Source organism: Lytechinus variegatus, chromosome 2 (genome assembly GCF_018143015.1).
Source record: "Lytechinus variegatus isolate NC3 chromosome 2, Lvar_3.0, whole genome shotgun sequence".
Classification (NCBI taxonomy): domain Eukaryota; kingdom Metazoa; phylum Echinodermata; class Echinoidea; order Temnopleuroida; family Toxopneustidae; genus Lytechinus; species Lytechinus variegatus.
This window is the reverse complement of record NC_054741.1, coordinates 8,318,734-8,438,267: the sequence shown is the minus strand read 5'-3', so window position 1 is coordinate 8,438,267 and position 119,534 is coordinate 8,318,734. Positions and strand designations below refer to the sequence as shown.

At 35.7% G+C, this 119,534-nt stretch overlaps 6 protein-coding genes and 1 long non-coding RNA gene across 7 annotated transcripts in view; 2 read left to right on the top strand and 5 right to left on the bottom strand.

Annotated features, from left to right (window-relative positions):
* Window positions 1-11,394: 11,394 nt before the first annotated feature.
* On the bottom strand, window positions 11,395-27,787 carry LOC121407225. The gene is made up of 7 exons (XM_041598192.1): window positions 27,520-27,787; window positions 18,609-18,980; window positions 17,625-17,699; window positions 16,154-16,501; window positions 15,403-15,498; window positions 12,429-14,734; window positions 11,395-11,722 (listed from the first exon to the last, which is right to left on the bottom strand). Exons 1-7 carry the CDS (start codon window positions 27,587-27,589, stop codon window positions 11,462-11,464), a joined length of 3,528 nt encoding a protein of 1,175 aa, XP_041454126.1. The 5' UTR covers window positions 27,590-27,787; the 3' UTR covers window positions 11,395-11,461.
* A 4,509-nt stretch (window positions 27,788-32,296) lies between these two features.
* On the bottom strand, window positions 32,297-43,114 carry LOC121407224. Its single transcript, XM_041598191.1, has 6 exons — window positions 43,028-43,114; window positions 40,767-40,979; window positions 39,996-40,157; window positions 38,983-39,181; window positions 37,098-37,293; window positions 32,297-36,362 (listed from the first exon to the last, which is right to left on the bottom strand). The coding sequence occupies exons 2-6, from the start codon at window positions 40,971-40,973 to the stop codon at window positions 36,167-36,169; spliced, it is 960 nt and encodes a 319-aa protein (XP_041454125.1). The 5' UTR covers window positions 40,974-40,979; window positions 43,028-43,114; the 3' UTR covers window positions 32,297-36,166.
* Window positions 43,115-49,906: 6,792 nt separating this feature from the next.
* Window positions 49,907-69,395, bottom strand: LOC121409433 (scavenger receptor cysteine-rich domain superfamily protein-like). The gene is made up of 11 exons (XM_041601367.1): window positions 69,213-69,395; window positions 68,651-68,819; window positions 67,253-67,419; window positions 57,709-57,877; window positions 56,011-56,177; window positions 55,489-55,672; window positions 54,618-54,781; window positions 52,948-53,122; window positions 51,713-51,846; window positions 50,838-51,018; window positions 49,907-50,208 (listed from the first exon to the last, which is right to left on the bottom strand). Exons 1-11 carry the CDS (start codon window positions 69,393-69,395, stop codon window positions 49,907-49,909), a joined length of 1,995 nt encoding a protein of 664 aa, XP_041457301.1.
* Window positions 69,396-70,885: 1,490 nt separating this feature from the next.
* LOC121409380 lies at window positions 70,886-73,322 on the bottom strand. The gene is made up of 3 exons (XR_005969142.1): window positions 73,170-73,322; window positions 72,085-72,254; window positions 70,886-71,023 (listed from the first exon to the last, which is right to left on the bottom strand). It is a non-coding gene; the product is annotated as an uncharacterized LOC121409380 (long non-coding RNA).
* Window positions 73,323-80,697: 7,375 nt separating this feature from the next.
* Window positions 80,698-89,736, bottom strand: LOC121409429 (scavenger receptor cysteine-rich domain superfamily protein-like). Its single transcript, XM_041601364.1, has 5 exons — window positions 89,727-89,736; window positions 82,603-82,775; window positions 81,952-82,108; window positions 81,055-81,221; window positions 80,698-80,712 (listed from the first exon to the last, which is right to left on the bottom strand). Exons 1-5 carry the CDS (start codon window positions 89,734-89,736, stop codon window positions 80,698-80,700), a joined length of 522 nt encoding a protein of 173 aa, XP_041457298.1.
* Window positions 89,737-90,435: 699 nt separating this feature from the next.
* LOC121409379 (egg peptide speract receptor-like) lies at window positions 90,436-101,458 on the top strand. The gene is made up of 10 exons (XM_041601314.1): window positions 90,436-90,714; window positions 94,292-94,464; window positions 95,402-95,555; window positions 96,085-96,263; window positions 96,580-96,733; window positions 97,319-97,500; window positions 98,413-98,602; window positions 99,140-99,270; window positions 100,330-100,510; window positions 101,291-101,458. The coding sequence occupies exons 1-10, from the start codon at window positions 90,600-90,602 to the stop codon at window positions 101,416-101,418; spliced, it is 1,587 nt and encodes a 528-aa protein (XP_041457248.1). The 5' UTR covers window positions 90,436-90,599; the 3' UTR covers window positions 101,419-101,458.
* Window positions 101,459-111,673: 10,215 nt separating this feature from the next.
* LOC121407223 (blastula protease 10-like) overlaps window positions 111,674-119,534 on the top strand; it is a 15,397-nt gene continuing 7,536 nt past the window's right edge. Inside the window, exons 1-4 of the mRNA XM_041598190.1 lie at window positions 111,674-112,043; window positions 114,699-114,912; window positions 115,920-116,131; window positions 116,916-117,119. Of these exons, the coding sequence (XP_041454124.1) occupies window positions 111,915-112,043; window positions 114,699-114,912; window positions 115,920-116,131; window positions 116,916-117,119 (759 nt within the window). The 5' untranslated portion in view covers window positions 111,674-111,914. The remainder of the gene's footprint in view (window positions 112,044-114,698; window positions 114,913-115,919; window positions 116,132-116,915; window positions 117,120-119,534) is intronic.

The window sequence follows — 119,534 nt, the reverse complement described above, 5'->3', positions numbered from 1 at the left end:
TTTTTTCCAAAACCGTGTACAAAAACGTAAAATTACCATAGGATTGTGATTTTTTGCATGGTCAGCCCCCCCCCCCCTCCCCCCTTTGAAAACTGTTCCGCGGCCCCTGTGGTAATGGAATTTCTAGCAAACTTATCCAACTTCACAGAACAAAATCATGGGGTGATTCCTATATAATTCACACGTTGTGAACAAGGATTTGAATGTTGAGGACTGTTAACGTTCGGGCCTTATAAACCAGGGGTTCCTTTCCCCTTAATGGAAGATACAAAAACAAGAAAATGTTGACCATTTTGGACGAGGGGGCGAACAGGGGGGGGGGGCTTTCATAAAAGGGCTTGTCGGACGTTTTATCCGACAAGTCCCATTGTATTCTTAGCCAATCAAAATCAAGGAAAGTTGATGTTGATGAAACACTCCCGGATCATCATGATCTTATGATGTAAATAACCTTCAAATAGGCCTACATTCTGAGATATCTGTAAGAATAATGCAAAAGAGCTAATCTAGTCCCTATATCACACTCCGTTTGAAGTGATGCTAAGGACCAATCCCTTTGGAGTAAACTGTACAGTACCCATTTAGAGTGCATTATGACTCCTTTTGGAGTAACCTGCAAGAAGAGGCACACGTAGTTCCAATAGGAGTCATAATTGGGGCCCTGGGAACGATTTTTTTTTACTGGGGGTGCTGATGTAAATTTGAAAAGTAAAAAAAAAAAAAACAGGGGACGGGGTTACTACAAAATGAAGGTCATTTTGGTCACATTTGTCACTCTTCCCATATTCCAGAATACATGGGTGCTGCCTATGGAAAATAGTACATGCAGCACCCCCAAATAATTTTTTGTTGAGGGGATGCTTTAGCACCCCCGCTTCCTAGGGCCATGGTCATAATGCACTCTAAAAGGACGTACAGTTCACTCCAGAGGGATTGGTCCCTAATTTCACTCCAAGAGGCTTTTGGTAAGGAACTAGATTAGCTCTTTTTCATTAAAAGGTAAAATAGAATAGATTTTGATTTCATTAATAATGTAGAGAAATCAATTTTTTGAGAGAGCAAAAGAACAATTTTTGTTATAATCATTTTGTTATGATCATTGCGATATGAATGTATCTACTTGTGAATTATGTTATCATTCAAGTGGGTCTCTCTTACAAGACTAAACAAGACTGCTCAGAGTGTTGCATTATGGGTAATAAACCTGACCAGATAGCTGGGGACGTGATGCGGGTTGTTGGCTCTTATGTTCTTATGCCCTTTAAATCAGATTTCGACGAGTCAAAAATCGACAGGGCCTACACATGATATATCAAGTCTCCCAGATAATTGTTTCTATCGAGAACCAACTTTTTGACAAATCTTTGTCTTGCACGAGTTTAAACGTGATCGATTCTTAATATGAAAAGAGGTCTCATAATCATATTTGAAATTGCCTTATATGAAGTTTTTTATTGCAAATATCACAGAGTCGATGAGTAAAATTGAGGCCTAACCACCAAAGTTGGCCTAACTTAACTTCGATAGAAACCTTAAATTTGATTGTCAGTTGACTTGATATTATAGAGCAAGCTAGAGGTCTTGATATAGATAACGGGGGGGGGGAGGGGGGGGGGTTCGCGAAGGGTGCTGTTAATTCCGCTGTTTTTAAGACTCTCTCTCTCTCTCTCGAAGGGGGGGGGGGTACGGTCCGGATGTGCCCCCACCTTGATCTGCCACTTGGGCATGAAGGAGTCTATAGAAGGGGTGTGGCGGTCGTCTCACTTTCTTAATTCGTCAAGCCTGCAAGGTTTATGGACAGGCCGTGTTGTAATAAAACCATAATGAAAGAAACAATCGTTATATGTTAATTCGAGATCTTGTCACTTGTCGCTTGATCGACGAAGCAACGTTATATCGTGCGCTCACTGATATTACTCTGGGGATTCGTGAATCAGTTTTAGATAGGTATAGTCATCACCCAAACACAATAAACACGGTTTCGTTCATAGTTTTTATTATTATCATTTTTTTTTTTTGGGGGGGGGGTACCAGCTTTGTGTCCAAACTTCAAAATGCTGGAACCTTGTAATTATCGTTGGACCTATCTTTCAAATGATATTCTTTTGTGGTCTGTTATTGCACGAAGACTTTTCCATGCACGGGCAATACGAAAGTCATGTAAGATATTGTAGCTAGAATGATGATGACGTTGATGCCGACAATAATGCAGTTGATGATGATGTTGATAATATAATAAAAGTAATGATGATGACGATGGTGGTGGTGGTGGTGATGATGGTAGTGGTGGTGATGATGACGATGATAATGATGATGATGGTGTCCTGATGATAACGATACCATGATGAGGACAATCAGGCACTGATCCATGCATGGGGGAGAAGAAGAAGAAGACGACGAAGAAGGATGATGAGGAGAAGAAGGGGAAGGAGAAGAAGAAGGAGAAGGAGAAGAAGGAGAAGAAGAAGGAGAAGAAGAAGAAATTAAATAGGCCTACGACTTAGAAAGGCCACCGGACATCTTTTGTAACTCAATTTTGGAATAAGACGTAATAAAATTTGATGCGAATATATTAATATAGGCAATATATAGTTCGAAATCATCGTACGAATATTTATGTTCATGTTTGTGAATATGCAATACCATCCTTATTTAGAATAAAAAGGAATTAAATATCTATAGTCGCATTGAAATCGCACAATTGTCTTTGATTTGAACATTTGGTCTTTCCGGCAAAATTAAAAAAAAAATAAAATGTCAGCTTTACAGTTAACCTCACATAAAAATATGATTTTCATTATCAAGTTTTAAAAATAAGCAATATCAGTTTACGAAATCGGATCTTGGGCCAGGTGTGCGGTTATATACTCACGACTTACTGGTTACCCTTTCTGCAAACTTTTGAACATAAATTGGACTGCATTTACTATTTTCTTGACTATACAGGACTATGCTAAATGAGACGTACGTATATCCAGTACATGTACCTCAAATTATTCCTGTCTTAGAAATTAATAATATGATTGCATTTTAGGGGGGGTGCCACATTATCCGAGCAAGACAACCTAAAGATGATCGATGTATTTTTTTTCTCAATTGAAATAGCATTGTGTAGTGGTATAACTCAGACCTCTACCCTTCTCTCCCTCTTGTTCACTCCTCGAATAGTCTGCTGGTGACACTCACTTCCAGTGGTTATAATAAGCCCATATTTTTGAGGGGGCTAGACTTGGCGTAAGGGGAAAATTTTCTGAAATGATGCGCGAGAGCGGATCGAGTGAGCAAAATCAATATTGTTAATATTATGTGACATTATAAGCCTACATATTAAAAAAATAACATATCAACTCTATTTTTTTCTTTATATCATTTTTTTCTTGGTCGTGGAAATTCATTTTGTCCTTGTGTGTGTGTGTGTGTGTGGGGGGGGGGGTGTCCATGGATATTTACACCTCCCATCTTCATACCTGATATAAAGCTGATGGAACTCAAAATCGTTGAAAATATGATTTAGCACATAGGGAGGGGGGGGGGCTGACCATGCAAACAATCACAATAAGATGGTACTTTTTACGTTTTTGTTCACGTTTTAAGAAAAAAATAGTCGAAATCCAAATAATTGATAAATCAAATACAAATATTTTTTTTAAAACACGTGTACACGCTGGTATCAATAATGCACTAAACACTTTCTTTTATTTGATGCAAGATGAAAGAGCAATGTATAGAAATACGCCTCGGTCAAGAGCCGTGCCGGGTTTCGAACCCCGGACTTTCATAGTGCAGTCGGGCGCCTTATAGACCTCTCTCCCACGGCACCACAAGAATTTTATTTAAAATATTTTTTCTTCCTCTTTCGAATCAATAACAATTCATATAAATTTGCATGTTTGCATTCTTTGCATGTGTACAACAAATATATATATATATATCAATGTCAATGAGATTACAAATATTTTTTAAATGGTTACAAATGAAATCAAACTGCCAAATTTTTCTTCTGTGACAATGTGAAACTATAGGGGGAAAAACCCATATCAATCGACAAAATAAAGAAAAAAATACATACTTTGTAAAAGATGACTTTTTCCTGAATAGAAAATTATTGTACAAGAAATATAAAAATGGATAAAAGATTATTTTAACGGTTAATAAGAGGAAGGTTATTATCTTAAAACGTCCCTACACACTCACCTTACCCCCTCCCCCCTCATCTCTCTCCCCAGACACCCACACAAGCTCACCACCACCCACAGCTCACCCCCTCCTCCCCTTGTTGTGACTAGCTTACAACGTGTTCATTTTTTTTTGTGTAAGGAAACCGACTTATTTGCAGCATTCAAACAACTACATTTGCCCGTTGTAGACATTTATGTTTACAAGAGTCTAAGGATTATCCTTTCCATATAAGGACCCAACAAAAGGTTGATTTGAATAAAAAGAGAAAAATCCAACAAGCATAATACTAAAAATTTCGTAGGTCTGATGTAAAATGAGAAATTTATGACACTAAAAAAAAAAGAGTTAAACTCACATGGTCGGTATGCAAATGAGGGGACTGATGACATCACTCATTATGATAATCATGTGAAATATTCTAATTTTATCCCCGTTGTCCTGTGAAAAAAAAAGATTCCTCCCTGAACATATTATCATTGTTTTTGACACGTTATGGTTCAGTCAAGTTGGTCCTTATTATCAAATCTGTAAAAAAAATGAACTATTGTAATAATTCAAACAATAAAAACGAAAAGAAGTAGTAAGTGACATCATCGACTGGCTCATTTGCACATCAATGGGCATGTGCATATAACTGTTTTGAGAAAATAAGCGAAACTTTAAATTGTCGTAACTTTCTTATTTTACATCACTGAGATTTTGATTTAAAAAAAAGTCAGTGTTATATGCTTGCTTGATTTTTCTAGATTACAATCAGTTTTTTTTTCTGGGGTGGACTTGACCTTTATTTTAGTCAGCTTAATTCCTCTATTTTGGCGTTTGGGTACACCTTACTTTGTTGATGTTTGTCAGATATACGTGCAAAACCACTGGCAAAATGGAAGAACATACTCCAATGGCCATGAAAAACATGGCGGAATTCGAAAAGCTAATTCCGGAAGCGATCAATGTGGGGTCCTTTGCAGAAAGAGTTGCAATCAATTGCAACTTTAAAAATCATGCGTAACTTGGTTTTCAACCAATCAAAAGCGTGCATTTGGGACTTTCGATTTATATTTTTGACTTGCGTTTAAACGCAACTCTTTCTGCAACGGACCCCAGGTTAATGGCTCACTGGTTTATTAAGACCTACTGCTTTCTACTCGAGCTCTCAAATGGATTGGATTTCTCTTTTATTTTAAGTGCACGATCATTCCAGCCTGTTCATTAGCTCAAGTATATTGTACATGTTGAATAAATGATGGAGATAGTGATGAAAAGTGGTCTGCAATTACACAGAGTGATGCATTTCACCATCGGTTAACCATCGTTGATGTTAATTATCCGGTATTGATGAAGAAACGCTATCATGACTACTTTCAATTTCAAACTATACCGATTGTCGCCAATGGACGCAATCTTCATATGAGTGGAATTAATTGCCTACCTTGTATGCAGAACTATCAACTAGTACAAAAAAGACACTATTTCCCAAACGTTCAAATTCGTCTGGAACGTTTAGTAAAGATACACCACAACATAATATTGTTGAACATAAGCTGCATCTGTACAATCTTTTCAAAGAGAACCAATGATTCCATATCAGTTTTATTGAAGACAATTTAATATACAAGCTCAACTATGAATATTAAATATCTGGAACTAGTCATTAAAACATATAACCATCTCCTCACATGTGGGCTTTCGAATTTAAATTAGACCAACCCTTGATTTTACTCCATTATTAAAATTCCAGGTTATTCTGATGCATCATATGATTTTTAATCTTCATTGTTCAATTTTAACTTCAAGTAAAAAGACTCAAAAGATAAAAAAAGGGATACAATCAAGTAACATACATAAAATATGAATAATGTTTATAGAATAATGGAAAGTACAAAAACGAATATAGGCCTTCGTGTCCGTATTTCAGTTTGTGTGTGCGTGTGTGTCCAACCATCGAAATCAGCGGAAACCATTTAAGGATAGTCGATAGAAGGGGGGGGGGTGTAAGTAAGAGGAAGATTAAGAGGAGAGAGAGGGGGGACATTATACATATACAAATCCAAAGAAGAATGTACTTGTACACTCCTACGTCAACAGCGGCTGACGTGAATAGAGAACATGACAATGAAGCATTAATTTATTTATTTTTCAAACATACTGGATTCGTCAAATTGTATGGAATACAAGTAAATAGTGGAGGGAACAAACAGAAGAGGCAAGATTAATCACAAAAGCTTCCAACATTGTAATAAAGACAAATTATATTTGTTATACAGTTCAAGAAATCGATCACGGAATGATAACATTTCATACACATTTATTAAAATCATTTTAACGGCAAAATGATTTCTCATAGTTTACTATTAATCTACCGTTTTCATCTTTGTACGAGTATGTTGTAATCAATCGTCGTTAGTTTGTATTCCTGCTTTATGTCACAAGTAAAATACTGACCTATATACGAACAACTACATAAAAAGACTATAAAAATAGCATAATGTAGAATTTAAAGGAGTAATGAAATAAAATAAAACCTCACCATCGAAAAAAGTTTTGCTCCCTCTTTTTATTGTGTGGGTGTCACCTACAATTTACCATCCATCATGTCTATCAAGTTTGTGAAGGGTGAATTAAAATCCAGCCTTCTTTTAAATTTTAAAGGGGGGGGGGGTGCAGTTTTGATAAAATTGCAGGATTTTATCTAAATAACACGTCAACCACAAAGTATCCCATTCTCAATATAAAAGAAACTACTTTTAAAAAAATATCACATATCTCTATACAGGAATTCACCTTCATGTATCGACTTTAGCTCAATTTTACATGGATCCATATCCGGACAGGCGAGGATCGGGGCAGGATAGATTTTATTATAATTAAAAAAAAGGTTGGGCGACTAAATATTCTATTGCCCGGTACACAAAGCCTAGCAATCATCGTATGAGAATGACCAACGATCGCTTACATTATGTTACAGGACCTTAATCTTGCAATGGCCATTATCATGATTATGGCGGAGGCATAAATGCGTTAAGTCTAGCATGTCGAGAATCTAATTAATCTTTGTAAGTAAATGCTCTTATTTTGTATTTGTCTACGAGTGCTCCTTTTCAGTGGCGTATCAGGGGGGGGGGAGATGGACACGTACCCCGGGCACCGCTTTCAGTGTGGCGAAAAAAGGGGAAAGGAGACGCAAAAAAGTAAAGGGGGAAATGAAGAGAAAGGGCAAAGGCATTTAAAGGCGCAGAAAAGGAATACTGTACCAGTGAAAGTGATTAATACCCCGTCCTATGCTATTACAACGGTAACGCAGTTTCCAACACATTTTAAAAATGAATCTTGCATGTATTTACCCAGGGAAGACTATTCATGCCAACTATTGATTAGTGATATACTTATTCTCTTCTAAAATTCGAACAAACAAACGTAGGTGCTGGTTTGCATTTTGATATACGTTACTTTTCATTTATTCTTAAAACAATTCGGAAATAGATATTTTTTCTGCATGGATAAATTGTCAAAATTTTTCATCACGCGCTGATTTCATTAGGAGATACTAATGCTCTTCCTTTTTGAACAAATAACCATTAAAATGTCCCTATTTAGGTGACGATATACATATATACATATATACGATATAATATTATATATACACATATATATACAGTGCGTCCCAGAAAAGAAAACGAAACCGAGATTTAGCGATGAAAGATGAAAGAGGAGATTCTAAGCTTTAAAATGGTAGGTCATTTGTCTAATGTATTTGTGATTAAGTTATGATAAATCTCGGTTTCGTTTTTTGTGGGACGCCTTGTATATATATACAGTGCGTCCCAGAAAAAACGAAACCGAGATTTAGCGATCATTTATCTTTACTTAAAGGGGAATCCAACCCAAATAAAAATTTGTTTTTATAAGAAACAGAAAAATCAGACAAGTTGATAGGTGAAAGTTTGAACAGTATTGAACAAACAACAAGAAAGTTATGATTTTTTAAAAGTTGTAAATATTGGTAATCACTATACTCATGGAGACTTCAAATTGGCCGCATATGGGATGTCATAGTGATGTAAGGCAAGGACTACTCTTCTATGTACTCAAATACATATTATGGCTAAAATGTCATGTTTCCCCAAAGTTTTATTTCAAATTATATTTTTCTTTCATGAGGACATTAGACAAATCATCACTACAGTGCGTATCGAAAAAAAAGTTTACACTTTGAAAAAACCCTGGGAATTAAAAAATATACAACATGTGGGTAAACTTTTCACATATAATCTTGGATTTGGGTCTCATCTATCCAATGAAGGTAAAAGTTTTGTCAGAATGTTACACTTGAGTGAGCACTGTACATTTCTGTAAAGCTCGCAGAAATCTGTTTGCGCAGAAATGCTTGTTTTCATTCTGTACAAAGGGGAAAGGGCGAAATCAAACTTACCCTACGAAAGATTTATCATACTTTTCCCTTGCACTTTTAGTCAAATGAAATAAAACGGATACATTCAAGCATTTTGTAACAATTTTGCCACCAAAATTGAAATTTCAACACATAGGTAGCACAACCTTTTACCCTATTTTTGCCAGCTGGATCTGAGGACATCACTGACTCTGAACAAAAGTTTATATCAGACATCTCCAGAATTTTTTCACTAAGTTTTTATCATTGAAAGTGGGTTTACATTTCATTTTTCATTTATTACTTGTTTCTCGACACTTTTCCCAAGCTTAGCAATGATTAACAAACTGAAAATCAAGCTTAAGCCATTCCATGTAAATCACAGCTCAGTGAAAAGCAAATATCGTCACGATGGCCCCAGTGTGTGGGGGAGTGGGTTGGGCGAAATGCACTCTCCGAAGTGTTTTGGGCAAGGAAACAAGTCAAAGAAGGTAGAAGGTATCTTCAAATCAGTTTTACTTGCTAAATTCCATGTGCTCTTCATGATTAAGGTCTACTTTTATTCGCACAACTATTTCAAAGTTCTGCGCAAATCATTTTTCACTAACTTTTCAAAAGTAAGTGGTGCTCACTCAAGCGGAAATATTTTTCGACAGTTATATCGTCATTTGCATTAATGGATCTGTACCGATCTTAAAATGTGGAAAAATCTTCAGGATATTACATATGTATAATTTCACAGGATTTTTTCAAAGTGTAAACTTTTTTTTGATACGCACTGTATACTACCTGGATTATATTTAGATTATGGCCCCAGGGGAAAGGGTACTTAGGAGAAAACCACAAATCCCTGATAATAAAGTACATGGCCTATGGGAAAGTTGTCCTTGCCCCTTGTCATAATTTACTTACCCAGTTGCCAATTTGAAATCTACATACTATTAGTGATCTCAATTTTAAAGCAGCTATAACTTTTTAATTGCTTGTCCGATTTCTTTCAAACTTTCAAAATTCTGTTCAATTTATTTTTCTCCTTCCCAACACAACGTTTTATCGCCAAGGCTGGATTCCCCTTTAATCATAAATAAAATAGACAAATGACCTACCAAATTAAAGCTTAGAATCTCCTCTTTCATCTGATATTACTTAGATTATTTCTCATTCACGCATGAGTGAGCAAATACAATTTGAAAAAAGGATATCAAAAATTCATTTGGCGGGGGGTATCTGGGTTTCAAAAAGAAAACCACATTTTTGAAAAGTTCAATATCTCCTCTTTAATTTGATACCTAAATTACAGAAAATGGTCAAGAAATAACAAAGTTCTTGTTATTTGAAATAAGGCTTGAATTTCAATAATTTCATAAAATTAAGAGGTTCTCCAGGCTGGCTTTCAAACTCACTCGACACTCTGTTTTGTTGACAATCAGCCATGCATTAAATCTTTTGTTCACCATGCGAAAGCTTCTGTGGGAAACCGGTGAAAACACGTTTATCTCATGAAATTATGGAAATACAAGCCTTATTTAAAATGACCAGAACTTTTTTATTTCTTGACCATTTCCGGTAATTTAGGTACCAAATTAAAGAGCACATAGTGTCCATTTTTTAGAAATGTGGGTTTCTTTTTGAAACCCAGATACCCCCCGCCAAATGACTTTTTGGTATCCTTTCTTCAAATTGTTTTTGCTCACTCATGCGTGAATAAGAAATAACCTAAGTAATATCAGATGAAAGAGGAGATTCTAAGCTTTAAATTGGTAGGTCATTTGTCTATTCTATTTATGATTAAATTATGATAAATGATCGCTAAATCTCGGTTTCGTTTATTCTGGGACGCACTGTATATATATATATATATAAACTAGCGCTTCGTGCTTGCAATCTTCCGATGCAATAGTATAATGAATTCTTACAAATAGTCATTAACATTTTCCACTTTCAGGTAATTATATTAAAAAAAATCAAGTCACCCCTCGTGCTTGCATTACTTGCTTAGTTAGATAAGCGTTGTGAAATTATTTATCCCTAAAATGTCCCGAATTTCAGCTATATCAATAATTTTGAGATCTTAATATCTCAAAATTGAAAAAAAAAGGTCTCGCACTTCGCCCTTGTATTATAGTTCGATTAGTTTAATGAGATACGTATCATCTCTATTCTTAATTCCTAAAAAGGGTATTTTAAATGTTCCATTTTCAGGTCTGAATATCAATAATTTTCAGCTAGTGCTTCGCGATCGCATTCATTGTTTCGTTAGATGATGTTTATGATTCCCCAAACCAACTAAGAATATTCCGTCTTAACGTCTTAATACTGAAAATGATTCGCACCCTCATTGATATTATGTTTTATTTTGACTGGTCGTGTGATTAAGAGTAGTATATATCACACTTTGAAATGGACGCGATTTTAGCACTTACCCCAGGCGCCGCGTGTCCTAGATACGCTTCTATTCTCCTTTTCCTTTTTAAAGGTAATCATTCTATCATTGTGCATATACACTATTCTGCTTCTTCAACTTATAATCGCTGTTCAACATGAAAGAAAAAGAAGATAGAATTTCATAACATCACATTTTGAAGAGAGCATAATATTGCGTGTTTTTTCTACTGAAATACCTAGGCCTATATATACATGTATTTTTGATTTCAGGCAGATTAAAACGAAATAATTGATAAAAGCATAAACGTATGTGTTACCTTATATACATATATAATCAAATGTAATTACATTCTTCGATGATTATTATGAGGTCCATGACCAACAGCATTGAACAGTATACACAGCAATCAACATTCAACAGGCAAGAATTAAAAACTGGAAAAGATCTCTATAAAGTTCATGTTATAATGTTTATAAGTAATTGAGCTTCCCTTGTAAATAATAAAATAAAAGTTAAGTGTTGTGTCCGGCATGGTGCTGACCAGAACTGCTTTGCCCTTTGGAATAGTCCCTTCTGGAGAGGGTAGTCCAGAGCGTCGAATTTCGCATGGTCGTTCGCCAGAGCTTCTTCACGCGTTTGTTGGCACCGAAAGAAAGAAAGATGAAGACACCTTGGAAGCCGCTGACGATGATGAAGAGATACTCTGTGAATGGCACTCTGACAACCATCATTAAGAATCCAAACAACCAGGTGAATCCAAGAAGAGCTGAGATCTATTGTAAATGATCAAATAAGATTTGGAGAGTAGAAAAGAACACTTTCACGTAATCGTCGGCTTTCAGAGAAAGATGTACAGTTCTAATGGAAGCGGGTTTGATAGAAAATATTGAGAGAAAGTGAAGAGCTTCGTGGAAGTTGCGATATTATCCCACCACAGTGACATGATACAATGCATGAAAAATATCAAAGGTTATAACCAAGTTATCATTTCAAAGCATTTAGTAAAGACACCACTTTAATGATTATCGTGTCATGAAATATCAAAATTTTACACAAACAAATTAGTTTCACATTTTTATCAAAATTCCATCTAAAAATTGCAACTGATTTTTCACTTTTTTGACTGAATGATCTGATTCTCCACTCTATTCATTGTTTGTATTCTTTTCCCTTTTTAGTGGGTGTCGATTATCCTACATTATGCCATGTACTGACACCACAACACCCGGAAGTCGCTATTTAGATAATCTTCTTATAGAAGAAAATGTATCATGCATATTTACAAAAGTATGCGCTGCGCCTTTTTTCCAATGGCCTACTTCGCATTCCCCATTGTTTCGACTAGTAAAATGTGAGGATTCGCGATGAAAAGACGCTTACAGGATCAATGCGTAAACGACGATGTAACGACGCAGCTCTGACCTATCTATGGTATACATGGTATACTGAACTCTAAAAGCTGAAGAAATATGGACCTACCTTGATATATATTCGGAGTTCTACAGCCCACTGTTTGAGCTGAGAGTCCTGGCCAGCTTTCAGCATAGATGTTGTCTTCTTGATAGAATGAACCCCGTGTATAGTGATGATGAACAATACGAGATTAGCCAGGAGACAGATAGACATTGGAACAAAGAACATCACTATGCTAGATAATGTGGCAAGCCAACATCTGGTACTGTCGTATTCCAATAGAGGACCATTCTGAAATCCTCCGAACTGAAGTAATATAGTAATGAAGACAAACAGGAGTGGTGTACCCCATCCAATAACGAGAAAGGCGATCATTTTACCACCAAAAGAGCTCGACGAAAACGTCTTCATGTTACTTGCTGCGAAGCTTCGACTCAGGTCCCAGGCGAGAATCGTCGTCCAAACAAAAGAAGCGAGGAAGAAGAAATGGGACAATACAGCGACGACTATACAAGGTATTACTAACCCAGATACCGAAAGACGGACGTACTGAAGCAAGATTTGTCCGAAGAACAAGGCAACTATGAAATTCATTATGGAGACACCCTGGCGGTTCCGCAAGGTAGAGAAGGCAATGTAAGTTATCAACGTGGCCAAAAGACACACTGATGATATCGCAAAGAGAACATGTCCAAGGATAGTCAATGTCCTTCTTGGTGTGACATGATGATCATAGCAAATATTGATGGAACCATCGGGATTGATAAGAATGTCCTCGATGTCGTACATCTGATCCTCATGGACCATAACCGATCGGTTATCTTGGTCAATCCATTGAATGGAATCGTTCGAAACCGTTAAGAAAGGACAGGTTTGTAAAGCTACCTCACTCCCACACATGGTGAATTGATACTGGAATGAGACATTGGCATCACCAAGCTGCATGGTGGTGATGTTGCTCCACCACGTGGGTCGGATATAAGATCCGTTGATGAAAATAAAAGACTCATTCTTGATAAGGGAAGGCAGCAGGTCCGAATAGTGTCCAACAAACATATTTTCCATGGGACATTCGTATGTTGTGTTTTCAGTACTTTCTTCCACGTAACATGAATGACTCGCGGATATCTCTACATTTTTGCAATCATCACTCCTGTGAGTTTGAAGAAGGCGTATAATATCTTCCTCTATCAAACGTTCATCGATCGATGGATCTATGTAATCTCTGTAATTCAAACTGAATGATATCGTATCATTATCCATGTATGTCGATGACTTTACTAGACAAGGTGGTTGATGATTGATTAAAGATACTGATCTATTATCTAACATGATGTCCCTAAAGCAAGCGACATCTGCTAAACAATCTACTGCTCCTTTAAGTTGATCGATGGTAAAATTTTCAGATTGGCAGACTGGCCAGTCCGATAATATTTGGACGCAGTTACCATTGGGATCTAATTCAAATCCTTCTGTACATTTGATGGTTAAGATAGGTTCAGGATGGATAAATATGTCAATGATCCCGAGATCTAGTTCAATTGGCATTATAGGATCATAACCAATATCTATCGTGATGCCTCTCATATCGATAATATCAAACGGACATTCGAGCAGGGGACCTCCACTGCAATGACTACAAGACGGGTGCTTATGTATGATACCGTCACCGATGATTGGCATCTGATAGTACTGACATTCAAGAGATACATTTTCATCTGTTCCGTTCGGACACGTTTCAGTTGCATTCAATAGGCAAAGACGAGGTTTCGGGATATAATTAAAGGTAATCATAAAATCTTCAATCGATTCGCTGCTATTTCTAGAAGCATTTGACTGTAATGGCGGCACTGGCGAAAAACAGTCAAGGGTATCATTTCTCCACATACAAAACTGGTCTGATGAAATGGTAAAGGAAGTCAACGCACTTTCATCATATCCATGGCAAGTAGCACAACCGAGATTTTTAAAGTAGATATCCTCGTAAATGTAAAATACCTTTGTTGTCACATTGGGATTAACCTCTTCACACTTTTGTTTGACATCCTCATCTAAAGACCATTCCGAAGGGCATCTCGCGACCATCCGATACCCATGTTGAAGATCTGGATGAGATTGAGGAAGAAAGGAATCATCGATGCACTTCCAAACATTGAGGTCTAACAGAGTACCCTCAAGGATGGTTTCATTCGTAAGAGTCTTGTTTGATGAAGTCTCGTTGGAAGATGTCTCGTTTGATGGAGTCTTGCCAAGGACAGGGTAGTCTGGACAGCAATCGCCAAAGAACTGACAAATATCATCGCATCTACATACAACTGTCTCTCCACCACCAAAACACGATTCCTCAATGCAGGTTTCCGAATAGAAAACGTCTGTGAAAATAAATATATATGCAGTGAAAGGAACAGTATAAGATCGTATTAAAAATGGTTATCAATGCCTCAGACTATATAACCCCCCCCAAAAAAAAAAAAAAATAGAGAAAAGGGGAGAGAGGCTAGCGTGTTTGGAGACTAAAATTAAAGTAATTTGCCTTGGGAATTTAAATAATATTAGCTGTAAGCCGTATGATGAATTGTTGAAAAATACTTTTACAATGTCCAACAATACTACAAAAAGGTTTGAGATATTGCTAGGAGCTTGATTTGTGTTGCTTTGTGGATATTCACCATCGATCCCAATATCTCTTTGCTCCAGTGTACTCCGCTTCTCCAAGTCGTTTAGATTTAGATGCTAAAGTATTGTGTAATCAAAATTACAAGCTACAATGAAGTAATACTTTCTTTTATTTTTTAAACACTAAATGTGATTTAAACTATTGCAAAAATAACTTAAAAATCTTGTTTTAATACAACACGGGATTATATATAGGCTTACTGAAGACTGGGCCTGGCGTAAAGAGGACTTCTTCACAGAAACTCATATTCATGCCGTCATGTTTTTTTTCATATTTTTAAACACTAAATGTGATTTAAACAATTGCAAAAATAACTAAAAAATCTTATGTTTTAATACAACGTCGGATTATATATAGGCTTACTAAAGACTGGGCCTGGCGCAGAGAGGACTTCTTCACAGAAACTCATATTCATGCCGTCATGGGATGATGAAGAATAGGTTCTATTACCCACGATATCTGCACAGAAATATAAATATACACATTATATAACAACATTCATCACAGCCTTCTTGTCGAGTGGGATAAGATATAAAATCAACTAAGCGTAAATCATAATTATTCTGTTCATGAAACTTATAGGCCTACTAGTAATGCCGAATCTTGTCTGATGGCCAATCATCTGTATCCGTAATCAAAGCCATACACGGGACACGGGATTTACATGAAACCAAATCTCTATCTCTTGATTTGGAAGTGAGACACCTGTTGTGACTTTTTTGTGAATAATTGGACTATTCTGAAATCATGTCGTGGGTAAACAAAAGAGATTCATTTCATTTCATTTTATTTCAACACGATAAACGAACTTCAGCCAATGGCTGTTCTTCTGAACATCCGTGCGTACATATTAAAATCACATTATATGTATATACAATTAAGATACATAATACGAAATAAATATACAATTAAAATATCAACAATATTACAAAGAAAAACAACCAAACAAACAGAACAAACATGTTTACGTCACTCTGGCGTCCAATCTAAATATGTTGAAACTATATTACTTTTAAGTCATAATTATCATTATCATAATTATCTGTTTCAAACGTAATTCTACAATTTAAAACCAACGAACAATTCTCAAACCTATAATGAATTTTCACTTCACCTGTAAAGTTCGAGGGAGTGTGAACGCTGATGGTCACATTAAATCCTAAATGGGTGACAGACGAATCGGAGACAAAAGACAACCACATCTCATTGTCACTCGAGACCGTGATACAAGGAAGATCTGATCCTGAGAAAGTAGTCAGTACTGATGCTCCATACTCTAGGCCAGAACCGATCCTTACGTGGTCATGACGTTCTTCAAGATGAAAGGCATTAAAAACGGCCATGACCCGGTAGCCTGTTGGTCCAGAAACAAGCCATTGAATGTTGGCTTTATTTGGATAGGAGTCTGGATAGTTTGGTGATACGATCGTCAAAGACTCTCCAAAACCGAAAGATTGTACCTCTGCTGCGATGCCAAGATATAAAGAAATTTGAAACATAACCATATTATTACCAGTGATTTCAGACGTAGGCTCACCCCAACACTTCTCTGATATAGACCTATAAACACCCGAAGAATACCCCCGGACCATGACCTGTAAGAAAATACCCCTCTATGATGGACAGGACAAGCATTCTGTAGGACAGATATCCTTAGGATGACAAAGTTATACGATAATTATTTCCACGGTAATAACCCCTATAGGACAACCATTTTGCAGGACATACCCTCGGTGAGCTTCACTCAGAAAACTAACACTCATGGAAAATTTATTCCTATAATAATAATGATGTGGGAGATTGCCTGTGTGGTAATTGTGGATGGTACTTGCTCTCGGAGTAGTTTCCTGTTTTTTCCTTTCCTGTTCTAAATCGTTTTTGTCTATATAGGGTTATCTTAGAGGGTGGTAGGGTTATTACCGTAAGGTATTTGTCGGGGAATAATAATTATGTTTGCAAAGAAAGTCGTCCTATAGGGGTACCCGAAGGTAGTTGACCCCGTGACATCGTATAGGTGTCCAAGAGATGGCTTAGTCCGGTGCAACAGGGAAAATGCATGAGGTTGTGCGTACACATCAATGCTGAGGGTAGCTTTGGATGTGTCATGGAAGGACCAGATTGAAACAAAAAATGTTATGGTGGTTTACCGAAGACCACAATCAAAACAATGGAAAAGAGAATGGCTGGGCAGGATGCTCAACCTTCATAATTATTGGCATGCAGACCAGTTCTGTGGACCAATACCGAGAAGATGAATGGGTAGAAGAAGGGCATAATACTTCGATAGGATTATCAGGGTCACCAGACAGTTCATTTTAGAACGTGAAATGCAAGATGGGACAGCTTGGGAACCTTGGTCCTTGATCCCGAAACCCAGAAGTGGCATGGGTCTAATATACTCAAACTAGTCGTAGAAGTAGTTGTCCGTGTAATAGGTAGCAGCAGCAACAGAAGTAGTAGTGGTCATAATTAGGTACTTTTCTTGGAAGAATGGTCCGACAGGTGGTTGTCTAATGGTCTCTACGGTTGTTAATTCATGAATGAGAATCGATCTATGTTTTACAAATAATGGCTTCAGGACCTACCAGGATCAGGGCTTGATGACGTAGAGAGGACACTGTCACAGAAAGTCATCATCACGTTATGCGAATCAATGATACCTGTATTGAAATTAAAAAAAAATCCTCTCACTCTAACATGTCACATAGCCTCATTACATGTGAAATCGATAGTGGGTAGTATGTAATCGACCAGATTATCTTAAAAAGCAAAATGTTGATTTGAATCAATAGAGAAAAATCAGACAAGCACAATGCTGAAAATTTCATCAAAATTGGATGTAAAATAAGAAAGGTATGACATTTCAAAGTTTCGCTTAATTTTAACAAAACAGTTATATGAACGAGCCAGTTACATCCAAATGAGCGAGTCGATGATGTCACTCACTCACTATTACTTTTGTTTTTTATTGTTTGAATTATACAATATTTCTATTTTTACGAATTTGACGATTAGGACCACCTTTCCTGAAGCACAAAATGCCACGTGTTCAGGGATGAATGAAACTTCATTTCACATGACACTGACGATAAAATGAAAATATTTCATATTTCATATAATAAAATACAAAAGAAATAGTGAGTGAGTGATGTCATCAGTTCCTCATTTGCATACCGACCGATATGTACATATAACTGTTTTGTGAAATGAAGCGAAATTTTAAAATGCCATCATTTTTTATTTTACATTCGATTTTGATGAAATTTTCAGTGTTATGCTTGTTGAATTTTTCTCTTCTTATTTAAATCAAGTTTTTGTTGGGGTGGACTTGTCCTTTAAGTAATTACCCAGTTGCTGCTATAGATTCTGTCGCCATGCAGCTATAGAGTATATCTCTCATTCAAAAATTGCGCCGTCAGTCTAAGAATTCAGACATAGTATACATGGGTAATGCTCTTCCCAACATTTTCAAGTGAGTACATTACACTATAAGCGTAATGAATTTTACATTTTGAAATAAACAAAATAAATCATTCTTGAAAAAAAATTAAAGTGAATTTTCAAGTCACCTGAAGAATTCGAGGGAGTATAAACGCTGATGGTCACATTAAATCCTGTATAAGTGACAGACGAATCGGAGACAAATGACAACCACATCTCATTGTCACTCGAGACCGTGACACAAGGAAGATCTGAACCTGAGAAAGTAGCCAGTACTGATGCTCCAGAGTCTAGACCCGAACCGATCTCTACGTTGTCATAACCTTCTTCAAGATGAAAAGCACTAAAAACAGCCATGACCTGGTAGCCTGTTGGTCCAGAAACAAGCCATTGAATGTTGGCATTATTTGGGTAGGATTCTGGATAGTTTGGTGATACGATCCTCAAAGACTCTCCAAAACTGAACGATTGAACCTCTGTTATGGTTTCGCTGCTGAAATCTAAAATGCGAGAAATATAAAACATTGTTACTTAATCGTTAAACAGCAATTTCGGGCATTCTCAGACACGTACCCCACCCATATGAACACCCCAATGGCAATGAATGCACATAATGATTACCCTCACCTCATTACCAACAACGACGTCCACCCTACATGACATAACCCTGCGGACAGAACTGCCCCTAAGGTACTAGGTACTAAGGTGATTACCTCGGGGCAGTCGTCCATGTATAACTGTCCTTGAGGGTAATCATTAAAAAGAGTGATCATGAAGGGTGAGGGGTAAAGGTCCCCAGCTTGAGAGTGGTGAGGGTAAGGCTGGAACCGGGGGGGGGGGGGGTGGAAGTGTGGTAGAACCATTACTAAGACAGGGTTGGATGGTGATTCTAACAGTCCTAACAACAAAATTTGCATTCGTTCGCTAACATTTTCTTCCAGAAATCTTCTAGAAATCTCCCTAAATATAATTATAAAACACAAACATACTTATAATCTATAGATAAATCTACAATACAAAAATAAATTTGAGAAAGTTATGATAAAAACACACACACACCCCACACAAAAGAAAACACATACTAACCGTTTGGTCTAATAGTTGACCAAGTAGATACAAACATAATTAACATGTGCATGGTATGTAAAGTAGGCCCTACTTCTTCACTGTCAGTACTTCCATTATTGATTAAGATCCACATGACTCCAATTGGAAGTTTCATCAATGCCGAACATTTATGTAATCGTTTGGTCATTCTGTCTTTGACAGGACAATCTTTTCATTCGCAACTTTGATACTTGTTGACCTTCCTCCAACGTCTGTGCAGAAAGAACGAAGGGCCATCCATTCGGGCTGTGGTGAGTTGGGGACTCTTCAACAGTGGGTTTATGGGGATATCTCCTCACCCCCTTCAAAAAATACATATTGAATCGCCAAAGAAAATGACCAGAATATGAGATAATCATTTTGATTCATCTCGCTCGGTAACTCCACTCTCATAGCAAATTGCTTTTTTTAGAACTTTCCACATAACGATTATTCCAAATATGATTCATTTAATAAAGATACACTTCTTCTTCGTGATAGGTCCACTCTTCTTTTTTTAAGCATGGAATTCTCCAGTATTCATCTTGACTCTGACCGGTAACAGTGTTAATTAAACAAAGTGTTTCATTCTATCATCATTTTGCTCCTTTTCTTGTGCGAAGTGTATATTTTGTTAAAAGTGTCCTTTTCTTTTAGATTTGAAGATTTTTTTTAATGAATGAATGCAACCAAAAAGGCTCAGTCACTTCGCCCTCCAGTAATAATGTTACGTGAATTACATGTAGATAGAGAGACCTTTCCAATCTCTCATAATCTACCTCATATTAGACACTATGCAATCTCCAATGTCCTGAAAAAATTCTCGCTATAGCTATGCCCACTCGATGAGTCATGAAATAAAGTTGATGTGTAACAGACTAACAGTGGCATACAGATGGAAGTGGGGGCTGTGGGGCGCTTGCCTCCTAAAACAAACACAAATTCACGACCCCCCCCAAAAAAAAGGAAAGAGAAGGGTGAAATGTGATTTTATTTTCTGAATATTAAGTCAAAATCTATCACAAAATTTGATTTTTATTTGCTCGCTCGCAACTTTTTTAAATAATTTTTGTCCGATACTCCACGTCTGGCCCCTAAATATTACTTTTGGCTAAATTACGTCACTGACGTGTAATAAAAATACTATGCAACATCTAACTAAACACACTAGTCTAAAAAGGGAGAAAGAAGTATGCATATCTTTTTTTTACATTTTTGAGCCTCCTAATTTTATTTGTATCACTTGAAAATGGGGGCAGAAACCAATAAATATTGAATCATAATACATATACACCAGCCATCGAGGAGTTCCGAATATATATATTTATATATAAAATGCATGGATATGAATAAATCATGGAGTTACTACCGCCGACATAGTAACTCCATGAATAAATCTAGATCTCATGAGCAATAGGCATTATGGGACACACATTCGCATTATACTACAACATCAGTTAATTTGACAAATCATTAAGAGAGCATACATAATTGAAATCTAAGTGCACGAATCACCTCATCGCGCGGTACCTATATTATAAAAAAATAACAAGATTTTTAAACTAAAGATTCAATCAAACGGGATTATAATCATTTTTTTTCAAATATCAAAGTAAAGACCTTTTCAGTTTCGGTAACTATCTTGAATGATATCACAGATATTGGGACTTATTATTCAAAGAAAGCGGTCAATGTATGCATATTTTTTATTAAATCATTCACATGTTTCTTATAAAACAAAACAATGCGACAAGCCAGGGGCGCGAGGTGAAATTTTGTCTACCGGACTATGATATTGTGCAGTCTGTATAAGAATTCATGAACACGATCTGCATCTTACTAAACCAATCATACGAACATTAATCACAAACTTATTATTTTGGTATACATGTATGTACTCTTTGCCTCTTCATCTCCAACACACGGAATTTTTGTTGTATTGATCGGAAAAGGGGGACCTATGAAGGAAAGCTTGTAGCATCCGCACTTCATTTAACAAATAATGCGAGCGCGAAGCGCGACCTAATATTTTTTTAAATTCATATCTACCTAAAAATGTATACGAATCTCAATAAGAATGTGAGTGTAAATGACAAGCTGAATCGCTTTAAATTAATTACAACGGGTTTAATTATCATTACAATCATGAATAGGACATGCATCGAACTAACAACGCAATGCGAGCGCGAAGCGCTAGCGGAAATTTGATCTTATCCTCACATTTTACTTCACCTTTCTTCCTCCTCTTTACTTTCTATCTTATTTTCTTCCTCCTTTCTTCCCTTCTCTTCTTACCATTCTTCTTCATTTCCCTTCTTCTTATATGTATAACAATAAGGTCATGAACACTTGAATCGGGTTTTAGTCACTTCCCCCTGTCTTTAAGCACCTTCGTAATATCAGCTGGTATCAACAATTTAGAAGTGGCCTTGAATTTAATGAGTAATAATCTACGCTATCAAATCATTTCATATTTGATATGAGCGGGTAACAGTTGAGATTCAAGAATGATAGAGACAATGATGATAACCGCAATATAACGGATGAAAGTACACTTTGAAACTCGACACTGGACCGGAAAGATTATACACCAGAGGCCTGTTTCATAAAACTTGTTACAATAACAAATTTGCAACAAAAGTTTAAAGCTACTGAAAAGATTCAATTTGATTGGCTGATAGTACACTTGTTATATAAATTGAGCCTTTGTTCCTTTAACGAATCTTTATGAAACAGGCCCCGAATTCATAAAAGATCTCCCCAATCCTCAGTAAACAAATCTATATCAGATTCTTCTTTTTATGATCGAACAAACTGGTAATTAACCAGACATGGTCTCCACACGACATGGGGGAGTACAATACTATAATTAGACAAACATACAAAATATATAACAATAACGGGTCACAAAAATATTTGTTATACAAGTTTAAACTCTAAAAAAAACATATTAACTCCATTGTTGAAAAAAAACAAGCTAAAGAAAAAAGAAAAAAAATGGTGAAACAGGCACTCTCTCAACGAAATTTCCGCTCAGTTTTCGGCCTTTTTTTCTTAAATATTTAAATACATTTTATTTTTTAATTTCAATATCCAAGAAACAATATAATTCCTTTGTAAGGGTCTAATGATTTTTCATTAGCAATGTACACATTCTCATCATTTCTTGAATTCTATAATAATATGTTGCTATGTCTTTCACTTCTGATATCTTTCAAGCCAGGTGCTGTTTTATCCATGCTGCGGGGTGGAAAGACTCAACCCGGCGGGGGGGGGGGGGTGGAACCCTTCCATCCGCAAATAAGTGTACTAATTTCTAACAATATTCGTTCCTTCATAAATTATCATCTGACAAAATAGATTATACAAAATCATTTCGTCATGAAATAATATAAATATGTAACAAATTAGATATCAGAAGGTGTTATTCCCCATGTGGCTGTATACGAAGTGACACCCCCCCCTCAAAAAAAAGAAACAGTTTCATTAAAAGGGAAACTATATATTTTTTAACATAACTATTGTTACACGGTACAAATCTAGTAATCTGAAAATGCTGTAATGTGGGTTTGTAAAATCCCGCCTAGAAAAATAAATATAATACCAATTGATTGTCTGTATAGGGAACCGGTCTACATACCAAGTGAGAAAAGTGTAAATTTCGTGATCAACATTAAGATGCCACCGAATAGTGGCGATACGTATTTTGTTTGATTGCCTGTCTATAAAATTTCAAGGTGATTGGAGATGATCTCAAAATCCAATCGACACCTCGTATCTCGCATATAGCATCGTAAATATTAATATTTAATTTTTAAATATTAAATTCAATGAGATGGGATGAGAATGGGAGGTTGAGGAAGAAGGATGAGAAGACGAAGAGAATATTGGTGATGATGATGATGATGAGGATGGTGATGATGATGATGGTGATGATGATGGTGATGATGATGGTGATGATGATGGTGATGACGACGGTTGTGGTGATGATGATGACAGTGATGATTATGATGATAATGGTGGTGGAGATGATGATGATGGTGGTGATGGTGATGGTAATGATGATGATGATGGTGCATGGTAATGATGATTGTGATGATGATGGTGATGATGATGATGGTGGTGGTGATGATGTTCATGATGAAGATGGTGATGATGATGATATTCACGATGACGTCCTAATGATGATGACGTTAATGATGAAGGGGATCCAGGGAGAAGAAGAACATGGGAGGAGTCGGAGCAGGAGGAGAAGAAAAAAAAGAGGAGGAAGATGAGAAGGAGAAAAAGGAAGAAGAGAAAGGGGATGGATGAGGAGAGTGGAGAAGAGAATAAGAAATACAAGAATAAAGAAAGGAAGGGGAGGGGTATAAAATTTACTACTCTATCAGTAGAACGTCATTAATCATTTATGGATGAATAATTGGCTGTCGTAATAAACTCGCCGTACATTATATCAAGGAGCTTCAAACAGAAGCTCCTTGATTATATCAAACATTCATGCGGTGATTTCTGAGAATGCTTTGCATGATAAAAACGCACCCTTCTGAGATCATGAATCAGCACAATGCCATATGTTACAATCATCATTATAATAGCGGCCCTAATTATATTTGATATATTTCAAAGTATTCTCATTACAAATGCAATATACTGATCTCGACGACCTTCTGTGGCCCGTTTGGGAAATCTAAAATATTTCCCAAGGCGAGCTTGCTCCCAATAATTTACAATGATGTCTAACTTAGGACTGTATAAATGATCGGGCTTAATTTTAATTCGTGCACTTGTCTTCTACAATGACCTGCGAGGTTATACGAAACTGTTTTTTTTACAGGCATAAATTTAGAAATTTGTTCTTTAACCAATGGCGTATACTGCGAAAAACATATTGAGGGGGTGAGTTTGAAAATGCCGATTCACTATGTCTGCAATTAACCATCAAGTGAAGTGATCGAGCCAAAAATCCACAATCTTCAAATATCTTGTCACAATTGTAATGAAAATAAAATGGACAAGAATGATACCCAAGAAAGTTCAATTGAATGTTTTTTTTGTTTATTTACAAAATATCATATATAGATTCACTTCTTATAATCATAGGGTCTTCAGCCCTAACCCCCCCCCCCCCTCCCCACCATGAAAGCAGTATCTTTGACGCGATAACAAGGCAAGCCTGTCAGCACGGTTTCATAATCATGATTAGAGTAATTACAGATCTCTCATCATGTCTCATTATCTTATTTTCCTTCTGTAATCTCAAAAGAGCTCTGGAATCGGATGGATACAACTTCAATTCGAGAGAAAAGGAGAATGTGGACCTCGAAAAAATAAGGCTAAGGCTTGAAGCCGCAGTTTTTCATCCATATATTATGTACATGTACATATTTCTGAGTGGGTGTGTGTGTGTGCTGTGATGCACTTAAAACTCTGGTGTCCTTACATCAGATGATAGCGGTCCTATATTTGCAGGTTCTCTATTGAACATTTTAACCATGAACTTATACAAACGTGAAAAAAAAACACTAACATCAAACATGTTTTGGGGAAAATAATCTAAAAAACCGTCATGTTACAAGCTACAACGTGACGTGTGAGTGTTCTCTTTTATCATACATATAGTTATACTTTACTCGCACGCAATGTGACATTCTGACACTTTCAGTTGTTACTTTTGGTTGTTGTGATTTTCTCCAAGAGAACAGTACAAAATCCATGGAAAATGGAAATACAATTATGATAAGCAAATATTGAAGAGACAAAGTTATGCGATATTATGAAGTAGATAGCTTTTTGGTGTATTCGAATAGATTATTAAACGAAAAAAAAATTGGTGTAACATCATTATTAATTAATTTACTGAATGTAATATTCGTTTAATATATTTGTAATAGATAATATACATAAGAATGCAAAGCCTATTGAATAAAAATGTCCTGGGTTAACTTGGCTCTATTAGTAATGAACAGCGCATTGTCTTCTCTTTTTTTCCAGAGCAAAGTTCAATTTCACGGGAAGCAATGTCGGAAATTTTGACCATCATAATGTTTACATTATGTCTGAACTGCGATATACAGCATCGTGGCCATACAAAAAGGGAATCCTCTCAATGAACAAATTCTACATAGCAAGCAGCAGATAACAAGAAAATCGAGATTCCGCCCAAAGATGATAACTAAGAATGTAAAAAAGCTTTCGATAAAAAATTACCAAAAGTTAATATAAAAGTTGAATATGTTATCATGGAGGTGAAAACAGATTATGATCAATCAATCGCACAAAGGTATGGCCACGCGTTTTGAGTTGGGCCAATTTCCATTACAACTCAATTTCCCCCCTTACAATCGTACCGTTTTATACAGTTTAATATATTTCTAATGCTGTTTGACATCCTATACCCATGAAAGTATATGTATATTCTGAAATTGTCTGAGGAATTAAAAAATGCAATAAAAAGGCATAAGGTAATGTCATAAGAAGTTAAATCTAATATGTGGAAAATTGTGAAAAAATGTTACTTCCCAATAAATCTTAGGATCAGGAAAACTTTACACCCTATAGGAAAATAAAATGCAAATTTCAGTTATAAAGACCTTTCCAATGATATATAACTTATTAGGAATAGCTCTTACTAAAACAATTTTGTGCAATCATTTTTTAAAACAAAAGTTCATATCGCAATTTTTCGGGTATTATGTAACAACGCCTGAATGATATACCCCCAAAATATAATGTAGTCTTGCCTTTAGTACCAGTGCCCTCCCCTGGTAATCTTTTTTTTTTAAATTGAGAAAAAAATGTTCTCTGAACGCCTTTGTGCCAGCCAAATAAATGTCGCCACATTGTGACGTTGTATATAATTCATATGCATAGACGCAGTGTGATGATCCATAGAGAAGAAAAATAGTAAGTGGTATCAGATGACGACTTTATTGCTACAAACAAGTCTTCAGCAATCAAAAATGAACACGTTTACTGGATATCTGTTGCTTTACCAGAATAATATGAAGATTCCGAATCGTCAAAAAGTTCAATGTCAGATTCTACACTGTCAAACTTAAAACCATGAGGTCATACTTAACAGATTAATTTCTTTAATTAGTCTGTGCTTTTCCTTTTGAAATTTTGGCAGCTTCTAAACTTTATTGAATGTGTAAGTTAACCCATGCAAAGCATTTTTTTTTACTCCAAGTTTTCAAAAATATAACCGAAAGAGTTTACAATCTCCTTTGATTTAATTCACCATACAAAATGCAAAAAGTGCCCCAATAACAACGGACTCTTCTCTTACCCCCCACCCCCCCCCCCCGAGAAATATCTGTATATACGGTCAAGGTTGTATGTAATGAAACTTTTGAACGCACACGATTGGAAATTTAATCATAAGGTGCCAGTCAAATGGAATAATAATGCAACATAACAGTCAGTTTAGGTTTAACTTTGACCATAACTTCAAAAGGCATATCTCAAATCAGAATCTTTTTGAAAGATTTAATATCATATTCTCTTCTTTTTTATTTGCGAAGATAGAGAGTGATTACTTTTAAGACGGATGTCAACCAAAAAGATTAACTGTATTTAGAAAATAATGAAAGTTTTATGACGAGTCTTAAATGTTTTAAGAATTATTTATTATAATTATAAAAATGCACATTTATCACGCTATTAACAAATACTCAATAATATCATTGTGTGGGTTGTGTGCCCTTTAGTTCACTGCAGGAACAGGAGTGAATGCCTTTCACATTCACAAAAAACCCATTCTGCAATATGCATCAATACCTACAGGATTTAAATAGGAAAATATATATCATGGACATGCAGTTTGTAAGATAATTTTAAAGGAACTTGAGCTAATACACAGTTTCCATGCTGTATATACATGTATATATGCGTACACTTTCAACAATTCTCATCCAACGTGCTAACAAAAGATGAATAGATAAAACTCACCAGACTGGCCCTCTGTGAAATCCACTGAAGTCAAGACAGTTATGAGAATCAGAGACCGAAAGGGATCCATCTCCGAATTTCATCCGAGAATAACACACCGATTTTACCAACGTTACAATAAAATATTTGTCTGCAGAAGATAGGTAAATTGGACCTCCACAATACGCATCAGACGGTAGCAAGGACCACTAAAGCAGAAATTGAAGATTCATTGGGATATCACTACCATCAGTTTACCACCATCTGAGAGACTGGTGTTTGATATCACCTTTATTACCCTTCATGTCCCGGAAGAATCCTGGCTGGACGTGGGAGAACTGGTAGCCCCATGCACATACGATCTCACATTTTGCGTCCTGTGCGCGCGGGATCCGGTTTACTCATCTTTTATTAAAACGAAATATTTTAGTGAAATAGCCTGTTAGGATGTAAGGTCAGCCTTTAAGGTCAGCGTTGTTATGATTATCTTGCTGCGCGATGCAGACAGGAGAGGGGCGTCCGGATGGAACTATACAACTCTTCATCGTTGGGGTGTCCTAGGGGGACCGAGTCAGGGGCGGCGTAACGGAAGGGGGGGGGGGGGGACAACCGCCCCTGTGAGTTTTCATGTGGTTGAGAAAAATGAAATGTAGATAAAGGAGAGGGGTGGGACAAAAAGCATCGAAAGGGAAGTACAGGTATTGTATTTCTATATTCTAAAAAAAAAATTACCCAATATTAGGTACAATATGAACATGTATGTTGGGTAAAAAGACAACAAATATTTTGTAAATTTTTAGCCAATGTTGCGTTGAAATTTACCCTTCAAACATGCATTTGGCCCGATATTTTGGGGGAAATGCCCAGTATTGGGTAAATGTTTACTCTCTGATTTTAGGGTGTATACCCTGTAATTCATTTGAGAAAAAGGGTCGTCTTGGACATCATGTACCCAGACATCAAAATATCACGGCACGGCCCCTATTGAGAGGGAAATTCTTAACCCTTGTCATGCTTGTTCAGAATGGTTTCCGAAAGAAATAACGAATAAGGGATTCTTATTGGGGATGCTGAGGTCTGTATGGGGGTCTGTATGTTGCTTAAAAGTGCTTAAAATAGGCAACCTATATCCGTTTATCATAATTGGTATCGATAGTCGAAGAGTCTTTATATAGTGTATGATAATTTCCAGATACTCTTTAGAATATTCCTATCTCCATACATGCAGGCCTAGAGTGTGCAAAGTTTCACTTTCTGTTTTTCTTTGGATAGCTTCCTATAATGTATTGTTGAACCAAAACTCATTACACACGGTAAAAACGGTGTTTGAATTTTAACAACGCTGTTCAATATGTGGGCTTTACAGTAGTTGTTTTACATTTTATACAACCATGCTTGATTTATCGAAGTAATAAAAAAAAATTCAGTTTACAAATAAGTAAAAATGGTAATAAAAATCAGTAATATGAATAATCGCACTAATCTATATGGAAACATCTAATACAGAATAAACTTATAACGGAAAGCATTTAGACACTAATTATATGATGAAAATAAGTGTATAATGATGCATTAAAAGATCAATTGAAAATAAGGCGAAAAGAAATCACTGATAAAAGCAAAGCCTGTTCGACCCGCAGTGGCAGGCCCTTGAAAAAATTACTTTACTTGAAATTAAAAAATAGAGCAAACTTGGTAAAATGAGAATTTTCATTTCAGGTAAGATTGAATGAATGTTAAGTTATAATATTTGAAAAAATAGACTCCACAAAGAGTTAGAAAAAATTAATTGAATAAATTGATGATAATAAAGACGAAATTTAATAAAGGCAAATTTTTAGCATGCATACCTTATTTCCAGGGCGTGTTGCCTCTTGTAAATAACACACACAACGCCCCAGCGTAATGAGAAAAAAAAATCATAAATATAAAAATTGAGGGGGGAAATATGGCGTATGGGGCAACATTTATTTTGTTTAAAAAAAGTTGAGCAAAGCGAGCAAGCAGGAGAAGAAATCAAATTTCGTGATAGATTTTTACATAACGCTAATAATAATAAGGGTATTAATGATAATAGCTGCATTTATAAAGCGCCTATTACCTGAGGATACAAAGCGCTGCTATTATTACCCCGGCTTTAGCTCGAGCTACCATCACCGGCGCTCAGTGCATGCAAGGAATTAATCCTGCCGGGTACCCATTCACCTCACCTGGGTAGAGTGCAGCACAGTGCGAATAAATTTCTTGCTGAAGGAAAAACAATCCATGATTAGGATTCGAACCCACGACCCTCTGTTTGAAAGGAGAGAGTCAGAACCACTAGACCAAGACGCGCCCACTAAGATCATATTTCAGCCTTCTCTCTTTCCTTTTCTTTCTTTTAAAATTATTTTAGGAGGCCATGCAAGCGCCCCAAGCCCCTATCTCATTTGTAGGCCACAGCCCAGCACCCCCGCTTCGAAGGGCCATGGAAGTTGCTATTAGAGGGGGCTCAAGAACTTGATGTCCCTCTGCATTATGGGGGTGCTTTGACTTCATGGATATCTGTGACCCGTTTCATAAAACTTGTTATGATAACAAATTTGCAATAACAGTTAAAAGCTACAGAAACCTATATATCTGATTGACTGATGGCAAATTTGTTATTGTCCATTTGTTACTGACAACGAGTCTTTGTAGAACGGGAAATTTTGATTAATTTACTACAGTCATGCTTTACAATAGCGCAAATCAAAATTTACATCACAGAAAAGAATACCTATTGTTTATCAATTATAATTATGTAGGCCTATATCGAATTATTTGGGAGGAAAATCAGGAAATGATATTTTAGGCCATCATACAGACTAAGTGTTCGACATAATTTTCCCCTTAAATTTGGGTTTTGTGAGGTCTTAAGTGCTTTTTTCTGACTCACTCAATAAAATGGCTTTATCCGTGAATTATATCCTTCATCAACCCACTTAAGACATGTAAGACGAGGGCCAATGTCACATGCTCTGTATTAGTGTCTCGCATCTTTTTAACTGGGATAATAATATTAAATTTCAAGATACAAAGGGACGATTAACTACCAGCTAAAGTTGAAATCAGGTGATACTCTTACACTTCTCAAAAGAACAGTACATGACCTAGATACACTCCCTGACGTCACGATAATACACTCTTCAAGTTGGTGAAGGGGATGTTTGTCAAAGAAAGCAAAAAATGTCTTTAAATGTATAAGTTCCCAATTTTCAACCCAATTTTAAAAACGCAGCATACCTTGGGATATTCGTTAAGTTTCTCGTCCGGGTAAGGAGGGGTAGGGTGGGATGCCCCATGTATCCCCCTCGCTACCCCGAATCCGCGCCTAAACCCTACGCCCTTGGGAAACGTACAATAGTCACTGCGAAATCAACATGATCTTGAACTTATAACTGAACTCATTTTCCAATAACAGATACACACTTATCTCCTTCGGAATATTAGCTTGACATACTTAGGTAGGGACTTTCTCTATAAAGTACAGAGACAAAACAATTTTTTTTCTATCCCTCTTTCTACTCCTTTTTTGTTTGTTTTCATAATCTTGTTTCCACTGTTATTTGAATTATTTCTATGCCTTTATCGATCCCGTATTTTCCCTTTTTTTTACCTCTTATATTTTGTAACTTTCATATTCTTTTTTGTTTGTAGATACTGCCTAACACAATTTTAGGAACTTTCTCGTAAAAGTCACTATTGACTTTAGTTCAAGTTATCCTTCATTCATTCCTTACCAAATAGATCTGGAGTGTGCATGTGTGGGTTTTTTTCATTTATTGTTTTTCTTAAACTTGAAGAGTATGTTTTAGACGTTCAATGTTTTTAGACATGGAATTAGGTCTACTTGAAAAATCACAAGAGATAGGAACACCCCCTGCTCCCTGTGACACCACCACTTGTCCCCTAATTGATCTTCATCAATACCACCACAACAACCACCACCACCCTCAAAACCAGTTTTTAATCGGCATCCTCACTATCATCAAAATTTGTTCAAAATCGCAATTAAAATAAGACTCTTATGACAGTTTGAAGTTTTGCTTATTTTTCACAAAACCGTTATGCACAACTCAGTGATGGGCAAATGAGTCAATGATGTCACTTATTCACATTTTTTCTGTAATAAAGACTTTCTTGTGTGAACCACAAAAGGTTGAACAAAAAAAAAAACAAAAAACAGTGGCAATTCCACATGTTTTCAGGGAGGAATAAAACTTTGTTTCATATTACAATTATGAGAAAATTAAAATTTTTCATATTTCAAAAAAATACAAAAGATATTGTGAATTTGTATTGTCATCAGGCCCTTCATTTCACATTCTTTTTTTATGAAATATTCCGTGTTTGGCTTGTTTGATTTTTTTTAAATTCAAATCTTTTCATGTGGATGGCCTTGCCCTGTAATGAAATTAACATTGTTTGAGCTAATACAACTTGTGCCCCTTCGAATCTTAAAGATATTTCACATCATCATGCTCTTTACAATTTACACCCCAAGCACACCACCAAATCTCAAAATTCATCGATAAAAAAGTAATACAAATCTCATACCATTTGCAAATTAGTAAGAAGGCATAATTCAGGGATCGCATAACTACCAAAATTGAGGACACAGCTAATGAAACAAAGAATTATGAATAACTGTTTAATATTCAATAAAAAAAGATAAATACATATCAATACATCAGCATAAGACCTTGTTCACCAAATAACCTCAAGTCTTACATTAACAAAGCACATATTAAAAGAAAATATATTTCACAAAATATTATAACCAAAAAAGTTGTTTAATGACAATGACTGATAAAAAACATGTAAAATAGTTGTATTCTGAAGTGCACCCTGATGTCAATATGATTTTGATAAAGGCAGGAAAGTAAGAGAAATGTACCAGTAGATAGGTTTAACTAACCCATAAAAGAATAACTGATTGCTGAATTTTTAAAGTTTTCAATTTATGATATCATAATACATGAGAAGCTCCACCTCTCTTCATTCAAAATATAAAGTAAATTACCAGTTCCTTAAACGCCCATAATGAATAAAATATTTTGTTTCATAAAATGTTAAAGAAAATAAATGTTTGATTGGAGATCGATGTTGAAGGCACAGGTGATTCAATTATTTACATTGGTGCTAAAAAGTTAGTGAACCCCACCACAAAATGCACACCTTCATGCTGAGTGTTGAATGTAGACAGCAACTCTACAATGTACGGTGAGCCCAGAGAAACAAACTTTATTGAATGTTATATTTTATTACCTGACCTTCCCATTATTCTGTTGGGGTTCACTAACTTCTGAGCACTACTGTATTTTCTGATTTGAATTACACTTAGGCACCTTGTAAAAAAAAACAGAGCTGTGTCTTTCCTACAGGAATACCATGCACCATGGCTCTGGGAGCGGGGGTGCTGAGGCACCCAGAACAATTTCCTTGGGTGTGCTACGTGTATTATTATCTATATGCAGTAAGCCCAGGGGTGCTGCGTGTATCATTCTCCACAGGCAGCACCCCATGTATTCTGGAAGTTGGGCAGAAATGGAAAATGTAACCAAAATAACCCTCATTTTGTAGCAAAAAACTGTTGTTTTTTTTTTCTTTCTTTTTTTGGGGGGCTTTTCAAACTTTTCAGGAACAATTTGACCTCTATTATGTATTGACATCAGCACCCCCTGTAAAAAAAATGTTCCCAGGGCCCTGAATACCACAAACAGCTTTCATTAGCGATCCTACATTTCATCATAGACAAAATTATGGGGACTGCAGGAAAGCGATAGTTCAAAGGCACAATGTGCCTGTAGGGGATTCATGCCATTAAAAGGATACAGCACAAGAGTTGTCTTAATCAAATTCATATCATGTGACATATGGGGTATCTGCTTGCATGTGACATCACTATATCTAAACATAAAATCATACCCCTCTTTATAAGTATTTGATGGATTTTTTCCTTCAAAATTCATTACCATTTCTTCACTATTTCTCATAAAAAAACAGCATGATATTATGGCTAACTTTTCTGTAATAAAATTTGAACTTTGTGCGTAATGCCCGAGGTATATCTTGTATTAAGTAGAAATTACATTCATTTTCATTTCGAAGTCACATTTACAAAAAAAATGTACATTACTGTTAACACTTTACTTTCACTACATTTCAAAATACAGTCCCTGATATTCTATCGAATCTACAATGATTCATATAAAACATACAAACAGTTAAATACATACTGATGTATAAGCATAACTTAATGTTATAAACAAAATATAGGAGGGCTACATATACATCATCAGCTCACAATAAAAAAGTTACCAACTACATGTACACCAACAAAACTTAACTACAATAAATTGAACTAGATGACAACATTATCAATAGATAAAGAGAGAGAGAGAAGACAGGAGCAAGAGAAAGAGACAGAGATAAAGAGATACAATTAAGAGAGTATAGCAAAATTGAATTAAATATCTCATAAATTTAGGGGTATAACAAAAAAGTAGAACACACTGATCTTGCTTACATGAACGCGTAAATGTCAATGCCCGAGTGAAAACAAATAAAAAGTCATTAACACAACACTATGGTACCAATTATCATTGTGACAAGAATAAAGTTATCGCCATCTGTGAGGAGGGGAATACTTAAGACAACCAGAATATGATATAAGATCTACCAAGGCAATAAACGCATTATAAGTGGGTAAGTTCTGTTTCACTGAAAATCTATACCAAATTAGTATTTTATAATGTATATAGTACAGCATCTACAGTTTTACATGTGCACATGAACTAAAATGACTCATTACGTACACAAATCATATTCATGTTGATTACATCATACTAATTTCACTCCAAAAAATGTGTAGAAAATATAAAAAGTCAATCCTTTCGAGAACCTTATCTTATTTTCAAAATATAAATTTCAAGTACATTAATATATCAATTCATCCTTGTTATTTTTTTTTAGATTAGACAAATAAAGAGATTCTTCCTAAAATAACTGAAAAATACTGAGAAAACCCAATCCCTATTCATATTTCAGGTGTTAAGTACAAAAGCAGTTTTATTTCACTTTTTTTTTAGATTTGTAAAACATCAAAACAATTCTTTTGGCAGCTTATTTTTTTAAAGCACAAGTTCTGAAAATGATCTACTGGGCATTGTAAATGAACTCGAGTTTAGGCAGGTGAACAACCAATTTCAAAGAAAGCTTAAGGGAGACGTTAAACAAATAAAGTAATCAAAAACCGAATTCGTCAATGCCAATAAAACCTGACGATGAGTCCAGAAAGAATGAGACGCTTTTAACTGATAATAGCACTAGGAAATACAAAGCTGCACAGGAAAACACCATCAAAGACATTGAAAAAAAAAATGAGACTTAATTGCCCAAGTGTACTAGTATCTCTCTGTGATCGGACATGGAAATGAGTAAGGAGAATATTACGACTTTTTTCTGATACATAGAAAACGGCAAACGTGAGAAAAAAAAGGAAATAAGATAGATGACGGGGAAATTCCTGAATTCTGTGTAAAAGCGGTAAAGTGGCATCCCTGTTTAAAGCTATAGGAAAAGTACTCCATGACAATATTAACAGTATATGGCGCCATACCAACAGGTAAGAAACACGCAGAGGCAAGAGAGAAACAGAGTGGAACTTTGTGCACGTTTGACCTTTTACTTGTTTCCAATTGCCTTGAAAGAGCTCGTTGTTGCTTTATCTAGCTGTTTGATATTTTGTTGACATCAATGAGGTAGGGAGCTTACGGCAGAATAATTGGAAAATCAATTGACTGACATAGATTTGGTTCCTGTTTATATACGTGTAATTCCTATCTAGTAATCAGGATTGGTACCCTCTATGTTATGGAGTATTCTCATTTACCAATTTCGTTTCTTGATTTATGCTACTCCTATACTTGTCTATTCATTGAGAGTGGCACCCTTCATTCTAGGAGCATTCTCATATTCATATAAGTGTTGATTTACAATAATAACAATACTCAATTTTTACATTGCACAAATGACAGTTAAGTCACTTAGCGCTCTAAAAGAGATTGAAAAGGAAAAATAATCATATTGAACCTAAATACATCATTAAACATAACCTAAAAATATCATTACACATATTTAAGAAAGAATTTTGACAATGTGTAACTACATGAACATAATACATCATTAGGAATTCTGAGCTTTTCTTTAAATATTTTTTTGTAGTTCCTGCATTTTAATTTGGAGCTGCCCCTCTATGTTAGGAGCAATCTCACTTGTGAATCATATCTGTTCAGTTGAAGTGACACCTTCTAGGACCATTCTCATTACTACTTTTTTTTCCATTCGATTTGTTCATTTTGAGAAGTGCCGTTTATATTAGGAGAGTTCTGACCACAGACGATAATACATGACATCATACTAATCAGGGGGGGGGACACAATAGTTCCCCCTCCCTACCCCTGACCAACAGGTTCACTGCCTGAATTTACATCAGTGGTTGACACCAAATTATTTATCGCAGTGCAGAAAAAGTAGGAAAATCAATTAAGTTCATCTGTTCATTTTACTTTATCAGCATTTTAATTTCCAATGAACATGACTCTTAGCAGATGAACATAAAAAAAATCACTTGATTTGAGCTGACTTATGCTCTTGCAATCCCTGTCTGCTCATTTGCAGTGGCGCCCTCAACATCAGGAGGATTCTTCCCAATATTGTTATAGAAAGGGAACTCACAACAGAACAAACACTTCACCGGTGAGGGCAGAACTTGATAAAGACGTGGCCAGAACAAGATTAATGGACTCGTTGATTTCTTGAAGATTACATAGGAATCCAGTCTGTTCAGAAGATAAAAGAAAAAGGAGTTAGGAATTATTAATCTAAAGTTCTTGTTTCGTACCATTTAATGAGTGTACTTCAAGAACAATCAAATCAAACCTGACAATTTATTTTACATAATGAGAAAATTTGACAAAAATAGAATCTTGGATAATGCTATCATTCAATGTTTCAATATAATCTACACCATTGTCACATGCTAATTTTTACCAGATGGGGGTGTTGATGGTGGGCCTCGCTAATATATTTTTTATGGGCTTTGAGCCCCAGACCTTGTATTCTTAATCCTTCGCTAAAGGGAAAGGCCACTTCAATGAAGAGCTTAATTCAATAAAACAACAAAAATAAAACAAAAATAATGCTGAAAAGTAATAAAGTTGTATTCTAAAATATCACTTATTTTTCATAACCAATTACATGCACTACCCAGTCATAGGCAAATGAATGAGTCGATGATGTCACTCCTTTTATTATTACAAGGAAAAAATTGAAATATTTTGTATTTCATGTAATAAAGTACATAAGAAAACATGGGTGATGCCATCATTTGGTGGACAGTGAGAACCAGACTGAATGCATTCTCAACTTGAGTGGTGAATGAGGGGTCGACACTGACACTTGCGCAGTACTGCATAAAAATCACATTATGACGCCTATGTCAAGACGTAAATCAAAATGTGCTTAGTGTATATATGGTAGTATATATATATCCCTTTTCTCTTGTTTATACTCACTCTCCATATCTCCTATCAGCACTCTCTTCAAGGAGAGGGATCCCGCTCAAGAAGAGGAGAATAGCAGAGATGAATAGAGGGCTTAGAACTGCAATCCATTCCACATTAGTTAATACACTACAGCTCATAATGAACATCCCCCACCATAACATGATCTCACCAAAGTAGTTAGGATGCCGAGACCAGCTCCAAAGACCTGTAGAAATGAGTGAATTCAAAAGTTTGATACAACACATCTTTTTAAAACTTTCTTTGTTTATATTCAGCTTCATAAGCCAGCTCAATAGATCTGTAGAGAAAGAGTAAATTCAAAAGTTTATTGATACAATACATCCATTCAAAAATTTCATTGTTGTCTATGCTCTGCTTCATAAACCAGCTCAATATACTTGTAGAAATGAGTAAATCCATCTAAGTTTACTTGATGACAAACAGTTTGTCCTTTTTCACATTGTCATTTTAGTTTGTTTGTGTGTAGCTTCAGATAACCTCTAAAAATGAGGAAATTCATAACTTTATTTGATGATGTATAAACAGTATATCTTTTTATGTTTTCGTTTTTGTTTGATAGTTTATGTTAACCATCAACCCTGTAGAAACGAGTTCATTCATATGCACATTTGACAATATACATCTTTTCATTTTTTGTGTGTGTTTAGCCACAGAGCCCTGTAGAAATGGGTAAATTCATAACTTGATTAGATGACATATGTATCTTTTAATATTTTTCATTTTGTTCGTTCGTGTATTAGCTTCATAACATTGTAGAAAAGAGAAATTTACATCCTTTTTTTATTTGATGGCTTATGACGTGTTAGTGTAGACACAAATTAAATCATATTGGCCCATGTTCTGAACTCAGATTTAGTCAAAACATTTGTCTACACTTTGGGCTGAACTATGGATAGCCAATTGTAACACTAATCTCTTAAATGTCATATTAGTCAGATAGAGCATTTGGAACCAAATGCATAACTGAAATACTTTTTCTGCACCATCAAAAACATAGGAAAGAATAAAGTAAAAATAAGAAGTATACAATCTAAAATAAGTTTAAGAATTTTGGCTTCCCATAATTGCAGCACAGATAAATCATACTCTAATTAAACCAGATTTCACAATATGGGTCATCAGGTTCAGAACTTCACATCCACCTATAGGAATTATAGTAAAGCTTACATCAAATTGGACACCAAACTCATACCTATAGATGCAGGCCTGCAACTTCCTGGATTGAGTATGGTAACAACTAAACAACAAAGGGAGCATATTCCATGAAGTACTTTGTCAGTGGTATTATTTACTGACAACTGTTATAAGCTACTAAAATCTTTGCAACTGATTGGCTGGATGCACATTTTTCAGTGAAAATCAATGTTATCATGCTTCATGGAAGTTTTCACAAGAAAGGAAGGAAGGAAATGCCGTGCCTTCCTGAATTGAAGCACTTTCACATGACTACGCATTATATAATAGATAGTAATTACACAACTTCAGCTAAGAAATTTCAAATAATAGTATAGTGTAGGCGAAGTCCAGTTCTCTCAAGTTTCCACCTTTGAGTCCAGTTTTTTCATGGACCATGATGGATATTTAAATATTGTTAAAATGATAGAAGGGGGTATGATATGATGTACCTCATGACATACCATGTCACCCAAATAAAATAAATTCATTTTTCTGATATTTTGGCATTTTGGGAATTTTTCATATCACATAACATACCGTAATGAGGATCTGCTTGTCTGTGATGTCACAAATCAAAATACAAATATCCATAACTTTCTTTTTCTTTGACATATCAAACCTCCACCTACATTTTTCTGCTATGATTAAAACTGTTATCCTAAGGATTAAGTTCCTTTTAAAGAAAGAAGAGGCATACCTGCTTGGCACCATTTTCCTTTATTAGCTGGGTCATTCCGGAAATTAAACTTCTGTTGGTCAGCAACGGTCTCGATTAGTAGACCGATACCAAACAGGACCGTTCCTACGTAGTCCAGGGCCTCAAAAGAAGTTCCCTCATCATGTTTCTGAGCATTGATGAAGATGACTGGTAGACTCACCGTGAAGACCCATACAGCCTGCAAAAGGGTGAAAAGTAACCCCTACAATAAATCCATGTTGACTTTGTACAGCAATTATCTGGTTCCAGTTTTATTTGCAGAACATTTGTACAGAAACCACCTTCACTTAATGGTAGTCTCGACCCAAAACTTAAGTCCTAATCTCCAGACGGGAAAATCCCTAGAAAAGAATTCTGAAATCCATAGAATCAAGAGCTTTCCTGTGAGCCCGGAAAAAAAATCTTATCGCCCGGATGAATACATGAATATTCATCACTCAGTAATAGGGCAGGAAAATATAACAATTGACCCATTAATTTGATGTTCTCTTTCACTCAGCATTATCCATTGTTAATAATGTAGGTGCGAGTAAAGCTGTCATGAAAGACGGCTCCTGATGGCTCTGCAAACTTGGTGGTAAATAAGATGCAAAAAGCTGCATCACTGGAGCTGCTTTGCAGCCTCTTAGTGTAGTCTTTCCGCATCAGACCCCATACACTATGTAGAGGGAGGCATTGAGCATTAGCCAAAGTGGAGAGTAAGAGGCGAATAATTTGAGATGTCTTCAAGCACTTTGATAACAATATCCTTTCCTTGCATACATGTACATACTAACACTTCACGAGAGTTTCGATGGCATTCCCATTAAACTTCATGTTGACAGTAACTTTAGGACCATAATATACCTCGCATGTTCAATCATTTCATTATAAATGCAAGACCAGTTAACCTGTTATAATTAAATTTCTGTAATTCCAGGACTTTGTTTAGGTACTCCTTAATTCCTGTAAGCCATATATTCAATAGTCTTGACCTTGATCTCGATTCTCACCTGAAAAATCCAGAAGCCGGCAAACTTGAGGCAGTTTTCTCGCTTATCATCAAATCGTTTATCCTCGCCTATCTTGATAATTCTATACAAGAGGTACCCTGATAGGCGTATGCCCCACAAAAACACCAGAACAGTAGCCACAATCTGACGTACACCGTAAGTCTGAAAGAGAAGAATAAAAATAAGGGAATAGTCGGTGCTTTGTATGTTACTCAATATTTTCCCTTGGATTGCTTATTAAGCTAAAGCATTACCAAAATGGTTTGACACTAGCAAATTTACAAGTTCTACAAACTGCAACATGACAATTAAATTTGAGAGTTTTTCATAAAGTTTTGCAAGTAATAACCAACATGTGTGCTGTTCAAATCACTTTTACATTTCCACATACACTGTAGTTAAACACTTTTAAAGCAGATACCCAGTACATCGAGTTTAAAGTCTCAAAGAAAATATTCTTGTTGAATAGTATGTATGAAAGAGGGTGGATTTAGCAGTAGCCAGACATCTTGATAGAACAATTTTTAACTTAACGAATTGCAGACAATTTTATTCAATGGTTTTATTGTTATGACACAATATACTACTATTATTATTTGAAAACCACTGGAAAACACATTTCTACATGTATGCTATGCCTGCATTATGGACTAATTAAATTATCTTCTATATTAATCCCATAACTTTTTACTACTGGAAAATATGAGATCTTTAAAAAGCCTTATGCAGTCAAGACATCAATAATAAAAAAAATTCTGAATCATAATTTACCTGAGCAAGAAAGAAGGACAGCAAAGCTAGAACAACAAAATTGGTTCCTCCAGCAAAATCTGTGACTTTGTCAAACTTGCACGTTGCTGCTATAATGAAGAAAGATGCTTGCATTGCCACAGTAACTATGGCACAAAGAGCCAAGTTGTACTCATCAATGATAAATGGGCCTCCAGTTTGGTTATTAGACACATCTGTAGGGTCCATGTTGGACTGCAAAAAATAGATAAAATGGATGAAATTAAGTTCAAAATGGCAATATATAAAATGACACTATATAAAATGACACTTTTTAAAACAATAATTAGTAGTACAAAGTATAAATATTCAGAACATTGGTTCTAGGTCAGGCAATCCATCATCAGACATGAAATCTTTATTTTTAGTTTGACAGAGAATTAGTGTAACATTTTCAGAATTTCTGAAAAGGCATAGGCCTATGTATCAATGTGTATAAAACTTCGAACATATTAATTTCAATATCTTACTTATTAAATGATCAATGATTTAAATAATTCATAAGTATCTAGGCAAAATCATGATATATATTTTGAGATTAGGACTGAAGTTTTTAAAAAACTTCAGTCCAAATCTCAAAATGTGTTTTTTTTTGGTATAGACTAGACTGAAGTATCCCATGCATACGCACTCAGTAGTGGTGGTACCTTGTAGACATCATGTCAAGATACATGAACGCGATTGGTTGGCGCATGTATCGGTATGTTTTAGATCCAGCTACATTGGAAATAAGACAAAGCAAACTTTTTGCTTGGAATAAAAATTTTAGATTTCACATCACACATTTTGAGAAAATGATAAGCTGATATTCTCCATTAGTGACTTTATGTACATTCTTGTGCTCTGTTTCCCACATCAAAAGAGGGATTTAAGCATATAAAAGTCTAGACAGCTGGCAGCCGTCTGTTTCAAGGAGTTTTTTAACATTTTTTTTTTAATTGTCCTCGTACACAGACGGCTCGCTATCGTGCAGCCACCATTAGGGGACTTGCAATGCAAAATCCCCCCGTCGGGGCTTTTCAATATTTGTCTTTAATGAATAAAAATTTCAAAAATTATAGTGACCAGAGTGCAAACTTATATTCCCTCTTGACATCAATTGCCAAAAAACGGGGAAAAATGAAGTTAAAAGGAACAAAAACAGTGACTTACCTCGGCTGTCGCGCAAATTCACTTCCCCGTTTTATCCGATCTCAAGTACATAAACATATGGCCATTGAGTCCCCTGTACAGATCGCGCTAGAACTTCGGTCTCTGTATTTGGTGAGTGAAGCCAACGAAGTTCAGCTGAACAACCAACAAAACAGAGACCGAAGCTTTTGGTCTAATAAAAGTCTAGTATAGCCTAGTCTAGATCTGGATGTTAGTAGAACTTTATTTTTTTGGACTCACTCACACACCAATACATCAGTCCTCTCTCTTTTCAACTTTGACAACTTTGCTATAAGAACAAATATTCATCAGATTCATAACAATATCCCAGGATAAAAAACCACTAATCACTCACTTCTACATTTTACAGCATTATTATTTTTTGAAAAAGTTTATCATTTTCTTCAGGCAATGAAAAGGGGACAATCATAGATACGAAGAAGCATTGATGGCTAATAGATATTCAATAGCGATACAAGCCAATCACAGAAAGGGAATTTGACCAAGCCTCTTTTTTATGATAAAAAAGTGAGACACTAATATATTTACTACAAACGTGTACAAAAGTGAATGGGGAAAAGGGGTATCAGAATAGGGATGTCAGAAATCGGGTGTCAGTAAATGGAAACACCCCACATGAACACATGTTAATAATTTTACATATTTGGAATATTTGGGAGCTAAAGCCTACATTGTAACTTTGCCCTAAGGTAAGTCTAAAGAGTTTGACTGTGCAAATTTTGCTTTTTTTTGTGAAATAAAATGACATACCTACATGGTCATGGATTTCATTTAACTGCACATGGAACATTCTTGCGGTGCGCGAATCACCACAATTAAGAGTCAAATGGGAGTCTCCCGTCAGTGTAGGAGGAGATCTGAGAAAAAGACCAGAAAACGGCGGATTTTTCAGTCATGGGACATGGGTGTACACGTACCGCAACCAGCCGGCGCGCCGCGCCCAGCGCCAGCAGATCAACCTATATCATGTATATCGCTCGGGTCGGGAGTGGGTGAACATTCATCGCATTCGTGCGAGAACTAGATTTTCCTTTCCTCTTTTAGATCTAACGTTAGATATTTCAACTTACCAAGAATATTGCTAGCCTGAGAGCTGTTCTTAATTCTTTGTAAACTTCTCGTCTTTCTATGAAGCTTTTTCTTGCCTTGGTCGTTTGTCGTATGACCGAGCTTGTTGATACTACATGTGCAGGATAGCGGGGATCTCCGAGTGACATACGCTGTATATAACGTACGGTAAAATGGTTTCGTAACAATCACCGAATGACCTACAAAAGAACGCGTTTCCTCGCACGTGCTTGTTGTTTACATGCTTCGTAGCCTTTTAACCAGTCTTCATAAACAGAAATGAAGATGTCTGTCAGCAGAAAGACGCGCAGCATGTTGCGTACCATCCTAAGAAACTCCTGGCTGTTTTTTGTGCGAATAAAACTAAAATAGATTATGACATATTTCCTACTTTCATAACTGAACTTCGTAAAAAAAAATATGTATACATAATTATAGAATTATGAGACATATAGTCGGATATTATTCAATCAAGGTACCAGACGTTAAATCATCTAAGCATAAAAGACCTATACCAAGAGAAAATACCCAATACTGCAAAGTATCCCTATGCGGCATTTTTAAAAGTCAGCATTTCTAAAAACATATCTAACAAACAAGTTACTATAAACTCAGGGGCGGATACAGGATTTTCCAGGGGGGCACATTTTCCCTAGGAAAAAAAATTGACAAGCCGAAAAAAAGGGGGCACGGGTCTGCCCCCTAGCTCCACTGGATCCGCCGGTGTATGATGAACTTATGGGGCGGAGGCCGGGGCTCGGATGGGTGGGGACATGCCTCCAAAAAAGTTCTTTACTGGCGGAGAAAATGGAGAGAAAAGAGAAGAAAAAATACAAAGATATGTAATTATGTCAAAATATATTGCAATGTATAATTACACTCTTAAAATAGATGGGTCTGCAGATGCATAGAAACAAGACGAGCCACAATAAAAGTCACCAGATTTCCTTTTTCTTTTTACCGAACTTATTTGGAAATATAGGCCAACGTCTCAGATACTGAAAATTATCTTAAATTTGTCATCATCATCATCACCATGTATGGTAATCAATTTATATTCGTTTCATTACTTTAAAAATTATAGTCATTTGGTGTATGGAAAAGGCCGGGGCGTCAACCACACCGTGATTTTCACGTTTAAACAAATGAAAATAGAGAATATACAATTAAGCAAGGACTAAAATTTCAAATGGAAAAATATTACCTTATAGGTAATTTGTTATATCCCGGCGGTGTCGGGTTATTTTAGCCTTTCATCATATAAATACTCATGTTTAGTCAAACAAAATTGACATGTGTATGTTTTTATTTATAAATTTGCCTATTGGCATATTGCATATTTATTCATGATAAACTTCATCGCATCTATCTTGCCCTCCTCACCGAATCTTCAAACTGAAGTATAAAGAACTGATCGATAATTTCGTGAATTTGGGGACGATTTCATGGAAGACGTGTTGTAATAAAAAAGCAAACGAAATCTGAAAAGTTTTTGATCATCGTCACGAGCATGAGAACACTGCATGTGAATCTTACACACTGATACTTAGACAGTATACATGGTATAGGAAAGAGCACTTGCGTCAGATTTAAAGAGAAAGGGAAAGAGCGAAGGGTGAAATATAACTTTTATGAAAATTATTTTAAAATCTACCAAAAGTTTTTTTTGGGGGGGGGGAGAGGGTAATAAAAATGTTGAAATTTTTGCTTTCTTGCAATTTCGTTTCTGACAAACATGTTCATCAAAGTGATCAAAATTAGATGGAAGAAACTCCAGTCTTATTTCGATTTCTCAAGTCCCGCGATATTTTTAGCACTGTTTGCTAATCAGTTCAACTTGACACACCTTGTACCTACCACTCCATGAATACAGAACATTCTTGATTTATTCAGATGGTCTCCCATAATCTGCTCTCGCCTCTCTGATTTGTTAAAGACTATGCATGAGAAGGATTTCGAGCTTTCATTATTTTGTTTTATTTACAAACTGATTTTAAAAAGTGCTTCGTAAAATATATCCGTATTATTGTCTGAGTATCAACATTTTCAGCTCGAGCTGTGCGCTCGCATTTGGATTTGTCTTTTTTTTTCCTGTATTCCACCTGGGGGGGGGGGGGCACTTCCATTCACGAGTGGATACCATGCGCGACCATGGGGTCTCGAAAAGCACCCTAAACACGTAATTTCCATATTCTGAAAATGCACCCCTTAACAAGTATTGGCGTGTGAAACCCTACCATTAACAAGAATTGGAAACAAAACGATACTCTTGGCAAATATTCCCTGAAATGAACCCCTAAACAAGTACAGGAAAGTTTTATTGTCACGGGTCCTTCGGTCGTCGGCTTTACCTTATTTGGTTTAGTTCGACCCCACGTCCTTCTACACCTCGCGCAAATCGGACTCTAAACACGAAGTCTTGGGGCAAAAAGGACATCCTTTATAAAACATTTTAATTTTGTTTTATCATCCCCGTAAATTCGACCCTAAACACGTAATTTTCCTATTGAAATAGATACCCTTTTTTCATTATTTTTGTGTTTTGACATCCTTATCACGTTATGTACATAACGTGCCCTATCGTGAAAAGGACATCCTTTTTACGTGTTTTTTTTTTGGTCGCGAATGGTATCCACTCGTCAATGTAAGTGCCCCCCCCCCGGGTATTCCATAAAGATCTCAAAGTATCACTTTTCAGGTTTTATTGCCAAAACCTATCAGCTAGCGCTGCGTGCTTGCATTTTGATTGGTGAGTAATGTATACCTCTATAATAGTAATTATATAACAAACTACTTAAAAGCCTCCTTTCATGACAGTTTATTAAAAATTTCGGCTCGCGATTTGCACTCGCAATTACTGTTAAAAATATATTAATTTATGCATCCTATTCATAATTACAAAGGTGCTAATAAAATGTCTAGTTTTCAGGCCTTAATATCAACAATTTTTTTTTTCATTTAAGCTTATTAGATTAATAGATAATAAAATTTTCATGAATTCCTAAAAATCAAATTGTCCCCTTTTTTAGAAAGGAATATCGACAAGTTTAATTTGCGCTTAGGAAGAGGAGTCATCATTTTCATAAAAAGGGAGTCATCATTTTCATATGATGACAAAATGTCCTTGAAATGTCCCGGTCTTAGGTCAAAATAATAATAAAAATATCAGCTCAGTCTTGCTTCGAGCTCTTATTATTTAAGTGCGATCCATATACACTACATAATTTCCTACACAGTGCTTGAATTAGTGCTCAAATTGACCCACTAGCGTACCTGGGGGGGGGGGGCAGACTGCCCCCGACGAATCACAACTCATGCAGGGGACATACCCCTGCCCCCCTGACGAGTCACAACTGATCGTTTTTGCTTTTTTTTTGCTTGTCAATTTTTTTCTGGTACGAAATCCTTTATTTTTGGTTGAATACTTATTAAAATTTGCTTGTCAAATTTTTGGGCGGACGAAATAACCTCCAAAACGTTTGTCCCCTTTTGGAAAACGCAACTGAATTGACCCTTGTGGGATCGGAATATCAAATATTTTCAGCTCAGGCTCGCAGAAATTATGTAGTTACATACGCATCTTGCTCACGATCACAAACATTGCACAGAATGTTTAATTTTCAGGAAAAATGCATGAAATTTCCGAAAGTGTAGTTCGCGCTTCGTGTTCGCATTATTCAAATAGGGTTTATAATATTATCATACCTGTATGTCGTTTAAGAATATAGCTAGAAAGTGACTGTTAGGACTACCCCTTCAAAGAAACTAACAAAAATCAACTTTGAGCGGCCGATCGGGAAAATATGGGTGACTTTATTCACCCCCACCCCTCCTCTTGGCGAAAGCTGGACCCGCCCCTGGCACTGTCAGTTAAGAGTGATACTTTCACTAATTATACTTACTAAAACCTCTCAGATTGTCTACAGTATGTGTTTTACTAATTGGGAACATCTCTTTCAAGTTGAATGAGATTTATAAAAAGTAGCCTAGGTACGTACGTGTTAACCAAGCTGGATTTACTTCTTACTAACATGAATCAAACTTTTCAATTCTTACACATGGGCCCATCTACATAAATGTTACTTATTTTTACTCATTTTTACATTTCAATAAACATGGGAAGAAAAGACAGTGATGCATTCACAAGTCATAGACATTAAATTATTTAATATCAGTGAGAAAACTTTGCAAACATAGAAATAAATTATGAATTAAAACAGGAATTCTAGGACTATTAACATATTACTCGAGCATTCTGGTAAACACAAGCCCTTAACTAAAATTCATTTTTTACGAGTTAACTGAATTTCACTTTAAGGGGATGGTATATAGAAGGCAAATCTTAAAAAAATTAACATTCATGTAAAGTTCAAGAAAATTTGTAAATTTATAACAGCTTTGAATCAATTATTGACAGCACTAAAGTTCATCTTGTTATGCTTTTAAAGCATTTCAATTTATACTCATTTTAATATGACCCATGCTCTCAAAAATTTAGTTATAAAAACATGGGATCAAATTGATAAATATAAAACGATACATTTTTTGTCTAATATATTAGAACTATTTGTATAAAACAAAGATGTTTAAATTTGATTTAGAATAGTAAATATCTAAAATTTAATAGATTTTATATACATATTCATATCCTATAATATTTAAAGTCAGTCATTTCAAAATAATTTACTTTTAATTCATTTCAAAATGATTTACTTTTAAGTCATTTCAAATGAATACATAAGAGAACAAGGCATTACATTTCTTTCAAAGTCTTCAACAAGTGTATATGAAAGGAATTAATTTCAAGTATAAATCAATAAATATATCTATGTCTATAAATGTACATATACACGTATAAACCGAGTTCCAAAAGAAAATGGAAATTTTCACCCAGTAAAAATGAAAACATTTTTACACAGGCTAGCTTCAATGATCTTACTAAACACATATCAATAATTAAGATGGTGGTTCAATCACAGAGAGGCTAAAGACCCTCACATCAACTGGTTTCAGAATAAAAAAATCACAAAATGGCAAAAGAAAGACCAATAAAAATGAGATGGGGATTAAATTAACTACCCAGATTAATCATCACACATGTCCTTCACAGGCATGTTTAAGTGAATGGCTAAAAAAAAATAATGATGACTGGAACAATCACGTAGCCAACCACTGATCGGGGGGGGGGGGGGGTGGATAATCTGAACATAGCATATATCTGTCAGGGGTCGAGTGAGGTTGTGTGTGGCTATGTGATTAGTACATCATTTCAAAATTTGATGTTAATTTCAGGTAGCTTCTTTGTGATTGAGCCAATGTGAAGGGCAAACCTGATTTTCATTGGTGTTTCTTTTGCCACTTTGTGACTTTGGATTTTGAGACAAATTGATGTGAGGGGCTATACCCTCTCTGTGATTGAACCAATCTCTTACTTATTGACATATGCTTAGGAAAGATTATTAAAGCTAGCTTGTGTAAAAATATTGTTCATTTTGCCTGAGTGGATTTCGTACAGTGCCCTTGTAAAGTTCTTTTGGAACCCAGTTTACATACAGACATTTCCTTCAATGCCTTTGCAATGAATGAAAGGTCACCGGCATAATAGATGTAAAGGCATGTTTTGAAAGAACTGGAAATCCAAGTATTTCAGTGTGGTCATCAATATATTTCAGTTCCAATTCAGGGTCCCATAACACAAAGGTTAGCAATTGACCATGTGCTTGATTTTCATGATTGATTAGACATTGTAATAAATGCAATCAACCATGAAGTTATTCTTCAACAATGATTTTTAAGCTTTGTGTTACAAGGCCCCCTGATTCCTTTTCCCCATTAATTTCACTTTACATAAATAAAAAAAATAAATAGAAACAGTTAAAACACAGTTATGAATGATTTTTGTTTTGAGGGGGAGGTTAGATACATGCATAGAGAAGACATAACAAAGGAAAAAAATACAATTGCACAGATGTTTAACTAAACTTAGACAAGAGTATAATAGGCCATTCAATACATTCAAGGAAATGTATGGATCATAAATAATAATTTTAAAACCCCTGAGTTTGTAATTCCATATTATAAACAACTATAAACAGCAGTCCTATAACCTGTGGAAGAAAAATAGGAGAAATACAATGCTCAAATCTATAAGAAATAATTTAGTCAGCACTTGGAGGGATTCTACATGATTTAAAAATGTAGATCTCAAACATGCAACTGTAAAATAATTTGTCAAATTTTTTCAAGTGAATCGGGGGAGGGGGGTTTGTTATTTTTTTTAGTGACTGGATGAGGCATGTAAATCATGGAGAGCAGGCATTGGTTATATAGGGACATCACATGCCTGATAATTTTATTCTTTCTGTATGTTGGATATGAGGCATGTGCACCATGGGAAGGGGCGGGCGGGGGTAAATTGCCAAGTCACCTACTGCCAACCCATCCACTCAACACATGGTCTACCTTCATTTAGTCTAATGCCATTTTGTCCATCAACATTTTGACTATTAAACAACTTTTGGTCCAATAATCATTCATTCTAATCATCACTTCGTCTAATCCCCAGTTCGTTTATGACGATTTCGTCTCATAACCAGTTGTTCTAATATCCATTTTATTTTCGTTCATTTTGTCCAATCAATACTTGGTCCAATTAGACCAAATGGTATATGGACTAAATGCCTATTGGACCGACTGGATATTTGACAAAATGGCAATTAGACCATGTGGATAATGGACGAACTGATAGTAGACAATTCTGTTATTGGACTAGTTAGCATTAGACCAATTAAAAATAAACCGAGTAGAGGAATAAAGTGCTTCACTGACTATCATCATGGGCGGGGCATGATTACCCAAGTTGGGGGGGGGGTGGTTTGGGGTTAGTGACTGGGTGGGGGCACATACACAACTGGTGGAGGTTTGGGGGCTTGACCTGGGGGCAGTGCAATATCCTCCATAGGAGGCAATGTGCTGTATTGAAGGCTGGGTAGCTCTGTAGGAACGGTGTTGGTCATCACAGGAGGGAGAGACTGAGGAATCTCTACCATAGCATGTACTGCTCCAACAGGCACAGTAGCTGCTGTTTTCTTGCAGCAACACCAGTAACCAATACATGATATCGAGCAAATGGCTAGGACTACTACAACAACTGCTACCACTATGATGATCGTGAACATTCTCTCTGTTAAAAAAAAAAGAAACAAAATCTGAATTTATATCAAATCCTGATAGCAAGCTGAAATGCCATAAAAATACTTGGTAATAATCTGACCTAATGCAAAATGATATACATGTATAAAACAGCTAGATCCACTTACTCTCAAGGTATGGTGACATTTCAAAAACTTAAACTTGGATTAAGATTAAGATTTCAATGTTGATACCCCCAAAATGGTCAAAGTTCATTGACCCTCATGATCGTTTACATTGGTCATGTGACCTGAAGTTCATGCAAAATGACCAGTGATACTTGATTACTCTTATGTCCAAGTTTCATGGGTCCATATACATGTAAATACTAAATTATGACATTTCAAATGTCATGAATGGAAAGGAGACAGCAAAAGAACTTGAGGCACGGCTTTGGAAAAATATATTCATTGTCAAATAATCTGACAATTAACCAGATAAAAAACTGGATTTGTCATAAGTTTCACATATTTGATTTCAATATAAAGTGGTACTACAGAAATAAGATTATTGTACAAGACTTCTCAGCTTTCTATGACCTCTATTTTCTAATCATGTATTGTATTGAATTGTATGATTCGGAGTCAGGTTTTTTCGTGTGGCTGGATTACATGGACTAACCTGGATCATCGGAGTCACAGTTGACACCAACATCAGAGTTATAGCACTGTCCACCGTATGCAGGGAATAGATAGCAGTCATTTAGGGTTGACTCCCAACCGTTACAGATGGGATAGCCTTTTATCTGACCGTTGGGTGAGGATCCATAGTATCCACCATACACAGCAGTGTATACTCCATCCTAAAAACACACATAAAAGTCAATCTCAATGATAATGATGATGATACTGGTATCTGAGTGCTTAGCAGATTATTATTACCCCAGTCCACAGATTAAATCAATCACACACAACATATGTACATCCTCTATTCTCTGGGGAGTATTTTGGCTACTCCCAAATGAGACAGTCTTTCATGAAAGAAATTATCAAACATTTTATCCGACAAGTCCCAGGTTATCCGACAGCTACTATAGTAAAGTGCCTTTCAGCCAATCAGAATCAATGACAGATGTCAGATATCAGGCAAAAAGGTTGATGAAACACTCCCCTGGACAACCTGCAATGACTTTCACATTCTAAAGGGAACCCATTTACCACCTGGTTGGAGCATGGCAAAGTGTGGATTGTGACTACTAGTACTACTTCTACATCTACTACTGATGGTGGTGACGATCAAGGAAGATAAACAGCAGAGCTACCTAGAAACCGGAACACTGAAGTGACAGACTTTGCATGAAACTGCATGCTCCATCATTATTACACATGACAGCTCATCTTTGATCATTTACGCATTAGGCAGGATTAAATACCAATCACATGCACATGTGCAACAATTCATGAGGATCTACTTTGTCATCTTCAAAGAGAATAATCAATGGCAAAAAAAAAAATGACCATAAAATATACTATTCCTATCTCACATAATAAACTTACTGTGTATCCAAGCTGTGTGCAAACTACTTCAGCTTCATTATCAGACCAATAATCAGAGCATATGGAAGCCCATCGTCCAAGGATGAACACCTCCACTCGACCTTCATGAGGTACCTCTCCATCAGATAGTCGAACTAAAATTACACATTAGAAACAATAGATTGCCTTGTGATTCATATGAAAATGTTGACATAGAAGGAAGGTGTTTGTTGATCACATAATTAAGCAATTATCCCATCTGTATGAATAGAACAGATATGACAATATAATACGTAGATTGAAAAGGTTTATATATCACTTCATTGAAAATTTATTAGATTTGTGACTGCTAATTGCAAAGACTTGCCTAAAGTCAGCCAAATCATTACTGAGGTGAAGGTACTTGATTTGATGAAGATTTTTTTTTTTTTTTTTTTTTTGGGGGGGGGAGGGGGCTCCAAGAAGCAGAGGTCAACATATGAGTAATTTGTTCTTGCAATCCTAGCTCTTGATATTCAAGTTTAGTGACTACTGGGAACCTACCTAGGCTCACTTAGTTGATTTTAATCAAGCACACTTGTAAAAGATATTCATTCTAATTGCATACTAAGCAAGAAATTATCAAATGTTTATATGAAATGATAACCTTATATGCCTATTTTTCCATTGTATGATTTCAACCTTACATTGTGTGGAATGCATCAATGGTACTGAATGAAATATGACTGGGGTTTCAGACATGCACTGTATGTACAAGGGGCTAATACAATGGAATGTTTTAGCCAATGTATACTGATGCTATATGGCTAGCCGATTTCCTAACCCAATTTCTTAATTTGAAGAATTGCATTTTATCAGCAAAAGTGAAACACAAATTATTCTTCAGAAATTGAATTCTTGATATTCGTCTAGTTAAAACATGTGATTCTTGAGAAATGGGGAGAAAATATACCAACAATACACATACATCTGCAAACACAAGCTAAAACGTCCAACGTTATCATTATGGTAACTTTGCCATACATTGGTAACTTGCATTGAATCCTTGGTTTTGATTGGGTGTTGATCAGCATTACAAAGGTAGTTGGATGGCAAAGTTACCATAATGGTAACATTTATGCAAAGGGGCCAAGGTGTGACAGACCCTTTTGCACCTACAAATTATAATCATCATCGCATTTAATCATAAGCTTTATACATGTATAAACAACAGAATAAATGTAGACAAAAAAAGGTAAACATAATTGTAAACATACTCTCAAGTTCTTCCTGCATGTTAATTTCATCAGAGGCCATAGTACATTCTGTATAAGCCAATGATTGGCAGTGTGAAATATCGAGGAAGGATGAATAGCAGTCTGTCAAGAGGAATTCCCAACCATTACAATCAACATCACTCAACACTACTTCACGAGAGAGGGAGTCACTCCGCTTTATTGTGAAACAAAATGAAGAAGAATGGGAGAAAGAAAGAAATGGATATCATAACATTAACATGAGATCATCAATATCAACTTTAATGTCAACATTAGATTTTTTTCATTATGAAAATGTTTTCTTTCTCTCTCCATGCAAACATGACAGGTGTAGTTGTGAGCAGTTTTGAGGGCAATATCATTTATTTTTGTTTGATCTTTTCTTCCAGTTGGCCCCATTGCATATTTTCAATTTATTATATTCGGTAGGGGAAATGCATGGCAGATATCTTTCAAAAGGAGAGTTCATTGTTAACCCTAATTTCCTTTTGCTAATGAATATTAAATATTATCTGGATGAGATATTTTGTGAAATTTGTGAAAACACTGAAGTATGATAAACAAGTGGAATGCCTCTGGCCGTCTCACCTGCATCACGCGATTCAACATAGCAGCATTGCTGACTTTGAAAACTACTATAACTCGCACAAGATGTTCAGTGATACTTGGTTACTCTTATTTCCATGTTTTAATGAACTAGACCAATACACTTACAGAGATAGGATGGTAATTCAACAAATACCACCAATGTGGCCAAAATTCATTAACCTAGCTCACATGACCTTTGACATTGATCACGTGACCTGAAACTTGCACAGGATATTTAGTGAGACTTGATTACTCTTATGTCCAAGTTTCAAAAGTCAGATCAATAAACTTGCAAAGTTATGATAGTAATTCAACAGATACCCCCATTATGGCCAAAGTTCTTTGACCTTTGACCTTGGTCATGTGACCTAAAATGCGCACAGGATACTTTTGATTGTAATTCAACAGATACCCCCAAATCGGCCAAAGTTCATTGACCCTAAATGACCTTTGACCTTGGTCATGTGACGTGAAACTCATGCAGGATGTTTGGTGATACATGATTGAGCTTAATGAACTAGGTCCATATATTTTCTAAGTTATAATGACATTTCAAAAACTTAACCTCAGGTTAAGATTTTGATGTTGATTCCCTCAATATGGTCTAAGTTCATTGACCCTAAATGACCTTGGTCATGTGACATGAAACTCTAATAGGATGTTCAGTAATATTTGATTAACCTTATGGTCAAGTTTCATGAACTAGGTCCATATACTTTCTAGGTTATAATGTCATTTCAAAAACTTAACCTCAGGTTAAGATTTGATGTTGACGCCGCCGCCGCCGGAAAAGCGGCGCCTATAGTCTCACTCTGCTATGCAGGTGAGACAAAAAACAGATAAAAATTGTATTCACATGAGTAAAATATAAAACATTGATTGAAAAGAAAACAATTTCTAGGCTTAAGAAAAATTGAGAACATCCATTGACATTTTTTGTTCACTCATACAGTAGATTCAACAAATATTTTCATCAGGGGAAAAAAATTTTGGGGATATGAAAGAGACCTTAGCAGATAATCCATATCTAGAATATATAGGACAATGACTTAAAATATCAATAAGGTAGCATGATATCCTACCTGGATTGATGAGGCATCAAGAACTCCACGATACCCTAGATTGATGCAAACTACTCTTGCATTATCATAAGACCAGGATTCACCACAAACCAATCCCCAAGAATCATCAAAGAATACCTCTACATGACCAACGTCAGGGCCGTCAACCAACCTGGATTTACCATCTGTGAATTATACACATACAAATGAATTACAATACTGAAGGTGATTGAAATTATACTGTTTGTATATCTAATGCAATGTAAAGTTGGAGCTATAGAAACATCATTAAAGGCACAGACCATTTGTTTTTATCTTTAGCTGGCCAATAAAAAATGTAGTCATTTTTAAATGTCTGGATAGCTAACAGATGCTACATGGAGAAGGTTACAAGCAATTACAAAGATGATACAGGAAGATATGCAAGGCTTTAGAAATAAATTCCTGTACAAACTTTTTAAATAAAAATGGCACGGTAAACTATTCTCAGGAAGATGGTTGCATGCAGTCTAGAAAATTATACGTATAATTCTATGGTTTGATGGTACAGCTACACTTCCTCAAAACTAAATCTATATAGGTTTCAGGATATAATGAAAATGAATTTAAATTCAGATTAGGTAGATAAATTTAGCTTATGTCTGGCTACATACAGGGGTGTGAGTGGTCACAAATAAAAAGATCTGAAAAAAACTGAAGAGTGTTGAAAAAGTCTGAAATAGAAAGAGCTCCCATACTTTTTGTACAGAGGAAAGCCAAAAATAAGCTGAAATTAAAATGAAAGCTATAACAAAAAAATCTGAAATCAGATAAAAATCTGAACTCTCAACTCTTAACCCCTGTAAATATTTATTTGCAAATTAGATTGTATAGGAAGTCCATGTTGGCTTACCATAAGGTACATCCTGATACTGATGGGTACAGACTACACCTGCAGCAAGGCCGTCATCAGAATTACATTCTACTTCATCTTCCTCCCAGGAATGTTCTAAATCACAGGATGTGATGTACCCTTCAAATTCATCACATTGTAGGGAATGCATATGAAAGGCGATTCCATCATCTGTATCAGGCACCTGTAAATGAATAATATCTCTTTGTATATAACAAAGTGCTAATGCCTATTCATAAGTCCATTTTATTAATCAATGGTATACAAGAGCATGTACACTTATCGTTCTTTAATATTCCACTTTGTTTATATTTACATGATTGTGTTATGTCGCCCTCTACTGCAGGGCTATGCAAAATATAAGCCAGCTTTTCAGTATTTATGTTTTATATTCTAAACCTGTTCAATTATTTTTTATTGTAAGTGAATTATCTATCATTATAAATCATATTATATCAAAGTTGAAAATGGAAAAAAACAATAGAATATATGAAAATAATTCATAACTCAATCTCAGCTTACAGCACTAGTAGACTCAATGGCACCATAATATCCCAGCTGAAAACATGCCATATTTGCCAGGGACCATATCCAGTCATCCGGACAGATTTTACCCCACACTCCACGGTAAAAGACGGCTATGGCACCACTGTTGGCACCTCCATCAGAAATGAATTGAACAGCGCCATCTAACAGAGATTTCGGAAACAGATATTAAGTACTCTAAGCTGAAATATTTATATATAAAAAAATATAGTTAAATTCACTGAGCAAAACGCTAAAAATTTCATCAAATCTGATAACAAAAGTTAAGCAATATATGTGAAAATAATTATACGCATGCCGTCATTAATATTCATTAGGTGGGCTGATGATGAAATGTCACCACTTTGCCTTTTTTATGTTATATGAAATCATAATAATTTCATGTTTTCATACATATGAGTATGGTCAGTCCCCCTTATAACAAAATAATTTGCAGCAATAATTACCTTACACATTACAAAATGAAATAGAAAGTAATCAAAGAATAAGCTTACTCATTGCATATTTATAAAGATGCGCATTGAGCTGTTTCACTGAAATAATGCAAAACTTTTTTTTACATCATGTTTGATTTTGACGAAATTTGTAGTGCTTTGTCTGATCTTAATTCATCTACACGTATTCAATTGTATATAATGTTAGCATGGAATACCCCTTCAAAGGTGATCTAAAAGACTTCCAAGCTATAGAAGGAACAAATGAGGTATAAAAGTAGAATTGAACAAGGCAAAAGCAATTTTGTGTCTCACCCACTTATGAAAAAACCCAGAAATATCGTGATTTGCGAGGGCACGCAACAGAATTGTATCGAAACTTCATTGTGAAAGGACTGGGATGGAATAACACTTGTTTAAAGAGCCTTGCACGTAAACTTTAACGTTGACCTGAAAATGACCCTTTGAACTTGTCATGTACTGTCCTCTGCAGCATGACATGCAAGTGCCTCAAGTCCATATATCATCCAAGCTTGGTTGAAAAGTGACTAACGGTTGCAGAGTTAGGTGTCATAAGAGAGTCTTGCATGTAAACTTTAACGTTGACCTAAAAATGACCTTTGACCTTACCATGTAACCTCCGACTGCAGCATAACATGCAGGTCCCCCAAGTCCATCTACCATCCAAGTTTGGTTGAAAAGTGACTTACGGTTGTGGAGTTATGTGTCATTAGATTTGTGACGGACGGACGACATTTGAATCCCTAAGTCTCGCCTTCACCTCTGGTGGGCAAGACAAAAATAGTGAAATAAATAGAAAAAGATAGGAGTGATGATAGGGGTATATAAGGAAAAAGAATAAAAATGTGCACAGAGAAAAGGACTATGTAAATGAGTAAGATTGAAATTAAACTCATGTTTACCAAATAGAAGGTAAGAATAGTAATGGAAAGGCAGTGGGAGGGTGACATTTATCAAATGGAAATATGCTTTTATTACAAACCATGTTTATTATTTATGAGTCAAGTTGAATACATTTAGATGATAGCAAACTATTTCAATCATGATAACTATTCAAGGTGCATACTTTTGATTTTTAATAGATACTGCCACAGAAACATTGCAAAATGATTATAGCTTTAAATGATCAATGATATATGAAAAAATTTCCAAATTATAAATCTAGAAATATAATTATACACTTAAGAGAATTTTTTAATGTAATAAAAATCTATCTTACTCTCATGGATAAGAGATTGTGAAAGAGCACAGTGAGCACCACCGATGTATTGACAATGTGAGGTTAATTCCCGTCCAATACTTGGTATATAACATTCTTGTAGTCTGTATTCTCCTCCTTCACAATCTAACCCTGACCAAATGAATTCAGTCTCATCGTCATAGCTTATCTAGAAATGAGAAGGGGGGGAGAGAAACATATTAAATAGAAATCCATCATCTGCTTGAATTCATTCAAATCATATTATATATCTAAACCATATTATATTCATGCATTTAAATAAATTCATTTAATTCTGGTGCCAGGTGCAAATGGAAGAGGGATAAAATGAGTACTACTAGAACTATCATTAAAGGTGATACCCCTGCCCTATGCCGTAACCATGACAACAGTTTCCAACACTTGGAAAAACATGTCTTGCCCATCTTTACCCCAAGACCTATGTGTGAGCAAAATATTATGAGAATTGTTTAAAAACTAATCAAGTAGTTTAAACCGATAGATTTTTTTTACCTAATTTGGGGCTCATAATATGTTGTTACCATGGTAATATGTGTCTCACACACCTTTACCTCGAACCCAATGTGTGAGTCAAATTTCATGAGAATTGGTTGAAAATTATGTGTATGTAATCTTCTCAACTCACTTAACACAAAATCATCACTTATTTCATCAAAAATGAATTTAGTAGGCAGTGATTGAAAATATCTACCAACATCACCATGACTACTATGTGAGTCATGCTTACTTACTCCAATGGAAATGAAATGTTTGTTAAGTTCTTTCACAATAACAGATTTCTCATTTTGAATAATTCCATTTATCTTCAAACCGTGAATATCGTTTACTTTTTTTTTTCATTTGTTTTAACTGATTTCAAAAGTTTGCGAGGGTTTCTCTTGTTTTCTTTTACACCAGTTACAAAATATTTCTTTTTCAGCATAGTTTGAAAGTTATTGAAGTGATTTCGTATCCCTCTATAATATTTCCAATCTTGTAACTGTCTACTTTTGTCAGCTTTGCGTTTCAGTCTATCTCTTAATTGAGTGAGGGCGACATACTCTCTTGTCACCCACTTTGGTTTATAGCCCCGGACTCTGTGTGTTACGAGTGGAGCGTGTTTGTCACAAACTTCACTGAATTTTTGATCTCCAAATAGACCACGCCTCCGAAATATCATCTTCGATGAGACAGCTCGACCAATCAGTCTCACCTAATTCTCGCAGGAATACCTCATCAAAATTCTTAAACGACCTATATGTAACCATCTTGGGTTGTACAGTGGGTTTATACAATTTACGAACAATGTATGCATGCAAGATTGTGATCACTCAGACCAAGAGAAACAACATCACTTTGTTTTACATCTTGAGGGAAATTTGTTGAAATTATATCAATCAACGTGCTTGTAGTTTCAGTAATCCTAGTACAAGATTTTATCATTTGTTTCATACAATTTTGTCTACAAATTCCATTTATGAACCTTGATTCACTTGTTGAATTTCATATTAAAATTAAAATCTCCCAGTATGATTTCTTCACGATTCAATTCACAAACTTTCATTACGGATTCTTCTATTTTATTTTGATAATGGACATTTGAACTGGGTGGTCGGTAAAATGTTCCTACCATTATTGGTTTAGTGTTGTTTAGCTTAACTTCAATCCAAAGGGATTCCAATTGATTATCTTCTAAATCATTTCTACGATTATACATGATGTTATCTGAGATAAAGACACATACTCCTCCTCCTCTTCTGTTTCGAGCATTTCTTTCAAATTTATAACCATCAATATTAACTTCAAAATCAAGTACGATTTCATCTAAGTAAGTTTAAGATAATGTGAAAAGATCAATCGTGTCATGCTTAAGATAATCTTTTAGAGATTCAATCTTCAAAAGTAACCTACAAATATTTAGGTGCGCTATATTAAGTCCTCTTTGTTTACTAGAAAAATTATCAAACTCATGTTCACTGTCTGAACTTTTCTCTTCAATTAATTCAAATGTATCTTGTTTATCAATACCAACGTGTGTTCCAATTTTCATGAAATTGGTTTGAAACTGAGGAAGAAGTTTGAACTGTAAGATTTGTGACTTATTTTTGCCAAAATATACCATTACCATGGCAAAACAATTTCCAACAAGCAAAAAGTGTGTCTTCCACATTTCCACCCCAACACCAATGTGTTCCAACTTTAATGAAAATCGGTCCAAAACTGAGGAAGTATTTCAATGCGCAACATATATATATGTTTTTTGTTCAAAAATTTACTTACCTGCCCCTCCCCCAAAACTTAGAAAATGCTATAGCTCAAAGACAAATAGATAAGTTCAGTGTATAATCATACTGTTAATTCATCATTAAATTGACTTGTGAAAGTAATCACTCAGGAAATAAAAGTGCATAGTAAGAGAAGAAATTACATTAAGCTAAATTGTACTTTCACTTAGCTGTAAGCTCTGTAGTGAGCATATCCTGTAATATACACCAACGGTGGTTTCATTACTCCCATAACAAGTTTGAACAGGGATACATGTGGAGTTTCCTTTCTGGCAAATCAAATTTTTGAGGCATTGTAAGCACTTGTATCTGATTAAAAAATGGAGCAATCTTCAAATAAAGCAGAAAGGCTTCCCAAAGGATACTACAGCAGCATGCTGATCATCACAATTCTAATAAGTATTGGATTTTGTTGTGCTATTTTGAAAGTATTACCACTTCATCCTGAAACAGGATGGGATGATGAAGACCGAAACGTCACCAATGCAGTAATGCGATTGTTTCTCAGTTGCATCTACTTTTATCTCATTGTTTGTTTGGTGTGGACAATAAAAAAAAGAGAAACGTTACATCGCCATCAACAGATTTTCTGGCCTTTGAGATGTCGGCACTGTGCTAGGATTGGTGGTTTGGTGTCCAAGTGTAGTCAAAGTCGAGCTGATGGTACAAAAACAACAAGAAGGGACATGACCCGTAGACGGTCACTCCCTTTGCTTCCTTCAATTAATAATAAATCTTTAGATTCAATTGAGCCAGTGGCGCCTAGAATTGAACACATTAGACAAACTTCTGATAATATATGCCTCTCAAATGACAATTCTGAAACATTGAAACAGGAATTTTGTCCTATAAATTCAGAGACTAAACAGGTTCAAAATACTCATTTGCTGAAGTCATCTGCATTTTATAGGAGACCTCACAAATCACTTGTGATACTCTATAACTTCTTTGGAACTATCGCACTACTTAATGTTCCATTAGAAACAATTGGCATCTTCATTTGCCTTGTAGATAATAATGGATCAGCGACACAGCTAACAGTAAACTTCAATCTAGTCTGCGAAGGAGTGTTTTATCTCATGGTGACTATCGGTTTAGCATGCAATCTTGCCTTCTTTAATATGTTCTATGATGCAGTCTTCCTTCAAACCAGTATCTTTCCAACATTCATTGGGGTATACTTTGCTTCAGGTCTAGGTCTGCTGGCTTTAAAATTAGTGTTCCCTTTGGGAGTTGTTGCTCAGCCTTCTCATGATCCTCTTTTAGTTTCCTGCAGTGAACTACCAATAAAATTAGTGTCAGTATTAAGAATCCATGAAATAAGGGCTACACCCCTTTACACGGAGATTGGTCTAATAAGTGTAGGTATCCTCTGGAACATATGGGCGTCTATACTACCACAATCAGCCCTGAAGGACATTGGCAATGAAGAAGCAGCCTTTGAACATTTCAAAAAACCATGCACAGTATCCATCGTCATCACACACATCAAGAATCCTAGAAAAATCGTAAGGAAAGTCGTAACTATGTGGCGGAAGCGCTTCGGTGTCTGTCACGTAATTCTTGCATCACTCCTTGCAGTCTCGATTTTCTTCTCATTTGATCACTTTGTCGTCTCCAGAAAGAGCTTTAACTTGTCTAAAATAACAAGGACCTACATACTATGGTGTTGTAACATGATATGTTTCCTTCCATTCATCGCTCTGTACCGTCATCAACTATTTCTTAGTGGTGATTCAAAAACTTTCAAGCTTAAGGATAATGTTTCATTTCAATATGGTCTTACTGGAAGCCAAGATGTCATACTCCTGATTGGGACTGGAGGAATGTTCCTGATCAATATATTTCGAATTGTTTCTGCTGCTGGAATCTTATACAACCACGATTCTCTTTCCACGGACGTACTAGCCCTTGCGTGCTTTGGCCTTATCTATTACATTTCGCAGATGTACATAGTCACGTCAATAACTTCATTCCTGCTCATCTTCCAACGCAAACAAATAATCAGCAAAGCCGAGATGAAATTTGTACGAATCTGCTTGATGTACACTGTATGTTTGAATGCAACAGATTGGTTGGCATCGGTAATTGACATTAGTGACTGGAAAGAATTGACATTATACTATGGTCCTGTAATGGGGTTAAAGATTGGACGATTCTTACAACCTGTAATATGGCTCTATTTCCTGCATGTAACTATACTGGCATATGAGACTGAAAAAGATATTCGTGAATCCAGGAAGGGATGTGATACTCATAGAGAATTGAGTATTCCATAAGTTGGACACCCTATTGAGTGGGAATGCTCAAACAGAAACTTTAGGGTCACTGCAGTTTGCGTGTATGTCTTACAAAGAAAATTAATGTCTGGGTGAAAGACAGCTTGTTTTATCAATAGACAGGTTTTCAATAATAGATCATTTTGTTTGTTAATAATGAATTGTATCCAAAATGCTACCAATAACATTTTCCCTCATTACGCCACTGTATCTGAATGGTGGGAATATATTACTGATCAATCACAAATACTTTTCATATGCCTGACTCATTGGCAACTGAAAAAGAAATTTGCATTAACAGATAAAGTAATTGTGTGATACAGGGTTCCTGTAACATTTAATGAAAAAAAAAACAGTAAATTGTAAGTTTTTAACTATAAGCTTTATAAGCATAAGGCCTGATTGGTTTAATTAGATCAAATTGCCTTATCAATTTTGCATTTTCTATTACTAAATACAACATGAAACTTGCCCCTGATAAGTATTTGCAAAATATACATCCAGAATTATTTTCATAATCAGTTCCAACTACATCTTGGTGGGTAAAGTTTATGAAGTATTGCAGACAAACTTTCACATTCGACCAAAAAATGACATTTGGCCTAAAGGGAAGAATTATTTAAGTTACCACATAAGGGAATCAACCAATTAGAATGCCATTCTTTTAATTAATGTATACCTGGGCAGTGAACAAGGAATTGAAAGTAGTTTGTTTATATGAAACTGATATCTGCAGAGTCTAAATAGATGAAAGTACATATACTTGTTTTCTGATTGATGTGGGGGCAACATATCATAATTTGAACATCATACTGCAATTAGTAGCAGGAAAGTGTGCATCACTTCACCAACTTGTTCTTAAAGCCATTAATTTTCATCACCAAAAAACATGGAGGAATTACAAGCTCGTTTTATTCCAAAGACATATTATAATGGCATGATTTTACTTTGTTTTCTTTCTTGTGCTGGAGTGAGTTGTGTTGTTTTCTATGCTCTCCCTCCAATTTTTCAGGATGGCAAGAGCAATGAACCAGGATATATCACATTCGTGGTCATCAATTTGGTTCTTAGCAGCGTTATTCTCATATTCTCTGTCTATGTTGGATGGCTGATTAAGAACAAAGCTAAATTTCATCGCAACCAAGAAGTATTTTGGCCAACACAATGTCGACACTGTGCTCATGTCATCGGCCTACAACATGCTGGTAGTTCATCTCCTGCACTAAAACACAATAAAAGAGAGCAGTTCCAGCAGAAATCTATACCAAGACGATGGTCACTCCCTGACAATCTTAATAGCTTTAAAGGATCTATGACCAAGTACCATATGGATAACTCAACCATAATGTCATCTGAACTGTTTATGAAGCAGAGCAATTCTCCTTCAAACCAGAGGATCCAATTTATCTACAAAAAACCTCATAAGTCTCTCTTACTTCTTTTTTATATTTTTGGAAGTTTAGCACTCATTGAAGCACCTCTAGAATTAGTTGGCAATTCTTTATGTTTTACAGATTCTGGAAGATCAGTATTATCAAATGTTGCCTTGGTAGCTAAAACTATTAACATTGTAGCCCAAGGAACTGCATTTCTGTTTAGCATGCTTTTCTTTAATACCTACTACGATGCTGTCATAATTGCCAAGGCGAAATTTTCAATAGGTATGAGCATATTCTTTGCTCTTAGTATTACCAACGCAGCCCTGAGAATAGGACATCCAATTACTGAAAGAATACTACCGGTTTATGACCCCTTAAAAGATTCTTGCGACCTGAACACAACAATACAACAACTTGTCATTGATCAAGAAGAAGCGACACTAACAATGCGCACAGAGGTATCTATAATTGCTGTGGGTATATTATCGCATATTTGGAGATCTATGATTCCACAGTGTTTCTTGGAAACACCAAATGTTATTCCAGAATTTGATTACTTTGAGGCAATCAACAAAAGACCACTCAGCCAAAGACTGCTACAGACCTTAAAGAATGGTTACTTGAAAATAAAACTGAGCTTTTGGAGAACAATGGACAATGATCAATACTTGTTACAAGAACCCTCCAGGAGAGGCCGTAATTCTCCTTCTCTTCGTCTTTTCTATATCTTGACAATTGTTTTAAGCACCATGTATGTTTCCTTATATTTGTATACATTTAAAAGTAACACAATAGAGTACAAAAGCACTAAGAGTTACATAGAATTGGCACTCAGGATGTCTTTTTACCTCCCATTCATAGGTCTTTATCACTTTCAGATTTTTCTTGCTGGCAATTCTAAAACGCTTCTTCTCCGAGATCAAATTTTAGGTAACCTCATACAGAATCATGATATTGTTTTGATGTTAAGTGCTGGAGGGATATTTATGCGCAATGTTTTCCGTTTGGTGGCAGCTATAGGGATATTAATGCGCCCATTCACCATATATCCTGACGAGACTGCACTTGCATCATACTCAATTCTCTACTCTGCATACCAAGTTTACTGCATTTGGACAATGACATCTTTCCTTCTAACAGTTCAACGCAGACGTCTCACAAGCGATGCTCAAGTGAAATGGGTGTCAATATGCCTCATGTTTACCATGAGTATAAATGGCACAAACTGGCTAGTAGATTTATTTCATGAAAGCTCATGGTTTGAATTTAAAACATACTATGGTTTGATAGGGACAGTAATTGGGGGATCAATAGAACCTTTGCATTCACTGTTCAGTCTGCATGCAGTAATGATAGCATATGGAACTTATCAAGTCATCAGAAAGGATACCTAACAAGGAATTAATGAAAGAGGTGGAGGAAAAAGAAGTAATAATAATAACAATAATGATAACAATGGCATGATGTGCAAATATTGAGTTGCTCACATTTCTAAAAACATGTATTATCGAAAGTCAAATTATTACACAGTATGTAAGTTTTTTGTACTAAGAATTATTAACTAAATCATAAGCTGTGTGATATAGAAAAGCCATTTTAAGTTGATTGATATGCTGAGTAGTAAACGATATAAGGCATTGTGTGGACTTTAAATATGTTAATGGGTTGACAAGACCATGCATTTATCTGAAATGTGTTGTTTTTCTGAATAGATATTAATCTAGTGACATCCCAAACAAATCTCCAATCTCTGTGCTGAAACCTTAAATCACAGGATCATGTATAAAGAAGAACTTTTCCATAGAATACAGTGTTAAAGTAAGAAAAGGCATAAAAATGATACCTAACATGGATCAGTGTTGGAATAACTAAACTTGATTCTATCCATAAACTCCAGAAAAAAAGCACTCCGCATTTCACCAATTATCTATACCTGACACCATCACGTCCATTATTTTTTAGAATAAAATAGACAGTCTACAATATTCATGAATTCAAGATGGCTACACTTATGCATGCAGTTAAATATAGATATGCTCCTATTGATATTATCAATCTTTTTTCAATATAACTATGAATTACACCGATACAATACTCACTCTGCTAATAACTTTTGTTACCCTAAAGCAGCTTCAACCCTAATTCTGAATTGTTTTGAATTTACTGGACCAAGAATCTGGAATAATCTCAATGTATACCTTTATTTTAATTTAATCTTTTTCTTCGTTTAAATGCAAACTCAAAAAGATCATTATTAGTACCTATGCCCAATTCAAACTCACTTCATATACATGTATTATTTTTGTTAATGAGTGAACCATGATGATTGATGTTTGGATGTGCTTTTGTGTGTGATGATGACAATGTTTCTGGGAGGATGTGTCTGTGTGTAAATGTGCATATTTTGCTTTTCACCCTCTTCATCTGAAGTGTACATATATCAATTACTGTATTTTAAGGATGCTTATTTTCATGTGTAATCTACTTGTTGCCCTCCTTTTCTTGTAATGATATTTCTATAAACGACTGTACAATTTGATGACGTTCTAATCATCATCAAGAATAAATTGAATTTGAATCGAATTGAATTAAAAAACAATCATTCCACATGGAGTATAACAGGATATGAATAAAAAAATAATACCCTCTTTAAAAGCATGGACTGTGTTGTACATAACATTTATTACTTTATCAGAAAGGTTAAGTCCCTTGTCTATGTAACCAAAAATGACAAAATATTGTAAGAGGTGTACAAGTGAAATTATTGTATCTTGTTCAGGTATGTATATGTATATTAATACAATTGCTTTTTGAAAAAAACAACTTTAATGATACCTGCATGTAGAAGGGCAAAATAGTACTTATAAACACTAACGACAATAAAGCTCAACTTAGGCACTGCATGGAAGTCTGGAAATTCAGGTGTGTTTTTTTAAAGCTTATACTTTGGTTTTTAATGAAATCTGTGTTTTATAATAATTAATATAGGTAGCAAACGTGTCTTGATCTGCTTTGGTCTACCTGTTGCATATGAAATTTTAGGGTTAAAAATCAGAGAAAAGATTTGAACAACCGAGGTTATACCCTTTGTAGATTCTTTAAGTCCAGTTAATTTTTTTTTTATTTATTTGAGAAATTAAGGCAAGTAAAAAATCAGATAAGATCAATAATTTTGCTTGGTTCCTTTCATCAACATTTTTCATTTGACAAGTAGTCAGATCTCTTAAGTACTGGTATCTATGATTTGATTGGCTGAGAAGCAAACATGTATGTTATCATGGTAACTGGTGGATAATTACTTGCCAGTGCTTTCATTAAAAATTTTCAGAGGCTTGGAGGAGGGAGGGAGGGAAGCTAAATAGAGTGGCAGAAGGAGACAGGGAGAGAGAGAGAGACAGAGAAGCATACAGAGACATAGAGAGGTAGAACAGATGAAAAGATCAATAAGTTACTATATATTTTACAGTAGTTTGAGGTTTTATTACTTAATTTCTTAATTGAATAGGATATCAATGTAGCAAAATACTAGTATTGAAGTCTGAACTCTGAACAAAGAAACTTAGGATGACTATATATGATAGAAAAACCGAAGTATTCTCACCGCTGTATATGCAGAAATAGCTCCTAGATACCCCAATTGACGACAGGCCACTGTAGCTTCTTCCCAGCCCCATTCATCCCCACAAACAGGTCTCCAAAAACCTTCATTAAACATCTCAATTTGACCGTCTTTAGATGAGGTACCATTGGTCATCCTTAAGTCCCCATCTGAAAGAGAATTATAAGTATGCAAAACAAATATGGATTGATGTTTATAATCTAAATTTGTTACTATAAAAATATAATGAAATGAATAAATAATTTGAATTTATTCATGATTCAATAACTTTGTCCACTTAGTGTATACAAAACAAAAAATTGAGACATAATGAATTCATCAAAACATAAACATATTTTACACACATCCGTTTTTTCAATTTCATTCTATTGCAAAATAAATTGTTCTTTTTCTTTTCACATCGTATTTAAAGTAATTTGCACTTAATTAACATGCTTTCAATGAAAGCATCAACCTGGGGCTAACTAAACCAGCAAGCAATTAAACCAATATAAAGAGAATGGACCCAATATAAATGTAATAAATCAAATGGCATTCACCAAATATCATTGCGTATTGCAAATAAACATTTTGTAAACTAGAAGTGTTGTTAAACCTTTTTTGGTCAAGGATTAACAACTAGCATCTATCATCATTTTCAACAATACTCTGTTACACTTAATCAATTAATCAGTTTACAATTGTCCTTTATTGTCATCTCAATGTTGTCTCAATTGTGATAAATGCTCTGTTAAAACAATTTTGCTCAATGATTACGCTCTTATGATGATGTTTTATAATCCTTCAAGTGTGTCCTCCTATTCCTCGTTGAATTCAAGTTGTAAATGTCTTGCTAACTGTTGTTTCATTACCTAAAATAGCAACTCATCCACCTTTTCCTGGTTAAATCTAATGTAATGTGTTTTATTGTTAGCAATTCAAACTTATAACTCTTACTTTCTGTGAGACATTAAGCTTCCCATTAACCTCTATCAAATTGCCACTTATTCAGTTTCTCAACATTTATAGCATCTAAAGTGAAACTTATATAGCAGTGGTTTCCCATTACAAAGTTAATCTCACAGTTTAATTTCAAAATAAATTGCATGTATGCAACAAAACTAAATTTGTGCAAAATTCTTTTCTTCAAATAGAAATTCTCACAAGTTTCTGTATTTCCTTGAAAATTTAATTCGGATTCGTTTCTTTTAAATGTATGGATAAAAATAGAGCTATGAACTTTAAACAAAATGACTTTAAGCCAAGAGAGTTCACAATGACATAACTCTTTTCTTGGTATATAAATTTTTACAGCACAATTCAAACTTCATAATAAGACATTATACACCATGTCTAATGGAAGATTCAATCAATAGAAGATGAATTAAATGCATATCAAACCTTGTAAGAGGTCTTCATAGGAGTCTGCACATGTAACAGATGCTACCTTGTTTGATGTGCATGTAGGACTATCCCAGTCAGCTGAACAGTAATACAAGTGATATTCTGACCCATCACATGCAATGTCATGCCCAGTGAAAACCATTGGATGAAAATCACTGAATGCATCCTGTGGATCAAACATGGAAGCAATGAATGATAACCCTAAACCTAACAGAAAACTCTGTTGAAACCCTAAACCTAACCGTACAAATTAAGCCTGGAGTAACTGTCGCACTTCAAATGTCATGTCACTGTCTGATTGCAGGGCTGTCATGTGATTTCTCTGGATGTCATGTGACAATCAGCTGTCAAGGATCTATGAATGTGTTTTATAAAATTTTCTATTTAATGAATCAGTAAGGTGCCAAAACACTTTCCCTTTCATGGATTCTATCCCATCTGAGAAGCATGTATCTAAGCAGGTGTTTTATTTTTCATGAATGTAAACATGTAGCAAAAGTAGAAAATTTCTACCTCTGTGTAAAAGGGGCATCCCGGATGCTTGGGAATTCCAACTTACTTGATCTAGGTGATACGATGTTCCAAAGTAGCCCGCTTGCCTGCATGCCACCTGTGCAGTTCTCCAATCCCAGTTATCGCTGCATACTGATTTCCATTGGCCGTCATGGAATACAGACACTCGACTGCTTTGATAGGTGGCATTGCCAATCAACTCCACACTGAATTCTGAAAGGAAAATCATCATTATCATTTATTTGATCTGATAGGATTGAATACCACAATGAATTTGCATATAAAAATAATAATAATAATAATATATCACTTATATAGCATATAATAAACAGAAAGTATCTCTATGCACTTTACAATAAAGGAAACAAGAATATACATCATAAAATAAACAAAGAAATATACCTTAAAGAAAAAAAAACAAGTTGGACTGAAGTCAAAAGCTATAATAAAATGTATGAGCAGTAATTTACATTTAAGAATTACTTACAATGAAAATGTGAGAACTTTTAACAAGTAAATTAGGTACCGGTAAGTCAATTCAAGTGGAAGATTGATAATGAATAGAGGAAAAACAGAGAAAGAGAGAGCAAGGGAAAGAAAAGTATAACAAATATATGGCGAAGAAATGCATTTATTAGTTGCTTTATAACTATTTACAAATTAAAAATCTGATGCTGACCGTGTAATCGTTTATCACTATTAGAGTTAGTTATTAATTAGGTAGTTTGCTGCTAACAAATTCAAATGATGACTGCATTGACATCAGAGTGAGATGTTATCTTATTACATAATACAAGTTCATGGTGTTTCAAACTTAGATGTTAACCTAGTACTAGTATATTGTTATCAGAGTAAGATGTTAACATACTAATAGTTCTTTGCTATCAAGGTTAGATGTACTGGTATATTGCTATCAGGGTTATATGTTAACCTAGTACTGGTATGTTGCCATTAGAGTTAGATGATAACTTAGTACTCGTACATTGCAATCAGAGTTAGATATTGACCTAGTATTGGTATATTGCTATCAGAGTTAGATGTTAACCCAGTAATAGTACATTGCTATCAGAGTTAGACGATAACATATTACTAGTATATTACTATTCGGGTTAGATGTTAACCTAGTACTGGTATATTACTAACAAAGTTAGATGATAACCTAGTACTAGTACATAGCTATCAGAGTTAGATGATAACTTAGTACTAACACATTGCTATCAGAGTTAGATGTTAACCAAGTAATAGTACATTGCTATCAAGGTTAGATGTTAAACTAGTATTAGTTCATTGCTATGTACTGGTATATTGCTATCAGGGTAAGATGTTGACCCAGTCATAGTACATTGCTATCAGGGTAATATGTTGACCCAGTCATAGTATATTGATATCAGGGTAAGATGTTGACCCAGTCATAGTACATTGCTATCAGGGTAAGATGTTGACCCAGTCATAGTACATTGCTATCAGGGTAATATGTTGACCCAGTCATAGTACATTGCTATCAGGGTAAGATGTTGACCCAGTCATAGTACATTGCTATCAGGGTAATATGTTGACCCAGTCATAGTATATTGCTATCAGGGTAAGATGTTGACCCAGTCATAGTACATTGCTATCAGGGTAAGATGTTGACCCAGTCATAGTACATTGCTATCAGGGTAAGATGTTGACCTATTTTACAAGAAAACACTCACCATCGTAATAATCCTGTTCACAGATGACACCACTATCATTTTGATGAGTGCAGTCAGATAGGATGGTTCCATGGGCTATAGGGCACTCATCAAGCGTTAGTTCTGTACCAAGGCAGTTGTATCCAACAGCCACCACACGGTATGTATTCATGCCAAAGAAAGCCTGTGGAGATCATAGCAGGTTAGTTAAGTTATGAATGACTTAAGAAACAACTTGTGGTTAGGCCTGGGAGTAAATCTTGGACAATCAATGCATTTGATCAGTTTACCAACATTCAGCAACCAAATACTACTTTTTACCCTAATGTTTGCCAGATCTTGAGTACTGATTTGAGACATATGACTATCTAAAGTAAAAATGCAAGATAACAAATGAAATCTGAGGTTAAATTTAATGAATTCCAAACATTGTAACCATTTCTAGTCATGACAATGACAGCCGTGTTGGTGACAGAGCATCATTCAGCAGCGTTGACTGCATGTCAATAAGCACATGATGACCGAATCATCTTTCTTATTATGTGTGACCACTGATAGGTCATGAAATTAGGTCTTTTTGTAATTTCTGCTAATCCAATAATATGGAATAGCAAAATGGTATTCGTCTCAGGCCCACTGGTGACTCTTTCTTGCGGTTAATGACACACACCAGATTTTCATAGATATATTTTTCATGTGATATAGTTCCTACTAAAGGGTCATCAATCGTTCATAACTTACAAACAGCTTTATGAAACACCCACCAGGGTCTAGTTTCATAAAAACTTTTTCTAGTAACAAACCTCAATTTCTATAACAAATCAGCCAATCAGATTAAAGGATTTTAGAAGTTTTTAACTGTTATTGCAGATTTATTATTATAACAAGTTTTATGAAACAGGCCCCAGGAGAAAGTAGTCACTGTGACATGAAAGTACTGATTGGAAATTTTGATTAATATCCTATTCCCTGAGAAAATAAACCAACATGATATTAATATCAATCACATTGAATCTTTATTTTTAACTGTGGTTTATATTCATAATAAATGAAATGCCTATGGGAGTATCAGGGCCTAATGGAAGACTACTAATATATTTTGAATGGGCTATAACCTGATAAAAGATGTAAATAAACAAACAATTATAAATAAAAAAACAAATAAATATATAAACATGTTATCAAATATTAATTTTTTATGAAAAAGATTGTTAAATATATATAGATGGTCAGCCACTAACTTACCCCTTTCTTTGCAAAGGTGGCTCGTTTGTATCCTACTTGTCTGCAAACTACATGTGCATCTTCAATGTCCCAGGATACATCGCATATAGACCCCCAGCGTTCTCCTGTAAACATCTCTACTCTACCTGCATAGGGTACGTTTCCACTGACAAGGCGTACAGCACCACTAACTGATCATACACAAAGAAAAATGGAGATTAGGGAAGTGTTTCATGAGAAGTTTTGTCAATGATTTTCAACGACTAATTTGCTCTAAGCCTATCATTTGGAAGGATCTACAGTAGCTTACATGTCAGTGAAAATCATATCACGGACAAAGGTTTGATCAAGTGCTCCCCTAACTTGTTTAAAATGTTGTAAAAAAAGGCAAGTACTTAAGCTGATTTCTACCAAAAACAAAGTCGCATAAAACGCATTAACAATTGAGACACCAGAAATCAGTCATTTGGTGCTGAAGAAATCGTGTTCATGAGTTAAGACGGAGCACTGGTATGGATGGATAGACAAGCAGCTACAAAATTTATGCTTCTCCCAGCCTTTGGGAGACTGCATAACAACCAGGTTGGGAGAGACAAGATTAAGCACTGATAACACTGTTCTGAATAGATATGATAAAGAAATGGGGAGATTGTAGAGTGGGTTTACTTTCAAAATCTTACATACTAATCATAACTACTTAGAGAAATGCACATAAAAATATAAACATTGAAACGAGTAAGATATTCACCGTTTGTTTTAATATTTGAATATTGTATTAAGAGATATAACAAATTTGATTGATATTCACAAAATTTGCTAAGACATTCGTGAAGAATATGCATATTTAAATAATCAAATCTGCCTACATTGAAAATTAAACAAGATATCATTAATTTCAAAATTCAATCTTGGACTTTTATGTATAAAGTTCACAAAGACTCTTTGAAAAAATGTAAAAGTAACTTTGTGAAAGTGGTTGAGATCTAATTAGGCTGCAAAATAGCTCAGTCGAGAAACAAAATTTTATATAAAATTGAAAATTAGGCAAGACAAACATTATAAACAGTAAAAAGATCAGAAGATTGAAAAAGTACAAAAGAGCATACCAAATTTAGTTTCATCACATACGACACCCACATCATCATCGTGTGTGCAGCCACCAGTGTTATCAAAGGTTGAACTGTATGTGCAGTCTCTCAAAGTTGCTGAGTGTTGATAACAATATAAGTCCCCTGCTAGATCACCCGAACCAGGACCAAATGAATGCTGAAACATCAACATATATGGTCTCATGAAATCACTATAGAAATGACATGATAATCAGTTGATATATTGCGGTCAAGGTATGCATTGTACGTATCTATAAAGCGCTTATGGTTTTGCTATTACCCCGGTAATGAGATTCAATCAGCCATTCTCACACACAATGTATGCACATCCTCCACTCCCTGGGAAGCATTCCAGCCAGTCACAATTGAGGCACACATAATACTGACAAGCTACAATGACTTCCAAATCCTACTGGCTTCCCATTTAGCACCTGGGTAGAGAGTGGCAAAGTATGGATTGAAACATTGTGAAAGGATGCTATGCCATGGTAGTGGGATTCGAACACAGGACTCTCTGATTACAAGGCTAGAGTCAGAACCACTACACCATGGCTCTTCCACAATACTGAATTTAAATGAAAGAACCAAGCATAAATGGCAGTTATAAACTAGAGGAAAATCTACTGTAAATGTTAAGGGGCCAGAGGTGATTCAAAAATAAATGTTAAGAAATAATTTGATAACTGGAATGTGGGATAGCAAACGAGTTAGTTATTAAACATTTATGTGCAGTCTGTAGGTGCCAACTTTCATGAGCACTAGTCATAAACCAGTATTTTGATCTGCAATTGGTTTTCCTAGATTTTGGGCCATAATATGCAGTTACCATGGCAACATAATACTCTTGCAAAAAAAAGGCTCTTACATCTTTACCTCGAGACCAATGTGTAAGCAAAATTTTGTGAGAATGGGTTGAAAACTGATGATGCATTTTGAACCACAGGATTTTTACCCAATTTTAGCCACACGATACTTTGATGCCAAGGCAACACAATTTTTTAAATCAAGGCCAAGTAATTATAGTTTTAATAAGCAAAGTTAGACTGTATATTTACCCTGGATAGTGCCACGTTCTTATATCCCAGCTCATTACACAAGACCTTGGCTTCATAATCACCCCAGTATCCACATACAGTCCACCATCTGTTATCATGGAATATCTCCACACGGCCACTGTACTCATCATCACCATCTACTAATCTTGATTCCCCATCTGCAAAATGTCACAACGTTATCAAAATGAATGGGGAAAAATGGTAAAAGGTTAATAAGAAGAAAAATAATGGCATAATTTTGAAATAAAAGAAACCTGACTATTAATACATAAATGGATAATAATAATTATACTTGCTTATATAGCGCTTAATACTTACTTTGTCAGAAGTCTCTAAGCACTCTACAGTATATGCAGCATAATTACACTGGCTTTAGCAGTGCAGCTTTGAAGCGCACTGCGTTTCAAGGAATAAATTCCTGCCAGGTACCCATTTACCTCACCAGGGTTGAGTGCAGCACATTGTGGATCAATTTCTTGCTAAAGGAATTTTTTTTAATTAATATTTTCTATCCTTTCTTTCTTCATATTTATCTCTTACTTTCTTTAACTCTTAACTTCTTCAAAGCATCTAGAAGTATTTTTTTCTCAAAAAAGTTTATGTATTAACAGTCGCTTTAGGGCCCATGTAACCAAAACAAATACATTCAATTGTTAAAAGTCTTTTTCCATCATATTATTCCATTATATGTAATATTATTCCTTGAATACATTCATTTCCACATACAAAGAAAAATAGTTCTGTGAAAAAATAGAATGACATGACATAGACATGAACAAATAGAATGGACTGTAAGAGCCACACATTGTAGCTTGAATTAATACCTACCCTAATGGGGAATTTAATTAATCAGCTTCAACTTTATCTTTTACTTTCTTTTACCCTTTCTCATTTATTCAATTTCTTTCTGCATTGTATACATTTCTTGAAATAAGATTAGGTCCCTGTTAGATAAAATACAACATAATTGTTACATTGTTACATAAAATTGCTAGTTCAATCGAAGATAACCTTAAGTCTGGCAAACCATGTGCAAAAAGTTTTGCACATGGTTTTGCACCAAAAAAAAAAAAATCAATTTTTAGTATCAAGTGTGTCTTTATGTTGCATCATCCCCCTATACTAACCTGGGAGGGCACATACAACCCCTGCATCATTGGAATGAGTGCAGTATGTATGGTCATCATAAGCACAGCTAAGAAATGAATCCTCATTGCCTGTACACTCCACCATAGTTGCAAACACATCCCCTGTACCTCCACCAAAAGAGCTCTGATATGGGAAATGTGGAAATTATTGAATGTCAGGCTATAACTCTGTTCATATGACACTATGCATAGGCCTTGAACCTCAAATGAGTTGAGTGTAGCCACTTCAGGGGTGTGAAAGCTCAGAAATAAAAAGATCTGAAAAAAGCTGAAGTGTTGAAAAAGCGTGAAATAGAAAGAGCTCTGATACTATTTGTACAGAGGAAAGCAAAAAATGAGCTGAAAATCAAAATTTTAAAAATCTGAAATCAGCTAAAAATCTGATCTCTCACACCCCTGTTATTTGGTCTTTGGTGTAACTCTCACTTAGGCAAGATTTCACTTAGACTATTGAAAGTAATACCAATTTTATAACTTCTTGATCTAATGATCAATTCAGTCATCCTGACATTTCCTAGTTTAACCAAATCAGATCAAGCAAGTATATACATATCCGTTAAAAAAGTAATGAGAACATATTTAGAAGAATACCAATAATACTTGAATATAGCATAACCATATTCAATGATCTAAATAGACAAATTATCTTTATGTCTAGAAAAATCTCAACAACTCCAATCAACAAACATTTCAAATTGCCACAGTGTATACATGTACCCAAGGCTGACATACAAGAAAATAGAGGGCACTATGATATCAAATAGTTAGCAAGAAGGAAATAATTTCTTTGTTTTGAACTTCTTCTTGTTTGCATCATGTAAAATGGTGTGCCCACTCCCTGCCCTGATAAACCACTGATATAAACATACATCCTGTGTAACTTCGACGACTCCTTCATATCCCATCTGTCTGCATACCACTTCACCATCATCCTCGTCCCATCCTGAGTCACAGATTGTCATCCACCCTCTATCGTCCATCCATATCTCGACACGTCCTTCATTAGCAGTGCTTCCATCTACCAATCGTATGTCCCCATCTGTGTCATATTGAGAAAGTACCTCAAACTTATTTACCCATTGCCCAGTTGCATAAAAACTAATTCTTATGGTAAGGGATCTACGACCAATCCAATTCATGATTCTTGTTGCAACATTGCTTTATATGGCATCATCAGGATATAATGGTTTTAGGTACCATATTACAACAGGTATAGTTTATGCAACAGGACCAAGGTCTTGCACAAAAGAGGCCTTGAAGTTAGAGGTCTATTTCAAGACAAAAGAGAGAAGTACATGTAATTGGCTGACTCTACCGTTTGATTGAAATCCATTACGAAATCAGAAATGAATCAGTGATTTTAATTGAAAATTCTAAACAATGTTACTAAATGCCTTTAAACCACCCATTGCAAATGTTTGTGAATTTTATTATTATGATAAAGTATGAGGATTGACATTGATAGTTGATACTTTTATACAACACTACATGATAAAATTAAATGAATGAAAGCTACCTTCATTATACTGACAGATGACACTAGCATCTTCATAGTGTGAGCAATCATGCCGAGTCCATGGTTGATGTAGACAATCAGCTAATCGGGTCTCTGATCCAGTGCAGTCCATCTCATCTAAATGAATAGGACCTCCTCCCTGGCCAAAGTAAGCCTGAGGTATTCAATCAAAATCACACATTGTCTGAGAAAACAGAGAAATTAAGATATGGGAAATATAGATGACCATTCAATTTTTTTTTCAAAATGAAAAATAGTTTCTTCAGGAGGAAAAACCTCCTTGCTGTACTTTTACATAAAGTGCCACATGATGAACCTTTTATTTTAAAAAAGAAATTCATATTGAAAGTAGAGCTTGGAAAGGGCAGAATAAGATTCTTTTCTCCAAATTTATGATGGCTAGCAGGTCTGGTAAATACATCACTCATTCAAATGATTGCAAATGCAAACTTGAATTTAAAAAATACGCATTTTATTCTTTGTGAAAGCAAACAATTAGCAGTTTACAAGCTCAAGATAATTACTGTAAGGCCAGGATTGAATTCTATTTGTAATTGTACAGCTAAGAGCTTAAATAAAAATGGAACAAAAAAGAGAACATCTTCACTTGGACAGCTGAAATTTCTTTGGAGGAGTTTTCACACATTTTTAAAAACTTCTTTAGTTTTCCCTCCTACACATATGGCTAGTCATCTTGCACACTGCAAGGGACTTATTTCCAATGGCTCAATGTATTATTCCCCTTAAAAAGTTGGGTTGTGATTATTTCACTGTAAAATTGCAGAGATGATGCTGATCTATATTTTGATGAAAAATGTAATAACAGTAAAAATCAAGGTCACATTTCAAGTTATAAGTTAATTCAGTGGGAGAATGACTTCAGTATGTAGAGGAGCTGTAATGAAGCAAGGCATCAACAAACAACGGAACAGAGATTGAGCTTTCGGTCTATCGCCCTCACCATGCTTAGTGCTTCTACTGCACCAGGGAATCCTAGTTGTGTGCAAACTACTTGAGCATCTTGTTGATCCCAACTATCATCACATACTGTTCCCCATTGACCTTGATAATAGACTTCTACTCGCCCTTCATGAATGTCTCCACCCTGTAGTCTTAAGTCACCATCTTTAAATAAAAAATAGAGCAATAGCAATGTTGAATTCATTGCTACTTTGAAAATACAAGTTTCTGTAGCAAATAATGATTAAAAAAATATTGAACAAAAATACAAGCACTGTTTCGTTTACATGGCCAATAAATTAGAAGCCAAAATGTTGAAGTTGGTGCACGCAGGCCTTTTACATCGGGCGATTGTTGAAGATATATGCTGTTGGTGTTGAGAAGCTGTCATTGTAATGATATAAAATACCATCACCTGCTATTATTATTATTATTATTGGATTTATAATCATAACTTAACACCTCAAACTTGTTTGCATCTCAGTTCAGCAGCCTGATATTTCCTCTTAAATCTTATATAATCGTTCAACAAAAAACTTTAGGCAGGGCTGGCAATGTAGCAACAGTTGGTACTAAGCTTTTCACAGAGGGAATCACTTTCTACACCCAAAGGTTTGGATCCCATTTCACTTAGCTTGTTTCATGCTTTCAACACCAACACCAGCACCCAACACTTGAAAGTCCTCTTTGCTTACCATCTGGTACGTGGCATGAAACCGTTGCCTGCGTACTATGACATGTGTAGTATTCATGTGTGTCACAATGAGTCAATGAGGTCTCATCACCTTCACAGTAGAAGCGAAAGCTGGCATAGTTATCTCCATCACTTCTATAATCACTCTGAAATATATTGAAACAGAGAAAAACAAAGACGTGCAGTTGTAGGAATATAAAATGCATTTTTCAAAGACCTTTTTTTTTAATCAAATGTATAGTATAATTCTAAAGAGCCAGAGTACTTATATGCTATCAATGTCAAACTTTATTGTCAAAATTTGTAACCTTTGCCATAAAAAAGATGAACAATACTGTAGAAAATTGTGTCTATCTGATGCACATTATTAACATTTAAGATTTGTTCTACCATATATTATCAAATCATTTCCAGGGGAGAATACAGACAGCATTAGTCTTGCTTGCGTGGCTTGACAAAAGTTACAGTTTTGGGCTCTTCAAAAATAATTTTGTACTACATAACTATTCAGTGTGAGGCTTTTCCTTAACTACCGGTATACTCTAATAAATCATTTATTGATGCACATTACACGTTCCACTACTAGTATTCTAGTTACATCATATTCTGTAATCATTCAAACAGATTAACAAAGCTGTACAACTTTATTCCATCTCATGTATATTGCTATGATAAAAAAAATACTGTAATGATACTGAGAAACCAAACATTTCATGTGAACTATTGATAGATACAATCACTATTGCCTTGTGAATGATATAAAATCCATTGGTTTTTAGAAATGAATTCCAATAAATATAAAATTATCAGAATATGACCCCAAACATAATACTATTATTTGGGTTCTAATAGTCATGTACAGAAAATCATTTGGTGGAATACACCTCTTCGTTGAGAAAGCCACAACTTTTTCTGAGTCTTTATGACGGTTAAGTAGTTGTGTTCAGATAATGATTTGAAACAAATTAATCTTTTATTCAGGTCATGAGGTAAACTAATCTTCCCCTCTTCCTCAAAACTATAAAAAATTCAGTGTCCCATGAATCAGGGAGAGTTGATTTTAAAAGTGAAGTTGGCTGGAGGACCCCTCAGTCTCAAATACCCTGTATGAGAGTGATACTTACTGCACCAAATCCCACAGAATGAGTGAAACCTAGTTGCCTACACGCAACGGTCGCATCCTCAGATGACCAATCAGTGGCACATATAGACATCCATACTCCATCAAGATAGATTTGTAGTTCACCCTCTCTCGAGGTCCCATTTACCACTTTTATATCTCCATCTAAATGTTATGAATTGAGAATGTAACCATTGGTGATGGGCAAATCATCAATTTTGAGGCAAGCTGGTTGTAGCTATCAAATAAGTGATATGATTAGATAATTTGTCGGGACTATATTGAGACACCTTACAATCACATGACATTTTCTGAAAAGTGCATGAACAACCTGACTAGTTTTAATTTTTTAGACAGAGATGAATCATGGAAATCAAGTAATTCAAGATGTAGTGATTACAAGTCTGGGAACATACCAGATGGAGGGATACAAATGACACTAGCATCTTCGTTATGAACACAATTATGTTGGTAGAAATCAGCTCCTGGACAGTCGACTAACATAGATTCACTCCCCGTACAACGCAGGTCATCTAAAAGGATAGCACCACTACCTGCACCAAAATGGGCCTAGATATGAGTAAAATTTGGTGGAAATGATATCAGTTAAGATATCTTGGCAAAATTAGTAATAAAATTAGTCAAATTAGTAAAAAAAAAATGTTTAAGTTAACCTGCAGTCAAAGCAATTCATTTGACCAGTTCATATAATACTATGTTTTGTAGCTCTCCAAAGCTGTACTTCCTTGGAAAAGCTACAAGCAATGTATGTTTAGATTTCACAATTTGCAATGAAAGAAGTGCATTATCGTTATACTACTACTGGGGACCTTGAAGGAGAGGTTACTAATTTGTTCTGACAAAAACCATTGACCCATCTTTGGAAAAGAAATAGAAAGTAAATTGTGTAACTCAACCTAGGTATTTCATAATTTCTACAATGATCAAGTCAAAGAAAACTTAGTAAAGCTAAGGAATAAACAGTCCTATCTGTGCCAGAACTCATCACAATAGCAAAAGACAGATTATGTCTCACCAATGACCAACCTGAAGTCAAATGATAAGTAGTATTGGTAGAAGTGAGTTACAAATTCCATATTTTCAGAAAATCAAGTACAGTATATTTCACCTGCAATACAAATAACTGAAGGACCAAATAAAATGTTTGCACCTAAGATTGTGAAGAGTTCCTCTCTAAGATTGAATATTGTAGTACCAATGCTTCAATTCTGGATCATTGGCACCATGCAAAGGACATACACTGAACCATCGGCTCAAATACATGATGTAATTTTATTCAAGCAGAGGGTGAGACAATAGGTCAACCCCCTCCCCTCCTGAACGATAGGTTCCTGGCTTGGATTTATGCACTGAACCCAGCAAACTCACCCTTTGTGGTGCATCTGTAGCTCCGGTAAAACCAAGTTGTCGGCACACTACTGTAGCATCCTGTAAGTCCCATGAATCATCACAAACTGTTCCCCACTGCAAGTTATAAAAGATTTCTACCCGTCCCTGGTATGCTGCTCCACCACCTATCAGCTGTATATCGCCATCTGTAAAGATTTATACAGACTAAATCATATTACTGCTAATACACCTGTAGAGCTAGGAGTTTATCTTTCTGTTTACATTAGTTACCCCCAAATAGGGATCATTTGTGACACTTCAAGAATGGAACAACTTTTTCAGGGTTTATCCATGTGCATTTAGGGAATTATGTTTTGACCAATCAGTGGTCTGATTTTACTTTAATAGCCACCTTTGGCTTTATTTTAAATGTCTGATGACATAAGGCATATATCAATAAATCTACAAATCAAACAATAAATTGTACTTAGGAGTTGGTTTAAACACCTCCTGTCTCATGTTTATACAGCAATGCAATTGAGTGACCCATGGGTGGTAAAAACATTTATTTCTTAAGCAGAAATCATATTTAAAGATGTGCACCTTTCTTCAATTATATCTTCAATACAGAAAATGGTTGTATGAAAAGTAATACACCAGTTTCACCCAGAATATAATAATCCATAAAAAAATTAATATTCTGGTGAAAAGACAGTGATAGGTATGTTGATAAATGAATCAATAAATGACTAAACTGTAGAATGGCACTGATGCAGATTTGATCAACGATACTTTTGCTCAATGGGATGACTAATTGTGTCATGCCCTTATTTCCATAGTGTGGCATCACTATCAACTGCCATGATGAATGGAAGAATGAATGAATGGATGGATTTAAATGAATGACTGTACAATGATAGAATAGATTTTACATACCATTTGCTGGCATATAACACCTAACACTGGCATCTTCCACATGCATGCAGTCATGATTGTAAAGCCCACTATGGGCGCAGTCTAGTAAGCTGGACTCTGTTCCAGTGCAGTACACATCATCAAGAATGATGTCACCAACTCCCTCACCAAAGTAAGCCTATTGATTTCAAGTAGGCAGAAAAATATATATTTTAATTTTAAGGGGAACTTTTCACAACATACTGCATAAAATCTACATATTGGATAAGCAAGTAACATTTTCAGTTTTACTAACAAAGCTTCTTGTTTGAATTAATTATCAAACAATTGTATTGAATAAATACATAATGAGAATACAACCAACATAATTTTCTTCCCACATATACAATTCAATGAACTGACAAACCACTCAGTAATCAATAATCTATAATAAATTTAGTCTATCAATTAAATCATTGAATTACAATATAAGGAAAAAATATGATTGAAGAAAAAATTATGGTTGTAGGGCAAGGCCACTTTAGAGCACATTTCTCTATTACATCGCATGAGAAATATGTGTAGATTTTTTTTAAGGTACAACAAATGCTTATAAGAGAGCATTCAGTCCAATCACTAGGGTGTCCAAGGCTATGGCCCCAGAATTCCTTCCCAATGATAAAGCTAACTTACATGGCCAAAATTGATACCAACGTAACCTGGCATGACTTGGTTGCATACTACCATGGCATCTTGCTCATCCCAGTAGTCATCACACACTGTTCCCCATGACCCTTGATAGTACACCTCTACCCGGCCTTCTAAAGAAGTTGTCCCACCAACCAGTTGAACATCACCATCATTGTCTAATAGATGAGAAATACAGTGAATTCAGAATTCATGACTTGTCTATATGTGATCTTTGATAAACTGCTCACTCTTTTCAAGTCATTAATTGTGTTGACTTCATAAATCCCCAGAGTTCCATTAGTTTTCTAAGTAGAATATAGATATATTAAAAAATGAATCTTACTTATCAAGGCCCAATTTTGCACTTTAAAAAAGATCTCATCAGAAACATTTTTTTCTGCAGTTTGATATTAAAGGGGTGATTGTTTTGGGCCAAGGTAGGTTTCATAATCGTATTGGGGTGTGCATAGGTCTTCTATTTACATTGTGATTAAACATTAAATTTACAACTCCCAAATAAACTTATATAACTTCCAAGTGAAATCTGAGGCTCTATATGACTAAATGAGAAATTGAAGTCAAAGGAAAGACAATTAAGATCTAGAATGGAAATTGAGCACAAAAATGCATGTTTCTCTGTAGCATGGACCATATCCACAAGATAAATCTCCCATAATTATATCTGAAAATGGTTACTATCATGAAGGGTTGTATTCTAGCATTTCCTGCAGTACTAAGTGTTTCCCGTTTTCCTTAAGAATTATCAAGATTATTTCCATGTGTTTTCCTCATTTTTATTCTACAAATATCGGCTAGCGTATCCAAGTTCTGTTCCTTATGTTTTAATATCTACTGTAGATAATCTTAAGAAGACAGATCTAGATAAGTTTAGTTTTACTTTTATCTAGACCTAATTCTACTTTTTAAAGGCCTATTCTTAATCTAGAAAGTTAAGATTTGAGCTTATATAAGAAACAGGATGTAGACCATGATCAATTCTTGCAATAGATTCAGGTAGATCTACACCAACTAGTCTGTTTACACTTTGTTTTCTAATTTTCTTTTCTTTTTATAGATGCAGTCCATTATATATAGATCTCAAGACCTAGATCTAAAATAAAGATCTAAGTTAGACCCATCTTAGGCCTAACATTAACCTAAGTCAGAATTAACTTGATACCTTTTTGTTCGAATCTAGAATGAAATTGAAAAGCAAAACTAAAATTTCATTTTTTTTCTCCAGATACCCTAATTTTAGGGCTAACGTTAGGCCTATCCCTTAAATTTAATGTTAGAGTTAGACTAAAATAGTAGGGCCTAGACTAATGTTAGATATTATTAAAAATTAATATGAAGACATAAAGGCTTGATCTTTATCCTACTCCTAGATTGAAGTTCATACATAAGGTTACATACATAAGGTTCAGTTCTGGACGCAGGATCTTCTGAAGTTCTGTTCACTTTTTCAGGTTACTTTATTGTCTTTAGCTAACTTCAACAGTCTTAGGTGCGTAAACATGTTATGGGCTGGACTAAAACTTAAAAAAAAGCTTCAGTCTGTGTTTCATTGCCATTAATATTATTAATATTGGGGATTGGTTGTTCTGCTGAACTCTGTTGGCTACATTTGAAAGCAGACATGACAATTGACATAGCCATGCCCATAGGCCTACTAAACACAGCTGCCAGCTGTCTAGAATTAGAAATAGATCTAGGCTAGTCACTAGTTCGGAATATTTGTCGTTTCTGGGGATTTATTTCACAATTTCTGACATTCGTCCCCATTCACCAATGCAGTTCAGCAGAACAACCAAATACTGAAGCTTTTAAAGTTTTGGTCTATCTAAGTAACGTTAGTCACGGGTATGCCGCCCCCTTCAATCCGATCCCCACACTACAGTCTACAGGTACAGCATAGGCCCAAATCTGTCTTCAATCGGACCATTCAATCATCGGGCTGGGCGTGGGCGCCAGCGGCAGCGGCGCGGGCAAGTCGGCTGCCAATCCCTGCCATTATGGCAGTTCCTGACGCAGGTCCTGCCAAAGTTGCTTACTTACACAATGGAGTCGCTCTAACATCAACATTGATAACTAAATAAATAAGGATGTGAACTAATGAGTAAATATGATATACTACTCGACGCCTTATCATTTTGTCTCTTTCCCACTTCCAGTTCCACTTCCAGTTAATCTGAGTCGTCAATCGATTGTCGTTTATATCGAGATCGATCGTACCCTATATCGGTATTCGATCAAGCCTGCGCTGGGCGCGCCCTGGGGGCCGTTTCATCAACATTTTTGTCTGACAAGTTGTCAGATCTGACATCTTTCCTTGATTCTGATTGGCTGAGAGGCACTGTTACTATAGTAACTGTCGGATAAAATGGGACTTGTCGGATAAAACGTCCGACAAGTCTTTTCATGAAATTACAAAGAGTTATAATTGATCCAATCAATCTCAAGTGTATGGAAATACCATAACATGATTTCTTCTACAGGAATTTGCACATTCTCCTTAGTAAACAAACAAGAATCACCCTGAATCTTTGAACAAGAGAACGACGAATATATGAATCAGGAAAATATTTTGAATAAATTTTTATTTTAGTTGCTTGCCATCCATAGTTGTGGTTGAGGGTTTATCGAATTAATAAAAATATCTCAAAAAACTCAAGACGGAGCACTGACCCGGTCAACCACAACTATGGATGGCCCGTAATTTCATTATCTAAAATGCCAATTTGTTCAAAATATTTTCGATATAAGATCTATTACACAGGGATCAATGATATCATCAAAGCAAATTAATGAATTCTCTTTCTCGAGAGAATGTTATTTATTAATTTAAACCTACATTCCTATCTGATGTAGGCCTATTTATTCCGACGACGGATATACGAATAAACCAAGTATACGGCCTCACTGGCGTAAATCCGGGGGGGGGGATATATCCCCCACACTTTTCGAGGAGGGGGGATGGCCTGTACAAACATCCCCCACTTTTTACGTAAGAAATGAAAAAAATTCTTCCTAAAATACCGCTTAACAAATAAAACAATATTATTTAATCATAAAATGCAAATAAAGAGCCAGTTCACCAATTCCAAACGAAATACTTATGTCCTTATTATAACATTAAAGAGAAACCCCCGTTTCTTTCAATTCATCAATGCTGGGGTTTTGGGGGAAGGGATAAAGATGGAATGTCAACAAATTTTTAATATAATCTCTAATAAAACCATTAAACCATCATGGGGTAAAAAAGATAATAATATCGGAGGGGTATTTTCCATATGGACATACAGTGGCGTAACTACAGGGGGGCATGGGGGCACATGCCTCCCCCCCATCGGCTGACAAAAAATAAACGGGGAAAAGGGGAAAGGGGGAAAGGAGAAATGAGGGAGAAAGGAAGAGAAACGTATAGTGGGAAAGAAGAAAATATTATTCATTATAATGTTATATTATAATCCATTACATAAGGAACATTTTTATCATAACCTTATGAAACATAATTTGCCCAGGGCCTACGTCTTCATTGTTCCTGGTGCTCGCATTGTCTGCATATATGAGATATATAATTCTGTTGTACTAAAACATCCCTTTTTCAAGTCATTCTAAACCAAATGTATATTTCCTAGCACTTGAGTTATCATTTTTTTATGTATTGACATATGCTTCTATTACATGACTAAAAAAGTGATTGCCCCATGTTAAGGTCTTCGTATATAAACATTTCCTGAACGTGATTACGTTCGCATTAGTGGATTGGTGAGATATGTCTGCTCTTCATGTATTCCTAAAATCAGTCCTTAATGTCCCTTCTTCTGATCTGAATATAAAAAATGTTCAGCTCGCGCTTCGCGCTCGCATCATTTCGTTAATGAAATACGTATATGGTCCTAGTTAATTCCTACAAAGAATCCTTAAAATGCCCCATTTCAGGTCTGAATTATCTAAATTTTCAGCTCGCACTTCGCGCTCGCAATATTTTGATTAGTGAAATAATTATGATTGCAATGACTACAAAAAGTGTTTCATGTTTTCAGATGTAATTCTAATAAAATCAGCAAGCGCTTGGCACTCGCATTAGATGACTATGGTGAGATATGCATACTCTTAATGGATTCCTGAAATATATTCCTTAAAATCTCGCTGTTTGGGGTCAAAATATACGAAAATTTCAGCTCGCGCTTCGCGCTCGCATTGTTTAGCAAGACAGGTACCTATCATGATTACAAAAATTTGATTATAATGTCCCTTTTTAGGTGTGATTATAAGAAAAATTCAGCTCGCACTTAGCTCAGTGATTCAAAAATTTTGCTGGTGCCCCCACAATGCCGTGACCCACGGTACGCCACTGTGGACATATCAATGACAATTCCTTGCATATCTAAAATCATGATTGCAACAAAAATGCCAAAATATTTCAGTCATCCCCCCCACCCATCAACACGGATTTACGCCAGTGTACGGCCTAACCCTTCGATCGAAAGTTGGTGAAACTATTGACGTAATAGCAGTCGCATTCCGGCGTCACTTCGAAAACCATATTTGGTTCCAAGCAAAGGTTCCAACCACCTCCTCTGATGATGGCCATGGAAGCTTAAAAGTGCCACCCAGATGTTCATAATCATCTCGTGCATGTTTATCTTTTATTTATTTATTCATTTACTTATTTATTCATTTTTCATTAATAAATTTAGCCTACCTACGGGGGGGGCAGACTGCCACCCCTGACGAGTCAACCTATGCAAGGGACGTCCCCCCCCCGACGAGCCACAAGTGGCCTGCTCCTTTGAACTGGAAGACCTTTTGGGAGGGGGTTGTCAATTTTTTTTTCTGTAACGAGATCCTTTATAATTTTGTGGTTGAAGAACTTTTTTTTTTGCTCGTCAATTTTTTTTCTGGTGCGAAATCCTTTATTTGTGCTTGAAGACATTTTTTTCTTGTCAATTTTTTGGCGGACGAATTTGCCCCCCCCTTTGGAAAATCCTAGGTAAGCCACTGATAAATCATCAACATACATTCTATTCTAGTTAAGAACTAGAATACTATTGCAGTCGTGGTAAGGCAGTAGAATGGTTTAATGATTATTTACAAAAGGAACAGTTTTGGGTCCAACTTTGTTCTTGTTGTATATAAACGATCTGGCAATTTTTGTGGATGACTCAAATCTATTTCACACTTTCAATTATGATGAATATCATATTGATTTATCAGAAATTAGTTTCAACATAATAGCATGGTGCAAAGCCAACAAATTGACAATCAATCATACGAAAACTAAATATTTTTTTTAAAAATAGACGAAAAATATTTTAATATTAGGACAATTATTGTCACTGAAAGGAACTTAACTAGAGTGTGTGGAATAAACATTATTTCTTGGTATGTGTATCGACTAAAACCTTACATGGAAGAAACAGGTTGACATTGTCTGCAATGTGATGAGCAAAAAATTGGAATACTTTATAGATTGAGGAATTATGTAACAAAGAGAAACTTAGTTATGTTATACAACTCATTTAATTTATTATATAATGGTCTGGAAGTTTGGGGTGGGACGTGCAAAACAACCCTATATCATATAGGCGGATCCAGGGGGGGGCAATAGAAAAGGAAAGAAAGAAAAAAGGGAAAAGGCGGGAAAAGAGAGGAGAAAGAAGACTTTGAAAATAAAAAAAGCCTTTCATGTCACTATAAAAATTTTCGCTCGCGCTTCGCGCTCGCATTGCCTATATAGGTGATTTTTCATATATCTTGTTCAATATGGGGTTTGAATATCAAGTTTGGAAGTCAATATAACAAAACATATTTCACCTCGGAAATCGAACTTTCATTATTTTGTGTGATTTACAAATTGTTTTCAAAAAGTGCTCTGTAAATATGTCAGTTATATGGTCTGAATATTAACATTTTCTGATCGTGCTGCGAGCGTGCAAATTTTGATTTTTCAGGTACCTATTATTTTCGTGTGTTCCATAAAGTTTTCGAAATATCCCTTTTCAGTTCTGATTGTCAAAACGTATTAGCTAGCGCTGCACGCTCGAATATTGATTGAGTTTATGTCTCAATATTGATTACAACAAACTACTTAACACCCCCTTTCATGACAGTTTATCAAACATTAAAATACTATTAACTTCATTCATCCTGCGCCTTGAGCATTCTGCCGAGTGGATTTGGCGCATTACAAATCACATATATTATTATTATTATTATAATCATCCTTTTTATAATTACAAAAGTGCTTGAAATATCCAGTTTTCAGGCCAAAATATCATCAGATTTCGCGCCCTCATTAGACAATAATAAATAAGATATTAATTCAATAATTAAACTGTCCCTTTTGTTTCATCTCTCACTTAGCAAGATGAATAGGAAGATATATAGTCATCATTATGTCCTAAGGATGTCCCGGTCCTATGTTAAAACTCAAAGTAATAATAATTAAAAATATCAGCTCTTTATCAAGTGCGATCCATCCATCTCACAATTTCCTACAAAATGCATGCTTGAAATATATAGAGCTGAAATTGATTCATTTTTTCAGATCGCTTTGATTTTCATGAAAAAAGGCGTATTTATAATGTCTAGATTCTAGGTCTAAATATGAAACAAGCGCGCGCATGTTTATTCAGATAGTCAAATTGTTATCTTTTTTAATCATTACAGTTTCAGATCACAATATCAAAAATTTTCTGCTCGCGCTTTGTGCTCGCATTCTTAATGCAGGAAGATCCTCTATATTACTAATTCTTTTCATGATTTACAAAATATTAATAGAGTGTCCCGTGTTTAGGTCTAAATCATGATTTTTTTTCTCATCTCGCGCTTCGCGCTCTTATTAATTATTTAGTTATATACCTATCCTGTTCATGATTACAAAAAAAATTATTAAAACTTTACATTCTTTATGTAGAAATGTCAACCCCGGGATGTCAACTTTCTCAGCTCGCGCCTCGCGCTCGCATTATTTGATTGTTGAAATATGTAACGTCATCATGGCTAAGTGCAAGCAGTCCTTAACTGGTACCTTTTCGATAAGTTCAAGCGTACATAAAATTTTCCGCTCGCGCTCTGCTCTCGCATTATTTATGTAAGCAAGATCCCCACTTACTCACCCTTATGCATGATTTACAAAACTTGAATAGAGTGCCTCCGGTTAAGAAGGTCTAAATCTCCGAAAATTTCCGTTCGCGCTTTGCGCTCGCATCATTTGTTACGTTATATACCTATTCTAGTAACAAAAAGTGCTTAGAATTTACATTGCTTAGGTAAAAATGTCAAAAAATTTCAGCTCGCGCTTCGCGCTAGGATTATTTCATTTGTAAAATTGTTACGTCTTCATGGCAAACAGTCTTTAACAGTAACTTTTCCATCAGTTCAGTTCTTCTCGCGCTTCACGTTCGTAGTAATTATTCATTTGCATACACATCTTTTTCAGGATAAAAAACAATGCCCAGAATGTTAAAAATTTTAGGAAAAAATAGCTCGCGCTCTTGCGCTAGCATTATATAAATAAGGATTATGGTATTATGTATTTATGTTTATTCATAAGAATAAAGCTAAGAAGTGACTATACCCCTTCAATGAAACCCCCAAATCCCGGCAAAAATCATCTTCGAGCAGCCGATCGGGGAAAATATGGCTGAAAAAATATTCCGCCCCCCCCCCCCATTGCCGAAGGCTGGATACGTCCCTGTGGCTGTGCTATAGGGCCGCGTGGCCGCTGGGGCCTGATCAAAGACCTTATAATATGGGCCTGATGATGACGACTTGCTTTAAGTGTTTTACGTCACAATCATCGTCAATCTTCACATTATTGTGACGTCAGGTTCACGCGATAGCAATTTGTACGCGCTTTGTTTCCTGGCAACAACATCATGTACAAAAAAGTGATGGCGGAATAAACAGGAAAGAAAGTGACGTGAACAGACTCGAGAAAAGGGGACTAAAACAGAGTCTAAGGAAACCAAAAAAGGAAACTTATCAAGATGGGTTTTCCAATAATGTTTCTAAAGCATTATTGGTTTACTGTCCTTGCCATTTTGACATTAACAGTTGGTTATCTTGACATTATTGGCGCGGAACAAAACTATGGTCAGCCAGGTGAGTAACGAATGTAAACTACCGGTATGGATGGTCATCTATGGTAACTCTCTAACTCGAGATACCGGTATCTAACATTAGAATTAAGAAGTTAGATTCTACGCCAAAAATTGGACTGGAGATCAAACATGAATATGTATGAAATTCCACAAAAGTATGATACATATTGTTCTTTACATTCTCAAGAGTAAATGTGCAAATAGTGAAATTAAAATGAGGAAAATATATGATTTTTTCGCGAAAAGCCACAGGCTCAGCATGTGATTTTTAGATAAAAATAGAGTGATCCGATCCCGCGGCGCGGCCGGCCCGGCCCGCGGTACATATGTGTACGTGTGGCCGTGGCCATGCGCAGGTGTTCTGCGCAGAAACAGAACCTCAGCGACGTCCTGTCGCAATGAAGAGTTAACCTAGACTCCTAGGCCTATAATGAAATACGGGACAATTGACAAACGAAGATCAACAAAGAAGCCCACAGTGTGGGCTTCTGAGAATCCATAGTATAATTATAAGACTTTTGAAAAAATATAAAGAATTAGAAGGGAAGGTGAACGAAACTTGAACTTTCGAAAGAATGAAGGAGAGAAAGAAAAGAGATGATTTGGAAGGAAAGAAAATAAAGGAAAACAGAAAAAATAACAGAAAGTTAGAATAAAAGAAGGGTGAAAGAAATAATAAAAGAGATGAAAAAGGTTTCCGTCATTCTTTGAAATGAATGTAGAAAGAAAGGAAGGGAAGATTAATAAATGTCTGAAAGACAAAATAAAGGAGGAAATTAAAGGGGGAAAGGTGAGAAAAAGAAGGAGGAAAGAAAGAATGAAGGAAATAAACATGTTTCCTTCATTTGAAAGAAAGAAATAAACAAAAGAAAGAAAGTAAAAATAAGGGAAAAGAATAAGAAGGGAAAAATAAAGAAAGGAATAAAGAGTGGAAGGGAAGAATGAAGCTAGGAGGAGAGAACGAAAAAAGAGAAAATAATGGAAGGAGAGAAAGAACGAAAAGAAACAGGAGACGAAGAGAGAAGGATGCCAAGGTAATTATAAGGAAAGAAAGAATGAAGGAAATAAAAAAGTATATTTGATAAAGAAGGAAAGAAAGAAAAATGAACAGAGAGAGAAAAGAAAGATAGGAAATAAAGATAGATGGAACAAAAAAGGCAAGCAGAAAGGATAGGGTATATATAAAATAAAGAAAAAGGGAAAGTTCAAACTTCAAGTAAACAAAAAAAAATCCAATCATCTAATAAAAATCATAATTTTATTTGGTGTTTTTTTAATGTATTTTCAAAATTTTAAACATAAAATGTTTTAGAAATGAATAAAATTTCAAAGTGAAAAATATTGTCAAACTTAAAAATTAGATGAAACATCGCGGCATCGTGCACACCAAGACTCAAAACGAAAGCTGAAACAACTAGATCTATGAAAAGTCAATAACATGTTCCTCCGATTACATCTCCAAATCATTAATCTGAGAATCCATAGTATAATTATAAGAATTTCCCGCCGATTTTGTGATTATTTTGGTGGAAAAACTGTCATGTGAGATGTTTGCACCATTGAGAATTTGCTTCGATCCTCCATGCCTAGCTAGTAGCCTGCCACACACAGGCAGGAGGCCAGTTCGTTTGCAATGTATTAGGTTAGCAAGAAATCACCGCAGAACTTGCAAAAGTTTACAGTTATCGATTTAATTGTTGTCCTGCTTCGTCAGCTGTTGGTTATTTAATGAAAATTCGCCACTTTTAAATGTATTAACTACATTTTGTTCAATATTCTGAAATACGGGACAAATAGGCGTCCCGGGAAGGGTTTGTCGGGACGCCGGGACACAGGAGCAAAATACGGGACAATCCCGGGAAATACGGGACGTCTGGTCACCCTGCCTAGGCCCTAGATATAGACCTCTAACGTCAGTCTAGAATCTAGCTCTATTCTAAGCCTACTAGAAGTAGAATCTAGGTCTACGTCGGTCAGTCTAACATTAGACAATAACTAGACTTCAGACAGGATTCTAAACTAGATCTGTCTTTAGACTTTACTTAGTCTCAGACAGAAATTGTTAAAATACAGCGGGACAAAGTCAAAGTCCCGAATTATTTTTATGTTAGAATAGGCCTACATGGAATAGTCTAAATAATGAAGTTGTCACTGCCCAAAGTGTGCACAGTTTTGAAGCTGCCCTGGATAGATGCTGGAAAAATGAGCCACTAAAATATGACCACGAAAGCCATAGTCCATAGTTTTGACTGACCGGATCAATCACAACTCGTGACGTAAGACTAAGTCTAAGACAGGGCCCTGTTGTAAAGAGAGTTACGATTGATCCGATCAATCGCAACTATGGACAGCCAGCAACGTCAACATCTATTATGCATGTTTGTTCAAAATATTTTCTAGCTGTAGATCTAATGCATATTTATGCATTCATTGTTTTCCTGAAAATTCTCTGTATATTGCGCAAATTTCCTGTAGAAAAAAAAATATGACACTGATGCCTTGGATTTCAATAGAGTTACGGTTGATTATATCAATCTTAAATCTTTGTAAGACAGGGCCTAGGTAAATTTTCAGCATTTCCCTGCCATAGACTGTGTAGATAACAGATGGGACACATAAAATACTTCTCTTTGCATAAAAAGGACATTGTGCAAATTTTTCGTAGAAAAAATTATGACACTAATGGCTTTCCATAGAGTTACGATTGATCGGATCAATCGTTACTCTTTGTACAACAGGGCCCAGATTTCATTCATATTTTTTGCAGCCATTTCTTTGATTTTTTTCATATCTGTCAGTCTTACGGTAACCCTAGATCTAGATCAAGATTTACTTCAGTCTAGAATCTAGGTCTAGAAAACTAAACTTTAGGTTCTACTCTGACTGACAAACGGAAAACAGAGGCTGGCTCTCGCTCAGTCTCACGTCGATGAAGCCAGCCTTGGCCAAGGTTACTCTAGATCTAGACTCCTAAGTTCAAAACCCTAGATCTAATGTAAGATCTAGATCTATTCTACAGTGTAGATCTAAATGTAGTCTTGGCTACTAGGCTAGGCTAGGCCAAGATCTAGATTCTAGATCTAGACTCTATCTAGATCTATTATAGATTTAGATCTATTCTAGAGACTATCGTAGTGAGTCTAGATAGATCTGGACCCTAAAGAATATAGATCTAACTTAGATCTAGAACTTAAGATTTTAATCTAGAATCTATTTCAAAATTTTCAGACTAAATGTCTATTTTTTTTAATGTTAGACTACTTAGGGTCTAGATATATACTTTTCTTGATTCGTAAAGCCTAATCTATATCTATTCATTCATGCTTCGTCATACATTGTCATTACATAATATATCTAGATCTACAGTAAATCTATAGATACTAGTTCTACAGGCCTAGTAGATCTAGGCCTAGATCTTAAATCTATTTATCTATTTAGCCTAGACCTAAGCTTTTTTTTTGGGGGGGGAGGGTCATGCATTAAGAGGGCACTTGATTGCTTGGGAACGCGATGAGTCATACATTTTGCTAACCGAAAACTAATAGATAATGTTCAAGGTTTTTCTCTGTTATTTTCAGCTGAAGAGGGAAGTATCCGACTGATTCATGGTAGAACAGAGAACGAAGGATCAGTTGAGATCTACCATGGAACACGATGGGGCGGTGTCTGTGACTGGTGGTGGCATATGAGGAACGCCAATGTTACGTGCAGACAACTTGGCTTCCCAGGGGCTAGAAATTTCTATCGGAGGGTGGGTTTTTATGTTGACCTTCTCCCTCCTTTTCCTCTTTGCCTCCTCTTAATATTTACATGTATATAAATCACCGCTTTGTACAAGTCATTTGCAAGTATTTTTTTTTTGTAACAAATGCATCGAATAAGAAGCGAGTTAAGCAAAGTCAAAGAAGAAAATATCGAAATTATAAATTACAAGCAGAGTTTACGTTCACGTCATATTGAACTGTTGAAAGTGGAAGACCGTAGTTCTACGCTTTGCCTTCTGCTTTTGAGTATTGATTTGCTATCTAAATCTAATTTGGCTGCCGGTTTGGTTGGAATAGGAAGAAGTCCCTCCCCGGGAAGTGTATATGTTTACTTTCGTTATCATGCTATTTCTGGAGCGATTTGCCAACTTGTAAATGTTGTCCATCACTATCGTCTTAAATAAAAAAAATCGCCAACTCTCCTTTAACCTCCAAATAAATAGGAGCCTATGTGTTTTTTCTTTTTGTTATGGTTGAATCGCTGTTGCTGCTGTTTAATTGTTTATATTTTATTATTCATTTTTTTTATTTATTTATCTTTTTATATAGTTATTTTTATTTTTATTTTTTTGAGTGGAAGAGGCGGGGGGGGGGGGAGTATTTTTGGTTTGTTTGCTTGTTCTAACCAAAGTGTAAAACGGGGGGGGGGGGGTGGTTAAGGTCCTTGACCTCTGCTACTCCATGTATCCATAACATTTTGTTTTATTTATTTTTCAGGTATTGTTATTTTCTTTTTAATATTCATATATCTCATATATTCTTATTCGTTTCTGATGAATGTGAATAAATTCAATTTGAATATGAACTCGAAATAATGAGAAGATACATTTTAGGGGTGGGGTGGCAGCGGAGGTTTAAAAATATTCAGATACATGCACCATATTTTGTTCAAATCTACTGTATATTGTTATCTCTGTACAACAGGCATATTTTGGTGCTCATGTAACAACTTTTTGGGTGTATAAGATGAACTGTATGGGGAATGAAACAAGATTAGAGAACTGCTACCATCGACCCTACGGACGTCCCTGGCTCTGTAATTCGCAATGGGCTGCTGGGGTAGAATGTATACCTAAAGGTTTGTGTCGTTTTTGTTCTTTTTTTGGGGGGGGGGTGGATCGGGAAAGTAGTTTGAAAAGGTAATCACACAAAATCATGAAAATATCATTCCGATGCTTCTTAACTAGCAAAAAAAAGAGGATTCTTGGTTTCCAAAATTGAATAATTCATTCAGAAAGTTTTGTAATGCTCACAAATTCATGAATGTAAAACAAAGATATATATATATAGAGAGAGAGAGAGAGAGAGAGAGAGATCTATATAAGAGCATTTCAAATGAAAAAAAAAATGCAGTGATGATCATGTCCTAACGAAAATGAGGAATGATAAAACCAACAGAGAAAGCACGCACAAATAGCTTTGATGTGCCATTCGATGAGAGTGATAAATGCAAAAAATGGTGGTACAATCATTTCATTGAATATTCTTGAAGGAGAAGTCCCCCAATAGCTACCTGAAACTGGTATGAAATATAATTATTGTCTTGGTGAAGAATAGCTTTGACAGCATACGTCTGAAGAAAACATCCCTTGTTTCCATCTCTACAGATCCGCCTCAGGGATCACTGCGACTGATTCTTGGTGGAGTCCCAAATGAAGGTACACTGGAAACATTCTGGGATGGATCCTGGGGCAGTGTGTGTCATACAGACTTCGGGACACCAGATGGAAACGTTGCATGTAGACAGATGGGTTACCCCAAAGGAGTTAAAACAATCAAGACAGATGTAAGACATTATTTCTATCATTTGTCAACCTGTAATAACGATTATATACATCGGTTATGATATAAAGCGTTGTTTGTTTATTTGTGTATCTAACGTTGCGCGTCAGCATTATATGATATTACTCCAGCTTTTACCATCGCTGCTTTTCCAGCATTTGACTCATTCACGGAATCAGTCTGCAAGGTATCCGTTAACCACACCCTTGCAGTAAAATTTCTATTAAAAAAAGTAGAATGATGATGATAAAACGCTTTAAAATGATATGAAGAACTCTGATATGATTTTTCTTTTTTCTCTCTAAAATTGTTCTTATCAGGGTCATTTTGGATTCAGTACTGGGCCGATCATTCTAGATGCGGTGGATTGTGATGGCAGTGAGACACACATCACGCAATGCAACATGCCTGTAGAACCCTTTCAACATGCCTGCCCCTACACTCACAATTGGGACGTTGGCGTTATATGCAAACGTAAGTGCATATAATTCCATCTTTGCCTAAATAATGTATGTTTTACATGTTTTACCATACTAAACATGTGCCGTGGAATGGTGTTTAAATGGGTGGAGAGTTGATCTGACTGCAAAAAAGGAGAAAAAAAACATAAAACACTAAGTTTTCCTATTTCCGTTTGTGTACGTATTTATATTAAAAAAAAAAAAATTCGGGAGGGGGTCTAAGCCCCCGCCCCATGTCCCGGCCCGACTTAAGGTTAATAACTGTAAGAAAATTTTCAGATATGCTGGTCTGGTTCCTCTCTATCCATTTAAACCAACTCGCTGTTTGCGTGCAGACCTTCAATACGTTTAATTCAGCAGTGCAGGTTTTTATGGTTGTTGCCTTCTCTTGTCTACATTTCCCCTTTCTATTAAACTTTACTTTCATTACCTTAGGTTGCCGAGCTCTTTTATCGTCACATAAATGTAATAAATAAATCATACATGAAATAGTAAAATCCCATCAAATTGACTTGTTTTTATCTTTTCTTTTTAAGTAAATCTTTCTTTTTACAAGTAACTCATCCATTTCTATAATCCTTTATTTCAAAATCTTCAGCTAACACAGAAGGGGACATTCGTCTTATGGATGGTAGCGGGCCTCATGAAGGTCGAGTAGAGATATGGCATAACGATGCTTGGGGTACAATATGTGATGATGGTTGGGATTGGCAAGATGCTAATGTAGTATGCCGTCAACTCGGTTACAGAGGAGCCATTAAAGCTTCCGGATTCCAAGGGGTAAGAAAATCAAATCTAATTCATTTTCATATTTAATTTTAATGTGACAGCTTTTTACATAGATTTTTGTTTCGATATACTGTTTTACGCCTCCGCAGACGAGGTCCGGAGGGGGCATGAAGTGTTGCCCTCGATTGGTTTCCGCGCAATAACTCGAAAAATATTTAATGGATTAAAAAAAAATGGTGTGTAGGTAGATAACACCAAAATATAAGCTTAGTCCGCAGGTCAAAGGTCACAGCTCATTAAAAATATGCGGTTTGGTTTCCGCATGATAACTTATGAAATATTCAAGTTTCAACAGATTAAAAGAAGTTGGGATGTGTAGGTAGATTACACCCAAATTCGAATTTGGAGTATGCAGGTTCACAGCTCATTATTGTACATGCGAGTTGGTTCAAAGGTTTAAATTTGTTCATTATATATGCATATTGGTTTCTGCACGATATCAAGTTCGATCATATTGAATGAATTTCTGATCGCGTTAAGCGGGGGCATCTGTGTCCTTTGGACACGTCAAATTTATAGTTTGAAATGAATTCAATTTTGCCCCCCCCCCAATTTATTAAGGGTAGTAATTGAAAGGGTATGAACAAAGAGCAAAGGCACCAAATTCATTATTTATTGGTGATAAAGAAGGATATGTGTTTGATCACGTTGTAAAAAGATGAACAAAATTGCGACTATCCGAATTCAGCTTTATTGTTATTTATTATTATTGACATCGACATGTATCATATTCTTTGTTTTTCTTTGTGATTAAAAATATAATTTTGTCATTATGTGATCTCCCAGTTTTTTATCGTAAATAAAAGAACGCGCACTCCGACACATACAGTATACATACATTAAATTTTGTGCAATTGTGAACATCATATAATTTATCTCGTGCCAATAATTTTCTGTTAATAGGAAGACTTTGGTTTTACGTGGGCACCTATACATACATCTTTCATCACGTGTACGGGTACAGAGGAACGCATCCTTGATTGTCTCTTCCGAGATGGCTGGTCTCACGCTTGTTATCATGTTGAAGATGCCGGAGTAGTATGTGCAACCGATGATGAAGCCACCATTGAGGTTGAAGCAGAGAATACAAGAGGTTCGTACATATGTTAATCTAATGATACTTTCCTGAACTCTCACTCATAACTTATGGGGAATCCAGCCCTTAGAAAATTTGATGAAAGAAATTCAGCACATTATGAATGGGCTCCGAAATTTTTCAACATCTCTGATGGTCCACCGAAGAATCCAAATTGGCCCTCCTTTCATGACAGTTATGTTTTGTCAATCAGGGAACATAGTAACAGTGCTTCGCGGTCAGTCAAAATCAAAGAAAGTTGCCAGATTCGACAGTTTGTCTGGTGAAAATTTTGACCGGTATAGAATATAGGAATCTTGGCCTAACATCCCTTATACAGTAGACGCACCATCACATCAACAACATCGATGCCCAAGGAACTTCGTGAGATGGATATATACGAGCAAGAATAAACGACGGAAACTCCCCCAAACATCACTCCCACATAATTTGAAATTGCGTTCAAAAGTGAGTTGCTCAGTCAGAATCCATTGCAGCTTTAAGTATGGTGATAATGAATTTTGTATTTAAAGAAATCAATACGGTATTTTACAGTACGCATCGTCGGAATGGGACAAGGACAAGGAAGAGTTGAAGTGAGTTTTGGCAATGGATGGGGACGAGTTTGTGACGAAGACTGGAGTGACGATGAAGCCAAGACTGTTTGCTATCATGCTGGATACTTGGTAACTTTTAACTTTTACCGCCCTTCCAAATAATACTGCAATAACAAACTCGATTCTTTCTATTGCCTGTCACCCACTTATTGTTGTGCTACAGTCACGTCAATGAACCGACTCCAAACTGAATCGTATGTCATTGGAAATGGGCCTATCATTGGTCGGTCCACAGTCGGTTTTGCCGGAGTGACGGTACCAATAGCATATAAATAGGTAGTTTGAACACTGGCGTCAAAACCTTTGAAATCAGAACAAACCAATAACATAAAAAGCAGATCTGATGTTTGGATAGGTGTCTAGTGATCAGTAATATGATTGGCATTATTTGCTTTCGGCAACATTCGGCGTTCAAGTTTTTACGAAACATGCCTTGGACTCTGCATTCAGGGGTGTGAAAGGGCCGGAGGGAGAAATGGGAAGGGTAAGAAGAAAATATGAACACGGGTTGAAAAAAAACCTTGAACGACCAAAAACTACCGGCTTTAGAAGTCATAATGGGGCGCGATTTCAACTGCATCTACTGAAAGATGCGATTTAAGCTCAGCCCTGGTTTCTGATTATAGAAGGGACGCAATTAAGCACTAGTTCTTCATAGGCCGCAATACTTTTCTGGATAATTCGCTGTTCACATCACCGATTCCATACCAACATCAACATTGACCTTGAAAACTCTATGCCGTTGAGGAATAATAGTTCATGTTAATATCCTATAATTGTTCATTAAAGGTTTGTAAAAACAATTATATCAAAATATAGTTTAACATCCATTGTTATCGAGTCAGTGCGTTTCTCTTTTCATAATATCCGAGACTTAATAATTACAGTTGCCATATATTTTTCGATTGAATTTCTCACTAATAACTTCTACATTCTGATTTGCCAAATGACTTTTTTTTCCATCATGCAAAAGGCATAGGAATTTTGGTTTACTTTCAGTGGTAATCCTGTATGTTGGCTGAGGTGATTTTTTTTCATTTACTAACTACATGTATATCCATTACTTTATACATGTTATGCATTGAACGTTATAGCTATATACTTGTTCGTTCTGTTTCCTGTTGTTAGTGGGATGGCTCACGCATGGCATCATCCAAAGAGTTTTCAGCACCCGCTGATCTTACTGCGCCATTTATTATCGATGGTATAACCTGCACCGGTGCCGAGAATGAAACCCTGAGCGAATGTCAGATCAAAGTTTCGGCAGATTTGACTTGCGAAACTGGTGACGTCGGAGTCGTTTGTGGAGGTGAGTATAAAGGGCGGGCCAACACGCAATTTAGAATTTGTCTGCGATCAGATTTGTATCTGTTGATGCAACATTGAGACAGGGAACATCTTCCTGTGCAAAGTTCTAGATCATGGATGCATAATTTCAAATTCATTGTTAATCATTATCAGGTTTATTTCATAATGAGATCATAGCAATTATACTATAATTTTAAAAGAAGACCTGTTTGAATTAGTTTAAAAAATCGATATTAATGTTCTTACAGTTAAGTTAAACTTACCCCCCCCCCAAAAAAAAAGGGGGGGGGAGATAATATTCGTCTATATTTTTTTTGTAAAATGAGCAAAGTGTGATCTCCCCCCAAAAAATCGGATGTATAACAGTCGGAAGATGTGCGTTGTCCTTAATTCGTTTATTACTTTATTCTTTTCTTAAATTTGAACGTAATTCATTATTATTCTTATGTTTGTGAGCTAACAAATATAGAGTACCGAAGTGATGACATCACCCCAAAAAAAACCTGTTTTGTGTTGTTGTTTTTTTTCAGCATTTTTGATATCATATTTTGGTATAAAGCAAGATAACTCCACTCCACAAGAAAACTCCACAAGAAAACTCCACTACCAAAAAAAACTCCACTAAAAAAACTCCACTACCAAAATTTGGTGGGAATCGGTCCATGAGGGCCTGACATATGACTTTATGAACATATTATTAGCCCCATTGTATTATTGGCCTGGTTCTAAAAATTAGGAGAATATTCTTATATTTTTCTATTTTATTTATTTTGCTATGTAGGTTCGTCAGCGCCGTCTGGCGGTATATCAATGGCAGTGATCGGAGGAGCGGTGGGAGGTGGGGTTGCTGGAGCAGCTGTGATTGCAGTTGCTATCTACTACATAAAGTTTGTCAAATCTGCAGCATAAATAAGGAATCTCTTGATGTCCATATTTATTTTTTGTGCTCTCACCTACGCTAATGAATTAAGTAGTTAATTATAAAGCGGTGGACATGTATTCACTGACGTTATACACTAACCAAATCATACTCAATTGGCCTACCTAATTTCCTGTAAAGGTAATGTACTTATTAAACTAAAGCAACACTAGTATTTGGGGCAACTTAGGATGGAATTGTTCTATTCAATTGTTCCATCAGAACATGATACTATTTCGTTCGACGATTCGGGCAGGTCTATTGCCTAATGTGACTTTGTCTTTCGGTTTTAGATACCAAGTTAATATTCTTTATTGTTTTTGAATGACAGTTATTCATATAACACATGCATGAGTGATAAACATGACACTCGTATTCGAGGGTAAAATGTTTGGGTATGGAGTGACAGTTCGTTTAATGAGGGCTTTACAATGTGTTAAGATATTTATTCCCAGAATACCAATCATACTGAGAGGCCAAATTGATATTGATTAGATAGAAATTGAGTGGTTATTTTCAACATTGTTTTCAATTTAATGTTGAAGCTGATGAATTTCTTTAAAAATTTATGACGCAATTTCATTTTATTTTCCATTGAAATGTTATATATCTATGATTTTTATTTATCTTGCAACGAAAAAGTCATTAAAAGATCAAGACGAAATCACGTCTTAACCCGAGTATTTTTGTAATTATTTATTTTAATCTGCACTAGTAAAATATGAACTGGGTTTGACTTAGAAACATTATTCATTTCCCTTTCTTGTTTCCCTCATTTCCGATTTGAGCAATACGATTATGCGTTCTGAGTGTCGTGAATGGGCTGAAAATATTTATATCTAAATAAATATAATAAAATTAACAGAGAAAAATGCTTAAATTTTCATCAAAATCGGATAACAAATAAAGAAGTTATTGACATTTAAATGTATCGATATTTTGTGAAAACAGTTATTTACACATCGTCATGAATATTCATTAGGTGGGCTGATGGTGTCACACGCATACATTCGTAATTCCGAAGCTTCGTAATTCCGAAGGTTCGGTTATTCCGAAGGTTCGTATTTCCGAAGGTTCGTAATTCCGAAGGTTCGTAATTCCGAAGGTTCGTCAATCCGAAAACGAAATAAGGTTCGTAATTCCGAAGGTTCGTTAATCCGAAAACGAAATAAGGTTCGTAATTCCGAAGGTTCGTTAATCCGAAAACAAAATAAGGTTCGTAATTCCGAAGGTTCGTTAATCCGAAAAAGAAATAAGGTTCGTAATTCCGAAGGTTCGTTAATCCGAAAACGAAATAAGGTTCGTAATTCCGAAGGTTCGTTAATCCGAAAACAAAATAAGGTTCGTAATTCCGAAGGTTCGTTAATCCGAAAAAGAAATAAGGTTCGTAATTCCGAAGGTTCGTTAATCCGAAAACGAAATAAGGTTCGTTAATCCGAAAACGAAATAAGGTTCGTTAATCCGAAAACGAAATAAGGTTCGTTAATCCGAAAACGAAATAAGGTTCGTTAATCCGAAAATTAAATAAGGTTCGTATTTCCGAAAATGAAAATAATTCATTTTGGTAACAAAAACGATGTTGTCATTACAAGATTACACGATATTATGCAATGATAGTAATAACGATCGATGATGTGTGTTGGGGCCAAAGCATGTATTTCATTAAGAATGGCGCCCTGATCAAGCATAGGCTAATTTCGATTTTATCTGAGCAATTGCTGCCTATAAGCAAATAATTTAATTAAAGATGCAGGGGATCAAGTGTGTTGGAAGCGTGCGAGCAACCTCTAGATAATAGGATTTGTATTGGAGGGGATGTCATTTTTAATAACAGCTTCTGCTGGTAATAAAAATAAAAATAATACTAATAATGATCCTTGTGAGATGTTGAAAGCGCGAATCGCAAGCTGAAACTAGTAGACATTTCATGTAACAAGACGTGAAGTGAGCATTCGGAGCATTTTTTGTAATCGTGAGAAAGATGTGTATCTTTCTAAAGAATTAATGCGAGGGCGAGTTGTAATTTGTTTATATACTGACCTGGGGCCCGTTGCATGAAACTTTTTACCTGAGAAAACTCAGGTTGTTTTTACAGGAGTTTTTGCCCTGTGCTAAAGTAATTGGCGGAAATCAGACTAACCTTAGTTTTCAGTTTTTACCAGAGTTTTCTCAGGTAAAAAGTTTTATGCAACAGGCTTCAGAAAGTAATCTTTTAAGGACTGCATTTAGTGACTCATGAATATATATCTCACGAACTATATAATGAGAGCGCGAACAGCAAGCTTAAAATTTGTGATATTCCAACCTGAAAACTGGACATTTCATACTTCTTTTTTGTAACCAGGAATAGAATGAGTTCCTCAATAAACAATGCGAGCGAGAAACGTGAGCCAAATTTTTCCGATTTTCCAACCTGAAAACTGGACATTCTATAGCATTCTTGTAAAAAAAAATAATAATAGCTGGGAGAATAGTTTTCAGAACTGAAGTGGCTTCCCTGGGTAAATGATATCTATATCAATATCATCATTCTAGGCCCACATGAAATTTCCAAAAGTTTGAGCACGTGATTCGCTCGCAACATCTCACAAGGATGCCCTTTTCACAGTATTGACCAAAAAGGTGAATTTTACATCTTCAGATTTGACTTTTTCCCCCAAACCGCTTGCTCTCTACGCTCGCAGAAATGAAACGTAAATATATAACTTTAGCATGTTTAGTGATCACTTAAAAAATTGTGCTCAATTTAGTTACTACAAAAACACACAACCTCTTTACACAGATGATAATCTAATGGTGAAAATATCCGTTTGCACCAAATTGCCCCTATTGGCCCCTTTTTTTTACTTTGCCCCCCCCAAAAAAAAAAAATACGTTCCACCGCCATTGGCTAAAACACGCATCGTCTTCATGGCTAACTGCAAAAAGTTCTTAAAATGTCTCCTTTAGATCAGATCAGAGCTTATATATTTAAAAATTCTGTTCGCGCTTCTTGCTAGCAGTTATTATCTAAATTTAGTTACATAGGCATCTCGCTTTGAAGATCACAAACATATTGCCCATCATATTAACAAAAATATAGCTCGCGCTCGCATTATTTAAAAAGGGTTTATCATGTTATTACATATTTACTTTATTTTATAAGGATAAAGATAATTATTGACTGTTAGGACTACCCTTTCAAAGAAACAAACAAAAATCAACTTTAAACTGCCGATCAAGGAAAATATGGCTAAAAAAAATCCCCCCCCCCCTCTATTTGACGAAAGTTGGATCCGCCGGGAGGGAGGCAGGGGGCATCAAAAATGGAATAAAAAACAGGGGAATTAATATTTTCCAAAATGGGAAAGTTCCTTTTTCAAAAATAAATATGCCGTTTTTCATGTTTTTTCGAAATAAAATACTCTTTTTAAAGTATACAAGTTAAGTTAAGTTTTCAGGCTGGAATATTGAAAAATTTCAGCTTGCGCTTCGCACTCTCATTCGATTGGTGAAATATGCATCCTAAAGAGGTCACTAAATGCTTTCTTTAACAGGTTCCTTTTCTGGTCAGTATGTTTAAGCTCGCGTTTTGCGCTCGTGTTAATTCTTTAGTTAGATGCACATCTTTTTAATGACAGCAGAAATCTGCTCGGATTTTTAAAAACTAATTTTCATTTTTTATTGAAATAACCTAAAGTTTAGCTTGTGATTCACGCTCGCAACACCTCGCAATAATGCCATTTTAATAATAACTGACCACAAAAAACGTTATACAACTTCACCTTTGAATTTGTTTTACCAAGCCGCTCGCTCATTATACTCTCTCCCGAAAAATAAAGCCTAAATATACATTTTGCCATAATAAGAAGTCACTTCAAAAAAGTTATTTCCTACTTAATCACTATCAAACAGACAATGACTTCAAGCAGATGATAATCTTAAGGTGAAAATATCACCACAGTCCCAATTTTGACGTATGAGTTTCATTTTTTGGCTTTACCCCCAACGAAAATTCGTTCGGCCGCCCTTGCCTTCCCATCCTCATATGATAATTGAACGGCAACAGTGTCCCCCGCCCCTCCCCTTGCCTCTGCCTCTGCTTTCCCGGTTTTCATTTTTCGGATTAACGAACCTTATTTTGTTTTCGGATTAACGAACCTTATTTTGTTTTCGGATAAACGAACCTTATTTCGTTTTCGGATTAACGAACCTTCGGAAAAACGAACCTTATTTTGTTTTCGGATTAACGAACCTTATTTCGTTTTCGGATTAACGAACCTTCGGAAAAACGAACCTTATTTCGTTTTCGGATCAACGAACCTTCGGAATAACGAACCTTTTTTCGTTTTCGGATTAACGAACCTTCGGAACAACGAACCTTATTTCGTTTTCGGATTAACGAACCTTCGGAACAACGAACCTTATTTCGTTTTCGGATTAACGAACCTTCGGAACAACGAACCTTATTTCGTTTTCGGATTATCGAACCTTCGGAATAACGAATCGTCGGAATTACGCCACAAATGTTCGGATTAACGAACCCTTTTTCGTTTTCGGATTAACGAACATCGAGGTATAGGCAATTTACGTGTTTCGGAATTACGAACCTTCGGAATAAAGAACCTTCGGAATTACGAAGCTTCGGAAATACGAAGTGTAACCGGTGTCACATCCCCACTTTCCCCTTTCTTATGTTATTACATGAAATAATAAATGTTTAATTATTTCATACATGTGTAAATGATGTGTCTCCATTATGATGAAATAAGTTGCGGCAATAAATAACCAATGCACTTAATCAGTTGTCAATCCAATTGTTTTAGTTCTTGGTAGAAAAATTTTGAATAAACCTCATTTCATATAATAAAGTAGAAGTGAGGATATAGCATCATCAGCCCACCTCAGGAATATTTATAAAGACATGCCTAGAACTGTTTCACCGGAATAATGCAAATCTTTAAAATTCAATAACTTCGTTATTTGTTACCCGATTTTGATCAAACTTTCATCATTTTAATGCTTTGTAAATTTTACTCTGTTTATTGAGATATGAATATCTCCAGCCTGGACCATCCCTTTTATCCACGTATCCCCTAAAGATGCCAGCCCATATATCATATTCATAAACAAAAATCAAGGGCTAACCTGAAGCTATGCTTGTTTTGTTTTATTGTTTGTTTTTTGCTCGCCTGTATATCAATAGTTGATTCGATGCCGTCGCTTTTCCGACAGCGTTTTCGACAACATTCAGTTTTTAAAATGTCATTCATAACTCTGAAATGGATTTATTTCATGACACTTGAGCATAAGGGCGATTGCAAACAAAAGCGGAAATTTTCTATACAAAAATATATTGGCTCTATTTGAGATCTGGATACTTTTCTTCAATTAAAACCCATATGGAAGATCATAAATACAAAGGGGGAGGGGTCATAATTAGCCTTGATTTTTTTTTCTTATGCATCTTATAGGGGAATCCGAATCATACAAAAAAAATGTATACATGGGACTGCATATATATTTATTTTACTCTAATTTCAATTTAACAGAAAACATTTTTTTCAGTTGGATAATATGAAGGTCATCATATTAAACCATATTAAAAGAATATTCTCAAATTAAAGTTGCGGAAAGGTTGAAAATGTGGTGCCGGACAAGTGCAATACGACTGACCAGAGTTTTTCTAGCCACAAGAGAACACGAAGTTGCTGCCCAAATTCAAATGTCTTATTTGAGGCTTCTTTATGTAAGCAATATTTTGCAGGTATTGAAATCGGTAAAAAAGTTTTGCTTTGAACGAACAATTAACAAGTATTCAGTTACTTTTCCATGTTCTTTTTGTGTAATGCCACTGACCGATTATGAGGGATATGGTGTCCACAATATACAGCATACAACCTTTCTGGGCGGGCATTTCCAATTAGTCAATTTTCTATGCACACGAGACAGGAATGCATACCGCTCATTGGCTAAGAGTTTTGCGTGCCTGTGCCTTTAATCATGCTTTCAAACTACAAGCTGAATCGCTCATCCGCTGTGCTCTACAAGACTGAAAAGAAAATTCACCAAGATGTTCCTCCTAGTGCAGCAAGCTTCATCACCTTTAACAAGGAACGATTTAAGACTTCTTGGTAAATATTCTGTACTAAATAATTAGTATAATTTGTAATAATTGTCATGAATCAACCTCTCAGTCTTTACACATCTCTGCGACTTGCTCTCTTATATAGACAACCACATGCAGGGGCGGCGGAACGTATTTTCGTTGGGGGAGGGAGCAAAGCCCAAAAAATGCAAAATTTGCATTTTTATGCAAACGGATATTTCACCATAATAATATGAGATCATCTGCATTAAGTAGCTGTGTGTTTTGTAGTTATTAAGTTGAGCAAAACCTTTTTTGAGGTGGTTTCTCATTGATATATATATTAAGGCTTTAACTTTATTTTTCCGCGAGCGAGCAAGCGGCTTGGAAAAAAAAATCAAATCTGAAGTTGTGAAATTCTCTTTTTGTCAAATATGTCGCTTATTACTGTAAAAAGGGCATCCTCGCTAGATGTTGCGCGCGCGAATAGCGAGCTCAAACTTTAGGACATTTCTAAGACATGAAATTGAACACTCCGATCAGTTTTTGTCTCACCTGCATAGCAGAGTGAGAATATAGGCGCCGCTTTTCCGACGGCGGCGGCGGCGTCAACATCAAATCTTTACCTGAGGTTAAGTTTTTGAAATGACATCATAACTTAGAAAGTATATGGACCTAGTTCATGAAACTTGGCCAAAAGGTTAATCAAGTATTACTGAACATCCTATTAGAGTTTCATGTCACATGACCAAGGTCAAAGGTCATTTAGGGTCAATGAACTTAGACCATGTTGGAGGAATCAACATCGAAATCTTAACCTGAGGTTAAGTTTTTGAAATGTCATCATAACTTAGAAAATATATGTACCTAGTTCATGAAACTTGGACATAAGGTTAATCAAGTATCAATGAACATCCTTCATGAGTTTCACGTCACATTACCAAGGTCAAAGGTCAATGAACTTTGGCCGAATAGGGGGTATCTGTTGAATTACCATCATAACTTTGAAAGTTTATTGGTCTAGTTCGTTAAACTTGGACATTAGAGTAATCAAGTATCACTGAACATCCTGTGCGCATTTCAGGTCACATGACCAAGGTCAAAGGTCAATGAACTTTGGCCGAATTGGGTGTATCTGTTGAATTTCCATCATAACTTTGAAAGTTTATGGATCTGATTCATGAAACTTAGACATAATAGTAATCAAGCATCACTGAACATGTTGTGCAAGTTTCAGGTCTCACGATTAAGGTCAAAGGTCATTTAGGGTCAATGAACTTTGGCCATGTTGGTTTTTTTGTTCAATAACCATCATATCTCTGTAAGTTTATTGGTCTAGTTCATAAAAGTGGACATAAGAGTAACCATGTATCACTGAACATCTTGTGCGAGTTAGAGTAGTTTTCAAAGTCAGCACTGCTGCTATATTGAACCGCGTGATGCAGGTGAGACGGCCAGAGGCATTCCACTTGTTATCATGAAAAGGTTGTGTATCGTATAGAACTAATGCGAGCACGAAGCGCGAGCTGGAATTTAATATACTGACCAGAAAAGAGACTGATAAAGACTGCGTTTAGTGATTGATGAATGGGATACATATCTCACCACTCTAATAATGCGAGCGCGAAGCGCGAGTTGAAAATTTGTGATTTTCCAACCTGAAAACTGGACATTCTAAGCACTTTTTGTAACCAAGAATAGAATGAGTAACTTAATAAATAATTAATGCGAGCGCAAAACGCGAACCAGAAATTTGGGATATTAAAACTGGACATTCTAAGTATTGTATAACCAAGGACAGAATAAGTACCATACTAAAATAAAATAAAAAACATCAATGCGAGCGCGAGCCCCAAAAAATGTGATTTTCTAACCTAAAATGTATCATGTCTTAGTTCAAAAGGATATTTCACTTTGAAAAAGGGCACATTGTTTTCATTAAAAAAGGCACTTTCCATTTTGAAAAAAGGGCATTTTTATATTTTTTTTATTTTTTATTTATTTATTTATTATTTTTTTTTTTTTGGGGGGGGGGGGCAATCCCCCCTGGTTCCGCCGCCCTTGCACACATGTATTAATCTATGCACGTTAACCACATACTCCATACTTTGACATTTTCTCGCATGTGCAATAGGCTGGCAATGTATAAACAGCCGTTCTCAAAGGCCTCTCAATGCACACATTTTATCCCATCACTGGAAAGTCTCGCATTTCTCCCCTACCGAGCAAGAATCGGTGGTTAAAGGGTCATCTGCATCAAGGAAACTTGGCTAAATAAGTTTCTCTCCAGTCTCGACTAATCTCATCTCTTTCGACAAGTGTCTCTTCTGACACCAATACTCCATTCTCAACTTAATCAACATTCATCTTAATTACTATTGGTCAGGCAGTGCTGCAAAAAATTATCTTTCTATCTATCTATCTATATATCTTTTTACCGTTTTTGCTGAAATGTGTGTCAAAAAGCTCAGGAGCACAAACTGCATCTTTGTAGCTGGTCCTCTATATGATTTGAAACAAACTTTGTGACTTCCAATACAAAAAGAATTGAAGAAATATAATTTTGCATTTATTCTGCTTTAGAATTTTTTCTGTTATGAAAAAAGGACGAAGTGCCAGTTTTTTTCGGGCAAGTTTGCAATATCATTCGAATTCTCTTGAGTGATTTTTAAAACTTCTTCACCATGTTTATCCTGCTCGATTAACAAGCGCAGACACCAACGTCTAAACACTACACTCAAGAAGGAGCAAACAAACACTCTCATAAGATTCAAATCCCACTCCAAAATGACTGGTACCTCGTCTCACTCTGAGAGGAGTGTGATTAGGAACCAGATTAGCTCTTACATTTTTTTCATTTTGTGATACATTTCAAACATTTCTACTACTATTTCTATTACTACTTTACTTTGCAGAGAATGTCAAAGAAGATGGATCTTGATCGAAGAGGAATAATCCACGACTATTCCCAGCGATCATGGAACAGGCAATGATGATACACCGGAATTATAATTATAATTTAAAAATGCATCTACTGATTAGTTTTCTCTCATTTTAGAAATAGATTTTGACGTGTTAACTTGTGCTGTGTAGCTACGAAAGTGATGGATATCGGTATATATTAGAGATAAAAAAGTACCCGATGGTGACAGGATGGTATGAAAAATAATTTTAAGGGTATGGATGTACCACAGTGGATATAGTGCGGCCTATAATGATCAGCAATATCTTTATTTCAATTTGGAAATAAATAGGGGTATCTCTATATGCTACAGTAATAATAAGTAAGGTGTCAGCGTAGTTTTGCTAAGTATAATTTAATGATATAAAACAATAAGATGTGGTACTAACTAAGAATGGGAAATTATCATATCTTGATAAAGTGAGTTGTTTTAGATGGCGATTTGGATCTTGATAAATTTTAAGAAATTATTTAAGTTAGTAAACGGTTTGCCATTTGTCAGTCTTGTCTTTTATTATTATACTAGTGTAACTTCGTCCAACTATCTCACCATCTATTTTCTTATAAAAAATAGTTTGGCAATATAATTTTTTTAATAAACTCTAAATGTTTTCTTGCTTTTCATTCTCGGAAAGAAACGTAATAACTTTAATCAGTTTCCCAAAATGGAAGAAAATGGAACATTAATCTTGGGTCTACAGTTTGGTTCATATATTCGGCTCATTCTTTAAAGCTATGAGGAGGAATCGGGGCAAACAAAATAATGAAAACTTCTATATCAACCGCAGAAAATCGAGATAAATTATTCCAAAATAGCAAAGAATGAATACTCTTTTGTTTATAGGCGTGTCCACTTCTCTACAAAAGAAGACCAATTGAAATGGTATAGTCGAAAGTTATAATGTTCAAATATGGGCATTCAATACTCACAGACCGATAACGTCATTCAATAAAAGGAGAACCCCGATAGCCTAGCGAGTGAGTGGTCCGGTTCTTGTTATTTTCCCGCTGTCCGTAAAGATTGCATTATTATTCAAATTAAGAGTGTGACGTAAACCCTTCTTTCCCATTCTTCTCGCCAGAGGATAGGCTGAACAGGTTTGCCTTTTACTCATGAATATGCATGATTACTTCTTGAAGGAAGAAACGGTTTTGGTTCACTGAATCGGAGACCTGAGTCATCCCATTCAACCCTTCTAAACCTGCGAGAGTATAGGTGTTTCGGCCAAATACCATGCCGGTCTTTCGAAGTTACATAAAAAAAATTATAAATTTTTTTATAATAGTTATTCTACAAGACCAAGAAAAAAAATTCTGAAAATTTATTACACTTTGTCACGTGAGAAGTGCAACTGTAGATTTTGTCATTCACACAAGGAGAGGCATCTTTACGAAGCTACCCTCAAATTATTTTTTATCACACGAATGCGTGTATTAATCAGACTATTTTAGTGATAATGACAGTAAGTGAAATGAGTAGAATTATTCTGCTGTTAATCATCTGTTCGACTATTGTACCAGACTGCTATGGCGCACCTGCTGTGGAAAAAGATCTACAAAGAGAACGCCGTGGCGCTGATGATGAGGTGAGTTCAACGTCATTTTCTCTATGGAGTCTTTTTTTTAGTTTGTTAAACAATATTACGCAATGTGCTGGATCCCCTCCTAAATTAGGATTTACTCCAAAATAATAAATTACGTAACTGACCATTTTCTGAAGAAAGTGCTGTAAAACTGACACCAATTGGTGTTAATAGAGGACCACACCCTGAGGTGTTAAAACTACACCCTAAAGATTGAACATAACACCAAAGAGTAAATGTAACAACCAAAGGAGTTGTCATAACACCTGTAGGTGTAAAACTAACACCACCAATTTAACACCGTGTAAAATATCTGGTGTGGTCCTCGGTGTACAGCGGTTAACACCAGAGTTTTTGCTGTGTGTGCGTTAACTGATTCTATCTTTTTTTTCAAAATCGACATGGCTATCGATATATTTTCGATTTTCGTAGTTATACCATGTGTTCTGTGATAATTTTATATAGGCCTACACATAAATGTTAATGGTATAGATTTGAGGAGAATTTCTACCATTTCTCCAACCCCCCCAAAAAAAGCGCAACTCTTTCTAATTGATGTTCACTCAGCCGTTGAAGTAGGTTATTGCAGAAACTGCACTTCAAAAATTTTTAAGGTAGCGACACCATTTCTGTTTATAATAATATTTTTGTTATTACAAAACTATTGGTTACACAAGTTATTTTCATTGTTATTGCGCAACGCTTTTAAATTTCCCCTATAAAGTGTGCAAAATGCTTTGAAAGGGTATATTCTCATCCTCTCTTCGAATTTTAAATGGATTTGAACTCGTAATGTCAATAGCCTATAATGATTCCGTCATGGTGGCTTATCTCCATCTGGAATGTGCTACATGTATATGACTTTGTACAAGCAGGATATAAAAAAAACACCCGCTTTTCATAATCATCAAACAATCAAATTGGATGAAAAACTTCATCTTGAAAGCAGTAAACTGCTTGAAAGTGATGAGTTTCAATTGATTTCTTTCTTTTCCCTTTTTTTCTGATTAATCACATAGATTACTTTCGCAAGGAATTCATTGTGATCTATGGAAGCATGTTGTCGAAAACGGTCCTTGTGGAAGTTCGTAGAAATAAAAATTATCTCGATCGATTAATGTGCTAAAAATTTTCATTTCGTAAAATGATGGGGAAATTATGAGATTGGGAAGACCGGTAAAGATGACCCTTATAAAAATAAGTACAACTTGTGTTGTGGTGCTGACAAAAATGTTGACCTCACTAGCGTACCTTAGGGGGGGGGGGCAGCACAACTAATGCAGGGGACGTATCCCTGCTCCCTCCCCCCATGACGAGTCACAACAGTACTGATCCAGGGACGTGTAAAATGCAATTGTGTCCCCCCTCTTTTGAAGTTGAAGACCTTTTTTTTTTTTGCTTGTCAATTTTTTCGCAGACGAAATGTCCTCCAAAAAATTGCCCCCTTTTGGAAAATCCTAGGTACGCCACTGGTTGACTTTGTATATTTTATGCCTTTTCTTTTTCGAAGAAAATGGCGATATTTGTATACAATGGAAACGAGATTCGTGTATGCCCGTGGACTGCTAACATCAAAAATATATTTAAGAAATCCATGATGATATTATTTTGAATTTGGAATCTTAGATTGTTCTATAGTCTGAAAAAAATATCAAAGACAAAATGAAAAGAAACTTATTTTTCGCGACACATTTTTTGTCAAGGTTAGACAATATCCTAGTTGAGGTTTTCATACAATGTAAATGAAAAAAAAATGTCATTCAGAAATATTTGGTTTGAAGAGGGTATATCTATCCAAGGTGGCCAAGGTGGCTGTGTGGTGAAAGGTGTGAAATAGAGTGGGTGTCATGTCTCATGATACAGTCTTCCTAACAATTCTTGGTTACCCAAACTGACGTGATATTTCATTCGAAACAACGTTAGAGCATTGATCGACCTGGAATCGGTTCCAGACCTAGGCATTTTGAATGGGGGGGGGGGGGCACAAACAATTAGCAATTGGCTCACCGCAATGACTTTGGATCCGCACCTGTATATAATTAAAAGCCATGCAAAAAGATGGGTCCTTACTACTACCGTTCCTTGACATTTTGTTCCACCTCTGGCTCTTATTCAGCAAAGGACTCAATTTGTGTCATGAACTATTTGACCAAAGAAGGATGATTCTGACTCGATAAGGGAGCGCAATCACGCATTAAAGAGTAAAAATAATTCTTAACTCCTGAAATTCAAAGGGAATCACCATGTACAATATTGGGGAGGGATGCACCCTCGATGTTTACCTATCAATCATGGGCGGCGGAGCAGAGGATGATGTCCCCCTCCCCTCCATGGATAACACCCTGCTCTGCCGCACATGTTACCTATGTTAGTCAACATAGTCCATGTGATCTTTGTTTAGACCTATATTAATAAGCAAAAAAAAAAATTCTTAGCGAATTGTAATTGATCTATTTGCCTATCGAGACGCCCACAATTGGTAACTAATATTTTGATAGATGGTTATTTTGATTTTCGTTTCTTTGAAACACACAAGAAAAACTCTTGGCATATTCGTGATACTAGGCCTCCAAATCATTTTTCTCTGTCTTTTTCTAGCAAAAATATAATTTTATTATCAAATTTTATTGATTATCATTTTTTATGTCGTATGATAAGAACGATATTCCAGCATCCCCAATGGAAGAAGAGAGCGACGGCGCCTTTCAGTCCGACATCATGCTGACAGACGAACAATGGGCGAATCTCTGGGAGATGCTTGATGATGAGCGTGTTCATGGCGACCGGAGAAGAAAGAAGAGAAAAGCAGTGATCTTTCAGCAGAGGAGATGGCCTCTGAAGACAGTACCCTTTGAGTTATCCAGTGATTCTGGTAAGTTATCAATGTGATAAACAATTTTTATCGAGTGGTTTACAGACATAGTTTTATTTTTATTTTTGTTTAGCAATGACGATAAAAAAAGTTTAGAATCTGTGGTCATTATAGAGCCCCCCCCCCCCCCCTCAATCGGGAAACCTTTTGAGCCTGCTATAATGTTTTTTTTTTCCTTGCAATTTCCATAAATGTGAACTAGCTTCTTACTAAGTGATGATTTGACCAAATGAATTCGTTTGACCAAAATAAGGATAAACTGCATGCCACGTACTGCGTCCTACCCCGTTTCCATCCTCTTTAAAGGTCAAGTCCACCCAAGAAAAAAGGTTGATCTAAACAAATAGAGAAAAATCAAACATGAATAACGTTGAAAGCTTCATCAAAATAAGAAAGTTATGACGTTTTAAAGTTTCGCTTATTTTCAACAAAATGGTTATATGCTCAACTCAGTGATATGCAAATGAGAGAGTCGATGATGTCACTCTCATGTCTTTTGATGTCACTCACTATGTCTTTTGGTTTTTTTTATTCTTGGAATTCCTACACTTTTTCATTTTTGCGCATTTGACAATTGGGACCTCCTTGCTTGAACCACAAAATGTTAAAATAATGAAAATTAACGTGTTCATGTTTAACATGACAATGACGAGAAAATCAAAATATTTCATATTTCATATAATAAAATACAAAAGAAATAGTGAGTGGGTGATGATTTGTCATCGTTCCCCTCATTTGCATACGGACCAGGATTAAGCGAAACTTCAAAATATTACAACTGTCTTATTTTACATCCAATTTTGATGAAATCTTCAGTGTTATGTTTGTTTGACTTTTCTCATTCTCATCCACTACTGCACAGTTACCCATTTATAGATTCATATTTTGTGTGAAATATAGTCTTTTCAAACTTTATTGTAATTGTCCGTATAATCAGCATATTTTCTTCAACGAGATAATGAGAATAATTAATTACAAAGAGTATGATGACATTGGCTTGTTTCCAGCCGGTGATATCGGGGTGATCATGACAGGTATGAAGCAATGGACCGATCATACCTGTATCAAGTTCCAACCTTACAGTCCAGATCAGATCTACAGTGAACTCGGGCACAATTCTAGACTCTCATTTGTGAAGGATTCCCGAGGCTGTTGGTCGTATCTCGGTCGGGTGTTCTCCGGTGCCCAGCAAATCTCAATCGGGGTGGGATGCGAATCGGTAAGAAGGGATTCCCGTATTGTTGGCTTGTATAAAGGGGCGGTACTACTGGGGAGGGGGTGTTACTTTTGTGAGCCTCTTTCTATGTTGGTCTGAACTCTCTCACAACAAGGGCCAAATGGAGGGGGGGGGCCTAAAAGAGAAAGACAGGTAAAAAAAAATGAAGAGGAAGAAGAGGGAAGAGTAATAAATATGAGTCTAAAAAGGGGGCCTTGGTTGTGTAACCCTATGACGTCACGTTTAGGGTCTTATTCTTGCCCCCCCCCCTCCCTTCTTCCGTGAAAATGCCATTGCATTGAGCCGCCATTGTTTATTTCATTTAAAATCATTTAATTTGAAAACGGAATATGAACCATCTAGAAAGTTTCCACAAAATACGAAGTCAATATAATCGAATCTATTATAGGACATTTGGGGCTGTTTCATAAATTCTTGTGACAGTTGAGACAGGCCCATCTCAAATTTTACCCAGTGTTTTTAACAAAGTGAAAACGAATTCTATAACCCTTGTCAAATTTTGACAAATATTAAACTCTGCATTCTATAAGTGTGATATTTCCAATAGTTCATAGAGATCATTTAATGATAATAATGCCTCTGAAAATCCTAAAGAATAAATATTATGTTGCTTTTTAAACCCTAAAACATAATGAGTAAATTGTGAAACCTCTTACTACAAGATCTTTATAAAAAAAAAAGATGGTCACTATACGCACAACAGTATAATTATACACGAAATTGGTGATCATATTTTTTATTGCAATCCAATATTCTCTTGACACAGCCTGGCGTCGTCGCGCACGAGATCGGCCACGCTATCGGGTTCCACCACGAGCAGTCTCGACCTGATCGCGATGACCACGTGACCATCCACTGGAACAACATCCAATCAGGGACCGAAGTGAACTTTGTTAAGTACACCACTAATCAGGTGACGACACGTGAGATCCCCTACGACCCCGGCTCGCTCATGCACTACGGCACTCATGTAAGTATTTATATTTGTTTTACTTATTGGCAAAAAGAAATCAAGAGGTAACAAATAATAATGATAATAACCATGTGCCTTGCGAGGTGAGGGCACTTTATTCCACCCTTTATATGCAATGACAATCGTTGGTCTGTGATTGTAAAAGTTACTGAAATCTATCTATTTTTCTTTCTTTGTGCTGGAGCCCCCTTGCTTCATTATTCCTTAGTTTTTGTCTCACCTGCGAAGCAGAGTGAGACTATAGGCGCCGCTTTTCCGACGGCGGCGGCGGCGGCGGCGTCAACATCAAATCTTAACCTGAGGTTAAGTTTTTGAAATGACATCATAACTTAGAAAGTATATGGACCTAGTTCATGAAACTTGGCCATAAGGTTAATCAAGTATTACTGAACATCCTATTAAAGTTTCATGTCACATGACCAAGGTCAAAGGTCATTTAGGGTCAATGAACTTAGACCATGTTGGAGGAATCAACATCGAAATCTTAACCTGAGGTTAAGTTTTTGAAATGTCATCATAACTTGGAAAATATATGGACCTAGTTCATGAAACTTGGACATAAGGTTAATCAAGTATCACTGAATATCCTGCATGAGTTTCACGTCACATGACCAAGGTCAAAGGTCATTTAGGGTCAATGAACTTTGGCCGAATTGGGGATATCTGTTGAATTCCCATCATAACTTTGAAAGTTTATGGATATGATTCATGAAACTTGGACATAATAGTAATCAAGCATCACTGAATATTTTGTGCAAGTTTCAGGTCTCATGATTAAGGTCAAAGGTCATTTAGGGTCAATGAACTTTGGCCGAATCGGGGGTATCTGTTGAATTACCATCATAACTTTGAAAGTTTATTAGTCTAGTTCATTAAACTTAGACATATGAGTAATCAAATATCACTGAACATCCTGTGCGCGTTTCAGGTCACATGACCAAGGTCAAAGGTCAATGAACTTTGGCCGAATTGGGTTTATCTGTTGAATTACCATCAAAACTATGAAAGTTAATGGATTTTATTCATGAAACTTGTACATAAGAGTAATCAAGTATCACTGAACATCCTGTGCGAGTTTCAGGTCACATGATCAAGGTCAAAGGTCATGTATGGTCAATGAACTTTGGCCATGTTGGGGTTTTTTGTTGAATAACCATCATACCTCTGTAAGTTTATTGGTCTCGTTCATAAAAAGTGGACATAAGAGTAACCATGTATCACTGAACATCTTGTGCGAGTTAGAGTAGTATTCAAAGTCAGCACTGCTGCTATATTGAACCGCGTGATGCAGGTGAGACGGCCAGAGGCATTCCACTTGTATCATTTATCTTTCTTGAAATACAGTTTCCGTGTTTGCTCTACTATACTCTCCGTATATTCTCTCGTTTTTATATGTGTGCCTTTAATTTAATGAATTCACGCATTATATAAATCAAAATTATAACAAGCCTGTCTTCTCAGCTGGTCTCTTTTTGTTTCATTTTCTTCTTTTTTAGCATACACCCAATATTCATACTTTTAATGCTATATTTAAGAAATGGCGATATTTTTTTTTTTTTTTTTTTTTTATGATGGGTAATTAGAATAATTTGATTTGATTTATTTATTTCCACATTCCAATAAGCATATACAAGAGTAATCATTTTTTCTTAGCATAACAAGCAAATGATATAATTAATATATACATATAGGCCTATACAATCTGATTTGAATATATCTTTACCTGATAATTTTCTCTTTTTTTATAATTGTAAAAAAAATAAAATAGCAGAAAAAAATGATATATATATATACATATACCAACATAATACATTTGAAATGTGGGAGACCTTCATCTTAAGCTTAGAGCTTGAAATTGATGAAGGCCTCAAGAGGAAAAGGGAAAGAAAATCAGACAAACAGTGCAATAATAACAGGTATCTTTACCCAGGGAAGCCACTTCCGTTCTGAAAACTGTTCTCCCAGTAGGCCCTGCTATTATCATGGGTGCATGTAATTGTGGGTTCATGATAATCATAATAATGGTAACAATGATATGATCATAATTATGATAATCTATTCACGATAATGACGGTAACATTAATGATAATAATCACTAAGACAGTAAAGAGCAATATGAAATACAGCATTTATTTTTAGCCATCGGTGGCGATTCTGCTGTGCAGAGGGTTAGGGAGAAAAAGAATGGTAACGGTTGGTTAATATTTTTTGTTCTCTTTTCAAAATATTTTTTCTAGCGACAAATTAAAGGTCAAGTCCACCTCAGAAAAATGTTGATTTGAACCAATAGAGAAAAATCAGACAAGCACAACGCTGAAAACCCCATCAAAATCGGACGCAAAACAAGAAAGCCACATGACATTTGAAAGTTTCGCCCACCTTCAACAAAACAGCTACACGAACGAGCCAGCC

Coding starts and splice junctions, on each gene's coding strand:
- LOC121407224 (XM_041598191.1), bottom strand. CDS start 40,973: ATGGACCCTACAGATGTGTCTAATAACCAAACTGGAGGCCCATTTATC. Junction 39,182..39,995: donor CCGGCTTCTGGATTTTTCAG/GTGAGAATCGAG, acceptor ACCCTTTTGCAG/GCTGTATGGGTCTTCACGGT. Junction 36,363..37,097: donor GCTGATAGGAGATATGGAGA/GTGAGTATAAAC, acceptor TCTTCTGAACAG/ACTGGATTCCTATGTAATCT.
- LOC121407225 (XM_041598192.1), bottom strand. CDS start 27,589: ATGGATCCCTTTCGGTCTCTGATTCTCATAACTGTCTTGACTTCAGTG. Junction 18,981..27,519: donor TTTCACAGAGGGCCAGTCTG/GTGAGTTTTATC, acceptor CTCGCATTTTAG/ATTTCAGCAGCGAAACCATA. Junction 14,735..15,402: donor TGCGCCAGGCCCAGTCTTTA/GTAAGCCTATAT, acceptor TTATTTTCACAG/ACGTTTTCTATTCGGAAACC.
- LOC121409429 (XM_041601364.1), bottom strand. Junction 82,109..82,602: donor TTGGTATCAATTTTGGCCAT/GTAAGTTAGCTT, acceptor TGAAATCAATAG/GCTTACTTTGGTGAGGGAGT. Junction 81,222..81,951: donor GTGTTATATGCCAGCAAATG/GTATGTAAAATC, acceptor AAATCTTTACAG/ATGGCGATATACAGCTGATA.
- LOC121409433 (XM_041601367.1), bottom strand. CDS start 69,395: ATGATTTTCCTTTCAGAATTCAGTGTGGAGTTGATTGGCAATGCCACC. Junction 56,178..57,708: donor ACAATCTCTTATCCATGAGA/GTAAGATAGATT, acceptor AATCTCTGTTAG/ATGGCGCTGTTCAATTCATT. Junction 51,847..52,947: donor CATGCAGGAAGAACTTGAGA/GTATGTTTACAA, acceptor GTGTAATTTTAG/TTCGACTATCTGATGGAGAG.
- LOC121409379 (XM_041601314.1), top strand. CDS start 90,600: ATGGGTTTTCCAATAATGTTTCTAAAGCATTATTGGTTTACTGTCCTT. Junction 94,465..95,401: donor CTAGAAATTTCTATCGGAGG/GTGGGTTTTTAT, acceptor TCTGTACAACAG/GCATATTTTGGTGCTCATGT. Junction 99,271..100,329: donor GCTATCATGCTGGATACTTG/GTAACTTTTAAC, acceptor TCCTGTTGTTAG/TGGGATGGCTCACGCATGGC.